The 144,179-nt window shown below is 47.5% G+C and overlaps 11 pseudogenes; 1 reads left to right on the top strand and 10 right to left on the bottom strand.

Moving 5' to 3' along the window:
* Positions 1 to 45,320: 45,320 nt before the first annotated feature.
* LOC129627533 (uncharacterized) lies at positions 45,321 to 45,440 on the bottom strand (annotated as a pseudogene).
* Positions 45,441 to 48,703: 3,263 nt separating this feature from the next.
* Positions 48,704 to 48,823, bottom strand: LOC129627532 (uncharacterized; annotated as a pseudogene).
* Positions 48,824 to 52,085: 3,262 nt separating this feature from the next.
* LOC129627531 (uncharacterized) lies at positions 52,086 to 52,205 on the bottom strand (annotated as a pseudogene).
* A 3,262-nt stretch (positions 52,206 to 55,467) lies between these two features.
* On the bottom strand, positions 55,468 to 55,587 carry LOC129627529 (uncharacterized; annotated as a pseudogene).
* Positions 55,588 to 58,849: 3,262 nt separating this feature from the next.
* LOC129627528 (uncharacterized) lies at positions 58,850 to 58,969 on the bottom strand (annotated as a pseudogene).
* A 3,262-nt stretch (positions 58,970 to 62,231) lies between these two features.
* On the bottom strand, positions 62,232 to 62,351 carry LOC129627527 (uncharacterized; annotated as a pseudogene).
* Positions 62,352 to 65,613: 3,262 nt separating this feature from the next.
* LOC129627526 (uncharacterized) lies at positions 65,614 to 65,733 on the bottom strand (annotated as a pseudogene).
* Positions 65,734 to 68,995: 3,262 nt separating this feature from the next.
* LOC129627525 (uncharacterized) lies at positions 68,996 to 69,115 on the bottom strand (annotated as a pseudogene).
* Positions 69,116 to 72,379: 3,264 nt separating this feature from the next.
* Positions 72,380 to 72,499, bottom strand: LOC129627524 (uncharacterized; annotated as a pseudogene).
* A 3,262-nt stretch (positions 72,500 to 75,761) lies between these two features.
* LOC129627523 (uncharacterized) lies at positions 75,762 to 75,881 on the bottom strand (annotated as a pseudogene).
* Positions 75,882 to 91,490: 15,609 nt separating this feature from the next.
* Positions 91,491 to 91,609, top strand: LOC129627431 (uncharacterized; annotated as a pseudogene).
* Positions 91,610 to 144,179: the final 52,570 nt, after the last annotated feature.

Here is a 144,179-nt window from a genome sequence, read left to right as displayed (position 1 = left end):
ATGGGGAAGACTGAAGGCAGGAGGAGAAGGGGACAACAGAGGGTGAGCTGGTTGGATGGCATCACCGACTTGATGGACATGAGCTTGAGCAAGCTCCAGGAGTTGGTGATGGACAGGGAAGCCTGGCGTGCTGCAGTCCATGGGGTTGCAACGGGTCAGACGTGGAGCGACTGAACTGACTGACAGGGACAGTGGCAAGAGCTGGTTCAAGAATCAGACCATTGAGTCAAAAATGAAAACCACACATTGGTTTCAGCAGCTCTGTGGGTGCCTAAGGCTAGAAGAAAATGTTCAAGCGCTCAGAGGAAAAAGGGTGTGGCTTTTAACGGCACAACAACACTGAGAGCTGACTTTCCAAGAATAAGGAAGTTAGAAGATAATGGACTGGCATCTGTAAAATGCTGAAAAACAAATAACCACCGACCTGGAATTCTATTTCCAACAAAAACTCTCTTCGAAAGTGAAAGCAAAATAGAGACTTTTAGGGCAAATGGAAATGAGACAACTCATCACCCACACACAGGAACTAAAAAAAAAATATTCAGGCAGTGCTTTGGGAAAAAGAAAAGTAGTCTCTGACGGAAATATAAAAAACAAGTAAAGACCAACAATGAGGTAACTGTGAGGGTAAATACTAACTCTACAAAACAATGATGTTAACGCCAAAAATATATCTAACAGTTTAAAGTGTGACAGTGACAAGGAGGAAACAGTCGTGTCAGGGAGGCAGTAAGAGTACTAAGCTAGACTTGAATGTAAAACACATGCTGTGTCTGCGAATGTGCACCCAACAACCTGGCAGAGGAGCACAGAACTAGAGAAACACTTCATACTTCTAACAGAAGGCAAGAGCAAAGAACACACACTAGGTGGGACAAACAGAAAACACGCAGCAACATGGTGTCTACACACTGAAATATCAACATTATAAACAGAGCCAATACTCAAACTGATTCCAGTGAAAACTATACACTATTCAGAGGTATGTGTTAAGATGGAAGGTCTTTTAGACAGGTGAAAGTAAAAGATACCCAGGTTAACACGGACAGAACACTGACGTGGCAATATCACTGTCAAATAGTGTCTAAAGAAAGAAGCATTACTAGCAATAAAAAAGAACATCTCATACTGATACAAGTTCAGTCTAGCAAGAAGATGAGGATTCTAAACTTGAATGTACCTAATAACATAACCTCAAAATATCAATACATAAAAACTGACAGAAATAGAAAAGGAGAAACAGCCGAGTTCATAATCCCAGTGAGAGACGTTAAAGACACATCTCTCGTGGAACTGGGCCCCCTGGTATGTAGTCACCTGCAGCCATGAAGTACCTGAAATGCGGCTGGCTCTACAATGAGATGCGCTGCAAGCCTGAAACACACACTGGATTTTAAAGACTCAGCCATTAAAAAGAATACATTTGAATCAGTTCTAATGAGGTGGATGAAACTGGAGCCTATTATACAGAGTGAAGTAAGCCAGAAAGAAAAACACCAATACAGTATACTAATGCATATATATGGAATTTAGAAAGATGGTAACAATAACCCTGTGTACGAGACAGCAAAAGAGACACTGATGTATAGAACAGTCTTAAGGACTCTGTGAGAGAGGGAGAGGGTGGGAAGATTTGGGAGAATGGCATTGAAACATGTAAAATATCACATATGAAACGAGTTGCCAGTCCAGGTTCGATGCACGATACTGGATGCTTGGGGCTGGGGCACTGGGACGACCCAGAGGGATGGAATGGGGAGGGAGGAGGGAGGAGGGTTCAGGATGGGGAACACATGTATACCTGTGGCGGATTCATTTTGATATTTGGCAAAACTAATACAATTATGTAAAGTTTAAAAATTAAAAAAAAATTAAAAAAAAAAAAGACTTAGCATGAAAAAAAGAACGTGAACTATTTCATTAGGTTTTATCATGTTGATTACACACTGAAATGATAATATTTGGGGTGTGTTAAAATAAAATATATTACAGGTAATTTCACCTACTTTTGCTTTTATTCAAGGTGGCTACTGGAATCTGAATTACATGAGTGACAAACCTGATGTAACTGATACACACGGAACACTGCATTCCCACTGATACATATTATTTTCAAGAGCCCAATGAACATAAAACAAAAAGAACATGTATTGGGCTATTAGGAAAGCTCGAATTATTTCAAAAGACTGAAGTAATGCAGAGTATACTTAGGGACTGCAATGGGCTGACAGTTTATGGGCCCTCAAACTTCACCCCGCACGTGGTGATGATCCTAGGAGGCAGGCACTCTGGGAGGGGTCAGGCCAGGAAGGAATGGGCTCCCGTGCTGCGAGGACAGGGAGAAGCAGCAGGCAGTCTAGGAACCAGGAAACATGACTCACCAGACGTGGCACCTGCTGATGATCTTGGGACTCCCCAGCCTCCAGGACTACAAGAAACAACTTTCTGTTGTTTATCAGCTAGTCTACGGGATTTACAACAGTAGCCCAAAAAGACGAAGACAGGGCTCTTTGATGGTGAAGGACAGGGAAGCCTGGCGTGCTGCAGTTCATGGGTCACAAAGAGTCGGACACGACTTAACGAATGACCACCACCACCACCACCACCGGTTGATCTGAGTTAAGACTAAAACGGAACTCATGGCTTAGGCTATTTAGTCTGTTTCACACAGGCCAAAATGACTCGTATATTTTAAAGTATTTATCCAAAAGTGCCCCTTGATAGCATTTTACAGCCTGTACATAAGAGGATGAATACTTTTAAAATACATTTAATAGTCTATACTTCTAAAATATAATATTTCAAAATATTTTCCTATAAGAGACTTTGAATATTTTTTCAGTAACTCTCCCTCTTTCCCTCTATTACAGGCACTGAACAATTTCGAGGAAAAATCAGTTTGGTGCTAGGAAGTCACAGGCAGGATACTTCCCAACTTTAAAGATTAGTAGCAGAAAAAAAAAAGATTAGTAGTATATACTATCTATTTATAGAGAATTACTTGCTGTCATTAATGTTGCAAGAGCAAAACATACCCATTTCCTTATGGTCCTTTCATAAACAATGCTCCTCTAGTTTGTCTTTTAAACACATAAACAGTGTTTCTCTAGTTCTGTGCTCCTCTGTCAGGTCCTTCTGTTATTGTCTGGTGAAGGGGAAACACTGTTATCAGAAAATGAAACTAAAATTATGAGTTAGATATGATGTTATTGTTCTATTTTTGTATGTTTCTGAATCAAGATTAGATAAACAACAGATGGGCTGCCTTCTGTGGCTGAAAATAGAAATAATGGGTTGTTTGTTTTCTACACAAATAATTTTTTTTTTTAATTCTACAAATGGCTCTAAGGTGAACTGACAGTCTTGGCTAAGCTGCTTCTATTACGGTAACACATTTCTATTATTGAAACACAGGTTCTAGTATCAAAATTCCTTGGGACATAGATAATTGGATTAGATGGATGAAAGAGAAAAAAATGAAGGGGGAAACTTTAGGAAAGGAAACATGTTCTTTTGAAAATCAAAGTTTAAAAGACAAAATGATGATTCTAATACAGAATATAAGAACAATTCTTTTTTAAACCTCAGGAATTATGTACTTGCCACAACAGAATAATGAAATTTTTCTTTGTGTATGGCATTCAAGTAAGAGGCTTAACTTGATTTTCTCATTTAATCTTCACAGCCACCTATGAGGTAGATATTACTGTATTTAACATACTATTCCCTATATTTACATGAGGAAACTGAGACTCAAAGTGTTACAGATGGGACTGTAAACCCCATGTTTTTAATGAATATGTTACATGTGAATGGCTTTCTAGAAATATCAACAAACTTTGAAATGTGTAACTCTTTCATGAAATGCTTTGAGCCTCTTAGAAGCCCCTAAATAAATAGGAAGATGTGGGAAAACAGAAATGAATATTCTCTGTAAAAACAAAAAAGAATGCCTTAAGAGACATATAAAATACAAAATAATTATGTGTAATAATAAAATGATAAAGACAGGGGTCAGAGGAACACTAATGGAGGAGTGATCATAGTTATTATTTGTATTGGAATACTGTAAGTCAAGAGTACATATCATAATTTCTGGGGTAAGCAATAAAAGAATGCACAACTAACTAGGTAATCAGAGAGAGAAATACAATAATACAAAAGAAGTCAAGACAGGAGAGAGAAAAAGAAAAACAGTTTGGAAAAACTGAAATCGAAGAATAAGATGGCAGATATTAACCCAAGTACATCACCAATCGCATTATATATAAATGAACTATCGACGACATAAGAGAGTAAGATTGCTGGACTAGGTACAAAAAAAAATTTGCTGATAGGAATGTAAAATGAGGCAACCACTATGGAGAACAGTCTGGTGACTATTCAAGCAGTTAAACATAAAACTGCCACATGATCCAGAATTCCACTCCTAGGAATATACCCTAAATAATTTTAAATCATGTCTAAGCAAAAATAATCCTGCTTATTTAACTTCTATGCAGAGTACATCATGTGAAATGCCAGACTGGACAAAACACAAGCCGGAATCAAGATTGCTGGGAGAAATATCAATAACCTCAGACGTGCAGATGACACGACCCTTATGGCAGAAAGCAAAGCAGGACCGAAGAGCCTCTGGATGAAAAGTGAAAGAGGAGAGTGAAAAAGTTGGCTTACAACTCAACATTCAGAAAACTAAGATCACCGCATCCAGTCCCACCACTTCATGGCAAATAGACAGGAAAACAATGGAAACAGTGACAGACTATTTTGGGGGCCTCCAAAATCACTGCAGATGCTGACTGCAACCATGATATTAAAAGACACTTGCTCCTTGGAAGAAAAGTTATGATCATCTTAGACGGCTTATTAAAAAGCAGAGACATTACTTACCAACAAAGGTCCGTCTCATCAAAGCTGTAGTTTTTCCAGTAGTCATGTATGGATGTGAGAATTGAACTATAAAGAAAGCTGAGTGCCAAAGAATTGAGGCTTTTGAACTGTGGTGTTGAAGAAGACTCTGGAGAGTCCCTTGAACAGCAAGGAGATCAAACCACTCTATCATAAAGGAAATCAGTCCTGAATATTCACTGGAAGGACTGATGCTGAAGCTGAAACTCCAATACTGTGGCCACCTGATGGGAAGAACTGACTCACTGGGAAAGACCTTGATGCTGGGAAAGAATGAAGACGGGAGGAGAAGGGGACGCCAGAGGATGAGATGGTTGGATGGCATCACCGACTAAATGGACAGAAGTTTCAGCAAGCTCTGGCAGTTGGTGATGGACAGGGAGGCCTGGCATGCTACAGTCCATGGGGTCGCAGAGAGTTGGACACGGCTGAGCGACTGACCTGAACTGAAGCAAAAATGTGCATATGACTGTTCATAACAGAGCAGTGTTATTCATAATAACCATAAAGAGCAAAATAAAGCAAAAGCAAGCAAAGGAAAGGAAATAATAAAGAAGAGAACTCAATGACACTGAAATCAGAAAATCAATTTTTTTAAAAAATCACACAACCCCAGAGCGGGTTCTTTGAAAACTTTAGTACAATTGATAAGGTTCTAGTACAAATCATTTAAAACGACAGAGAAACACAACTTAACCAATATCAAGAATGAAAAAGAGGGTATCACTAGAGACTGTACCGACATTAAAAATATAATAAGGAAGGACTTCCCTAGTGGCCCTGTGGTTAAGAATCTGCCTGCCAATGCAGGGGACATGGGTTCGATCCCTGGTCCAGGAAATTCCCTCATGCTTCAGAGTGACATGCCCATGTGCCACAACTACTGAAGCCCACACACTCTGCAGCCCAGGCTCTGCAACAAGAGAAGCCACCACAATGAAAAGCCTAAAACCAAGAGTAGCCCCCACACTCTGCAACTAGGGAAAGACTGCACGCAGCAATGGAAACCCAGCACAACCAAAACTAACTTTCACTTTCCAATAAAAATGTTAAAAATACCTAAGTACTATTACAAACAACTCTATGCATATAAACCAGACAATTTAGATGAAGTAGACCAATTCCTCAGAAGTCAGACTGCCCAAACTCACCCAAGATGAAACTGATAATATGAACAGTCCTGTAACTATTCAACAAATTGAATTTGTAGTTTAAAATCTCCTGAACAAAGATGTTCAGGCCCGATGCTTTCATTGGTAAAATCTAACAATTTTAAAGGAATACCAATTCTACACAATCTCTTCCAGAAAACAGCAGAGAACTAATCCGAACAAATTCTATGAAGTCCAGATTACTTAATATTCAGTTCAGTTTAGTTGCTCAGTCGTGTCCAACTCTTTGAGACCCCGTGGATTGCAGCAAGCCAGGTATCCCTGTCCATCAGCAACTCCCAGAGTTTACTCAAACTCATGTCCATTGAGTTGCTGATGCCATCCAACCGTCTCATCCTCTGTGGTCCCCATCTCCTCCTGCCCCCCAATCCCTCCCAGCCTCAGAGTCTTTTCCAATGAGTCAACTCTTCGCATGAGGTGGCCAAAGTATTGGAGTTACAGCTTTAGCATCATTCCTTCCAAAGAACACCCAGGACTGATCTCCTTTAGAATGGACTGGTTGCATCTCCTTGCAGTCCAAGGGACTCTCAAGAGTCTTCTCCAACAGCACAGTTCAAAAGCATCAATTCTTTGGCGCTCCAAAAATCAAGACACTGTGGTATTGGTGGTGAAAGAGGCACAAAGATCAACAAGACAGAATAGAGAACCCAAATATAAATCTATACAAGGACAGATAACTGATTTCTGAGGAAGAAGCAAAAGCAGTTCAATGGTGGAAGGATAGATAGCCTTTCCAACAAATGGTGCTTAAGCTAGTGGATATTCACAGGCAAAAAAACGAAACTCACTTGATACAAATCAACTCAAAATTGATCATAGATTTAAATGTGAGACATAAAGCTATAAAACTTCAGAGAATTTGCAGACCCACTGAAGAATTCTTAGAAACGACACCAAAAATGCAGTCCCTAAAAGGAAAAACACTTGGTAAACTGGACAGTGTTAAAATTTAAGACTTCTAGTCTCCTAGACTTTCTTAAAAGGCTGAAAAAGCAAGCTATAGACTAGAATAAACTATTTATAAACTGTATTTCCAACAAAGGATTTGTATCTAGAATCTATAAAGAACTCTCAAAGCTCAAAAGTAAAAAGCAATTCAACTGAAAGTGAACAATAGACATGAACAGACATTTTATCAAAGAAGATACATGAATGGCACATGAAGATGTTCAATACTATTAGTCGTAAGGGAAATGCAAATTGAAATCATGTAAGGTATCAATCACATCATCTGAGAAAAGCTGAATAAAACATAGTGAAAATACCAAACGGCGGTAAGAATGCTGAGAACATATGTCTCTCGTACACTGCTGGTAGAATGTAAAATGGTAGAACTTCTATGGAAAATAGCTGAGTAGTTTCTTAAAAATTCAAATACATGCTTATCCTGCAACCCAGCAATCACACTCCTGGGCATTTATTTACATGAAAGGAAAATTTATGTTTGCACAGAAACCTGTACATGAATGTTCAGAGCAGCTTTATTTGCAATAGCAAAAAGCTGGAAACAACTCAGTATCCTTCAGTGGATGATTAAACAAACTGCAAAACATCTCTGTAACGGAATACTACTCAGCAATTAAAAACAGTCACTACTGGTACATGAAGCAACTTGGATGGGTCTCAAGGTATTATGCTAAACGAAAAAAGTCAATCTCAAAAGATTATACACTGTATGAATCTATTTATACAACATTCTTGACAAAATTAGAGGGACAGAGAACAAATTAGTGGTTGCCTGGGAACAGGAAAGAGTGGTAGGGAGAAAGGAAGCACAAGAAAGATGTGGTGATAAAAACAGTTCTGTATCGTTTTGGTGTTTTGTTTTCTTTTTGCCACGCTGGGCGTCTTGTGGGATCTCAGTTCCCCAACCAGGGATCTGAACTCGTGCCCCCTGCAGTGGAAGCACAGAATCCTAACCACTGGACTGCCAGGGAACTTCCACAGTATCTTAACCAAAGTGATGGCTACATGAACTTATACATGTGATACAAATGCAAAGACAATAAAAATACATGGACATGTGCATATACAGACACAAAAATGAGTACATGTAAAAACGGGTGAAATATGATAAAGGGCTAAAGCGTATACCTATGATAACTTTCCTTTTTTTTTTTTTTTTTTTAAGATCACCTGTGCCTTTAAAACTTTTTATTTATTTATTTGGCTGTGCTGGGTCTTCACTGCTGACTGCAGGCTTTCTCTAGCTGCAGTGAGTGGGGGCTACTCTCTAGTTGCGGTGTGCGGGCTTCTCATCGCAGCGGCTTCTCTTGTGGCAGAACACAGACTCTAGGGAATAGAGGCTTCAGTAGTTATGGTACCTGGGCTTAGGTGTCCCGAAGCATGTGGGATCTTCCTGGATCAGGGATCAAACTGGTGCCCCCAGTATCAAACTGGCAGGAGGATTCTTAACCACTTGACCACTAGGGAAGTCCAAGGTCCCAGTTTTGATACTAATGGCTACATAAGAGAGCAAGACACAGTTCCCCAGCCCCCCGCCCCCAGTGAAACTAGCTACAGTATATAGAATTTCTACCCGCCTTTCATTTCCTGAGCTGCTGCTGTTGCTAAGTTGCTTCAGTCGTGTCCGACCCTGTGCGACCCCCATAGATGGCAGCTCACCAGACTCCCCTGTCCCTGGGATTCTCCAGGCAAGAACACTGGAGTGGGTTGCCATTTCCTTCTCCAATGCATGAAAGTGAAAAGTGAAAGTGAAGTCGCTCAGTCGTGTCTGACTCTTAGCCAGCCCATGGCCTGCAGCCTACCAGGCTCCTCCATCCATGGGATTTTCCAGGCAAGAGTACTGGAGTGGGTTGCCATTGCCTTCTCCCTGTGAGTCTATAACTATTTTAAAGTTTAGGGAGTCCCTGGTGGTCCAGTGGTTAAGAATCCACCTTGTAATGCAAGGGACACCAGTTCAATCCCTGGTCTGGGAAGATCCCACATGCCACAGGGCAACTGAGCCAGTGGGCCACAACTAGTGAGCCCGAGCTCTGGAGCCTGCAAGTTGCAACTATTAAGCCCACGCTCCATGACTACTGAAGCCATGGCACTTTCGAGCCTGTGCCCTGGAACAAGAGCAGCCCCTGCAACGGAGAAGCTCTTAAACCACAACTAGAGAAAGACTGTGCACAGCAACAAAGACCCAGTGCCACAAAAAAAAAAAAAAAAAAAAAAAAAAAATCAAAGCTTAAAAATGCATTATATTCACATGCTGATGTATGTATAGACTTCACACATACAAGCATATGTATGCCCTAAGTAAGTCTCAAACTTGCTTAGTCCTCAACTACACAATACCAACTATTCTGATATTGATATGTTACCATGTTAGTAAAACCTGCATTTGTGAGCCCCATCATGAATTATAAAACTGACTTGAATCACCATTTTGTGCTGTTTGCACTGAGTATAAGGCTTTAAGTGTACGCTTCTGTCACTCACTAGCTGTAAGTCTCTTGTGCTGTGGCTCAGCTAGCATTGATGGACACTCACTACAGGCTGGGCAGCGCTGTAAGTGCTTCACACACCTAACTTAATCTTCTCAACAATCCCATAAGGCAGGTACTATCATTAGTCATACCATTTGAAAATAAATGTGAAGAAAAGAAGACACAGAAAGCTAAGTAGCTTGCCGAAGATCACATAGCTACAAAGACAGTCCCAAGAGTTAAACCTTGGCATTCTTGTCCAGAGCCCTTGAGCTTATTAACCAGTTTGTTCTCTGTAACCTCTCTAAATTTCAGCTTTTCCTCTATAAAATGGTGTTAATATATATAGAAGTATTAAGGAGATCAAACCAGTCCAGTCAATCCTAAAGGGAATCAACCCTGAATATTCACTGCAAGGACTGATGCTGAAGCTCCAATACTTTGGCCACCTGATGTGAAGAGCCGACTCACTAGAAAAGACCCTGATGCTGGGAAAGACTGAGGGCAGGAGGAGAAGGAGATGACAGAGGATGAGATGACTGGATGGCATCACAGACTCAATGGAGATGAGTTTGAGCCAATTCCGGGAGATGGTGAAGGACAGGGAAGCCTGGCATGCTGCAGTCCATGGGGTTGCAAAGAGTCGGACACAACTTAGCGACCAAACAACAACAACATATACAAAGAAGAATATATAAAATAGGATACAGCTCCTAGTAAATGACAGCTTAAAAACAGATTAGGAACGAGTTACAAATTAATAAAGCTGCAGAAGGCCTATTTGATGGGCACCAGGAACCCTGCTCAATTCCCTGTGCTCAACTACCGAGTGAAAAAGTCAATTGTCAACTGGAATGGTGTTTTTAAAAAGCAAAATAAAACATGCATTAAAATCTAAATCACAATTCTGGGTGAAAGACACCAGACATAAAAAAGTAGATGCTATATGTACATTCATATAAAACTCTAGAAAATGAACACACTCATCCACAGTGACAGAAAGCAGATCAGTGGTTGCTTCCTCGGGGAGTCAACTCAGAGGGGTGGACTACAACGGGCACAGGGAAGCTTTTGCAGCGTAGTAGTGTTAGTTGCCTGGAGAATCCCAGGGACGGGGAAGCCTGGTGGGCTGCCGCCCATGGGGTCGCAGAGTCGGACATGACTGAAGCGACCTAGCAGCAGCAGTGTTAGTCGCTCAGTTGTGTTGGACTCTGTGTGACCCCACGGACTGTGGCCCACCAGGCTCCTCTGTCCGTGGGATTCTCCACGCAACAATACTGGAGTGGATTGCCATTCCCTTCTCCAGAGGATCTTCCCAATCCAGGAATCGAACCTGGGTCTCCTGCATTGCAGGCAGATTCTTTAGTGTCTGAGCCACAGGGAAGATCCCTAGGAAGCTTTCGAGGTGATGGAAATGTATGATATCTTGATAGTGATGATGGTGTCACAGATACATACTTCTGTCAAAACTCAAGCTGAACGCTGTTCAATGGGTACAGTTAACTGTATACAAATCATACCTCAACAGAATTATGTCAAAACAAAAAACATTAATATTTTTCAAATAAGCAAACTGCCCTGATTATAACTCTTAACAAATTTTAACTTCATCAAAGTAAAAATTAAATGTTAGCCAGCATACTGCCAAGTTGAGAATATATATAAGGAACACAGACTATCAAAGCTCTATAAAGGAGGAAAAAAGAATCTTCAGCTGATAAAGTTTTTAGAAGAGTCTTACTGAGTACTCCCCTAAGCAGCAGCACTTTTCTTCACTAAATTGAGACCAGGGTATATGAAGTTTACAAACTGAAAAATAACTTTCTAATATTAAATTTCTGGTTTCTTCAACAAAGGTGCAAGACAGGGAACCTTCTATTTTTTGTTCAAGTTCAAATCAACCAAGCCTTTGTGCTCCTATTCTCTTTCTTCTTTGAAATTTCCATTCCAAGCTTAGCAAGGAGTGTGAAAGGGGAACAGAGTCAAAGGCCAAAATTTGACTCGTGAGATTCAGAATTCCAATCTCTGTCACTCTACAAAGGGTCTGAGAACCACAGAAACTGTATCCTACTGGGTTTGGGAATATTATGACTAAATTTACTAAATGCGAAACCAAATGTGGAATGGCCTTGAAAATTCAAAAATGGTATTCATTCTATTTTAGATCCAAATTAGAGTAAGAAATTATTTTAAACAATTTTTTAGAATAATTTTAAGTGACGTAAAATAAGACCTTTGAAAACGTTTTTGTAAGAAAAAAATTCTAAAGAGATGAGGTCTAAAACTTTAAGAATTACTTTATATAGACTATATAAAAAATTCTACGTTTGTAAAATACCTCTAGTCCCATAGATTTGCTTTTCTTTTACAAATGTATTTTGTTAATGTCTTATGACAGCATATTAAATACTTTCCAATATTAGTTCAGTGACCTAGTTTGCAGAAACATGACTTTATCACAGGAGTATATTTATCTTAAGTCAAAGGGGAGCTCCTGCAGCAGCCCATAAAATCTGACTTTGCTTCAGGAAGTACTTTTAACATTTCAAGTATCATGAATGGTTGTGAATTATAGTCTGACTCAAAAGATAAAACTTTACAAACCAAATTCATCACAATTAATACTTTAAAATAAGCATTTTAAGGCATTCTTTTAAAGTGATCTAAAATGCAAGATAATCAATTAAAATTTTAAAAGCTTATTTCTTCTTAAAGTCAGAAATCACTAAATGCAATTAATTCTCCACTACTTGTGTATTTTCCACACTTTTCGATTTAGAAGTTTCCTAATTCCTGGCTGGTTTCCCTATCACACAATAGGCTCTTCAATCCATTTCACCAGGCTGTTGTTTGCTTAGGGAAAACCACCGTAATAATACTAACCCAAATAGAAGATAATAAGTCAGTCTGCTGGGTCATGCACGTATCCTAAAAATATAAGCCATGAGCTTAAAGAATAAATACAATCAAACAAATTTCATTTCCTCAAATGCCTATCCACAAAATGTTAATCATGGGTACAAAGGGGTATTAAATTACAGTATCCTCTTAAAAACAAAACAACAGAAAACTCTGTCTTTCAAGGTCAAGTCAAACATCATCTGCAACTGATCCTTTCCACACATGATCCTTTTCTCTTTGAATCCTCGCAGCACTATATGCCTATTTATGGCATTTACCAAGTTCTTCCTTAAGTTTCAGTCATTCAGATAAAAACATATTTAATAAAAGTTACTAAGTCTTAGACACTGCAACTGGGAGCTAGACAAAAAAGGACAGCTGGGATTTTTAAAAATAAAGTTTCTGTACTAATTTTACTATTTTAAAAATACAATGTGTTTCTTACAAAAAAACCAGAAAACACAAACAGTAAATGAAAACCACAGAAAACACAATAAACTGTGCTAATGCAAGAACAATCACTGTTGGTCTTGACAAAAATCTTTCCAGATCACTTACACTACATGAACATGAATACACTTCTTTTCTTCAACAAAAACAGGATGATACCATATATAGTATTTTATGATCTCTTCCTATTTATTTCCTATTAATTAATGTATCAGATTTGGCTTCCATGGTGGCTCAGTAGTAAAGAATCCACCTGCCAAGCAGGAGACTCTGGTTCAATCCCTGGGTCACAGAGAGTCCCTGGAGGAGGAAATGGCAAAGCCACTCCCGTGTTCTTGCCTGGGAAATCCCACTGACAGAGAAGCCTGGAGGGATCCATCAAGTATAACCATTAGAATTTGACAGGCAAAGATGGAGATGAGATGATTATTTAGGCAGAAAGAGAATGAGAGGTCTAGAGATAACAAAGCAGGTTTGTTTTAGTCCTTTACTTTACTATACTACTTACAAGTGTAAACACATACTGTCGAAAGCTTCAAGTCACTTTGACCTCTCCCCGCTCCAAAAAAAAAAAGGGGGGGCCCAAGTAAAACACTGGTGTTCACAGAAAAGTGGTATCTCTGGTACTCCTGTCAGGGCTACCATTACTAACCCCAACAAACCCACAGCTACTTACAATTCCAGGAGATCATGTGCTTGGGTACAGCTCTACAACCTCTACACAACTACCACCACCTCTTCTGGAATTCACAGTTTATGAAGTTCATTAACTCACTCAAACATTTACTTAGCAGTTACCTATGACTGGTTCCAAATACGAAAAGGAGTATGTCAAGGCTGTATATTGTCACCCTGTTTAGTTAACTTATATGCAGAGTACATCATGAGAAACACTGGACTGGAAACACAAGCTGGAATCAAGATTGCCGGGAGAAATATCAATAACCTCAGATATGCAGATGACACCACCCTTATGGCAGAAAGTGAAGAGGAACTCAAAAGCCTCTTGATGAGAGTGAAAGAGGAGAGTGAAAAAGTTGGCTTAAAGCTCAACATTCAGAAAACGAAGGTCATGGCATCCGGTCCCAACACTTCATGGGAAATAGATGGGGAAACAGTGTCAGACTTCATTTTTCTGGGCTCCAAAATCACTGCAGATGATGACTGCAGCCATGAAATTAAAAGACACTTACTCCTTGGAAGGAAAGTTATGACCAACCTAGATAGCATATTCAAAAGCAAAGACATTACTTTACCAACAAAGGTTCATCCAGTCAAGGCTATGGTTTTTCCTGTGGTCATGTATGGATGTGAGAGTCGGACTGCGAAGAAAGCTGAGCGCTGAAGAATTGATGCTTTTGAACTGTGGTGTTGGAGAAGATTCTTCAGAGTCCCTTGGACTACAAGGAGATCCAACCAGTCCATTCTAAAGGAGATCAGCCCTGGGATTTCATTTTTTTTTTTTTTTTTTTTTAAGCACAGGAAGAGTTTTTTTTTTTTTAATTCCAAAAATCATTTACTTTGTTGCAAGTATAGGAGTCAATGCACATTTTGCCATTTAAGAGGAAAGAATGTGTGGATATCTGAGGGAACATATTTGTGGCTTGTTTCCATGATAGTTCAGAGCTCCCTATCCTGCCTGCCTAAAAGAGATCAGCCCTGAGATTTCTTTGGAAGGAATGATGCTAAAGCTGAAACTCCAGTACTTTGGCCACCTCATGCGAAGAGTTGACTCATTGGAAAAGACTCTGATGCTGGGAGGGATTGGGGCAGGAGGAGAAGGGGATGACAGAGGATGAGATGGCTGGATGGCATCACTGATTCGATGGACATGAGTCTGAGTGAACTCCGGGAGTTGGTGATGGACAGGGAGGCCTGGTGTGCTGCGATTCATGGGGTCGCAAAAAGTCGCACACGACTGAGCGACTGATCTGATCTGATCTGATCTGATTGATGTGTTAGGTACTATGTTACCTGCTGGCCCTACAAAGATGAATAAGGACCTCAATAGCAAGTTCTGCTTTCAAAAGCAAATGTCCTGCAGTAGGACCTGAACTAAAAAATGAGGACGAGTTCGTACCCAATACAATGGCTATTATTCCAAAACAAAAACCCAGAAAATAACTAGTGTTGGTGAGGATACAGAGATACTGGAACCCTTGTGCATCGCTAGCAAAAATGTAGAATGGAGCAGCTGCTATACAAAACAGTTCGGAGGGTCCTCACAAAATTAAACAGAATTATCATGCTATCCTAAAATTTCACTTCTGAGAATAACCAAAAAAAATTTAAAGCAATGTCTGGAACAAATATTTATACATCTGTGTTCACAGCAGCTATATTCGTAATAGCCAAAAAGTGGAAGGAACTCAAGTGTCTGATGCATGAATGATTAAACTAAACGTTGGGCATAAATATGCAATGAAATATTATTCAGTCTTAAAAAGGAAGGAAATTCTGACACTTGTTACGACGTGCATGAATCTTGAGGACACTGGACAAAGTGAAATAAGCCAATCACAAAAGGACAAATATTTTATGATTTCACTTAGATGAGGTACTGGAGTAGTCAAATTCAGAGAGAAAGAAAAAAAGTAGAATGGTGGTTGCCAAAGGTTGAGGGGAGGGGAGAACAGGGAATTAGTGTTTAATAGGTACAGTGTTTCAGTTTCAGAAGCTGAAAAAGTAAAGGATAGTGGTAATGACATACCAAGGTGACTGTACTTAATGCCACTGAACTGCACACTTAAAGATGACTGGAATGGGGGAATTCCTTGGTGGTTTCACGGTTAGGACTCTGAACTTTCACTGCCGGGGACTGGGTTGAATCCCTGGCTGAGGAATTAAGATCCTACAAACTGTATGGCATGCCAAAAAACAAACAAGAAAAGATTCAAATGGTAAATTTTATGTTATATATATTTTGTGTACATGCATGCTAAGTCACTTCAGTCATGTCCAACTCTTTGCAACACTATGGATTGTGGCCTGTCACACTCCACTGTCCATTGGATTCTCCAGGCAAGAATACTGGATTGGGAAGCCATGCCCTCCCTCGAGGGGATCTCCCCGACCCTAGGCTCGAACCCACATCTCCTGCATTGGCAGGCAGTTGCTTTACCACTAGTGCAACATGTATATTTTGCCACAATTAAAAAAAAATTCTGAGGAATATTATCTATAAGTGCTACTATGAAATAGCCAGGATATATTGTTAAGTAAAAAAAAAACAAGGTAGAGAAAACAAACAGTATGACACTATACCAAAAGAGCGTGGAAGAATATATAGCTATACACAGATATTATATAGACATTTTCTACAATTACTATAACTTTTAATGGAAGGATAAACAAAAAGCTTTAAAAAAAACCAACTACCCCCAAGGGAAGGAAAGAATAAGGTTAGGATTCAGCTGGTAAAGAATCCAGCTGCAGACTCGGGTTCAATTCCTGGGTCGGGAAGATCCCTTGGAGAAAGGATAGGCTATCCACTCCAGTATTCATGGCCTTCCCTGGTGGCTCAGATGGTAAATAATTTGCCTGAAATTCGGGAGACCTGAGTTCAATCCCTGGGTTGGGAAGATCCCCTGAAGGAGGGCATGACTACCCACTCCAGTATTCTTGCCTGCAGAATCCCCACGGACACAGGAGCCTAACAGGCTCCAGTCCAGTGGGTCTCAAAGAGTCAGACACAAATGAGTGACTAGGCACAAACACAGTCCAGAAACTAGACTCCTCTCAATGTACCTTGTCATAGATCTCAAGTTTTTAAACATGATTATAAAATAAATTTAAACAAAAAAAATTTTTAAGTCGTTCCTCAAAATCAAAATGAAAAACAAACCTACACTGTATATTGAGTTAAACCAAACAGAGGAGTGCTTAACTCTGAAACACAGCAATCTGACTGCACATCCTTGGTGAAATGCATCCTAAGGACATAAGAAATACAAAGAAACCTTACAGTGCTTTCAGTAATGATACTGATATTATGCTGAAATTAGGTCATGTCTGTATATCATAAGGTTTCGGTATGAGAAGAAACAAAAATTCTAAAATTTTAAATAAAAACTCTCCAATAATATTTCATTACAAGTTATCAGTATAAACTCATGCTGAACTTTCTTTTTTTAAAAAAGTATTTCCTAGCTCCATCTTTGAAGAGACCTATAAATTCCTAACCTAGGATCAATAAGCATAGCACCCAGAGAGCAGTCTGTAAACGTCCGTGACAATTCCTTCCAACTCAAAGGAACCAGCGCTCACAAAAGAAACTGATAATTCAAGTTCTGAGGCAGAATTTTACGAAATGAGGTTGGATCATACCAGAAAGCAAGGAAGCAATCAGAAACCACTAGGGTAGTATCAAAAACACTTAGGAGCTATCTTGAAGAGGTGCTCACTGCCAAAAGCAGAACAGACTGAGCCACAACAAAATAATAACGGCAATGGACTGAAACCCATAAAATATGATAAAAATCCATGACTTCATAATGATACTTGAAAGGAGAATGATGATATTTGAAAGGAGAAAGATCTCATTAGTCACTTTTGAAAGATTCTTATGAATCAATTTATTATCCTAAAAACTAACAAAGGAGAACAGCTGCATATTTACTGTCTTTTTTTATATAAACTGAACACAAGAGTAACTCAACAGTCCAATAATCAAAATGAGGAAGTTTCTGTTTATAAAGTATTCTAGCTGAGAAACGAAGAATGACAGAGTATCACCATTTTACAAACCCCTAATAAAATTCTAGACCTAGGGAAAGATCGACGGCTGCTAAAATTATACAGAGTAACAAGCAGCTATTACAGGGCCTTGGAACTATTCTTTCAAAACAAAAACAGACAGAGGAACATGGTCAAAAGCATCACAGGGATGCAAACAGCAAAATGAAGTCTGAGACAATCTGCAGGGCAAGTGTGTTACGAGAAAAAAGGAAGATGGGAAACGGAAGGAGAAACTATAAATTAAGAGGCATATCAGTTCAGTTCAGTAGCTCAGTCATGTCCAACTCTTCGTGATCCCATGCACCGCAGCACGCCAGGCCTCGCTGCCCATCACCAACTCCCAGAGTCTACCCAAATCCATGTCGATCGAGTCAATGATGTCATCCAACCATCTCATCCTTTGCCGTCCCCTTCTCCTCCTGCCCTCAATCTGTCCCAGCACCAGGGTCTTTTCCAATGAGTCAGCTCTTCGCATCAGGTGGCCAAAGTATTGGAGTTTCAACTTCGACATCAGTCCGTCCAATCAACACCTAGGACTGATCTCCGTTAGAATGGACTGGTTGCATCTCCTTGCAGTCCAAGCGACTCTCAAGAGTCTTCTCCAACACCACAGTTCAAAAGCATCAATTCTTCAGCACTCAGCTTTCTTTATAGGCCAACTCTCACATCTATACATGACCACTGGAAAAACCATAGCCTTCACTAGATGGACCTTTGTTAGCAAAGTAATGTCTCTGCTTTTTAATATGCTGTCTAGGTTGGTCATAACTTTCCTTCCAAGGAGTAAGCATCTTTTAATTTCATGGCAGCAATCACTATCTGTAGTGATTCTGGAGCCCCCAAAAATAAAGTCAGCCACTGTTTCCACTCTGTCCCCATCTCTCTGCCATGAAGTGATGGGACCGGATGCCATGATCTTCGTTTTCTACATGTTGACCTTTAAGCCAACTTTTGCACTCTCCTCTTTCACGTTCATCAAGAGGCTCTTTAATTCTTCTTCACGTTCTGCCATAAGGGTGGTGTCATCTGCATATCTGAGGTTATTGATATTTCTCCCGGCAATCTTGATTGCAGCTTGTGCTTCTTCCAGCCCAGCGTTTCTCATGATGTACTCTGCATAGAAGTTAAATAAGCAGGGTAACAATATACAGCCTTGACATACTCCTTTTCCTATTTGGAACCAGTCTGTTGTTCCATGTCTAGTTCTTCCTGACCTGCATACAGGTTTCTCAAGCGGCAGGTGAGGTGGTCTGGTATTCCCATCCCTTTCAGAATTTTCCACAGTTTATTGTGATCCACACAGCCAAAGGCTTTAGCATAGTCAATAAAGCAGAAATAGATGTTTTTCTGGAACTGTCTTGCATTTTCCATGATCCAGCGGATGTTGGCCATTTGATCTCTGGTTCTTCTGCCTTGTCTAAAACCAGCTTGAACATCTGGAAGTTCTCTTTCCACGTATTGCTGAAGCCTGGCTTGGAGAATTTTAAGCATTACTTAATTGCCAACATCCGCTGGATCATGGAAAAAGCAAGACAGTTCCAGAAAAACATCTATTTCTGCTTTATTGACGATGCCAACGCCTTTGACTGTGTCGACCACAATAAACTGTGGAAAATTCTCAAAGAGATGGGAATACCAGACCACCTGACCTGCCTCTTGAGAAATCTGTATGCAGGTCAGGAAGCAACAGTTAGAACTGGACATGGAACAACAGACTGGTTCCAAATAGGAAAAGGAGTACGTCAAGGCTGTATATTGTCACCCTGCTTATTTAACTTCTATGCAGAGTACATCATGAGAATCGTTGGGCTGGAAGAAGTACAAGCTGCAATCAAGATTGCCGGGAGAAATAGCAATAACCTCAGATATGCAGATGACACCACCCTTATGGCAGAAAAGTGAAGAAGAACTAAAAAGCCTCTTGATGAAAGTAAAAGAGGAGAGTGAAAAAGTTGGCTTAAAGCTCAACATTCGGAAAACGAAGATCATGGCATCCGGTCCCATCACTTCATGGCAGAGAGATGGGGACATGGTGGAAACAGTGTCAGACTTTATTTTTCTGGGCTCCAAAATCACTGCAGATGGTGACTGCAGCCATGAAATTAAAAAACGCTTACTCCGTGGAAGGAAAGTTATGACTAACCTAGATAGCATATTCAAAAGCAGAAATATTACTTTGCCAACAAAGGTCCGTCTATTCAAGGTCATGGTTTTCCCAGTGGTCATGTATGGATGTGAGAGTTGGACTGTGAAGAAAGCTGAGCGCTGAAGAATTGAAGCTTTTGAACTGTGGTGTTGGAGAAGACTCTTGAGAGTCCCTTGGACTGCAAGGAGATGCACCCAGCCCATCCTAAAGGAGATCAGTCCCGGGTGTTCAATGGAGGGACTGATGCTGAAGCTGAAACTCCAATATTTTGGCCACCTCATGCGAAGAGTTGACTCATTGGAAAAGACTCTGATGCTGGGAGGGATTGGGGGCTGGAGGGGAAGGGGACGACAGAGGATGAGATGGCTGGATGGCATCACCGACTCGATGAACATGAGTTTGAGTGAACTCTGGGAGTTGGTGATGGACAGAGAGGCCTGGCGTGCTGCGATTCATGGGGTTGCAGAGTCGGATGCGACTGAGTGACTGAACTGAACTGAACTGAACTGGAGTGTGAGATGAGTGCAATTGTGCGGTAGTTTGAGCATTCTTTGCCTTTGTCTTTCTTTGGGATTGGAATGAAAACTGACCTTTTCTGGTCCTGTGGCCACTGCTGAGAGTTCCATATTTGCTGGCATATCGAGTGCTGCACTTTCACAGCGTCAACTTTTAGGATTTGAAATAGCTCAACTGGAATTCCATCACCTCCACTAGCTTTGTTCGTAGTGATGCTTCCGAAGGCCCACTTGACTTGACATTCCAGGATGCCTGGCTCTAGGTGAGTGATCACACCATCGTGATTACCTGGGTCGTGAAGATCTTTTTTGGACAGTTCTGTGTATTCTTGCCACCTCTTAGTATCCTCTGCTTCTGTTAGGTCCCTACTATTTCTGTCCTTTATTGAGCCCATCTTTGCATGAAATGTTCCCTTGGTATCTCTAATTTTCTTGAAGAGATCGCTCGTCTTTCCCATTCTATTGTTTTCCTCTATCTCTTTGCACTGATCGCTGAGGAAGGCTTTCTGATCTCTCTTTGCTATTGTTTGGAACTCTGCATTCAAATGAGGATATCTGTCCTTTACTCCTTTGCTTTTCCTTCCCATCTTTTCACAGCTATTTGTAAGGCCTCCTCAGACAGCCATTTTGCTTTTTTGCATTTCTTTTTCTTGGGGATGGTCTTGATTCCTGTCTCCTGTACAACGTCAATTGTACGTTGGAGACAACTGTACTGTACCGTGTACTTGGCAATTGAGACAGTTCAAAATGGTGTGCCAAACTCAGGAATGAGCAATCTTGTTTCTATCAAAAGCCACAATACTCGGGGAAAAGACAGACATCAAGTTAAGAACTTCAGAAAAATTTAATGTGTGTGTTTGTGTATAAATGCACGTTTTGTAAAGAGAAATAAACATACTAACATACTAACAAGGATCTTTTCTCCAATTTAATAAATGGACATTTACCCCATTTATTTGAACATGTTCCAATTTCAATCGAAGTACTGAGGAGGAATTCTCTATACCCAATGAAAGAACACCCAACTTGTTGATTGTGAACAATAATAAGCAAATTTGAAATAACCCAAATTCTGCAATTTCTCTCCTGGCATCCTTAGCTCAATACCATGTATTATTTCATTCGAAGCACTCATTTTGATTTCACCAAACATCAGTACAGGAATGAACCCAAGGCAGGCTTGAAGCCTGGGTCTGCTGAAAGATGCTTTACCTAGGAAATGTCTTTCGACTCATCCAGTCCCACAAAGAACACTCAAGAATGTGCTGGGGTTACCTGCTCCAATTATTTGCTCCCACTAAAAGCTGGCAAGCTGATCCAAAGTTCCTGGATCAGAGACAGGACGGTGTCATCAGCAGACAAGTCCTTGTAAGGACCTAAGAATCCTTACTTCTATTTGCAAGTGTGCTGTGTTGATTGCTGAATTTCCATATCCTTTGCTATTACAGAAACTTTACACTCTCAGACTGTCAGGAGACTCTGTCAGTGGCATCACTGGCCTGATATGACAACCAAGCCAACTATCCCCGACATCACTTCATATCACCAGAGCTTTCTCTTACACATCTAGGTGCTCTCCCTAGAATGAGTGAAATTCAAAAAGATGCAGTCTCACTGCCAGCAAAATGTCTAGCCTATATGGGCATGTTTGAAGAGAGGACAGAGACAGCTCACCATGCCACCACCATTATGAAAGCCCCAGGAGCCCACAATGAGAGATGCAAATTCATATGAAACAAATACATCGTCTTTCTAGTACTTTCTCTCTAGGGTCACTTAGAAATGAAATCTGGAATAGAATGAACACTTCTGGACCATCTATTCTGCATCATGCATTGTGCTAGCTGCTTAAATCTCTCACTTAATCCTAATAGCCATTCAAAGTATTTTTGTTATTAGTGCCTTTTCACAAATGATTTTCACAAAGATGTTGAAGTGAAGTGAAGTGACTCAGTCGTGTCTGACTCTTTGCGACCCCATGGACTGTAGCCTACCAGGCTCCTCCGTCCATGGGCTTTTCCAGGCAAGAGGACTGGAGTGGGTTTCCTTCTCCAGATCACAGAGATGTTAGGTGACTTAATTTCAAAGCCAGAGGGATGGTATGGGGAGGGAGGAGGGTTCAGGATGGGGAACACATGTATACCTGTGGCGGATTCATTTTGATATTTGGCAAAACTAATACAATTATGTACAGTTTAAAAATAAAATAAAATTTAAAAAAAAAAAATAAACTAAAAAAAAAAGTTCAAAGTCTGAAAGCTACTACGTGAAAGAGGCAAAAGTTAAACCCAAATCAGTATATAAATCTTTATGACTTCTTTCTTACAACTCTATTTGCTTTCCAAAGGGATTATACTGACTTAAAATGATACCAGAACCAAAGATAGTCCTCCTGCATTTTTTTGGTGAGAGAACTGGGTAGTTTTAACACCCAACAGGGACTACCATGCAAGGAACCAAATTCCTATATTAAACCAATACCCACAGTCTATACCAAATCTCTCCTTACCAGTTAGACTGTGTGTAGTCAGTGGAAGAGCAGAAATATTTTATTCAACCTCTACAATATTTTCAAGTATTTGGACTATACAAGTTGCCCTCTATGTTTCAAAATCTATCAATAATCATCTTTCTACAAAATTTCCCAGATTTATGCTAGTTTACTTGGAAGTATTAAATCTTTGAATTTTACAATAAAATGAAGATTCCAAAACAAGTAGTATTCGATTTGCTGAAAGCACTGTAACAAAGGATTAAAGACTAAAATTAAGACAACAACAACAACAACTTTAAATTCTAGGTACTATGTAGCTACATTAATATTAGAATATGAGAAAACGGTAAAAGCTATCACTTTCACAGAACTTACTCCAAAAGTACTGTGCCAAATACTTTATAAATGCTTCATTTTGTATAAACGTTTCATTTTGTAGCTTCCAAAGTGTTAACTCTATTTTACAAGCAAAGTGACAATGGTAAGAAAGCCCAAGTAACTTGACCAAAGTAATACAGATAGAAAGTGGTAGCTGCTGCTGCAGTTTATACACTTCCAAAGCTTTTACCTCTTGTCGTCACAGTTTACTGCCCCCTAATTCCTATCTGGTAAACATACGTTTGTCCACAATTCTAAAACCACTGTTGAAACACATACAAAATTATTTAAACCTATTATTAACTGTATCCACTAATTTGTCATAGCTTCTAAAGTAAGATAATTAAAAAGTGCCTAAAGATGGTAACAACAACCCTGTATGCGAGACAGCAAAAGAGACACAGATGTATAGAACAGTTTTTTGGACTCTGTGGGAGAGGGAGGCGGGGATGATTTGGGAAAATGGCATGAAAACATGCATAATATCATATAAGAAACGAATCGCCAGTCCGGGTTCGATGCGGGATACAGGAAGCTTGGGGCTGGTGCACTGGGATGACCCAGAGGGATGGTATGGGAAGGCAGGTGGGAGGGGGCTTCAGGATGGGGAACACGTGTATACCCGTGATGGATGCATGTTGATGTATGGCAAAACCAATACAATATTGTAAAGTAACAAAAAATAATAATAATAAAAATAAATAAATAAATAAAAGTGCCTAAAGAATTATCATTAGAAAAATTCAAGTAAGGCAACCGATTTTCAGGACGTATTGAGAGGTCAACAACAGATAATTCACACAACAAAACCTCTATCACTGCTTGGGAGTTACTGTTCTTAAATTGATGTAAAGATAGTAAGACCAGGATACCATCTTAAGTATTTAAGACAATGTAAATACTGTAAACCCACCAGCCTAAAGGCTGAACCAAAGCACCCATTGTCAAAATCATGTTACCTTCAATATTTACTAAGTGAATTATGAATAGTATTATTATAGTCTGCTCCTTAAAGTCTTATTATCAAATAACAGAAAAGATGTAACCATAACTTGGACAATTTAAACTTCTGAAAAGCTATTACTTCCCCAGTTCCAATGTTTCAAAGTTCTTCATAAAAGAATAATATCTGAAAACTAAGATAAGTAACATCCCCCAAACATGAAATCTTCAATCTATCAGAGTCTGAGCGTAAATACATAACTTTTTAATGTACAAGATGCAGTTAAAAATAACATGTTAGTTGTTCCTGTTGTTTATCAAACACATTCATTAGACTGATTAAAAGGGCAATACAAGAATAATTTTCTACAATATGCCAAATAATAGATGAAGTCTTACCTCCATTGCTGAAACTACCATCTGTTGGTCATAGTGATTCAGAAGATTGGGCATGAAGGCAGTGTTATAAGGCAAATCCTGGCACACCCTCAAGGTAATAGGCTCAAAGAAAATAAACTGTGCCTACCTGTATGGCCCACAAACATAGTCAAGGGCCACAGTTAAAAGATGATCCAACTCATAGCCACGCTTTCTCGATTGAATGGGATTCGGATGATCAGGCCTACTCAAGATGTATTTTAGATCTTTGTACACCTACAGGTCTCAGCTTGAAAGTACTTCTTCTATCTTACTGTTAAGTTCTTCAAACAGAATTACTCTGCACCGTCAGAGGTTTGTTAGCTTGGTCTCACAAAAGGCATTTGGTTTTGGTTTCACAATATGGGAAAATGACATCATCTTGCCTCTTCTTTTCATTTTCTTACATCGGGTACCATGTGGCCAACGTGTCAAGTTGATCAACCACATTCCCAAACAACAGATTCCATCTTAGGAGAAGAGCTATTTCTTCCTTTGACTGAAATATCTGAAAAATAATTGAAAAAAAAATGGGTGAAATTAGCAATTTCCTCTTAAAATATTACAAGCTTGATATTAAAACTTTGATTAGCTCAGTAAAGTTGCGGGATACAAAATCACTATACAAAAATCAGTTGCGTTTCTACACACTAACAATCAGCTACTAGAAAGAGAAATTTTAAAATACTGCCTTTGGGACTTTCTGGTGGTCCAGTGATTAAAACTGCACACATCCACTGATGAGCTCCAGTGCACTCCCTGGTGGAGAACTAAAATTCCAAGCGCCAGGCCTGTGGCTAACAACAACAACAACGATCACAAACTTTGACTGCCTTACAGATAAAATACATGGATATTTCAGAAAAGATACGACAGTTTCTCTACCTTCTCATTCTTGCTATAGATATACAAGAGAATCCATAAACAGCATTTAAAGGAAAGCACTATTTCCTCCCTCAGTTGTTTATATAACATATAGTTTAATTTCCCATCTACAGTGGTAGTTTTTCATTTGTCACAAGACATAATTGATCCATTTTGAAAACCTTGCATGCTGCTGTCCTAAATTTTATTTAAATATCTGCCACACTTAATAACAAGTTATTTAAATGTTATTATATACATTTTAATCATTACATGATTCAGCAGATGGTATCTGTGAAAGGTGTAAACTCTAAAGATATGGATTGAAGCCTCTTTCCAACTATGTGAATCACTTAACTTCTCTGAGCTCAGAATTTTCCTTTCTAAAAACTGCACCTCCCTGTCAAAGATGTATGAGTGAATTTTAAAATAATGCCCTCTATAAAAGGTAAAGCAACATCAAACTTTAGGTAGTTTTATTACTGAATGACAGCAGATACAAAGACTTACTTCTATCAACCAATACTGAACTGGCAAACAGAAGATTCTAAAAGTAGCATCAGGACATTTTCCCAACAATGCTTCATCCTTTTAGATAGTACAAAAATTCAGTACATAGATGGAGAAAACGTTTGACCAACAAATGCTTCATTATACACAGTCAGGCTGCAGAGAAGAGTCAACTCTAGAAAGTTACAGCATGGAATAGGAATGATTTCCAGTTAAGAGTTTCTACCAAGTTTCAGAGTTGGATTTGACACTGCCTTTCCTGGGGGCTTCCCTGGTGGCTCAGACAGTAAAGAATCCACCTGCAATGCTAGAGACATGGGTTCGATCCCTGGGTTGGGAAGATTCCCTGGAGGAGGAAATGGCAACCCACTCCAGTATTCTTGCCTGGAGAATGCCATGGACAGAGGAGCCTGGCAGGCTACAGTCCGTGGGGTCGCGGAGAGTTGGATGCAACTTTCACATTCACTTTTTTTCTAGGGACAAAAATATGCATCTCTTTTGGGGCTGGAAGGGTAAGTAGAGTGGAAGGCAGGATTGGTAGGAAAAAAGCATATTCTAAAACTATCATACTTCCATTTGGTTTTGTAATGATGTTAAGTCTGCTTTTACTTTATTTTTGCTTCACAGATGTCAAATATTTCTGTTTGAAGTACACAACCTCAGCTGGGAAAACATGAGAAAGTCAGGTTCAGAAATTCTCAGAGACCCAGGTTAACAGGACAACTCAAATAGATATTAGGGCCTGTGACAGAGAACTTGAACCATCTTGGCTAAAGCAGAGAAAGAAACTGTCCTTTGCGCACTACCAATGACAGGGACCTCTGCCTCCCAGGCTTTCATTACTGGGCAGAAAAAACTATTTGGAGAAAGAAAAGCCATGGCTGAATCTTGCCAATTTCTCCCCCAAGCATATGGTCTTGAGTAGAAGAAGAGAAAACTAAAGTCTACAACCTTAGGAATTAGAGACACCGAAGTCACAAGCAACCTCTGCCCCAAACGTTTCATCTCTCTAATACGGAAATCTCTAAATCAGAAATATTTGTTAAAGCTTCTTGGCCTGCCATTTTCTTTCCTCCTTCAAGCTGGGCCCAGAAATGTGATGTCTGGCTATGGAAAAGAGATATTAAACACAGTCATGTATATTTAAGCTTAATTATCATGCAGCACGGTACCAATTATGCATATCATTACATGTGTCAAATAAGCCCTGAAAGCTTTATTTGGCTACAGTATCAAACATCCATAGAAGTTCCATTTTTGTAGTTTGCTCCTTATGCAGCATGTTCATCTGCTTGCAACTTAAAAAAAATTAAAGGGGACATTACTCCCTACTGAATGTGTGTATAACAATGAGAATTTCAAATTTTTCATTTAGACTATTATTCAAGCTGTATGGGTTCTAAATTTACGGTTCAAAGAAGATGACCACACAAAACTTGAGGCAGAAACAAGGTAATGTTGAGTTTTTTAAACTAGATGAGAAACCCCCTTATACTTCTGTCTACTCTATTTTACTTGTTTTTCCCTCAGTTATTCCTTTTGCCTCATTTACAAACAATGCTTCTCACAGACTTACAAAAGTGCTTTCCTTTATGCACTTTAACATTCAAATTTCCATATATCCAAACATTTTTGTAAAATTATTGTTAGCCTGGGATAGGATAAAACCTTAATACATTAAGACTGTAGTTTACGATTATTAAGATAAATAAGAAAAAACAGTAGAATGCCATGAGACAAGAAGAAAAACAGGAACAGTAAAAATATTAAGGAATTCATATTTCTTCCAAATTAGAGGTTCCCTCATTTTAATGTGCAGTAGATTCATAGCAACCCCACGGGTCTAAGAAATCCAAACCTCTGGAAAATGAATGATATACATGCATTCTAATGATTATCTCTGTACTGTTACAAGTGATCTATAAGTTATATTTTGAGAAATGCTATCCTAAAATAGAATAACTTAAAACAGTACAGGATATTTGCACATAATTATGTGCTTAGCAAAAGTAATATATAAAATGAATTTTTTTAAAGCAGATAAAGAATACTACCTTAATAGAAAAATCGAAAAAGGACATAAATTTACAAATGGCCAACAAACATATGAAAAGATACTCAACTTTACTAATAAAAACATACAAACATGATATTTAACATTTTTGCCAATCAGATGAGCAAAGTAAGAATAACAGAACACAGTATAGGAGAGGGTGCAGAAAAAGGAATATATTCAACATTCCAACACATGGAAGTACTTTTTTTTTTTTTTTTGGCTGTCCCACACGGCTTGCAGAATCTTAGTTCCCCAAACAAGGACTGAACCCGGGCTAGAGTAGTGGAGTGTCTAACCACTAGACCGCCAGGAAATTCTCCATTTTCAAATACTACTGGAGGAAAAGCAAAGTAGTTGGTATTTCAAAAAAATAGCTATGGACATCAAAAGCCCTTAAAATGTATATAATTTGATTCAGCAGACCCATTCTACAATTTATGCTAAGAAAGTAAACACAAGTACACATGATGTATAACTGAAATGTTAGTACAAAAACCCAGAGACAATCTGAAAGTCTGCCAATATGGAATTGGTTAAACTAAGGTACAACCAACCCATAACACACTCACTAAAAATGATGAGCAGGATCTGTATATACTGACTTCAAACGACAGTAACACTACAAAAACTGAAAAATAAAATTTTAAATGGTTTACAAAACAGCATATAGTCTCCCACTTCTGTCAAAAATATACATACACGGGACAGAATAAAACTACCTGAACTGTTTAAAAATACAATATTATAGGGACTTCCCTGGCAATCCAGTGATTAGGACTCCACACTTCTACGTCAGGGAGCTCGAAGTTCATCACTGGTCAGGGAATTAAGGTCCCACAAGCTGCACAGCGTGGTCAAAAAACAAAAACAAAACAAAAAAGTAGTAAAGTATTATAAATGCTGCAATGTTATTTTAAAGTCTGTCGCATGTTATTTATGTATGGGAACATTAAGTGCTAAATCTATGAATGTGTGCTGACAATACTACTACTTGAATCAATGATTTACTGGCTGTTGATTAAATAACAAGCCAAGGGACACAAAAATACCCTCCTACAGGTAGCAAGAAAAGCGCCTTCTCAAGAGGGTCTTAGAAGCCCGGGCAGAAAAGTGAATTCAGAGGGCCTCTGTGCTCCAAAGAAATAGCCTGATAGAGAGAGAAAAAGAAAGACATGGGGATCAGAGCTCTGATGGAGCAAAGGTGTTTTAATTAACATGGTGTGGGCATATAGACTGTCTTACAAGGTAGTTTTTCTCAGCAAAGATAAAGATTAAAATTCCAGACTTACAAAACATAGGTGATCCATATTAAAGAGAGAGAGAGTTGTAAACAATCACTTTTACCGTATGGTTCACAAGAAGGAAGAGGGTACTTACCTCCGTATAGAAAATCTAGTGAAGGAAATGCCTGGATTTCTCAGCCCCCGGGAGACACTTGAGTCTTTAGGAATTAGTAAGGAACAGAGAATTTCTGACAGATCCAAAACAGCACACAGGAAGCCTCCTGTTAAATGCTTCCTGAAAACTAATTACCTTATTTTCCTGACATTTCAAAGCATTTGGGGGGAGGGGGGTAGAGGAGGAACCTCTTATTTCACTAAATAAAAGGCAACACTGTAAGAAGAACTGCATCTTAATTATCTTTTATTTTCAGCGACATCCTTGCAAGCCTGCCCACTTAAACTTTTACATCACTTTCCTATCTTATTACCTCTATGTTGTGGTTTGGTACTTCAGACAAACACTTTTTTTTCCCCTTCTTCTTATGGAGTAAAAAGATGGTATTGATTTGCTTAAAAGTACCGATGAGGGGGAAAAAAAGGATGGAGGGAAATCATTATCTTGAGGAGTAAATGGTTCTTAATAACAGAACTACGGATTTATCCATCCCTTTGACTGTTAGCATGCCACTAAAGGCTAAAAGAAGGCTCAAGAGGGAGGTTAACATCCCCCTCGTCAAGTGTTTGTTTCCTTGCTCCTGCGGTATTGACTTTGCCAAGTAACCCAATTCCCGTACATAAACGTTACAGGTCTCTCCAAACTACTTCTATAAAATAAGATATTGTTTGACCAATCTTATCGAGCAGTCATTTATTTCTATAGCTGCTGGTCTGCTCTGCTGCTCTGTCTGCCTACATTCAGAAGGGAACAAAAATTCAAAATTTCATTTATTCTGGGCCCAGAACCAGACCTTTTGTCCTTCCTAGATATTTTGCAACTTCGAGTTGACTCCTCTGCCTAAATTAGTGGCATATGCTTTTGTTCTTTTAAGAAAGAAAGAAAGAAAAAACCACCCCTTATTCTCTTATTGAGGAAGGCAACTAATTCTGAAAAAGGCCTCTAGGAAGATGTTAAAATGTCTTGAAATGTTTAACAGAACCTTATTTCAGAGGCTATCGATGAACCTCCCCGAGGTACCCCAGGGCAAACACATGGAGCGTCCAAGGGGGCAGAGGGGAAAGCCTCGAGGAGGAATATGCAGACTTTGCAAAACTGATGGGAGGGAGGAGAGGGGACAACTTTCAGGACTAGAAACAGGAAGCAGTCCAGATGCTGCGATGCCGCCCGCACCCCCGCACCCAGCCCTCCGTGCATCGTCCCCCCGGCAAGCAGCTGCGTGCTCCACCCACAGCCCCCAGTGGCCCGGGAGCGCCACACGCCCCTGTGGCGCCGACCGAGCCCCAGGGCTGGGCCGAGGGCGGCGTGCAGGGAGCGCGGGCCACACTCGAACCGGTTGCTCGGCGCAGATTCGGGACCGAGAGGGTTAATCCAGTCCGCGCGCACAGCCCGCCCAGCGCCAAACTCGGGCTCCCCCGCCGGCCCGCCACCCACCCCGAGAAAGCCCGGAGACACCCCTCCACAGCACAGCGCCCAAGGCTTTTGTTTTGTCGGAGACGAGAATAACGATCCTTGAGGAGGAGGTGCCACAGCTGCTCGTGGCTCTTCGGCACAGGCTTAGACCGAGGAGCGGGCAGCCGCCGCGGCACCTCCTCAGTCCCCACTCCCAAGTCCTTTTCCCGCTGAGCAGGACAGGAAGTGGCCTGCACGACCCGGGGCTCACCTCACACATCGGGGCCGGGCTCCCGGGGGGCTGCGGCGCCGGCCGGGGGCAGCCGCAGGTCCCTCAGGTAAACAGAGCCAGCGAGGACCACCAGCGTGCGCCTCCAAGCGACCGAGAGCTTTCGCGATGGCCGCGGCACATGCGCACGCACGTACGGCGCAGGCGCGCTGCGCACGCTCGGCCGAGCGCTCCTAGTTTGAGCCCGGCTTCTGGATACCCGTCTGCAGGTTTCGTTGCTCTTGACCTCGCGCCGAGGCTGATGCCCGGCCCTGTCCTGCTCCGGCGGAGTCGTTCCGCGCTCTGGAAGCTTTTCTTAAATGCCCTCAGTCCCCTTTGCAAAGCTCTCCCTCCCTTCCCTGCTGAGACAGTGCAGCGACTCGCATCACTCAAGCCTGGAACGCTATTATTAAGAGACCACCAAAACCTGTTTGAGAACCAGCGTGCCCCCTGGGAACCCGGGGATTGGAATTGATTAAGAGGCGGGTGCTGAGAGTGGTACTGGGTGCAGATAGAGGTAGTCAGCTTTCATATTGCAGAGCTCCAGGCTGAAGCAGCAGAGCAGATACCCTCTTTACCAACACCCACTTTAGTGAGCAGGTGGGGCTTGAGGTTATTGGTGACATGCCCCATCTTCTGTTCTTTGAGAAATGTTTCTTCTCTCTTTTTCTTCGTAAGTGATTTTATTTTTTTCTACCTAAGCTATTTCAGAACTTAAAGATTCCTTAGAAATCATCTAAACCTAACCTCTCATTATTCAGACGTGGAAAAGAATGGTCCAGAAAGGTTAAAAAGACTTAGCCAAAGCCAGGCAGCGTTTTAAGGGCTGAGTCTGGATTCACTCATTCCAAGCCAAAGCTGTTACCTTGGCCTCTATCATTTTACCTACCTTCCTTTCTCTTCCTTTCCCTCCCTTTTCAACCTAGACTTCACAGGCATCATTTTGTTCTATGGTAGCACACAGGACTTAAAGAAATACTTTGATCTTGTAGCATAGTATGACTGTACTTAAGGTTCTTCAACTGTACACTTGGTTAAAATGGTGTATTTTAGTATGATCTTCTGTCTGAATCTTTGCCACCCCATGTTAGGAGACTGACCAAAAACAGCTATATAATCTGTGGTTTGTCCAAACCCTTGGGACACATCTCTGTGGCCTCTTTAATTATAGGCAACTATTTTATACAAAGAAAAGTGGAAGTGTTAGTCCCTCAGTCGTGTCCGACTCTTTGTGAGTGATCCAATGGACTGTAGCCCACCAGGTTCCTCTGTCCATGGACTTCTCCAGGCAAGAATACTGAAGTGGGTTGCCATTCCCTTCTCCAGGGGATCTTCCCGACCCAGGGATGGAACCCAGGTCTCCTGCATTGCAGCCAGATTCTTTACTGTTTGAGCCACCAGTGAAACAATCTGTTTTGAAGATGCTCCCTAAATGACAATAAATACTGAGCTTAGACAGTCATAAATATCGTTTAATGTCAGAAGATGAGCTATGCGAATTGCACCATAAAGGGGATCTGAAATGACATTTTCAATTTCGTTAATAAATACTAATGCAGTAATACTTTCTAAAAAAAAAATAACATTGATCCATAGGCTGATTCTTATCAAGTCATTGTGTCTTGTGGAGCCAACACTGCCTCTACTGAAGGTGAGTGAAGCAGCTAAGAGCATTTATGAAAAGCAGTATAGACCTGCTTCGGGTACTTCTAGATCCCTTGTACCTTCAGATCCTCTAGAGATGTGCTGCTCTCGCATTTTTATGCAATTTACACATGGTCTTGTGAAAACTGTCAGGCATAGAACATATCTTGGCTCCTAGTGGGAGGTGGGAATGATGTAGAAATTATCGTTGAATGTATCAACATGATCACATCTCAGAAATAGACCACTGAGTGAAAGAAGCGAACTACAAAGTATGTAAATTATGATAGCTCTTTAAAACAGTCACACTGTTTACAAGGCCAAACATGTATATATAATAAGCAAAAAAAGTGGACAAGTAGGCAGCACACTAAATTTTATGACAGTGGATGCTTCTAGGCAGGCAGGGTGGGAAATGAGATCTGGGCAGCATGTAAAACAGGCTTCAACTCTTAATCACACACATGAAGCAAAATGTTAACATTTTAAAAAAATCTCTGCAGGGAGAAAAGGGTGTTTCTTAGGCAAGTCTGTAAACTTTTCTTTATGGTTGAAATGTTTCCTTTAAAAATAATGTTGAGGGGCTTCCCTGGTGGTCCAGTAACTAAGATTCCACCCTCCCAATGCAGAGGACCTAGGTTTAATCCCTGGTCTGGGAACTAGTGAAAGACAGGGAAGCCTGGAGTGCTGCAGTTGATGGGGTTTCAGAGTCACACACGACTTAGCGACTGAAGAACAACTGGGAACTAGATTCCACAAACTGCAACTAAAGATCCAAGATCTTGTGTGCTGCAACTAAGATCCAGTGCAGCCAAATAAATATTTTTAAAAGGAATTAAAAAAAAATTAAATGAAAGTAATGTTAAATTTTCAAGGACATTGAGCCAATGTGCTCACCGTGAACACAATGTGAATGGTGGTGTTCACTGGGGGATCAGCAGTCACACTGATGAAGGGCTGAACAAGGAGAGGTCCAGAGGATGCTAGTTGAGAGGATCAATGAAAGGGACCTTATTTTCAGGGATAAAAATATTCAGATCTAACAGGGATAAAGTGTCGGGCTCTCTTTAATCCCATCTTTCTTTCATTCAATGTTATAACCACCAATAGAAAGTCTTTAGGGCTTCCCTGGTCGCTCAGGAACTTCACCGAGACCCAACACTCTCCCAGGGAGTTGTTAAAACTGGTCTCTTTCTGGATGAACCCATTTTGAAACCATCCATGTTAACCGGTAATACATGGTAATTCAGTATTGCATCTACTTACCTCCCCCAGGCCTCCACCCCTGCAAAAGTCTTTGTTTATTCATTTTACGTACAACCTGATCATAAAACATACAACCATACTTAAAACCACTGGGATGGAATTCAGACACCATAAGTTTCAGTTTGGCCACTTACTGAGCCTTTGTCAACTCTAAAGAAAGCAGCAACCTCTATGAGCTTTACTTTTCATTTTCATTTTAAACGGGAGATATACGAATGCTGCCTATTTCAAAACAATGAAACAATATAAACATAGGGTTTACATTTATTTACCTTGGAAGAGAGTACATTTTTATGTATTTTAGAGAACGTGAGATAATGAGAAAAGTCTTCTTTTTTGAATTTGGTTAGCTGCTGCCCATAAGAACTGTTTTACACTAACCAGATGTCCCTTCTGAAATGTTGTTTTTCTCCAGCATTAGTTTATAGTTCTATACCAGTAGTTATTTCTACATTGTACTTTCAAATCCTCCTCATTAGATTTCTTTTTTTTTATTCTTGCATTCTCACTCTGCCTCTCATTACATGGTAGATGCTTCATAAATTTCATTAATGAAATTAGACCAGATTGAAAAATTCCCCAAATTTGGAGTTATCCTTATTCAGGCATGCCATCTGCTGGTTCCCTGGTGTATCTGTTAGTCGGCCTGAATTCCTTAATCCAATCAAGTACAATTCATGTGGAAGCATTGCTGAGTTTGTGTGTTGGGCAATTTTCCCACGTTCTTTCACTTCCTGTGTGCAGGTGCTATTCTTTCATTGAACCTCTCCAGAATTGTTTTTCCTGCAACCTTCTTTTACCTGTTGGCCACTCTAAAAACCCGGAGAAACGGAGTTTACGTTTCAGAACCCCGGTGTGACCAGAACGATATAACTGGGCATGCTCAGTAGGTTGGCCTGATTTGGAACATACTTACAGCTTGAAAGGGGGCATTTAATGCTGTTTGTTTCAGGATTGGCTGCATATTCGTCCTGGCACTCTATTGAGAGATGGCAGCCTTTCCCACCCTCTGGGCCCTCCCACTTTTCCATTTTGTCCCCGTGCCCAAATTTGGAGCCAGCCCTCCAGGATCTCCCAGCCAATCAAGAGACCACACATTGTTGCCTAAGAGACCCCGGATGCCAGCGAAAAGATTTATAGGTAGTGATTGGCCTACTGGAAGGGGTGGGGGCTAGACGGAGTCACAGAAACAGGAGCTATGGCAACACCAGCGCTAGAGGCTTGAGGAGAAAGACTTGAAGAGAAAGCCTTAAAGAGGTGAGAGCAGTGATCGCTGCATGAAAAAGATGGAGACTCTTTTGAGAGCTCTTCTCTCAGGTCCTCCTGGGCTTCTCACGAGGCTTGGCAGTGACCCCGGGAATTACATTTTGCTGTGTATTAGCAGTTAAATGACCAGGTGCATCGTATATATGAAATTAACAACCAACAAATAATTACTTCTGTGCTTATCAAAGCACTAGGTCTTTGCATTGTCTTATAGTTTCTCTTTGTTTCCACCTAGTTGAATATAAGATGAATTCATATTTAAATCTAGATCAGATCAGATCAGATCAGTCGCTCAGTCGTGTGCGACTCTTTGCGACCCCATGAATCGCAGCACGCCAGGCCTCCCTGTCCATCACCAACTCCCGGAGTTCACTGAGACTCACGTCCATCGAGTCAGTGATGCCATCCAGCCATCTCATCCTCTGTCGTCCCCTTCTCCTCTTGCCCCCAATCCCTCCCAGCATCCGAGTCTTTTCCAATGAGTCAACTCTTCGCATGAGGTGGCCAAAGTACTGGAGTTTCAACTTGAGCATCATTCCTTCCAAAGAAATCCCAGGGCTGATCTCCTTCAGAATGGACTGGTTGGATCTCCTTGCAGTCCAAGGGACTCTCAAGAGTCTTCTCCAACACCACAGTTCAAAAGCATCCATTCTTCGGTGCTCAGCCTTCTTCACAGTCCAACTCTCACATCCGTACCCTATTTCCTGATCATTTCCTGGCAATCTCTATTTCCTTCTCTGATGATACTGCAGCGTACAATGGGTGAGCTGTGTGTTAGTGGAGAAACTCAACCGTGTTCTGCTCTGTAAACGCCAAATAAAAACCCGATTATCCTGAGTCTAACCCCAATGTTCGGTTCCTAATGTTGAGTTGTATCTTCTTTGCCACTAGCTTTAATCCTTAAACCACCTCACCTCCACTATTGTGTTCATTCATTCCGCTGATTGAGACAAGGTTTTATTGAGCACCTACTGTGTACTACTGAGTTTAGGATTCAGGTGAGCACATTCAGAAAACCACATTAGCAGAGAAGCACCAGTTTTGTACCACATTCTCTGATCTGAAGTTCAGTGTGTCTGTACAGATAGTGCATGAAGGGAGAGGAAGGAGGATGAACCAAAAAGGTAAATTCATGGTGCACCTAGATCAGCATGCTAAGGATTCTGTAGCCATTACTGAGTCTCTGAAGGTTTTTGAGCTGACAAATGACAAACAGACCTTTAAAAAAAATACTTTCCTGAATAGAGTAGTGGTTAGCCAAAGTTGGGGAGGAGGGAAGCGTGGAGATATTGATCAAAGGGTACAAACCTTCAGTTATAAAAGGAATAAGTTCTAGAGACCTTATGTACAGCATGGTGACTATGTGGTGATGGTGGTGGTAGTTTAGTCGCTAAGTTGTGTCCCACTCTTGCCACCCCATGGACTGTAGCCCACCAGGTTCCTCTGTCCATGGGATTCTCCAGGCAAGAACACTGGAGTGGGTTGCCATTAACTTCTTCAGGGGATCTTCCTGCCCAGGGATCATGGTGACTATAGTTAATAATAATATATTATATACTTGAAATTTACTAGAAGAGTAGATCTCAAGGGTAATCACACACACAGAAGCACACACATGCACACACACGCACACATGCACACACACACAGTAACTATGGGAGGTGATGGATATGTTACATAGTTTGATTGTGGTAAGCATCCCACAATGTGTACATATACTAAAACATCACCTTAAATATATACATTTTTTTTGTTAAAAAAACCCTCTTGTAGTAGACTGTAATCTCCATTACAGGCAAGACTTGTCTTTATACCTGTAATACAGACCTAAGAAGTCTTTAGTGAAGTTGTGCAATGGTGACAGTGTGAAGAATGGCTTTGAAGATGGGATTGGAGGTGTGTTACCACTGGAACTTGACCAGAGGACCTAGCCTTGCCTTTAAGCATGACACTAGAAGCACACACTGGGGGTAAGGGCCAGAAGCCCTTTTTCTTCCCCTTCATCCAAAGAAAAATTAAAGGGGAACATGCAAGGACAGCCATTAAGGGGGAAAGAGGTCATGAAAAAACAACAGCCAGGTTTGTATGTAGAAGGAGGGAAGGCAACTTGCTTTGTCTTGTAATTTTTTGGTATGTTGTATGAAAGAGTCTGAGTGGTCTATACTGTGAACCAGTGTGGACATGCAGATATGCACACTGCCCATCTTCTAGAGTGGACAGAGGAAAAAAACTGTAAAAGGATAATGACAAAAACCAGGGCAGGATACCTCCATATGCCTGCTTCAGGAAGACTATTACCAAGAGGGCTCTTTTGCTCAGCCAGGCCCATCTCCTGAAAACCAAACTTTACTCAAATTGACTTGAAAAAAAAAAAGCCTAATTCAAATGATTTCTAGCTCTGAAGAACCAGGAAGGAAAAAAAAAAACAAAACAAAACAAAAAGAAACAGCAAAACCTTAGGGAGGACCTGGAAAAACTACTTTGTCTTAATCAGAAATCGTGCTTAGAATCAGTCAGATTGTTTTCTACTCAAACTGGGAAAAGAGAGTTTCTGAGCTTACAACAGACGGTTTTAACCTGGTATAAGCAAAATGTAATGTTAATATGCGGAGAAGGCAATGGCACCCCACTCCAGTACTTTGCCTGGAAAATCCCATGGATGGAGGAGCTTGGTAGGCTTCAGTCCATGGGGTCACTAAGAGTCGGACACGACTGAGTGACTTCCCTTTCACTTTTCACTTTCATGCATTGGAGAAGGAAATGGCAGCCCACTCCAGTGTTCTTGCCTGGAGAATCCCAGGGACGGGGGAGCCTGGTGGCTGCCGTCTGTAGGATCACACAGAGTTGGACACGACTGAAGTGACTTAGCAGCAGCAGCAGCAATGTTAATATGAATTTTTCTAGGGAGAAAATTCATAGTTTTCATCATATCCTCAAAGAGTTTTATAGGCCTGAAAAAAATAAAATAAAAGATGGAAAACAATTGGTTTAAGGAATTCCCTGGCAGTCCAGAGGTTAGGACTCTGTATGTTCATTGCTGAGGACCAGGGTCAATCCCTGGTTGGGGACTAAGATTTTGCAAGCCGAGTGGCTTAGCCTAAACAGATAAATAAAAATTGTTGTGTACACACAACTTCAATCAATTTAAATAGAAGAAACATCAACCATGAATAAATAGCAATAAAAAAGGAAATATGTGATTTTTAACTGAGCAGATCTAGACTCAGTGACCATGCTTTATATATTTGCCTGCTCATGTGTATTTTTATAGCAGCCAATTAATAATACTGTAATGAAATCATTTCTTACATCTTTGCAACTTAGCTGTTAGGAGCTAAGAATGTGAGGGCTCATCTGAACCTCCTTTATTTCCCCTTATTCCAGTGGAGTGGTATCAGCAGGCAACTGCAGGAAGACATTATCTATGGTTTAAAACCCTGAGGCTTTCTCTTCAGCTCTAATTTAAACCTGAGAGGGAATATTACATGTCAAGTGAGAGTCACAAAATTTCAGATCTAGCATTTGGGGGAATCCTCTGTAAGTCCAAAACTAACGGTTAATTAAAAAAAAATTGTTTTTATTTATTTGGCTGTTCCAGGTCTTAGTTGTGGCATGTGGATCAAAATATTGTCCGGGTGAATTCCCTGGTGGTCCAGGGGACCTGGGTTCTATCCCTGGTCAGGGAACTACATCCCACATGCCCTAACAAAGACCTGGCTCAGCCAGATAAATAAATAAAAAGAAATCTTTTTTTAAATTGTCTTATATTTGTTGCTATACTTTTTGGAGCCCTGGGTCAGGCAGGCAAATCCTGTGCAGGCTCCAACTCAGCACCACTGCTTTGGATCTGAAACATACCTTCAGAGAGGAAGAAGGCACAAACAAACAGAAACACTGAAGCTATATACTGAAAAATGCCATCCATCTGCTTTAAATATTTTTTACCTTAAAATATTTTGTTGTGCCCCCTTCAAGGACAGGCTTTGAAGAACTCTGGAAATAACAGGAAGTTCTAAGAAAGTCTGTGGTGATGCTATTTTTTTTTTTAAACTTTTTATTTTGTGTTGGAGTATAACCAATTAACAGTGTTGTGGTAGTTTCACATGAACAAAGAAGGGTCTCACCCATACATATACATGTATCCATTCTCCCCCAGCCAGGCTGCCATTGAGCACAGTTCCTTGTGCTATATCATGGGTCCCTGTTGGTTATCCATTTTAAGTATAGCAGTGTGTACCTGCCCAAGTCAATCCTAAAGGAGATCAGTTCTGAGTATTCATTGGAAGGACTGATGCTGAAGCTGAAGCTCCAATTCTTTGGCCCCTTGATGCGAAGAGCCCACGCATTAGAAAAGACCCTGATGCTGGGAAAGATTGAAGGCAGGAGGAGAAGGGGATGCCAGAGGACGAGATGGTTGGATGGCATAACTGACTCAATGGACATGAGTTTGAGTAACCTCCGGGAGATGGGAAAGGACAGGGAAGCCTGGCATGCTGCAGTCCATGGAGTTAGTCGGACATGACTGAGGGACTACTTGCAAAAAGTTTCAAAGCTAGTAAGTTTTAGAGCCAGGATCCAAACTGTGTAATGTAAAAAGTTTTGGTTGCAAACAACAGCAATAGATTCTAGCTAATGTGTGTGTGCTGTGTGCTTAGTCGCTCAGTTGTTTCCAACTCTTTGTCGCCCGCCAGGCTCCTCCGTCCATGGGGATTCTCCAGCCGAGAATGCTGGAGTGGGTTGCCATGCCCTCCTCCAAGGACTCTTCCCAACCCAGGGATCGAATTCAGGTCTCCCGCACTGCAGGCAGATTCCTTACCATCTGAGCCACCAGGGATGCCCCTACAAGAAGGGTCTTCTAGCTAATGTAGGTGAAATTTATTGAAGGCTATCAGGTGGCCCACAAAATGGATAAGAAAGGACATGCATGCATGCTAAGTTGCTTCAGTCGTGTCTGATTCTTTGTGACCCTGTGGCCCATAGCCCACCAGGGTCCTCTGCCCCAGGGATTCTCCAGGCAAGAATACTGGAGTGGGCTGCCATGGCCTCCTCCAGGGGATCTTCCTGGCCCAGGGATCAAACCTGCATCTCTTCTGTCTCCAGAATTGGCAGGCAGATTCTTTACCACTAGCACCACCAAGGAAGCCCCTCCAAGAAGAGTCTAAGAACAGCTTAACAGTCTACGCAGAGCATCTATGGTACTTTGAATGATCACCTTGGCTGTAAAGCAAGGATAAGCCAGCATCAGTTACCTGGCCTAGCTTAGTCTTATGACTGGGCAAGGGGAGGCCACCTCGATTAACCAACCCAGCAGACCCTAAACACTGAGGGAAAAGTAATCCCTCGTGGAAATTAGAGTGCTTTAATCCAATGAAGACATACATAGGGACTTCCCTGGCTGTCCAATGGTTAGAATTGGATCATAAAGAAGGTTGAGCGTTGAAGAATCGATGCCTTTTAATTGTGGTACTGGAGAAGACCTTTGAGACTCCCTTGGACAGCAAGGAGATCAAATGAGTCCATCCTAAAGGAAATCAACCCTGAATATTCATTGGGAGGACTGATGCTGCAGCTGAAGCTCCAGAACTTTGGCCACCTGATGCAAAGAGCCGACTCCTTGGAAAAGACCCCGATGCTGGCAAAGATTGAAGGCAGGAGGAGAAGGGAGGCAAAAGAGGATGAGATGGTTGGATGGCATCACGAACTCAATGGACATGAGTCTGAGCAAACTTGGAGATAGTGAAGGACAGGGAAGCCTGGTGTACTTCAGTCCATGGAGTTGCAAAGAGCTGGGCGCAACTTAGCGACTGAACAACAGCAGTCATGGTTAAGACTCAACATTTCCAATACAAGGGATGTGAGTTCATCTCCGGTGGGAGAACTGAGATCCCACATGCCGTGAGGCCACAAAAATGAAGGCAGACATATACAGTACTGGGTGTACTGTATATTTTCCCCAGTGTATTTTTCTCAATAAACCCAAATCTGCCCATATATAAATTCTTGGCCTTGTCCATTGTACTATTCTACTTCTTAAACATGGTAGCAAGCTAGAGCCCTTGTTAGCTAGATGTCAGAAAGTTAACAGAGGAAGAAGGAGGTCACAAGGGACAAAATGGAGTAGATCAGATTGCACAGTGATTTTATAAATACTTCTTTCTGACCAATATGGTGTGTTCTTAGCTAAGAGTGATTCTGATTTTTCCCGCTTGGTCCAATGAAAATCAAACAGAGTTAAACAGACCTGGGTCTGATTCTCTGTTTCACCACCTACTGTCTGTATAACTCTGGGCAAAGCAAAGTGAGCCTCATTTTCTTCATCTGTAAAATAAGCTAAAACCCACCACCTTACCATATTGTTATGGGTTTAACTGAACAAACCTGTTAAGTGCCTGACATATAAAATACTCCCAGTAAATGTCACTCTCCCGCTAGTCCCTGTCCCAGTGTACTGAAAAAGATTATATGGTATTAGTATTTTTAGTATTCTGAAGATTGTATGATTCATTTCTTCTGAAGACATAGTTTTTCTTACAGAAGAATATTCAGTTATTTCATGATGGCATTTCCACCTCCAAAAAACACAAATGGTCCCAAAATGCAGACAAAGATGAGTACCTGGACACCCCTAAACCATCAGCTTTTGAATGACCGGGTGAGTAATAAGAACTATTGTATTAGTTGAAATCATACTTTGAAGGGAAAAAAAGCATTAAAATTTTGGTAATCAAAACATGAACAGGAATTGCTTAGGATTGTATAGTGGATAAAAAAAAAAAAAAGAAAGAAACCAAAAAACAAAATGAAGGATTTCTTCAAAAATTTTAATTGAAAAAAACTGAAATACATTTAGAACAAAAATAAAGAAAACTTTAATTGAGCCCCAGTTACCTGGCCAGAGTTGGCAAGAGATACAAAGTTCCTGCTTAGAAAGAAAGATCTTAGGGACTTCCCTGGTGGTCCAGTGGCTAAGACTCTTTGCTCCCAGGGCTGGGGCCCAGGTTCTATCACTGGCCAGGAAATTCAATCCCACATACTGCAACTAAAGACCTTGTGTGCTGCAACTAAGACCCAGCACAGCCAAATAAATTAATAAACATTTTTTAAAGATTTAGGAGATGAGAAGGAAGAGTGTCTACCAGCTCCCCTTCACCTCCATATCCAACTGGTTTTCAGGTTCTGTGAGTCTTCCTCCGAGGTCTCTTCATCCAGACCCCTTTTCTCCTTTGACTTGTGCACATCCAGCTCCACGTTCTCAGTTCACACACTCACCCCCCTTTGCCTGGCACATTGCAGTAACCCCTCAGCTGGTTTCACTGTCTCTAATCCATCCTCTATTCTGGTCCCAGAATGATCTTTCTAAAGTACCAAACTAATCCTATGAAGCAAGAGATAACAGACTGTTCCAAAGAATAAATTCCACCCTACCCACCATGCATAGCACTGAGGACCCCTTCATGTGTGTTAGTCACCGAGTCATGTCCGACTCTTGGAGACCCCATGGACTATAGCTGGCCAGGCTCCTCTGTCTGTGGGATTCTCCAGGCAAGAATACTGGAGTAGGTTGCCATGACCTCCTCCAAGGGATCTTCATGACCCATGGATCGAACCCAGTGTCCTTTATATCACCTGCATTAGCAAGTGAGTTTTCTTTTTTTAATTTATTTGGTTGCAATTTTGTTGAAGCATGTGAACCCTTAGTTGAAGCATGTGGGATCTAGTTCCCTGACCAGAAATCAAACCCAGGCCCCCTGCATTGGGAGCATGGAGTCTTAGCCCCTGGACCACCAGGGAAGTCCCAGCAGGTGAGTTCTTTAACACTGGCTCCACCTGGGAAGCCTGAAAAGCTTTTGTCAAATTTTATGAGAATTTCTAGGGAATTCCCTGGTGGCCCAGTGGCTCAGTCTGTGTTCCCAATGCAGGGGGCTGGGTTCCATCTGCGTTCAGGAAACTAGATCCCACATGCCGCAAGAGTTTGCATGCTGCAGCTAAAGAACCCACATGGCACAACTAAGACCCAGTGCAGTCAAATAAATAAAAATGTTTAAAAATTTCATGATTATTTCTAGATGAGCAATGATAAGAGAAATAACAATTTCTATTAGAAATGATATTTATTTTGTTGTTCAGAACTCCCATTTTATCACCGTCCCCCGCCATTTTTAGTTTGGTTTAGTTAGGTTCTAGTTTGGAGTAAAGCTATTTTCAAAAATCTTAGCCTGCCATATGTAAAATAGATAGGCAATGGGAATTTGCTGCATGGCTCAGGAAACTCACACAGGGGCACTGTATCAACCTAGAGGGGTGGGGTGGGGAGAGAGAGGGGCTGCCAAGTCACTTCAGTCGTGTCCGACTCTGTGCGACCCCATAGACGGCAGCCCAACAGGCTCCCCGGTCCCTGGGATTCTCCAGGCAAGAACACTGGAGTGGGTTGCCATTTCCTTCTCCAATGCATGAAAGTGAAAAGTGAAAGTGAAGTCGCTCAGTCGTGATCGACTCTTCGCGACCCCATGGACTGCAGCCTACCAGGCTCCTCCGTCCATGGGATTCTCCAGGCAAGAGTACTGGAGTGGGGTGCCATCGCCTTCTCCAAGAGAGAGGGGAGGGAGGTTCCAAAGGGAGGGGATATATGCATACCTATGGCTGATTCATGTTGAGGTTTGATAGAAAACAACAAAATTCTGTCAAGCAAAATCCTTCAATAAAAAAATAATTAAAATTAAAAAACTGTCAAATCACTATGTTGTACACCTGAAACTAACATTATATTGTATGTCAATTATAATTCAATAAAAATTAAATATAATACAAATTTAAAAACTCTTGGACCGTGTATATACCCATATGTATGTGAATGAATGTATCAGTACTTAGACACACACATGGAATTTGCATATGTATACAGCAAACTGATAATAGTGAGTGCACAAGTGCTCAGTCTTGTCTGACTCTTTGCAACTCCACAGACTGTAGGCCTCCAGGCTCCTCTGTCCGTGGAATTTTCCAGGCAAGAATATTGAGTGGGTCGCCATGCCCTCCTCCAGGGAATCTTCCCATCCCAGGGATTAAACCCACGTCTCTTTATGTCTCCTGCATCAGCAGGTGGGATCTTTACCGGTTGAGCCACCAGAGAAGCCCAACTATCAATAGTGGTTTCCCCTAAAAAGTTGGACAACATGGAAGAGTGGGAGGGAAGTCTGTTGGAAGAGAGAGTTTTTGTTTTTTTTTTTACCCTATACACTGCAATATTTAACCATTTAAAAAACAAATATAAGTAAAAGCGAGCAAAGAACAGTAATGATGAGAATTAAAAAACAATGGTTCCAGATCAGCTATACTAAATAATCTCCAGGGAAAAGACATCCGAGAAGAACGTGAGGAGCAAGCATGAAGGGAATTGGTCGTATTTTCAATATGGTGGGAAAATACAAGAGCCGTTGGAGCAGGATGGTGACAGAATTGCATCTGCATTTCCAAACGGTCATCTTGCTCCACATCACTAATGATTGGAGAGACTCAACTCCAAACGCCAAGGAGGGACCACTTCGCCTGAGTCCGATTGGGCCTCATTGCAATGTCTGTCCATAGCAGATGCTGGAGAAGCTGTGGAGCAAAGGGAACTCTCCTCCACGCTGAGTAGGAATGGGAGTTGGTACAGCCGGGATGGAAAAGAGTATGGAGGTTCGCGAAGGAACTAAACGTAGAAGTAGCCTATGGTTCAGCAGTCCCACTCCCAGGCATAGATCCACCCACAGTACAAGCCAACAAGCTAGATGCCCCGTTTGGGCACATCGATCTGTGCGCGAGCTCGCATGCGCATGCGCGATCGCCTGCGAGGCTGGGGGTGGGGCGGGGGCTGGGGCTCTGGCTGGAGTCGGTGCAAGCCCCGGGATTGCCTGAGGCAAGCCAAAGGAGCCCCAGAGGGAGACGGGACGGCCGGTCGTCTGGTTTCCTGAAAGCCGAATGCGAATGCGGAGGGGCTCGCGGGCCGCGGGGAGGCAACCCAGGTCTGCAGCGGGAGTCGGGGCCCCGGCCACCCACTCCCTCCCCCCGCCCCGGGAGGGGCTGGGGCTGCGGGGGTGGCGGGGGGGGCGAGGGGGGTGTGGGTCCAAGAATTGGGACGCGGGGCGGGGGCTAAAGGACCTCTTCTGGTAGGCATAAAAGCCTCCAGCACCCGGAATTCCCAGGTGGTCTCCCATCCAAGATACTAAACAGGCCCGACCCTGCTTAGCTTCCGAGATCAGACGAGATCGGGCGCCTTCAGGCCGATAGGGCCGGAGACGGACGCGGCCGCCGCGGGGCGCCCTAAGAGCCTTGCGCTTCGCCTCCCTTTCGCTCTGACCTGCAGGTCGGGCCAACGGGCCGCCCCTCTCCTCGGGGGGCCGTGCTGTACTTGAGCCGCACGACCCGCGACCGCACTCCAGCCTGCTGACGCCGGCCCGGCCCCCGAACACCGCCAACACCAGACCAGCAACCGCCTGGCCGGGCCCGGGGGCCCGATGGGCTTCCAGGACCCCCCAGTGACCGGGAGGGCGTGCGTGCGTGCGCGCGGGGCCTGGGGGGTGGGCTGAGGGGTGCGGAGGTCTCGGCGCCCTCCCACCCCCGGCCACTCCAGACCCGGCCGCGCTGGCTGAGCGGGGCCTCCCACCCCCCCCCATCCCGTTCGCTGTCCAGGGCCGCGCGACCCCGGAGGTGTCGGTCTTCGGGGCCCGCCGCCTCCCGATCCCCGCGGCCCGGGGGCCTCTGAACCTCCTGCGGGCCTAGGCGCAGCGAATCTTGAGCGCCCAACTTGCCCGGCACCTGCCCGCTGCCCAAACCCACCGGGAGCCACGGAGGCGCGGTCGACCGGAGCGCCTCAGCCCCGCCCCTTTGCCCTACCGAGGCGCCCCCCTTGTCCCCACGCCGCCCGCCAAGCACCCGACCTTCCTGAGAGAGCAGACGAACCACAGGCAGGCACACAGACAGACAGACAGACAGACACACACACACACACACACACACACACACGAGTGTGGTCTTTGGAAATACTTCTGTTCGTAGTTGCTGGGTTGAGCCCAACTCTTATAGGACCCATGGAGTGCGGCCCATCAGGCTCCTCTGTCCGTGGCATTTCCCAGGCGAGAATACTGGAGTGGGTTGCCATTACCTTCTCCAGGGGATCTTCCCGACCCAGGGATCAAACCCGAGTCTCCTGCGGGCGGATGCCTTGCCATCTGAACCAGCACATTGCGAATTCCCTAGGCAAAATACAAAGAAAAGAGCTCGTGTGCTACTAAGTGGAAAGATGATTGAAGAAACAGAAGGTGTCCTTTGTTGGTATCTTGGAATCTTTCTTTAGTTTTCGTTGATTTTTACTCTTAAGGCTACTTGAACAAGGCAAGAGAGAAACCCCAGAACTGAAAAGCAATTGACTTTTTTGAAAGAAACCTGTGCAGGTTAAGCACTCTTCGTTTTTGAGAGATGGTGAAATGCAAAATCTTGATTCAACACATATGACTTTGGTGAACTTTATTTCAAATCTCCTTGATGAACCCCTAAGGCGTCCAGGAAGAAAGGAGTAGAGCGGGAGACAAAAAGAGCAACCTTTCCCCTTGGCGCCATCCCAACCAGCTGCTTAGTTCCTTCATCTCATGGACTACCATCTGGGCTTATCTGGTTTGTCTGATTCTTGTTTCGGGGCCCGTTTCTAGTCACAAGGCTGTCAACAGTGGGGGGTGGGGTGGGGGGTGGGGGAAGCCCTTCTTTCCATTCCACATGAGACCCAGTGGACAATCCAGGCTCTGGCCACTGCATAGAGCGTGCAGCAACAATATCAACGGTGATGCTGGTTAACAACGCATATTCCTGGAATCCACTCCGTTGGCTACTGAGTGTGTGCGGTGGTGGTCTGGAACCTATACCTGGAAGCTTTCTTGATGATTGCAAATGACACCAAAGTCCGAGGACGATGGAAGATCTTCACGTTTCTGCAAGAGCCACACACCTCCAGAAGGAACCGCAAGACTTGCCTGACATGGTCAAGGTCTAAGTATTGGACTACACGTCGGAAGGTCTCCACCTTTGCTATGGAAGTCAAACGATCTTTCTTGGAAATGAAAATGGATCACACTGAACGTTCACATTCTTCTAGAGCATTTGAAAAGCCCTAAACTGTAGAAATCTGCTGTACGAGTTCCTTGAAAGCAAGAACCCATACTGATGGATATGTCTTAATGCCTTAGATTGTGCCTTGAATATAGCGTACACATGAACCCAGGAAAGGAAAGAATGGAATCGCCAAATATACAAAGAGATCAAAAGTGCCGAGCCAAGTGACACCTTGAGGCTTCCAAGAACTTTTCTGTCTTTCACACACTAAGTAAATCCTGAGCACCTACGATGAGCTGGGAGGCATGTAATAAGTTTCTGGAACTAGAAGGCGGAGAGAAGCAGACACAGAGTTCCTGCTTTCACTGAGACGAATCTAATGATACATCACAGGCAGATCCTTGGAGAACTTGTCGAGGGGCCTCTACCCTCACCAAAACCTGGGTGTCAGGGAAGGCTTTTCAGAGTAACCATTGCGTTGAGGTCCATAGGTGGAACCTACGTAAACCAGGGTTGAGATGCAGGAAGAATTTCAGGCAGGGAAAACAGCATCCTGGAAGTCTACGTGACCAGGGAAACTTAGGACGTTCAAGAAATGAAAATGCCCTATGGGATGGAAGCCAAAGAGTGCAGAGGGCATTCCAGGGAAAAGACATCCGAGAAGAACGTGAGGAGCAGGCATGAAGGGAACTGGTCGTATCTTCAATATGATGGGAAAATACAAGAGCCGTTGGAGCAGGATGGTGACAGAATTGCATCTGCATTTGCAAACGGTCATCTTGCTCCACATCACTAATGATTGGAGAGACTCAACTCCAAACGCCAAGGAGGGACCACTTCGCCCGAGTCCGATTGGGCCTCATTGCGCTGTCTGTCCTTAGCAGATGCTGGAGAAGCTGTGGAGCAAAGGGAACTCTCCTCCACGCTGAGTAGGAATGGGAGTTGGTACAGCCGGGATGGAAAAGAGTATGGAGGTTCGCGAAGGAACTAAACGTAGAAGTAGCCTATGGTTCAGCAGTCCCACTCCCAGGCATAGATCCACCCCCAGTACAAGCCAACAAGCCAGATGCCCCGTTTGGGCACATCGATCTGTGCGCGCGCTCGCATGCGCATGCGCGATCGCCTGCGAGGCTGGGGGTGGGGCGGGGGCTGGGCCTCTGGCTGGAGTCGGTGCAAGCCCCGGGATTGCCTGAGGCAAGCCAAAGGAGCCCCAGAGGGAGACGGGACGGCCGGTCGTCTGGTTTCCTGAAAGCCGAATGCGAATGCGGAGGGGCTCGCGGGCCGCGGGGAGGCAACCCAGGTCTGCAGCGGGAGTCGGGGCCCCGGCCACCCACTCACTCCCCCCGCCCCGGGAGGGGCTGGGGCTGCGGGGGTGGCGGGGGGGGGGGCGAGGGGGGTGTGGGTCCAAGAATTGGGACGCGGGGCGGGGGCTAAAGGACCTCTTCTGGTAGGCATAAAAGCCTCCAGCACCCGGAATTCCCAGGTGGTCTCCCATCCAAGATACTAAACAGGCCCGACCCTGCTTAGCTTCCGAGATCAGACGAGATCGGGCGCCTTCAGGCCGATAGGGCCGGAGACGGACGCGGCCGCCGCGGGGCGCCCTAAGAGCCTTGCGCTTCGCCTCCCTTTCGCTCTGACCTGCAGGTCGGGCCAACGGGCCGCCCCTCTCCTCGGGGGGCCGTGCTGTACTTGAGCCGCACGACCCGCGACCGCACTCCAGCCTGCTGACGCCGGCCCGGCCCCCGAACACCGCCAACACCAGACCAGCAACCGCCTGGCCGGGCCCGGGGGCCCGATGGGCTTCCAGGACCCCCCAGTGACCGGGAGGGCGTGCGTGCGTGCGCGCGGGGCCTGGGGGGTGGGCTGAGGGGTGCGGAGGTCTCGGCGCCCTCCCACCCCCGGCCACTCCAGACCCGGCCGCGCTGGCTGAGCGGGGCCTCCCACCCCCCCCCATCCCGTTCGCTGTCCAGGGCCGCGCGACCCCGGAGGTGTCGGTCTTCGGGGCCCGCCGCCTCCCGATCCCCGCGGCCCGGGGGCCTCTGAACCTCCTGCGGGCCTAGGCGCAGCGAATCTTGAGCGCCCAACTTGCCCGGCACCTGCCCGCTGCCCAAACCCACCGGGAGCCACGGAGGCGCGGTCGACCGGAGCGCCTCAGCCCCGCCCCTTTGCCCTACCGAGGCGCCCCCCTTGTCCCCACGCCGCCCGCCAAGCACCCGACCTTCCTGAGAGAGCAGACGAACCACAGGCAGGCACACAGACAGACAGACAGACAGACACACACACACACACACACACACACACACGAGTGTGGTCTTTGGAAATACTTCTGTTCGTAGTTGCTGGGTTGAGCCCAACTCTTATAGGACCCATGGAGTGCGGCCCATCAGGCTCCTCTGTCCGTGGCATTTCCCAGGCGAGAATACTGGAGTGGGTTGCCATTACCTTCTCCAGGGGATCTTCCCGACCCAGGGATCAAACCCGAGTCTCCTGCGGGCGGATGCCTTGCCATCTGAACCAGCACATTGCGAATTCCCTAGGCAAAATACAAAGAAAAGAGCTCGTGTGCTACTAAGTGGAAAGATGATTGAAGAAACAGAAGGTGTCCTTTGTTGGTATCTTGGAATCTTTCTTTAGTTTTCGTTGATTTTTACTCTTAAGGCTACTTGAACAAGGCAAGAGAGAAACCCCAGAACTGAAAAGCAATTGACTTTTTTGAAAGAAACCTGTGCAGGTTAAGCACTCTTCGTTTTTGAGAGATGGTGAAATGCAAAATCTTGATTCAACACATATGACTTTGGTGAACTTTATTTCAAATCTCCTTGATGAACCCCTAAGGCGTCCAGGAAGAAAGGAGTAGAGCGGGAGACAAAAAGAGCAACCTTTCCCCTTGGCGCCATCCCAACCAGCTGCTTAGTTCCTTCATCTCATGGACTACCATCTGGGCTTATCTGGTTTGTCTGATTCTTGTTTCGGGGCCCGTTTCTAGTCACAAGGCTGTCAACAGTGGGGGGTGGGGTGGGGGGTGGGGGAAGCCCTTCTTTCCATTCCACATGAGACCCAGTGGACAATCCAGGCTCTGGCCACTGCATAGAGCGTGCAGCAACAATATCAACGGTGATGCTGGTTAACAACGCATATTCCTGGAATCCACTCCGTTGGCTACTGAGTGTGTGCGGTGGTGGTCTGGAACCTATACCTGGAAGCTTTCTTGATGATTGCAAATGACACCAAAGTCCGAGGACGATGGAAGATCTTCACGTTTCTGCAAGAGCCACACACCTCCAGAAGGAACCGCAAGACTTGCCTGACATGGTCAAGGTCTAAGTATTGGACTACACGTCGGAAGGTCTCCACCTTTGCTATGGAAGTCAAACGATCTTTCTTGGAAATGAAAATGGATCACACTGAACGTTCACATTCTTCTAGAGCATTTGAAAAGCCCTAAACTGTAGAAATCTGCTGTACGAGTTCCTTGAAAGCAAGAACCCATACTGATGGATATGTCTTAATGCCTTAGATTGTGCCTTGAATATAGCGTACACATGAACCCAGGAAAGGAAAGAATGGAATCGCCAAATATACAAAGAGATCAAAAGTGCCGAGCCAAGTGACACCTTGAGGCTTCCAAGAACTTTTCTGTCTTTCACACACTAAGTAAATCCTGAGCACCTACGATGAGCTGGGAGGCATGTAATAAGTTTCTGGAACTAGAAGGCGGAGAGAAGCAGACACAGAGTTCCTGCTTTCACTGAGACGAATCTAATGATACATCACAGGCAGATCCTTGGAGAACTTGTCGAGGGGCCTCTACCCTCACCAAAACCTGGGTGTCAGGGAAGGCTTTTCAGAGTAACCATTGCGTTGAGGTCCATAGGTGGAACCTACGTAAACCAGGGTTGAGATGCAGGAAGAATTTCAGGCAGGGAAAACAGCATCCTGGAAGTCTACGTGACCAGGGAAACTTAGGACGTTCAAGAAATGAAAATGCCCTATGGGATGGAAGCCAAAGAGTGCAGAGGGCATTCCAGGGAAAAGACATCCGAGAAGAACGTGAGGAGCAGGCATGAAGGGAACTGGTCGTATCTTCAATATGATGGGAAAATACAAGAGCCGTTGGAGCAGGATGGTGACAGAATTGCATCTGCATTTGCAAACGGTCATCTTGCTCCACATCACTAATGATTGGAGAGACTCAACTCCAAACGCCAAGGAGGGACCACTTCGCCCGAGTCCGATTGGGCCTCATTGCGCTGTCTGTCCTTAGCAGATGCTGGAGAAGCTGTGGAGCAAAGGGAACTCTCCTCCACGCTGAGTAGGAATGGGAGTTGGTACAGCCGGGATGGAAAAGAGTATGGAGGTTCGCGAAGGAACTAAACGTAGAAGTAGCCTATGGTTCAGCAGTCCCACTCCCAGGCATAGATCCACCCCCAGTACAAGCCAACAAGCCAGATGCCCCGTTTGGGCACATCGATCTGTGCGCGCGCTCGCATGCGCATGCGCGATCGCCTGCGAGGCTGGGGGTGGGGCGGGGGCTGGGCCTCTGGCTGGAGTCGGTGCAAGCCCCGGGATTGCCTGAGGCAAGCCAAAGGAGCCCCAGAGGGAGACGGGACGGCCGGTCGTCTGGTTTCCTGAAAGCCGAATGCGAATGCGGAGGGGCTCGCGGGCCGCGGGGAGGCAACCCAGGTCTGCAGCGGGAGTCGGGGCCCCGGCCACCCACTCACTCCCCCCGCCCCGGGAGGGGCTGGGGCTGCGGGGGTGGCGGGGGGGGGGCGAGGGGGGTGTGGGTCCAAGAATTGGGACGCGGGGCGGGGGCTAAAGGACCTCTTCTGGTAGGCATAAAAGCCTCCAGCACCCGGAATTCCCAGGTGGTCTCCCATCCAAGATACTAAACAGGCCCGACCCTGCTTAGCTTCCGAGATCAGACGAGATCGGGCGCCTTCAGGCCGATAGGGCCGGAGACGGACGCGGCCGCCGCGGGGCGCCCTAAGAGCCTTGCGCTTCGCCTCCCTTTCGCTCTGACCTGCAGGTCGGGCCAACGGGCCGCCCCTCTCCTCGGGGGGCCGTGCTGTACTTGAGCCGCACGACCCGCGACCGCACTCCAGCCTGCTGACGCCGGCCCGGCCCCCGAACACCGCCAACACCAGACCAGCAACCGCCTGGCCGGGCCCGGGGGCCCGATGGGCTTCCAGGACCCCCCAGTGACCGGGAGGGCGTGCGTGCGTGCGCGCGGGGCCTGGGGGGTGGGCTGAGGGGTGCGGAGGTCTCGGCGCCCTCCCACCCCCGGCCACTCCAGACCCGGCCGCGCTGGCTGAGCGGGGCCTCCCACCCCCCCCCATCCCGTTCGCTGTCCAGGGCCGCGCGACCCCGGAGGTGTCGGTCTTCGGGGCCCGCCGCCTCCCGATCCCCGCGGCCCGGGGGCCTCTGAACCTCCTGCGGGCCTAGGCGCAGCGAATCTTGAGCGCCCAACTTGCCCGGCACCTGCCCGCTGCCCAAACCCACCGGGAGCCACGGAGGCGCGGTCGACCGGAGCGCCTCAGCCCCGCCCCTTTGCCCTACCGAGGCGCCCCCCTTGTCCCCACGCCGCCCGCCAAGCACCCGACCTTCCTGAGAGAGCAGACGAACCACAGGCAGGCACACAGACAGACAGACAGACAGACACACACACACACACACACACACACACACGAGTGTGGTCTTTGGAAATACTTCTGTTCGTAGTTGCTGGGTTGAGCCCAACTCTTATAGGACCCATGGAGTGCGGCCCATCAGGCTCCTCTGTCCGTGGCATTTCCCAGGCGAGAATACTGGAGTGGGTTGCCATTACCTTCTCCAGGGGATCTTCCCGACCCAGGGATCAAACCCGAGTCTCCTGCGGGCGGATGCCTTGCCATCTGAACCAGCACATTGCGAATTCCCTAGGCAAAATACAAAGAAAAGAGCTCGTGTGCTACTAAGTGGAAAGATGATTGAAGAAACAGAAGGTGTCCTTTGTTGGTATCTTGGAATCTTTCTTTAGTTTTCGTTGATTTTTACTCTTAAGGCTACTTGAACAAGGCAAGAGAGAAACCCCAGAACTGAAAAGCAATTGACTTTTTTGAAAGAAACCTGTGCAGGTTAAGCACTCTTCGTTTTTGAGAGATGGTGAAATGCAAAATCTTGATTCAACACATATGACTTTGGTGAACTTTATTTCAAATCTCCTTGATGAACCCCTAAGGCGTCCAGGAAGAAAGGAGTAGAGCGGGAGACAAAAAGAGCAACCTTTCCCCTTGGCGCCATCCCAACCAGCTGCTTAGTTCCTTCATCTCATGGACTACCATCTGGGCTTATCTGGTTTGTCTGATTCTTGTTTCGGGGCCCGTTTCTAGTCACAAGGCTGTCAACAGTGGGGGGTGGGGTGGGGGGTGGGGGAAGCCCTTCTTTCCATTCCACATGAGACCCAGTGGACAATCCAGGCTCTGGCCACTGCATAGAGCGTGCAGCAACAATATCAACGGTGATGCTGGTTAACAACGCATATTCCTGGAATCCACTCCGTTGGCTACTGAGTGTGTGCGGTGGTGGTCTGGAACCTATACCTGGAAGCTTTCTTGATGATTGCAAATGACACCAAAGTCCGAGGACGATGGAAGATCTTCACGTTTCTGCAAGAGCCACACACCTCCAGAAGGAACCGCAAGACTTGCCTGACATGGTCAAGGTCTAAGTATTGGACTACACGTCGGAAGGTCTCCACCTTTGCTATGGAAGTCAAACGATCTTTCTTGGAAATGAAAATGGATCACACTGAACGTTCACATTCTTCTAGAGCATTTGAAAAGCCCTAAACTGTAGAAATCTGCTGTACGAGTTCCTTGAAAGCAAGAACCCATACTGATGGATATGTCTTAATGCCTTAGATTGTGCCTTGAATATAGCGTACACATGAACCCAGGAAAGGAAAGAATGGAATCGCCAAATATACAAAGAGATCAAAAGTGCCGAGCCAAGTGACACCTTGAGGCTTCCAAGAACTTTTCTGTCTTTCACACACTAAGTAAATCCTGAGCACCTACGATGAGCTGGGAGGCATGTAATAAGTTTCTGGAACTAGAAGGCGGAGAGAAGCAGACACAGAGTTCCTGCTTTCACTGAGACGAATCTAATGATACATCACAGGCAGATCCTTGGAGAACTTGTCGAGGGGCCTCTACCCTCACCAAAACCTGGGTGTCAGGGAAGGCTTTTCAGAGTAACCATTGCGTTGAGGTCCATAGGTGGAACCTACGTAAACCAGGGTTGAGATGCAGGAAGAATTTCAGGCAGGGAAAACAGCATCCTGGAAGTCTACGTGACCAGGGAAACTTAGGACGTTCAAGAAATGAAAATGCCCTATGGGATGGAAGCCAAAGAGTGCAGAGGGCATTCCAGGGAAAAGACATCCGAGAAGAACGTGAGGAGCAGGCATGAAGGGAACTGGTCGTATCTTCAATATGATGGGAAAATACAAGAGCCGTTGGAGCAGGATGGTGACAGAATTGCATCTGCATTTGCAAACGGTCATCTTGCTCCACATCACTAATGATTGGAGAGACTCAACTCCAAACGCCAAGGAGGGACCACTTCGCCCGAGTCCGATTGGGCCTCATTGCGCTGTCTGTCCTTAGCAGATGCTGGAGAAGCTGTGGAGCAAAGGGAACTCTCCTCCACGCTGAGTAGGAATGGGAGTTGGTACAGCCGGGATGGAAAAGAGTATGGAGGTTCGCGAAGGAACTAAACGTAGAAGTAGCCTATGGTTCAGCAGTCCCACTCCCAGGCATAGATCCACCCCCAGTACAAGCCAACAAGCCAGATGCCCCGTTTGGGCACATCGATCTGTGCGCGCGCTCGCATGCGCATGCGCGATCGCCTGCGAGGCTGGGGGTGGGGCGGGGGCTGGGCCTCTGGCTGGAGTCGGTGCAAGCCCCGGGATTGCCTGAGGCAAGCCAAAGGAGCCCCAGAGGGAGACGGGACGGCCGGTCGTCTGGTTTCCTGAAAGCCGAATGCGAATGCGGAGGGGCTCGCGGGCCGCGGGGAGGCAACCCAGGTCTGCAGCGGGAGTCGGGGCCCCGGCCACCCACTCACTCCCCCCGCCCCGGGAGGGGCTGGGGCTGCGGGGGTGGCGGGGGGGGGGCGAGGGGGGTGTGGGTCCAAGAATTGGGACGCGGGGCGGGGGCTAAAGGACCTCTTCTGGTAGGCATAAAAGCCTCCAGCACCCGGAATTCCCAGGTGGTCTCCCATCCAAGATACTAAACAGGCCCGACCCTGCTTAGCTTCCGAGATCAGACGAGATCGGGCGCCTTCAGGCCGATAGGGCCGGAGACGGACGCGGCCGCCGCGGGGCGCCCTAAGAGCCTTGCGCTTCGCCTCCCTTTCGCTCTGACCTGCAGGTCGGGCCAACGGGCCGCCCCTCTCCTCGGGGGGCCGTGCTGTACTTGAGCCGCACGACCCGCGACCGCACTCCAGCCTGCTGACGCCGGCCCGGCCCCCGAACACCGCCAACACCAGACCAGCAACCGCCTGGCCGGGCCCGGGGGCCCGATGGGCTTCCAGGACCCCCCAGTGACCGGGAGGGCGTGCGTGCGTGCGCGCGGGGCCTGGGGGGTGGGCTGAGGGGTGCGGAGGTCTCGGCGCCCTCCCACCCCCGGCCACTCCAGACCCGGCCGCGCTGGCTGAGCGGGGCCTCCCACCCCCCCCCATCCCGTTCGCTGTCCAGGGCCGCGCGACCCCGGAGGTGTCGGTCTTCGGGGCCCGCCGCCTCCCGATCCCCGCGGCCCGGGGGCCTCTGAACCTCCTGCGGGCCTAGGCGCAGCGAATCTTGAGCGCCCAACTTGCCCGGCACCTGCCCGCTGCCCAAACCCACCGGGAGCCACGGAGGCGCGGTCGACCGGAGCGCCTCAGCCCCGCCCCTTTGCCCTACCGAGGCGCCCCCCTTGTCCCCACGCCGCCCGCCAAGCACCCGACCTTCCTGAGAGAGCAGACGAACCACAGGCAGGCACACAGACAGACAGACAGACAGACACACACACACACACACACACACACACACGAGTGTGGTCTTTGGAAATACTTCTGTTCGTAGTTGCTGGGTTGAGCCCAACTCTTATAGGACCCATGGAGTGCGGCCCATCAGGCTCCTCTGTCCGTGGCATTTCCCAGGCGAGAATACTGGAGTGGGTTGCCATTACCTTCTCCAGGGGATCTTCCCGACCCAGGGATCAAACCCGAGTCTCCTGCGGGCGGATGCCTTGCCATCTGAACCAGCACATTGCGAATTCCCTAGGCAAAATACAAAGAAAAGAGCTCGTGTGCTACTAAGTGGAAAGATGATTGAAGAAACAGAAGGTGTCCTTTGTTGGTATCTTGGAATCTTTCTTTAGTTTTCGTTGATTTTTACTCTTAAGGCTACTTGAACAAGGCAAGAGAGAAACCCCAGAACTGAAAAGCAATTGACTTTTTTGAAAGAAACCTGTGCAGGTTAAGCACTCTTCGTTTTTGAGAGATGGTGAAATGCAAAATCTTGATTCAACACATATGACTTTGGTGAACTTTATTTCAAATCTCCTTGATGAACCCCTAAGGCGTCCAGGAAGAAAGGAGTAGAGCGGGAGACAAAAAGAGCAACCTTTCCCCTTGGCGCCATCCCAACCAGCTGCTTAGTTCCTTCATCTCATGGACTACCATCTGGGCTTATCTGGTTTGTCTGATTCTTGTTTCGGGGCCCGTTTCTAGTCACAAGGCTGTCAACAGTGGGGGGTGGGGTGGGGGGTGGGGGAAGCCCTTCTTTCCATTCCACATGAGACCCAGTGGACAATCCAGGCTCTGGCCACTGCATAGAGCGTGCAGCAACAATATCAACGGTGATGCTGGTTAACAACGCATATTCCTGGAATCCACTCCGTTGGCTACTGAGTGTGTGCGGTGGTGGTCTGGAACCTATACCTGGAAGCTTTCTTGATGATTGCAAATGACACCAAAGTCCGAGGACGATGGAAGATCTTCACGTTTCTGCAAGAGCCACACACCTCCAGAAGGAACCGCAAGACTTGCCTGACATGGTCAAGGTCTAAGTATTGGACTACACGTCGGAAGGTCTCCACCTTTGCTATGGAAGTCAAACGATCTTTCTTGGAAATGAAAATGGATCACACTGAACGTTCACATTCTTCTAGAGCATTTGAAAAGCCCTAAACTGTAGAAATCTGCTGTACGAGTTCCTTGAAAGCAAGAACCCATACTGATGGATATGTCTTAATGCCTTAGATTGTGCCTTGAATATAGCGTACACATGAACCCAGGAAAGGAAAGAATGGAATCGCCAAATATACAAAGAGATCAAAAGTGCCGAGCCAAGTGACACCTTGAGGCTTCCAAGAACTTTTCTGTCTTTCACACACTAAGTAAATCCTGAGCACCTACGATGAGCTGGGAGGCATGTAATAAGTTTCTGGAACTAGAAGGCGGAGAGAAGCAGACACAGAGTTCCTGCTTTCACTGAGACGAATCTAATGATACATCACAGGCAGATCCTTGGAGAACTTGTCGAGGGGCCTCTACCCTCACCAAAACCTGGGTGTCAGGGAAGGCTTTTCAGAGTAACCATTGCGTTGAGGTCCATAGGTGGAACCTACGTAAACCAGGGTTGAGATGCAGGAAGAATTTCAGGCAGGGAAAACAGCATCCTGGAAGTCTACGTGACCAGGGAAACTTAGGACGTTCAAGAAATGAAAATGCCCTATGGGATGGAAGCCAAAGAGTGCAGAGGGCATTCCAGGGAAAAGACATCCGAGAAGAACGTGAGGAGCAGGCATGAAGGGAACTGGTCGTATCTTCAATATGATGGGAAAATACAAGAGCCGTTGGAGCAGGATGGTGACAGAATTGCATCTGCATTTGCAAACGGTCATCTTGCTCCACATCACTAATGATTGGAGAGACTCAACTCCAAACGCCAAGGAGGGACCACTTCGCCCGAGTCCGATTGGGCCTCATTGCGCTGTCTGTCCTTAGCAGATGCTGGAGAAGCTGTGGAGCAAAGGGAACTCTCCTCCACGCTGAGTAGGAATGGGAGTTGGTACAGCCGGGATGGAAAAGAGTATGGAGGTTCGCGAAGGAACTAAACGTAGAAGTAGCCTATGGTTCAGCAGTCCCACTCCCAGGCATAGATCCACCCCCAGTACAAGCCAACAAGCCAGATGCCCCGTTTGGGCACATCGATCTGTGCGCGCGCTCGCATGCGCATGCGCGATCGCCTGCGAGGCTGGGGGTGGGGCGGGGGCTGGGCCTCTGGCTGGAGTCGGTGCAAGCCCCGGGATTGCCTGAGGCAAGCCAAAGGAGCCCCAGAGGGAGACGGGACGGCCGGTCGTCTGGTTTCCTGAAAGCCGAATGCGAATGCGGAGGGGCTCGCGGGCCGCGGGGAGGCAACCCAGGTCTGCAGCGGGAGTCGGGGCCCCGGCCACCCACTCACTCCCCCCGCCCCGGGAGGGGCTGGGGCTGCGGGGGTGGCGGGGGGGGGGCGAGGGGGGTGTGGGTCCAAGAATTGGGACGCGGGGCGGGGGCTAAAGGACCTCTTCTGGTAGGCATAAAAGCCTCCAGCACCCGGAATTCCCAGGTGGTCTCCCATCCAAGATACTAAACAGGCCCGACCCTGCTTAGCTTCCGAGATCAGACGAGATCGGGCGCCTTCAGGCCGATAGGGCCGGAGACGGACGCGGCCGCCGCGGGGCGCCCTAAGAGCCTTGCGCTTCGCCTCCCTTTCGCTCTGACCTGCAGGTCGGGCCAACGGGCCGCCCCTCTCCTCGGGGGGCCGTGCTGTACTTGAGCCGCACGACCCGCGACCGCACTCCAGCCTGCTGACGCCGGCCCGGCCCCCGAACACCGCCAACACCAGACCAGCAACCGCCTGGCCGGGCCCGGGGGCCCGATGGGCTTCCAGGACCCCCCAGTGACCGGGAGGGCGTGCGTGCGTGCGCGCGGGGCCTGGGGGGTGGGCTGAGGGGTGCGGAGGTCTCGGCGCCCTCCCACCCCCGGCCACTCCAGACCCGGCCGCGCTGGCTGAGCGGGGCCTCCCACCCCCCCCCATCCCGTTCGCTGTCCAGGGCCGCGCGACCCCGGAGGTGTCGGTCTTCGGGGCCCGCCGCCTCCCGATCCCCGCGGCCCGGGGGCCTCTGAACCTCCTGCGGGCCTAGGCGCAGCGAATCTTGAGCGCCCAACTTGCCCGGCACCTGCCCGCTGCCCAAACCCACCGGGAGCCACGGAGGCGCGGTCGACCGGAGCGCCTCAGCCCCGCCCCTTTGCCCTACCGAGGCGCCCCCCTTGTCCCCACGCCGCCCGCCAAGCACCCGACCTTCCTGAGAGAGCAGACGAACCACAGGCAGGCACACAGACAGACAGACAGACAGACACACACACACACACACACACACACACACGAGTGTGGTCTTTGGAAATACTTCTGTTCGTAGTTGCTGGGTTGAGCCCAACTCTTATAGGACCCATGGAGTGCGGCCCATCAGGCTCCTCTGTCCGTGGCATTTCCCAGGCGAGAATACTGGAGTGGGTTGCCATTACCTTCTCCAGGGGATCTTCCCGACCCAGGGATCAAACCCGAGTCTCCTGCGGGCGGATGCCTTGCCATCTGAACCAGCACATTGCGAATTCCCTAGGCAAAATACAAAGAAAAGAGCTCGTGTGCTACTAAGTGGAAAGATGATTGAAGAAACAGAAGGTGTCCTTTGTTGGTATCTTGGAATCTTTCTTTAGTTTTCGTTGATTTTTACTCTTAAGGCTACTTGAACAAGGCAAGAGAGAAACCCCAGAACTGAAAAGCAATTGACTTTTTTGAAAGAAACCTGTGCAGGTTAAGCACTCTTCGTTTTTGAGAGATGGTGAAATGCAAAATCTTGATTCAACACATATGACTTTGGTGAACTTTATTTCAAATCTCCTTGATGAACCCCTAAGGCGTCCAGGAAGAAAGGAGTAGAGCGGGAGACAAAAAGAGCAACCTTTCCCCTTGGCGCCATCCCAACCAGCTGCTTAGTTCCTTCATCTCATGGACTACCATCTGGGCTTATCTGGTTTGTCTGATTCTTGTTTCGGGGCCCGTTTCTAGTCACAAGGCTGTCAACAGTGGGGGGTGGGGTGGGGGGTGGGGGAAGCCCTTCTTTCCATTCCACATGAGACCCAGTGGACAATCCAGGCTCTGGCCACTGCATAGAGCGTGCAGCAACAATATCAACGGTGATGCTGGTTAACAACGCATATTCCTGGAATCCACTCCGTTGGCTACTGAGTGTGTGCGGTGGTGGTCTGGAACCTATACCTGGAAGCTTTCTTGATGATTGCAAATGACACCAAAGTCCGAGGACGATGGAAGATCTTCACGTTTCTGCAAGAGCCACACACCTCCAGAAGGAACCGCAAGACTTGCCTGACATGGTCAAGGTCTAAGTATTGGACTACACGTCGGAAGGTCTCCACCTTTGCTATGGAAGTCAAACGATCTTTCTTGGAAATGAAAATGGATCACACTGAACGTTCACATTCTTCTAGAGCATTTGAAAAGCCCTAAACTGTAGAAATCTGCTGTACGAGTTCCTTGAAAGCAAGAACCCATACTGATGGATATGTCTTAATGCCTTAGATTGTGCCTTGAATATAGCGTACACATGAACCCAGGAAAGGAAAGAATGGAATCGCCAAATATACAAAGAGATCAAAAGTGCCGAGCCAAGTGACACCTTGAGGCTTCCAAGAACTTTTCTGTCTTTCACACACTAAGTAAATCCTGAGCACCTACGATGAGCTGGGAGGCATGTAATAAGTTTCTGGAACTAGAAGGCGGAGAGAAGCAGACACAGAGTTCCTGCTTTCACTGAGACGAATCTAATGATACATCACAGGCAGATCCTTGGAGAACTTGTCGAGGGGCCTCTACCCTCACCAAAACCTGGGTGTCAGGGAAGGCTTTTCAGAGTAACCATTGCGTTGAGGTCCATAGGTGGAACCTACGTAAACCAGGGTTGAGATGCAGGAAGAATTTCAGGCAGGGAAAACAGCATCCTGGAAGTCTACGTGACCAGGGAAACTTAGGACGTTCAAGAAATGAAAATGCCCTATGGGATGGAAGCCAAAGAGTGCAGAGGGCATTCCAGGGAAAAGACATCCGAGAAGAACGTGAGGAGCAGGCATGAAGGGAACTGGTCGTATCTTCAATATGATGGGAAAATACAAGAGCCGTTGGAGCAGGATGGTGACAGAATTGCATCTGCATTTGCAAACGGTCATCTTGCTCCACATCACTAATGATTGGAGAGACTCAACTCCAAACGCCAAGGAGGGACCACTTCGCCCGAGTCCGATTGGGCCTCATTGCGCTGTCTGTCCTTAGCAGATGCTGGAGAAGCTGTGGAGCAAAGGGAACTCTCCTCCACGCTGAGTAGGAATGGGAGTTGGTACAGCCGGGATGGAAAAGAGTATGGAGGTTCGCGAAGGAACTAAACGTAGAAGTAGCCTATGGTTCAGCAGTCCCACTCCCAGGCATAGATCCACCCCCAGTACAAGCCAACAAGCCAGATGCCCCGTTTGGGCACATCGATCTGTGCGCGCGCTCGCATGCGCATGCGCGATCGCCTGCGAGGCTGGGGGTGGGGCGGGGGCTGGGCCTCTGGCTGGAGTCGGTGCAAGCCCCGGGATTGCCTGAGGCAAGCCAAAGGAGCCCCAGAGGGAGACGGGACGGCCGGTCGTCTGGTTTCCTGAAAGCCGAATGCGAATGCGGAGGGGCTCGCGGGCCGCGGGGAGGCAACCCAGGTCTGCAGCGGGAGTCGGGGCCCCGGCCACCCACTCACTCCCCCCGCCCCGGGAGGGGCTGGGGCTGCGGGGGTGGCGGGGGGGGGGCGAGGGGGGTGTGGGTCCAAGAATTGGGACGCGGGGCGGGGGCTAAAGGACCTCTTCTGGTAGGCATAAAAGCCTCCAGCACCCGGAATTCCCAGGTGGTCTCCCATCCAAGATACTAAACAGGCCCGACCCTGCTTAGCTTCCGAGATCAGACGAGATCGGGCGCCTTCAGGCCGATAGGGCCGGAGACGGACGCGGCCGCCGCGGGGCGCCCTAAGAGCCTTGCGCTTCGCCTCCCTTTCGCTCTGACCTGCAGGTCGGGCCAACGGGCCGCCCCTCTCCTCGGGGGGCCGTGCTGTACTTGAGCCGCACGACCCGCGACCGCACTCCAGCCTGCTGACGCCGGCCCGGCCCCCGAACACCGCCAACACCAGACCAGCAACCGCCTGGCCGGGCCCGGGGGCCCGATGGGCTTCCAGGACCCCCCAGTGACCGGGAGGGCGTGCGTGCGTGCGCGCGGGGCCTGGGGGGTGGGCTGAGGGGTGCGGAGGTCTCGGCGCCCTCCCACCCCCGGCCACTCCAGACCCGGCCGCGCTGGCTGAGCGGGGCCTCCCACCCCCCCCCATCCCGTTCGCTGTCCAGGGCCGCGCGACCCCGGAGGTGTCGGTCTTCGGGGCCCGCCGCCTCCCGATCCCCGCGGCCCGGGGGCCTCTGAACCTCCTGCGGGCCTAGGCGCAGCGAATCTTGAGCGCCCAACTTGCCCGGCACCTGCCCGCTGCCCAAACCCACCGGGAGCCACGGAGGCGCGGTCGACCGGAGCGCCTCAGCCCCGCCCCTTTGCCCTACCGAGGCGCCCCCCTTGTCCCCACGCCGCCCGCCAAGCACCCGACCTTCCTGAGAGAGCAGACGAACCACAGGCAGGCACACAGACAGACAGACAGACAGACACACACACACACACACACACACACACACGAGTGTGGTCTTTGGAAATACTTCTGTTCGTAGTTGCTGGGTTGAGCCCAACTCTTATAGGACCCATGGAGTGCGGCCCATCAGGCTCCTCTGTCCGTGGCATTTCCCAGGCGAGAATACTGGAGTGGGTTGCCATTACCTTCTCCAGGGGATCTTCCCGACCCAGGGATCAAACCCGAGTCTCCTGCGGGCGGATGCCTTGCCATCTGAACCAGCACATTGCGAATTCCCTAGGCAAAATACAAAGAAAAGAGCTCGTGTGCTACTAAGTGGAAAGATGATTGAAGAAACAGAAGGTGTCCTTTGTTGGTATCTTGGAATCTTTCTTTAGTTTTCGTTGATTTTTACTCTTAAGGCTACTTGAACAAGGCAAGAGAGAAACCCCAGAACTGAAAAGCAATTGACTTTTTTGAAAGAAACCTGTGCAGGTTAAGCACTCTTCGTTTTTGAGAGATGGTGAAATGCAAAATCTTGATTCAACACATATGACTTTGGTGAACTTTATTTCAAATCTCCTTGATGAACCCCTAAGGCGTCCAGGAAGAAAGGAGTAGAGCGGGAGACAAAAAGAGCAACCTTTCCCCTTGGCGCCATCCCAACCAGCTGCTTAGTTCCTTCATCTCATGGACTACCATCTGGGCTTATCTGGTTTGTCTGATTCTTGTTTCGGGGCCCGTTTCTAGTCACAAGGCTGTCAACAGTGGGGGGTGGGGTGGGGGGTGGGGGAAGCCCTTCTTTCCATTCCACATGAGACCCAGTGGACAATCCAGGCTCTGGCCACTGCATAGAGCGTGCAGCAACAATATCAACGGTGATGCTGGTTAACAACGCATATTCCTGGAATCCACTCCGTTGGCTACTGAGTGTGTGCGGTGGTGGTCTGGAACCTATACCTGGAAGCTTTCTTGATGATTGCAAATGACACCAAAGTCCGAGGACGATGGAAGATCTTCACGTTTCTGCAAGAGCCACACACCTCCAGAAGGAACCGCAAGACTTGCCTGACATGGTCAAGGTCTAAGTATTGGACTACACGTCGGAAGGTCTCCACCTTTGCTATGGAAGTCAAACGATCTTTCTTGGAAATGAAAATGGATCACACTGAACGTTCACATTCTTCTAGAGCATTTGAAAAGCCCTAAACTGTAGAAATCTGCTGTACGAGTTCCTTGAAAGCAAGAACCCATACTGATGGATATGTCTTAATGCCTTAGATTGTGCCTTGAATATAGCGTACACATGAACCCAGGAAAGGAAAGAATGGAATCGCCAAATATACAAAGAGATCAAAAGTGCCGAGCCAAGTGACACCTTGAGGCTTCCAAGAACTTTTCTGTCTTTCACACACTAAGTAAATCCTGAGCACCTACGATGAGCTGGGAGGCATGTAATAAGTTTCTGGAACTAGAAGGCGGAGAGAAGCAGACACAGAGTTCCTGCTTTCACTGAGACGAATCTAATGATACATCACAGGCAGATCCTTGGAGAACTTGTCGAGGGGCCTCTACCCTCACCAAAACCTGGGTGTCAGGGAAGGCTTTTCAGAGTAACCATTGCGTTGAGGTCCATAGGTGGAACCTACGTAAACCAGGGTTGAGATGCAGGAAGAATTTCAGGCAGGGAAAACAGCATCCTGGAAGTCTACGTGACCAGGGAAACTTAGGACGTTCAAGAAATGAAAATGCCCTATGGGATGGAAGCCAAAGAGTGCAGAGGGCATTCCAGGGAAAAGACATCCGAGAAGAACGTGAGGAGCAGGCATGAAGGGAACTGGTCGTATCTTCAATATGATGGGAAAATACAAGAGCCGTTGGAGCAGGATGGTGACAGAATTGCATCTGCATTTGCAAACGGTCATCTTGCTCCACATCACTAATGATTGGAGAGACTCAACTCCAAACGCCAAGGAGGGACCACTTCGCCCGAGTCCGATTGGGCCTCATTGCGCTGTCTGTCCTTAGCAGATGCTGGAGAAGCTGTGGAGCAAAGGGAACTCTCCTCCACGCTGAGTAGGAATGGGAGTTGGTACAGCCGGGATGGAAAAGAGTATGGAGGTTCGCGAAGGAACTAAACGTAGAAGTAGCCTATGGTTCAGCAGTCCCACTCCCAGGCATAGATCCACCCCCAGTACAAGCCAACAAGCCAGATGCCCCGTTTGGGCACATCGATCTGTGCGCGCGCTCGCATGCGCATGCGCGATCGCCTGCGAGGCTGGGGGTGGGGCGGGGGCTGGGCCTCTGGCTGGAGTCGGTGCAAGCCCCGGGATTGCCTGAGGCAAGCCAAAGGAGCCCCAGAGGGAGACGGGACGGCCGGTCGTCTGGTTTCCTGAAAGCCGAATGCGAATGCGGAGGGGCTCGCGGGCCGCGGGGAGGCAACCCAGGTCTGCAGCGGGAGTCGGGGCCCCGGCCACCCACTCACTCCCCCCGCCCCGGGAGGGGCTGGGGCTGCGGGGGTGGCGGGGGGGGGGCGAGGGGGGTGTGGGTCCAAGAATTGGGACGCGGGGCGGGGGCTAAAGGACCTCTTCTGGTAGGCATAAAAGCCTCCAGCACCCGGAATTCCCAGGTGGTCTCCCATCCAAGATACTAAACAGGCCCGACCCTGCTTAGCTTCCGAGATCAGACGAGATCGGGCGCCTTCAGGCCGATAGGGCCGGAGACGGACGCGGCCGCCGCGGGGCGCCCTAAGAGCCTTGCGCTTCGCCTCCCTTTCGCTCTGACCTGCAGGTCGGGCCAACGGGCCGCCCCTCTCCTCGGGGGGCCGTGCTGTACTTGAGCCGCACGACCCGCGACCGCACTCCAGCCTGCTGACGCCGGCCCGGCCCCCGAACACCGCCAACACCAGACCAGCAACCGCCTGGCCGGGCCCGGGGGCCCGATGGGCTTCCAGGACCCCCCAGTGACCGGGAGGGCGTGCGTGCGTGCGCGCGGGGCCTGGGGGGTGGGCTGAGGGGTGCGGAGGTCTCGGCGCCCTCCCACCCCCGGCCACTCCAGACCCGGCCGCGCTGGCTGAGCGGGGCCTCCCACCCCCCCCCATCCCGTTCGCTGTCCAGGGCCGCGCGACCCCGGAGGTGTCGGTCTTCGGGGCCCGCCGCCTCCCGATCCCCGCGGCCCGGGGGCCTCTGAACCTCCTGCGGGCCTAGGCGCAGCGAATCTTGAGCGCCCAACTTGCCCGGCACCTGCCCGCTGCCCAAACCCACCGGGAGCCACGGAGGCGCGGTCGACCGGAGCGCCTCAGCCCCGCCCCTTTGCCCTACCGAGGCGCCCCCCTTGTCCCCACGCCGCCCGCCAAGCACCCGACCTTCCTGAGAGAGCAGACGAACCACAGGCAGGCACACAGACAGACAGACAGACAGACACACACACACACACACACACACACACACGAGTGTGGTCTTTGGAAATACTTCTGTTCGTAGTTGCTGGGTTGAGCCCAACTCTTATAGGACCCATGGAGTGCGGCCCATCAGGCTCCTCTGTCCGTGGCATTTCCCAGGCGAGAATACTGGAGTGGGTTGCCATTACCTTCTCCAGGGGATCTTCCCGACCCAGGGATCAAACCCGAGTCTCCTGCGGGCGGATGCCTTGCCATCTGAACCAGCACATTGCGAATTCCCTAGGCAAAATACAAAGAAAAGAGCTCGTGTGCTACTAAGTGGAAAGATGATTGAAGAAACAGAAGGTGTCCTTTGTTGGTATCTTGGAATCTTTCTTTAGTTTTCGTTGATTTTTACTCTTAAGGCTACTTGAACAAGGCAAGAGAGAAACCCCAGAACTGAAAAGCAATTGACTTTTTTGAAAGAAACCTGTGCAGGTTAAGCACTCTTCGTTTTTGAGAGATGGTGAAATGCAAAATCTTGATTCAACACATATGACTTTGGTGAACTTTATTTCAAATCTCCTTGATGAACCCCTAAGGCGTCCAGGAAGAAAGGAGTAGAGCGGGAGACAAAAAGAGCAACCTTTCCCCTTGGCGCCATCCCAACCAGCTGCTTAGTTCCTTCATCTCATGGACTACCATCTGGGCTTATCTGGTTTGTCTGATTCTTGTTTCGGGGCCCGTTTCTAGTCACAAGGCTGTCAACAGTGGGGGGTGGGGTGGGGGGTGGGGGAAGCCCTTCTTTCCATTCCACATGAGACCCAGTGGACAATCCAGGCTCTGGCCACTGCATAGAGCGTGCAGCAACAATATCAACGGTGATGCTGGTTAACAACGCATATTCCTGGAATCCACTCCGTTGGCTACTGAGTGTGTGCGGTGGTGGTCTGGAACCTATACCTGGAAGCTTTCTTGATGATTGCAAATGACACCAAAGTCCGAGGACGATGGAAGATCTTCACGTTTCTGCAAGAGCCACACACCTCCAGAAGGAACCGCAAGACTTGCCTGACATGGTCAAGGTCTAAGTATTGGACTACACGTCGGAAGGTCTCCACCTTTGCTATGGAAGTCAAACGATCTTTCTTGGAAATGAAAATGGATCACACTGAACGTTCACATTCTTCTAGAGCATTTGAAAAGCCCTAAACTGTAGAAATCTGCTGTACGAGTTCCTTGAAAGCAAGAACCCATACTGATGGATATGTCTTAATGCCTTAGATTGTGCCTTGAATATAGCGTACACATGAACCCAGGAAAGGAAAGAATGGAATCGCCAAATATACAAAGAGATCAAAAGTGCCGAGCCAAGTGACACCTTGAGGCTTCCAAGAACTTTTCTGTCTTTCACACACTAAGTAAATCCTGAGCACCTACGATGAGCTGGGAGGCATGTAATAAGTTTCTGGAACTAGAAGGCGGAGAGAAGCAGACACAGAGTTCCTGCTTTCACTGAGACGAATCTAATGATACATCACAGGCAGATCCTTGGAGAACTTGTCGAGGGGCCTCTACCCTCACCAAAACCTGGGTGTCAGGGAAGGCTTTTCAGAGTAACCATTGCGTTGAGGTCCATAGGTGGAACCTACGTAAACCAGGGTTGAGATGCAGGAAGAATTTCAGGCAGGGAAAACAGCATCCTGGAAGTCTACGTGACCAGGGAAACTTAGGACGTTCAAGAAATGAAAATGCCCTATGGGATGGAAGCCAAAGAGTGCAGAGGGCATTCCAGGGAAAAGACATCCGAGAAGAACGTGAGGAGCAGGCATGAAGGGAACTGGTCGTATCTTCAATATGATGGGAAAATACAAGAGCCGTTGGAGCAGGATGGTGACAGAATTGCATCTGCATTTGCAAACGGTCATCTTGCTCCACATCACTAATGATTGGAGAGACTCAACTCCAAACGCCAAGGAGGGACCACTTCGCCCGAGTCCGATTGGGCCTCATTGCGCTGTCTGTCCTTAGCAGATGCTGGAGAAGCTGTGGAGCAAAGGGAACTCTCCTCCACGCTGAGTAGGAATGGGAGTTGGTACAGCCGGGATGGAAAAGAGTATGGAGGTTCGCGAAGGAACTAAACGTAGAAGTAGCCTATGGTTCAGCAGTCCCACTCCCAGGCATAGATCCACCCCCAGTACAAGCCAACAAGCCAGATGCCCCGTTTGGGCACATCGATCTGTGCGCGCGCTCGCATGCGCATGCGCGATCGCCTGCGAGGCTGGGGGTGGGGCGGGGGCTGGGCCTCTGGCTGGAGTCGGTGCAAGCCCCGGGATTGCCTGAGGCAAGCCAAAGGAGCCCCAGAGGGAGACGGGACGGCCGGTCGTCTGGTTTCCTGAAAGCCGAATGCGAATGCGGAGGGGCTCGCGGGCCGCGGGGAGGCAACCCAGGTCTGCAGCGGGAGTCGGGGCCCCGGCCACCCACTCACTCCCCCCGCCCCGGGAGGGGCTGGGGCTGCGGGGGTGGCGGGGGGGGGGCGAGGGGGGTGTGGGTCCAAGAATTGGGACGCGGGGCGGGGGCTAAAGGACCTCTTCTGGTAGGCATAAAAGCCTCCAGCACCCGGAATTCCCAGGTGGTCTCCCATCCAAGATACTAAACAGGCCCGACCCTGCTTAGCTTCCGAGATCAGACGAGATCGGGCGCCTTCAGGCCGATAGGGCCGGAGACGGACGCGGCCGCCGCGGGGCGCCCTAAGAGCCTTGCGCTTCGCCTCCCTTTCGCTCTGACCTGCAGGTCGGGCCAACGGGCCGCCCCTCTCCTCGGGGGGCCGTGCTGTACTTGAGCCGCACGACCCGCGACCGCACTCCAGCCTGCTGACGCCGGCCCGGCCCCCGAACACCGCCAACACCAGACCAGCAACCGCCTGGCCGGGCCCGGGGGCCCGATGGGCTTCCAGGACCCCCCAGTGACCGGGAGGGCGTGCGTGCGTGCGCGCGGGGCCTGGGGGGTGGGCTGAGGGGTGCGGAGGTCTCGGCGCCCTCCCACCCCCGGCCACTCCAGACCCGGCCGCGCTGGCTGAGCGGGGCCTCCCACCCCCCCCCATCCCGTTCGCTGTCCAGGGCCGCGCGACCCCGGAGGTGTCGGTCTTCGGGGCCCGCCGCCTCCCGATCCCCGCGGCCCGGGGGCCTCTGAACCTCCTGCGGGCCTAGGCGCAGCGAATCTTGAGCGCCCAACTTGCCCGGCACCTGCCCGCTGCCCAAACCCACCGGGAGCCACGGAGGCGCGGTCGACCGGAGCGCCTCAGCCCCGCCCCTTTGCCCTACCGAGGCGCCCCCCTTGTCCCCACGCCGCCCGCCAAGCACCCGACCTTCCTGAGAGAGCAGACGAACCACAGGCAGGCACACAGACAGACAGACAGACAGACACACACACACACACACACACACACACACACGAGTGTGGTCTTTGGAAATACTTCTGTTCGTAGTTGCTGGGTTGAGCCCAACTCTTATAGGACCCATGGAGTGCGGCCCATCAGGCTCCTCTGTCCGTGGCATTTCCCAGGCGAGAATACTGGAGTGGGTTGCCATTACCTTCTCCAGGGGATCTTCCCGACCCAGGGATCAAACCCGAGTCTCCTGCGGGCGGATGCCTTGCCATCTGAACCAGCACATTGCGAATTCCCTAGGCAAAATACAAAGAAAAGAGCTCGTGTGCTACTAAGTGGAAAGATGATTGAAGAAACAGAAGGTGTCCTTTGTTGGTATCTTGGAATCTTTCTTTAGTTTTCGTTGATTTTTACTCTTAAGGCTACTTGAACAAGGCAAGAGAGAAACCCCAGAACTGAAAAGCAATTGACTTTTTTGAAAGAAACCTGTGCAGGTTAAGCACTCTTCGTTTTTGAGAGATGGTGAAATGCAAAATCTTGATTCAACACATATGACTTTGGTGAACTTTATTTCAAATCTCCTTGATGAACCCCTAAGGCGTCCAGGAAGAAAGGAGTAGAGCGGGAGACAAAAAGAGCAACCTTTCCCCTTGGCGCCATCCCAACCAGCTGCTTAGTTCCTTCATCTCATGGACTACCATCTGGGCTTATCTGGTTTGTCTGATTCTTGTTTCGGGGCCCGTTTCTAGTCACAAGGCTGTCAACAGTGGGGGGTGGGGTGGGGGGTGGGGGAAGCCCTTCTTTCCATTCCACATGAGACCCAGTGGACAATCCAGGCTCTGGCCACTGCATAGAGCGTGCAGCAACAATATCAACGGTGATGCTGGTTAACAACGCATATTCCTGGAATCCACTCCGTTGGCTACTGAGTGTGTGCGGTGGTGGTCTGGAACCTATACCTGGAAGCTTTCTTGATGATTGCAAATGACACCAAAGTCCGAGGACGATGGAAGATCTTCACGTTTCTGCAAGAGCCACACACCTCCAGAAGGAACCGCAAGACTTGCCTGACATGGTCAAGGTCTAAGTATTGGACTACACGTCGGAAGGTCTCCACCTTTGCTATGGAAGTCAAACGATCTTTCTTGGAAATGAAAATGGATCACACTGAACGTTCACATTCTTCTAGAGCATTTGAAAAGCCCTAAACTGTAGAAATCTGCTGTACGAGTTCCTTGAAAGCAAGAACCCATACTGATGGATATGTCTTAATGCCTTAGATTGTGCCTTGAATATAGCGTACACATGAACCCAGGAAAGGAAAGAATGGAATCGCCAAATATACAAAGAGATCAAAAGTGCCGAGCCAAGTGACACCTTGAGGCTTCCAAGAACTTTTCTGTCTTTCACACACTAAGTAAATCCTGAGCACCTACGATGAGCTGGGAGGCATGTAATAAGTTTCTGGAACTAGAAGGCGGAGAGAAGCAGACACAGAGTTCCTGCTTTCACTGAGACGAATCTAATGATACATCACAGGCAGATCCTTGGAGAACTTGTCGAGGGGCCTCTACCCTCACCAAAACCTGGGTGTCAGGGAAGGCTTTTCAGAGTAACCATTGCGTTGAGGTCCATAGGTGGAACCTACGTAAACCAGGGTTGAGATGCAGGAAGAATTTCAGGCAGGGAAAACAGCATCCTGGAAGTCTACGTGACCAGGGAAACTTAGGACGTTCAAGAAATGAAAATGCCCTATGGGATGGAAGCCAAAGAGTGCAGAGGGCATTCCAGGGAAAAGACATCCGAGAAGAACGTGAGGAGCAGGCATGAAGGGAACTGGTCGTATCTTCAATATGATGGGAAAATACAAGAGCCGTTGGAGCAGGATGGTGACAGAATTGCATCTGCATTTGCAAACGGTCATCTTGCTCCACATCACTAATGATTGGAGAGACTCAACTCCAAACGCCAAGGAGGGACCACTTCGCCCGAGTCCGATTGGGCCTCATTGCGCTGTCTGTCCTTAGCAGATGCTGGAGAAGCTGTGGAGCAAAGGGAACTCTCCTCCACGCTGAGTAGGAATGGGAGTTGGTACAGCCGGGATGGAAAAGAGTATGGAGGTTCGCGAAGGAACTAAACGTAGAAGTAGCCTATGGTTCAGCAGTCCCACTCCCAGGCATAGATCCACCCCCAGTACAAGCCAACAAGCCAGATGCCCCGTTTGGGCACATCGATCTGTGCGCGCGCTCGCATGCGCATGCGCGATCGCCTGCGAGGCTGGGGGTGGGGCGGGGGCTGGGCCTCTGGCTGGAGTCGGTGCAAGCCCCGGGATTGCCTGAGGCAAGCCAAAGGAGCCCCAGAGGGAGACGGGACGGCCGGTCGTCTGGTTTCCTGAAAGCCGAATGCGAATGCGGAGGGGCTCGCGGGCCGCGGGGAGGCAACCCAGGTCTGCAGCGGGAGTCGGGGCCCCGGCCACCCACTCACTCCCCCCGCCCCGGGAGGGGCTGGGGCTGCGGGGGTGGCGGGGGGGGGGCGAGGGGGGTGTGGGTCCAAGAATTGGGACGCGGGGCGGGGGCTAAAGGACCTCTTCTGGTAGGCATAAAAGCCTCCAGCACCCGGAATTCCCAGGTGGTCTCCCATCCAAGATACTAAACAGGCCCGACCCTGCTTAGCTTCCGAGATCAGACGAGATCGGGCGCCTTCAGGCCGATAGGGCCGGAGACGGACGCGGCCGCCGCGGGGCGCCCTAAGAGCCTTGCGCTTCGCCTCCCTTTCGCTCTGACCTGCAGGTCGGGCCAACGGGCCGCCCCTCTCCTCGGGGGGCCGTGCTGTACTTGAGCCGCACGACCCGCGACCGCACTCCAGCCTGCTGACGCCGGCCCGGCCCCCGAACACCGCCAACACCAGACCAGCAACCGCCTGGCCGGGCCCGGGGGCCCGATGGGCTTCCAGGACCCCCCAGTGACCGGGAGGGCGTGCGTGCGTGCGCGCGGGGCCTGGGGGGTGGGCTGAGGGGTGCGGAGGTCTCGGCGCCCTCCCACCCCCGGCCACTCCAGACCCGGCCGCGCTGGCTGAGCGGGGCCTCCCACCCCCCCCCATCCCGTTCGCTGTCCAGGGCCGCGCGACCCCGGAGGTGTCGGTCTTCGGGGCCCGCCGCCTCCCGATCCCCGCGGCCCGGGGGCCTCTGAACCTCCTGCGGGCCTAGGCGCAGCGAATCTTGAGCGCCCAACTTGCCCGGCACCTGCCCGCTGCCCAAACCCACCGGGAGCCACGGAGGCGCGGTCGACCGGAGCGCCTCAGCCCCGCCCCTTTGCCCTACCGAGGCGCCCCCCTTGTCCCCACGCCGCCCGCCAAGCACCCGACCTTCCTGAGAGAGCAGACGAACCACAGGCAGGCACACAGACAGACAGACAGACAGACACACACACACACACACACACACACACACGAGTGTGGTCTTTGGAAATACTTCTGTTCGTAGTTGCTGGGTTGAGCCCAACTCTTATAGGACCCATGGAGTGCGGCCCATCAGGCTCCTCTGTCCGTGGCATTTCCCAGGCGAGAATACTGGAGTGGGTTGCCATTACCTTCTCCAGGGGATCTTCCCGACCCAGGGATCAAACCCGAGTCTCCTGCGGGCGGATGCCTTGCCATCTGAACCAGCACATTGCGAATTCCCTAGGCAAAATACAAAGAAAAGAGCTCGTGTGCTACTAAGTGGAAAGATGATTGAAGAAACAGAAGGTGTCCTTTGTTGGTATCTTGGAATCTTTCTTTAGTTTTCGTTGATTTTTACTCTTAAGGCTACTTGAACAAGGCAAGAGAGAAACCCCAGAACTGAAAAGCAATTGACTTTTTTGAAAGAAACCTGTGCAGGTTAAGCACTCTTCGTTTTTGAGAGATGGTGAAATGCAAAATCTTGATTCAACACATATGACTTTGGTGAACTTTATTTCAAATCTCCTTGATGAACCCCTAAGGCGTCCAGGAAGAAAGGAGTAGAGCGGGAGACAAAAAGAGCAACCTTTCCCCTTGGCGCCATCCCAACCAGCTGCTTAGTTCCTTCATCTCATGGACTACCATCTGGGCTTATCTGGTTTGTCTGATTCTTGTTTCGGGGCCCGTTTCTAGTCACAAGGCTGTCAACAGTGGGGGGTGGGGTGGGGGGTGGGGGAAGCCCTTCTTTCCATTCCACATGAGACCCAGTGGACAATCCAGGCTCTGGCCACTGCATAGAGCGTGCAGCAACAATATCAACGGTGATGCTGGTTAACAACGCATATTCCTGGAATCCACTCCGTTGGCTACTGAGTGTGTGCGGTGGTGGTCTGGAACCTATACCTGGAAGCTTTCTTGATGATTGCAAATGACACCAAAGTCCGAGGACGATGGAAGATCTTCACGTTTCTGCAAGAGCCACACACCTCCAGAAGGAACCGCAAGACTTGCCTGACATGGTCAAGGTCTAAGTATTGGACTACACGTCGGAAGGTCTCCACCTTTGCTATGGAAGTCAAACGATCTTTCTTGGAAATGAAAATGGATCACACTGAACGTTCACATTCTTCTAGAGCATTTGAAAAGCCCTAAACTGTAGAAATCTGCTGTACGAGTTCCTTGAAAGCAAGAACCCATACTGATGGATATGTCTTAATGCCTTAGATTGTGCCTTGAATATAGCGTACACATGAACCCAGGAAAGGAAAGAATGGAATCGCCAAATATACAAAGAGATCAAAAGTGCCGAGCCAAGTGACACCTTGAGGCTTCCAAGAACTTTTCTGTCTTTCACACACTAAGTAAATCCTGAGCACCTACGATGAGCTGGGAGGCATGTAATAAGTTTCTGGAACTAGAAGGCGGAGAGAAGCAGACACAGAGTTCCTGCTTTCACTGAGACGAATCTAATGATACATCACAGGCAGATCCTTGGAGAACTTGTCGAGGGGCCTCTACCCTCACCAAAACCTGGGTGTCAGGGAAGGCTTTTCAGAGTAACCATTGCGTTGAGGTCCATAGGTGGAACCTACGTAAACCAGGGTTGAGATGCAGGAAGAATTTCAGGCAGGGAAAACAGCATCCTGGAAGTCTACGTGACCAGGGAAACTTAGGACGTTCAAGAAATGAAAATGCCCTATGGGATGGAAGCCAAAGAGTGCAGAGGGCATTCCAGGGAAAAGACATCCGAGAAGAACGTGAGGAGCAGGCATGAAGGGAACTGGTCGTATCTTCAATATGATGGGAAAATACAAGAGCCGTTGGAGCAGGATGGTGACAGAATTGCATCTGCATTTGCAAACGGTCATCTTGCTCCACATCACTAATGATTGGAGAGACTCAACTCCAAACGCCAAGGAGGGACCACTTCGCCCGAGTCCGATTGGGCCTCATTGCGCTGTCTGTCCTTAGCAGATGCTGGAGAAGCTGTGGAGCAAAGGGAACTCTCCTCCACGCTGAGTAGGAATGGGAGTTGGTACAGCCGGGATGGAAAAGAGTATGGAGGTTCGCGAAGGAACTAAACGTAGAAGTAGCCTACGGTTCAGCAGTCCCACTCCCAGGCATAGATCCACCCCCAGTACAAGCCAACAAGCCAGATGCCCCGTTTGGGCACATCGATCTGTGCGCGCGCTCGCATGCGCATGCGCGATCGCCTGCGAGGCTGGGGGTGGGGCGGGGGCTGGGCCTCTGGCTGGAGTCGGTGCAAGCCCCGGGATTGCCTGAGGCAAGCCAAAGGAGCCCCAGAGGGAGACGGGACGGCCGGTCGTCTGGTTTCCTGAAAGCCGAATGCGAATGCGGAGGGGCTCGCGGGCCGCGGGGAGGCAACCCAGGTCTGCAGCGGGAGTCGGGGCCCCGGCCACCCACTCACTCCCCCCGCCCCGGGAGGGGCTGGGGCTGCGGGGGTGGCGGGGGGGGGGCGAGGGGGGTGTGGGTCCAAGAATTGGGACGCGGGGCGGGGGCTAAAGGACCTCTTCTGGTAGGCATAAAAGCCTCCAGCACCCGGAATTCCCAGGTGGTCTCCCATCCAAGATACTAAACAGGCCCGACCCTGCTTAGCTTCCGAGATCAGACGAGATCGGGCGCCTTCAGGCCGATAGGGCCGGAGACGGACGCGGCCGCCGCGGGGCGCCCTAAGAGCCTTGCGCTTCGCCTCCCTTTCGCTCTGACCTGCAGGTCGGGCCAACGGGCCGCCCCTCTCCTCGGGGGGCCGTGCTGTACTTGAGCCGCACGACCCGCGACCGCACTCCAGCCTGCTGACGCCGGCCCGGCCCCCGAACACCGCCAACACCAGACCAGCAACCGCCTGGCCGGGCCCGGGGGCCCGATGGGCTTCCAGGACCCCCCAGTGACCGGGAGGGCGTGCGTGCGTGCGTGCGCGCGGGGCCTGGTGGGGTGGGCTGAGGGGTGCGGAGGTCTCTGCGCCCTCCCACCCCCGGCCACTCCAGACCCGGCCGCGCTGGCTGAGCGGGGCCTCCCCCCCCCCATCCCGTTCGCTGTCCAGGGCCGCGCGACCCCGGAGGTGTCGGTCTTCGGGGCCCGCCGCCTCCCGACCCCCGCGGCCCGGGGGCCTCTGAACCTCCTGCGGGCCTAGGCGCAGCGAATCTTGAGCTCCCAACTTGCCCGGCACCTGCCCGCTGCCCAAACCCACCGGGAGCCACGGAGGCGCGGTCGACCGGAGCGCCTCAGCCCCGCCCCTTTGCCCTACCGAGGCCCCCCGCCCCCCTTGTCCCCACGCCGCCCGCCAAGCACCCGACCTTCCTGAGAGAGCAGACGAACCACAGGCAGGCACACAGACAGACACACAGACTCGCACGCACCCACGCCATGGGAGACAGCTGGCCTGCGCGAGCTCCTCAGCCAGAGCCATAGCACCTGGGAGAGGCCGGGGCCAGACCAAAGGCCCGGTGGACGGCTGTCGGGAGAGACAGAGGCAGAAATCCATGAAGCTTCCGAGACAGACTCCAAGACGGCGAGAGGGAGATACAGACACACACACACACACACACACACACACACACACACACACACACACTTGAGTGTGGTCTTTGGAAATACTTCTGTTCGTAGTTGCTGGGTTGAGCCCAACTTTTATAGGCCCCATGGAGTGCGGCCCATCAGGCTCCTCTGTCCGTGGCATTTCCCAGGCGAGAATACTGGAGTGGGTTGCCATTTCCTTCTCCAGGGGATCTTCCCGACCCAGGGATCAAACCCGAGTCTCCTGCGGGCGGATGCCTTGCCATCTGAACCAGCACATTGCGAATTCCCTAGGCAAAGCAAAATACAAAGAAAAGAGCTCGTGTGCTACTAAGTGGAAAGATGATTGAAGAAACAGAAGGTGTCCTTTGTTGGTATCTTGGAATCTTTCTTTAGTTTTCGTTGATTTTTACTCTTAAGGCTACTTGAACAAGGCAAGAGAGAAACCCCAGAATTGAAAAGCAATTGGCTTTTTTGAAAGAAACCTGTGCAGGTTAAGCACTCTTCGTTTTTGAGAGATGGTGAAATGCAAAATCTTGATTCAACACATATGACTTTGGTGAACTTTATTTCAAATCTCCACGATGAACCCCTAAGGCGTCCAGGAAGAAAGGAGTAGAGCGGGAGACAAAAAGAGCAACCTTTCCCCCTGGCGCCATCCCAACCAGCTGCTTAGTTCCTTCATCTCATGAACTACCATCTGGGCTTATCTGGTTTGTCTGATTCTTGTTTCGGGGCCCGTTTCTAGTCACAAGGCTGTCAAGAGTGGGGTGGATGTTTGGGAGGGGGAGGAAGCCCTTCTTTCCATTCCACGTGAGGCCCAGTGGACAATCCAGGCCCTGGCTACTGCATTGAGTGTGCAGCAGCAATATCAACGGTGATGCTGGTTAACAACGCATATTCCTGGAATCCACTCCTTTGGCCACTGACTGTGTGTGGTGGTGGTCTGGAACCTATATCTGGAAGCTTTCTTGATGATTGCAAATGACACCAAAGTCCGAGGACGATGGAAGATCTTCACGTTTCTGCAAGAGCCACACTCCTCCAGAAGGAACCACAAGACTTGCTTGAAATGGTCAAGGTATAAGTATTGGACTAAACGTTGGAAGGTCTCCACCTTTGCTATGGAAATCAAAATATCTTTCTTTGAAGTGAAAATGGATCATACTCAACGTTCACGTTCTTGTAGAGCTTTTGAGAAGCCCTAAATTGTAGAAATCTGCTGTACGAGTTCCTTGAAAGCAAGAACCTATATTTATGGATATGTCTTAGTGCCTTAGATTGTGCCTTGATTATAGTGTACACATCAACCCAGGAAATAAAGAATTGAATCGCCAAATATACAAAGAGATCAAAAGTGCCGAGCCAAGTGACACCTTGAGGCTTCCAAGAACTTTTCTGTCTTTCACACACTAAGTAAATCCTGAGCACCTACGATGAGCTGGGAGGCATGTAATAAGTTTCTGGAACTAGAAGGCGGAGAGAAGCAGACACAGAGTTCCTGCTTTCACTGAGACGAATCTAATGATACATCACAGGCAGATCCTTGGAGAACTTGTCGAGGGGCCTCTACCCTCACCAAAACCTGGGTGTCAGGGAAGGCTTTTCAGAGTATCCATTGCGTTGAGGTCCATAGGTGGAACCTACGTAAACCAGGGTTGAGATGCAGGAAGAATTTCAGGCAGGGAAAACAGCATCCTGGAAGTCTAGGTGACCAGGGAAACTTAGGACGTTCAAGAAATGAAAATGCCCTATGGGATGGAAGCCAAAGAGTGCAGAGGGCATTCCAGGGAAAAGACATCAGAGACTAACGTGGGGAACAAGCATGAAGGGATGTGATCATATATTCAATATGATGGGAAAATACAAGAGCAGTTGGGGCAGGGAGATGATAGAATTTCTCTGCATTTCCTAAATGTCGTCTTGCTCCATAACACTAATGTTTGGAGCGACTCAACTCCAAGTTACAAGGAGGGACCACTTCCACGAGTTCGAATAGTCCTCATTGCAAAGTCTGTCAATATCGAATGCTAGAGAAGATGTGGACCAAAGGGAACTCCACTCCACAAGCAGATTGTGTGGGTGAATTCTCTAAGAAATTAAGGGAAAGAGTGCTACATCTTGTTTATTGTATTGTGTTTAGGGGGAACTATTTTGGAATTAGAGGAGCCCATTCCTCAGTGTATGATTTCCAAACTAGACAAGTATAATTACAGTCTGATAAGATGTAACTCAAATAACTTCTGAATGTTAATTGATTTTGAAAGAGGAAATAATCTTGCAAGAGAAATATAGACAAACAGGAAAAGCATAGTTGTCAATATATTAACCTAGAGATGCTACAAATATTGTTTAAGAAATATGAAAGTTTCATGGAGTATTTCTCATGAAGGAATTATTTCCTCTTAAAAGTCAAAAGGGCTTCCCTGGTGGCTCAGAGGTTAAAGCATCTGCCTGCAATGCAGAAGACCTGGGTTTGATCCCTGAGTCAGAAAGATCCCCTGGAGAAGGAAATGGCAACCCACTCCAGTATTCTTGCCTGGAGAATCCCATGGATGGAGGAGCCTGGTGGGCTACAGTCCACTGGGTCGCGAAGAGTCAGATACTACTGAGCAACTTAACTAACTTAAAAGTCAAAAAGGATCATGAGTCCACTCATAAAAATGATTTGTTCTTCAGTTTTATCATGAATTACCTGACTAAAGGATGATTATGTATTGTATTATTCCTTCAAAATTATAGCACATTGTTCACTTTCCAGATTTTTTTTAATTGATATTTATTTAACATTGACTCTGTGCCAGCACTGCAAAGCCCACCCACACACCCTACACCAATTTTGTGACTTCATTAGAAACCACTTAATCAAGCAAATTCTATAGTTGCCTCTATTTTACATCCTAAATCGGCACATTATATGTCGCCCTACTTAACACTATTAAGATTATCTCTTTTTTAAAAATTCTTGATAAATATAATTCCTGGCTTCCTCACAAAATAATTTAAATTATATAAAAACTGGAACTTTGTCTAATTTATCACTGTATTCTTAGCTCTTCGAGGAATATTAGTACTAGATATTCAAAAGACTCGTATTAAATGAAAATGATTTCAGTGGGTCTCAAAAGAACTTGTCTTTAAAAGGCATTGGTGTGGGGAGCTGCCCATCAGAACGGGGTCCTTTGTCCGAAGGACACAGCTCTGGGAGCTGCCTCAGTCCTTGAGGGTTTGCTTGCAAACATAGCTCTCTGTCCCGCCACCCCAGAGATTAGGCGCTTATTTACTGCAGGCACCTGGAGTTCTGTGCAAACTTCTCACGCACAGAGAAATATTATCTGGTGTAAGAAATAATAACAGGGTGCCATTCCCATGCTCTCAAGATTTCTTGTGACTGTTTGTAAGATGTGTAGGTCAAACAAAGAAAATGTTAACTGTCTTGTCTTTCTCACGCTCTTCTGTATAAATGTGAGATGCTGAATAAAGTTGGTGTCAGACTGCGTCCCTTCGTGGAGACGTGTCTGAACCTCTCGACCCCATCTTTGTTGGAGATTTCTCTTGCTTTCGTTTCTTTTCTCAGCCCCGCCGTGCACGTTCTCGGGACCTGATCGACTTTGCCGTCTAGCACCGGCACATTGGTGCCATTTAAAGTAGATATTAGGTTTCCATTTTCTCATCAATGATTCGTTTCATTGGTTTTGTCATTTCAGATAACTTTCTTGAACATCAGATCATGGAAGATAGAAATAATGTTACTGAATTTATCCTCTTAGAACTTTCTATGGACAAGAAAGTCCAGATCCTCTGCTTTTTATTTTTCTTATTCTGTTACCTGGCTATTTGGTTGGGGAATTTGATCATTGTGATTTCTATTACATGCAGTCAGCTAATCACCCAGCCCATGTACTTCTTCCTTAACTGCCTTGCACTCTCAGATCTCTTCTACACCTCCACTGTGACACCCAAACTCATGACTGACTTACTGATGGAAAAAAGGCCATTTCCTATAAAAACTGCATGACACAGCTTTTCACCACCTACTTCTTTGGGGAGGGGGGAATGAGGTCTTCACCCTCACAGGGATGGCCTGTGACTGCTATGTGGTCATCAGCAAACCTCTCCACGACGCCATCACCATGAACAGGCAAAAACGTCACTCAATTCTCATAGCGTCGTGTGCAGGGGGACTTCTTCATTCTCTTGGTCTCTTTCTTCTTGCGATTGTTTTACCTTTCTGTGGCCCCAGTGAAATAGACCACTATTTCTGTGATGCATATCTTTTGTTGAAACTAGCCTGCACTGATACACACAAAATTGGCTTTTTTGTCATTGCCAATTCTGGCTTGATGGGACTGGTGCTCTTTGTGGTTTTGATGGCCTCCTACATTTTGATTCTGTATAATGTGTGCACATATTCTGCAGAAAGCCACCATAAAGCACTTTCCACCTGTAGTTCCCACATCACAGTCCGTGATCCTCTTTTTCACACCTGTCATCTTTGTTTACATTAGACCTGCCACAACATTACCAGAGGATAAAGTGTTTACGCTCTTCTACACAATTATTGTCCCCATGCTCAACCCGCTTATCTACACACTTAGAAACATGGGGATGAAAAATTCCATAAGAAGAGTTTGGTGCAATAAAAGGTTCTGGGAAAGGAGCTTAATGATCTGAAGGTCATTCATCTCTGACGCCAGTGACTGTCTTCTCATCACTCCCTCTGTTGCTGAGTCTCTCCTGCTAATGGGAACATCAGGCAGAATGTGTAAAAGCCAAGCCTCCAACAACAGCTTGCCTTCAGTGGTTCCTTCTTTATTTTCCTCTCAATGCGTTTTCCTTGATTTCACTTTTCACTAATAATCCCCTTTGTTTAAAAAAAAAGAAAAGGAAACTTTTTACAGAGTAAAAACACACTGAAAAATCTGGAGGGAGAGTGATCCTGCCTGTATTGAAGGCTAAACCTGGGGGAGACTTCGCTCTCAAAATACTTGGCCTCAAGGTATAAAAGGTAATAATATGTTACAAGGTAAAAGACAGTTAAAGAATCCACCTGCTAATGCAGGAGACACATGTTCAATCCTTGGGCCAGGAAGATCCTCTGGAGAAGGAAATGGCTACCCACTCCAGTGTTTTTGCCTGGGAAATCCCATGGAGAGAGGAATCTGGTGGGCTACAGCCCATGGGGATGCAAAACAGCTGGACATGATTCAGCGACTAAACAAAAACAAAAAGGCAGTTATAGGAAAATAAGAACAATCACATACTGCAAACTCCTTTCAGAACTATATACCTAGCCTCGTATCCTACAACTCTAGATTGCTTTTAATCAAGTACCTAGAGATTTTTTTGTGTGTATTTGTGAACTGCTATTATTTTACTTAAGTGAAAAGAATATATAGATCTAAATACAACATAGTGTAAAGTCCAGCCTTATAGTCGACATGGCAAGTCTTACAGTCTGAAAAGCAAGTCACTGTGTGATCTGTTTGTGAAGTAACATTGTAAGTATTGGGGGAAATATATGTGTATATATATATATATATATATATATATATATATATATACAAACTCATGCTATTTGAACTGGGTTTGATATTAAGTATACATGATCAAGGAATAAATAAACTACAACTGACTTTGCTACAAAAAAGAAGAAAATATAAATCCTTTAGTTCCTCAAAACAGATGATTTATCTCAAAGTAAAAGACTTTCACTTACTATCTAAATTCAAGTGTAGAATAATCCTAAAATAATATTTGACAAAATATAGATCAGACTCAGTGATGGGAATATATATATATATATATATATATATATATATATATATATATTCTGCTGCTGTGCTTAGGTGTTTCTGACTCTGTGGCCACATGGACTGTAGCCCACCAGGCTTCTCTGTCCATGGGGATTCTCCAGGCACAAATATCGGAGTGGGTTGCCATGTTCTCCTCCAGGGGATCTTCCCAAGCCAGGGACTGAACCCAGGTCTCCCACATTGCAGGCAGACTCGTTACCAACTGAGCCATCAGGGAAGCCCAAGTATACTGGAGTGGGTAGCCTATCTCTTCCCCAGGGGATTTTCCCGACCCAGGAATCAACCAGGGGTCTCCTGCATTGCAGGTGGATTCTTTACCAGTTGAGCTACCAGGGAAGTCTAATGTGTATACATCCATACCTATAGGATTTTCATGATTTTCTAGGGCAAAGTATACATTTTGTTTGAAATACATTTTTAAGATTGCTGCATTTTCTTATGAAAATGTGCATAGTTTTGGATATAAAATGTAACTATTAATAGTATAGATTTGTATTCTATATAATGAGTTAAACTATATTTAATACTATAGATTTATTTTAGGTAATAGGATATTTTCTAATGTTTCTCTCTCAAAAAATGTAATATTTTTTAGAATTAATAGGACAGATGATGGATTTTAAAGAATCATATTATTACTATGTCATAAAAATGTTGTTAACTGTTCTCCACACAAAGATAGGCCATATTAATATTTGGCTATATTATGTGTGTGTCTCCTTCAGAATTTTCCACAGTTTATTGTGACCCACACAGTCAAAGGCTATGGCATAGTCAATAAAGCAGAAATAGACGTTTTTCTGGAACTCTCTTGCTTTTTCGATGATCCAGCAGGTGTTGGCAATTTGATCTCTGGTTCCTCTGCCTTTTCTAAAACCAGCTTGAACATCTGGAAGTTCATGGTGCACGTATTGCTGAAGCCTGGCTTGGAGAATTTTGAGCATTACTTTACGAGCAACAAAGATCTGTCTAGTCAAAGCTATAGTTTTTCCAGCAGTCATGTATGGATGTGAGAGTTGGACTATAAAGAAAGCTGAGGGCCGAAGGATTGATGCTTTTGAACTGTGGTGTTGGAGAAGACTCTTGAGAGTCCCTTGGACTGCAAGGAGATCCAACCAGTCCATCCTAAAGGAGATCAGTCCTGGGTGTTCATTGGAAGGACTGATGTTGAAGCTAAAACTCCAACACTTTGGCCACCTGATGAGAAGAGCTGACGCATTTGAAAAGACCCTGATGCTTGGAAAGGTTGAGGGGAGGAGGAGAAGGGGACAACAGAGGATGAGATGGCTGGATGGCATCACGGACTCAATGGACATGGGTTTGGGTGGACTCCGGGAGTTGGTGACGGGACGGGGAGGCCTGGTGTGCTGCAGTACATGGGGTCTCAAAGAGTCAGACACGACTGAGGGCCTGAACTGAACTGAATATGTATGTGTCTTATGTTTGTACTTGCAAGATACTTTGCAAATATTATTTTGCATATTTTGCTGAATATTTAAATGTCAAAAAAGAATGGTGTTTCAGAATTGTAAATAATAATCTTAAGGAGGCAGAAGTTATCAAAGTAACTGAATGAATATGTTGTAAATAATGTAAATCAACCAAATCTTACTTAATTTCCCAATTGAATTATCTCCTCAAGTGGATCAGTTGTTTGGAGTTACATTTTCATAAAGATCATCCATTCGTCTTCCCAGATAGTTGCGAATATCTGGTAATAACTGATATTTTTCAATATCCCCATCTCTGTGTTTGCTTATAGTGTTTAACAGCCTTCCATAGAGACCTCAGCTCTGCCTTCATGTGTAAATTAAGCAGAAACCATAATCCATGACCTTCAGCCATGAACTACAGAGTTTAATACCAGATATTTTGGGTGAGGAATTTTTAAAAAAGATGCTTACAATATATGCCATTCTTATCTCTCCTGTTAATAAATACAAGTACCAGGAAATAAAGAGGCCGGAATATATTGCTTCATTTCACAGAGACATCATTCATACAAATCTCTCTCTCTCGGAATGAGGCTTAAAATAAGACATTATTCTGCCTGCCTCATTCAGTCTGGATTCATGAGCAGTTCAGGTTGTGGGGTGGTGGTTGCTTTTCGCTACTAAATCACACTGTATGAGAAAACTCATATATTGAGTTTAATTCCTATTATGTGGGGATTTCTTATGTTATGTCAGTTCAGTTCAGTTCAGTCGCTCAGTCGTGTCCGACTCTTCGTGACCCCATGAATCGCAGCACGCCAGGCCTCCCTCTCCATCACCAACTCCTGGACTTCACTCAGACTCACGTCCATCGAGTCAGTGATGCCATCCAGCCATCTCATCCTCTGTCGTCCCCTTCTCCTCTTGCCCCCAATCCCTCCCAGCATCAGGGTCTTTTCCAAAGAGTCAACTCTTTGCATGAGGTGGCCAAAGTACTGGAGTTTCAGCTTCAGCATCATTCCTTCCAAAGAAATCCCAGGGCTGATCTCCTTCAGAATGGACTGGTTGCATCTCCTTGCAGTCCAAGGGACTCTCAGGAGTCTTCTCCAACACCACAGTTCAAAAGCATCAGTTCTTCGGTGCTCAGCCTTCTTCATGGTCCAACTCTCACATCCATACATGACTACAGGAAAAACCATAGCCTTGACTAGACGGACCTTTGTTGGCAAAGTAATGTCTCTGCTTTTGAATATGCTATCTAGGTTGTTCATAACTTTTCTTCCAAGGAGTAAGCGTCTTTTAATTTCATGGCCGCAGTCACCATCTGCAGTGATTTTGGAGCCCCCCAAAATAAAGTCTGATACTGTTTCCACTATTTCCCCATCTAGTTCCCATGAAGCGATGGGACCAGATGCCGTGATCTTCGTTTTCTGCGTGTCGAGCTTTAAGCCAAGTTTTTCACTCTCCACTTTCACTTTCATCAAGAGGCTTTTGAGTTCCTCTTCACTTTCTGCCATAAGGGTGGTGTCATCTGCATATCTGAGGTTATTGATATTATCCCGGCAATCTTGATTCCAGCTTGTGTTTCTTCCAGTCCAGCGTTTCTCATGATGTATTCTGCATAGAAATTAAATAAGCAGGGTGACAATATACAGCCTTGACGAACTCCTTTTCCTATTTGGACCCAGTCTGTTTTCCCATGTCCAGTTCTAACTGTTGCTTCCTGACCGGCATACAGATTTCTCAAGAGACAGGTCAGGTGTTCTGGTATTCCCATCTCTTTCAGAATTTTATACAGTTTATTGTGATCCATGCAGTCAAAGGCTTTGGCATCGTCAATAAAGCAGAAATAGATGTTTTTCTGGAACTCTCTTGCTTTTTCCATGATCCAGCAGATGTTGGCAATTTGATCTCTGGTTCCTCTGCCTTTTCTAAAACCAGCTTGAACATCTGGAAGTTCACGGTTCGTGTATCGCTGAAGCCTGGCTTGGAGAATTTTGAGCATTACTTTACTAGCATGTGAGATGAGTGCAATTGTGCGGTAGTCTGAGCATTCTTTGGCATTGCTTTCTTTGGGATTGGAATGAAAACTGACCTTTTCCAGTCCTGTGGCCACTGCTGCGTTTTCCAAATTTGCTGGCATATTGAGTGCAGCACTTTCACAGCATCATCTTTCAGGATTTGAAACAGCTCCTCTGGAATTCCATCACCTCCACTAGCTTTGTTCGTAGTGATGCTTTCTAAGGCCCACTTGACTTCACATTCCAGCATGTCTGGCTCTAGGTCAGTGATCACACCGTCGTGATTATCTGGGTCGTGAAGATCTTTTCTGCACAGTTCTTCTGTGTATTCTTGCCCCCTCTTCTTAATATCTGCTGCTTCTGTTAGGTCCATACCATTTCTGTCCTTTATCGAGCCCATCTTTGCATGAAATGTCCCCTTGGTATCTCTAATTTTCTTCAAGAGATCTCTAGTCTTTCCCATTCTGTTGTTTTCCTCTATTTCTTTGCATTGATCGCTGAGGAAGGCTTGCTTATCTCTCCTTGCTGTTCTTTGGAACTCTGCATTCAGAGGCTTATATCTTTCCTTATCTCCTTTGCTTTTCACTTCTCTTCTTTTTCCAGCTAAGTCATACAGTGACTCACTTAGTGGCTCAGTCACACACTTGATAATGTAAGGAACAACACTTCTTGAAACAGGCAATATAGAAAACGATAGCAGTAATAGTAGAATCATAAGTAAGAAGTTAGGTCAAGAACTTCTAGTAGGTGTAGCCCAGTGACATCTCCATGTCATCTGACTTAGTTTGCTAAATGACTATAGCTTGCTGTTGATATCCTGGTTGTAGATCCTGAGCATCTGATCTTGATTCAAAGACTGGTTATTGAGATAAGCTTTAGAAACAAACTCAGAATGTCCTTTTTAACAACTTAATTAAACCTCTTAGCAATGTAACATAACCACAAGGAACTATCTCAGGAGTGCGTCTTAGTAAATACAGACCTTAACTTAAAAAACTGGAACTTAATATTCAGTGAAACGTAATAGATGCCATAGGCCTGACATCAGTTAGGTGGATTTTTCTTTTAGAGCTCCCCAGTATACGTTGAGATTTCTGTATATGTCGGGAGACAGTCTTTTTATTTACCTGAGAAGGCTGTTCAGAACCCAAGTGTCTCCAGCTTCTGGAGGGATGAGGCAGAGAGAAAAAAGGTATAATTTTACCCGTAGGAGTAAATCACTAGATTGTTTTAAATGACCAGTAACTCGAGGAGAAGTGCTTCTTTATATCTGAAAACACAGAGTAAAAATCAACAATATGTCAGACAAAAAGTCGTGAAAATTGCGGTCATATTTAGCAGTCTACTCCATCCCATGCAATTGATCCCTTTGTTCTGCTGTCCTTGCCCAATGGCCAAGGACATCAGTGAAAGCAGTAGTCGCGAAGAAACTCATGAAGCTTTTGTGAATGTCTGTATGACCTGTCCAGCAAAGTGGGTGCCCTGATCACTGGAGATTGTGGAAAGCACCTTTTAACCATTTTTTTCTATTCTGAGATATTAATTCTGAAGCCAGGAAAGGCATTATCAAATAAAAATGAGGTTTGTCAGGGAGCCAGGAAAAGCCAAGTGGCCACGTTGGACCTCTCATAGCCCCAACTCTTTGGTTTATGGCCATTTTTAATCCATTTTAAATTCCCTGAAGAGGCGTTAACTTTTGTAGAAGCAGAATGAGCTTTGTTCATATGTGCTGTAGTCTGTTATCAAAAGCCACATTCCAAGAAAACTTTGTTCTTTTAATCAGTGAGAGAAAACCAAATTCCAGTTTGGTAACAGCTTATATTCACTGTGAAACAATAGTTATTCACTTAGTCATAGTCACAATAAGACTTCAAAGGCAGTTTAATGTCTTAACAAACTTGTAGCATGCACAAAACTCTTCTTTCACTTGCAACACACCTTTTTGCACTTTCTGTATTCGTCACTTCATTTGTCCACTTAGAGGACAGCCACCTGTACGTTTAGACTTACTTTGCTTTTCCTTAATAGAATGTAATTCCATTCCTTATTACTTTTTATTAAAAACACACATCTTACTTTTCTTCAGAAACCATGACTTGTACTTTACATCATCATTCTGTCGATTGGTAAGGATAAATCACCCAAAGTTATATCATTTATAAAAGTATCTGCACAATGTCTCTGTTAATTAGATCAATAAACAAACATCAGTATCATGTATCAATACAATAATGATTATTTCCCAGTTCACACAAGCCTCGAATTCATTTACTTTAATTTCCTTGAATTTAGAATTGTTTGATTTGTAAGCACTTACTTCTCTTTAGGCCAATTAATTAGAGCTCATTGAACCACTTAGCCTTTAGCAATTTTTTCCAAGGATGGAGACATACACCGAGACACACACAAATCTGGACAGACAGAAACCTCACAGTTTTCCACCTGAAATTTAAATTGTCTCTTTGTCCCTTTTATTTTCTTGGCTTGAGTTCCAGCTCATGGCTGGAGTCCCGGATCGAGTGGGCTGTGTATCTCAAGGACATGATAAGAGTTAACTCAGGTTTTTCCCCAGGCATGTTTCTGTTTCTCAGGCAGGATCAGAGCTCCCCAAAAGAGTATTTTCACAAGTCAAACTTTTAGTAATTACATGTGCAAAAGGAACCAGTTTTGCAATTTCAAAAAGATTCCATTTTACCTAGTTTTCTCCGGAGTCTAAAGAATACACATGGCCATTCAGGGTTCAAAATGTCATTTCTCCTTCATGTAGTCATAGCTTCATAGCTAAAATTTAAACCAGAGAGTGCTCAAATTGGCTCTGATGACAGGGGTAGACTGATCGAGAAGATGTCCCAGCAGGGATTATCTCTCTGGGCAGGTGAGGTCGTCTCTTAAAGCAAAGAAACCCCATATATAAGGGATTTTTAGGCCTTGAGGATCAAAATTATCCCAGTTTTTCAAGATATTATTCAAGGGGGGGTGGTGGTTCTGGACTGTTAGGCCCCATCTGTAAGAGAGAAAAAAGCAGTGCCCAGTGCCATGGCTTTTTTCTACCAGAGGTGTCTGCCCCTGCTCTAGACGGGGTTGGAGACTGATTTTCCACCTAAGCTTCCTTCCCTGGCCAGAGCTAACCTGTCTCTTACAGGTGAAGGTGTCCTACTCCCACCCCCCCTCATTCTACCACCCAGGCATGGTGGAGATGCACCAGGGTTAGACCTGATGGCATCCCAGATTGATGTCCAGGTCCTCACCATTAAAACCTTGGTTTGATTTCCCTTTTATTCCGGCACCACCTGGGGTGGAACAGAGTAGTTTTCCGGATGCTCGCCGAGCCAAGACCACTAGGGGAAGCACCCAACTTCTGTGTACCTGCGCACATTCCTCATAACAGTATAAGTGGCAAGTCATAAAGGGATGAACAGAAAACCCAAGACATCCTCCTGAGAGTGGCCACACGAGTCTATTTAATAACAAAGGAGGCGATGGAGGGCCCGCCTGCGAGGAAAAACTAATCCTTCATATGCATGGAGTGCCAACATCATCCTTTTGATTCCTGTCCCTCAGACTGTACAAAAAGAATACCTAAGGAGTTGAGACAAGAGCCACTGGAGGGCTTCGTCTGCTCTGCTAAGAGCTAGCGCTACTAAGGGAAGAAGCCCAATGCGCTTTCAATCTGCCCAAATCTGGGGTGTCCCAATCTGTGTCCTCAGGAATCTCATGCTCACCAGCAATGCCTCAATCCATATAGTCCAGAGGCATAGCCACGACAAGAACTTGCCTGTGTGTCTGTGGGGTCAGGATGGTGATTTCCAGTCTGAGAGATGTCCCTGGAGCTAGAGCTCCAGCTCGCTCCCTAAAGTGCTCCTGTCTGCAGTGTCCTGTAAAACTTGGAATGGGGGCCTTGCTAGAAAAGCACAATAACAGCATGGATTGCAAGTCCCTTGAAAGTCTACAATCCGGCACACGAGGTTAATAACTTTAATTCCCCAAGCAGATATGAAATGGTCAGAGGGACCAGGAAAAGCTGACTGGGGAAAAGAAGTTCAGTCCACATGCTTCTGATTTAGTAAAGTAGCTGCTGCTGCTGCTGCTGCTGCTAAGTTGCTTCAGTCGTGTCCGACTCTGTGAGACCCCAGAGTTGGCAGCCCACCAGGCTCCCCCGCCCCTGGGATTCTCCAGGCAAGAGTACTGTAGTGGATTGCCCTTTCCTTCTCCAATGCAGGAAAGTGAAAAGGGAAAGTGAAGTCACTCAGTCGTGTCCAACTCTTAGCGACCCCATGGACTGCAGCCTACCAGGCTCCTCCGCCCATGGGATTTTCCAGGCAAGAGTACTGGAGTGGGGTGCCATTGCCTTCTCCATAGTAAAGTAGAGACCACAGTAAACGAGCAAAAGAATGTCAACTCCGAGTGTTCTTACCTTGTCTTGAAGATCTTGGACAAGCCCCCAAGATGATAACCTAGCAGTCAACGGTGACCGATGCCACTGGATTCATGGTGTCTGAAGAAGAAGATATTACTCTGGGGCCAAAGACAGTCTCAGTCATTCAGAGCTTTGTGTATATTTTATTTAAAGTGAAGGTGACAGAAAAAGCTTCTGACACAGACATCAGAAGGGGCTCACTAATTTAAGTGGGGCCATATATACGTCTCAACTAGCCTCTGAGAATAGACAAAAAACATCTCAAGGATGTGAGCGTTTTGCCCAGACCCTTTCCTATAGCATACATCCAAAGCTCAAAAAGAGGAATGTCCTTGAACCTGAGATACTGCTCCCTACAATGCCTACTTGTCTTAGGCCAAAGAATGTGAAAAAGCAAGCAAGCTTGCCTCCTCCTTAAAGGGGCTTTAGGCTTGGACTCTTTATCAACCTGCTGGGACAGGTAAGTATACAGTTAAAATCAGAAAACTCTAATGTGGTAATGGTGGTGAGTAAAGCATTTGTATAACATACCACTGATAACTCATATAAGTATATCACTTATAAATTCAGTATGAAGGTCAAAAGATAAAATATCAAAATAATGATAACTACAAAATGAAATAATGGAACCATGTTTGAAGAATTAGATGACAGTATGATACTAAGTCAACAAACAGAGAGACCCAATGAAGAGCTACAAATTATTTTTTTTAAAGGAAACTAACATAAATTCTGGATTTGAAAACGAAAATAATTGAAATGAAAAATTGATAGGTTCAATAGCACATATGAGATGCTGGCAGAAATAATCCATAAACTTGAAGATGAATTCATAGAAATCAATGTAAAAATAAAGAGAAAAAAATGTTGAGGGAAAATGATCTAAGGCATCCATTCATTACACCATCGAGTATGGAAGGAGAGAGACTCTCAGAAAGCAGGGAGAGAAAGGGGAAGGAGTAAAATTACTTGTAGTCGGAATGGCTGACCGGCAGGTCAGAGCGAAAGGGAGGCGCAGCGCAGGGCTCTTAGGGCGCCGGGCGGCAGCGGCCTCCGTCTAAGGCCATAGCACCCTGAACGCGCCCTGTCTCGTCTGATCTCGGAAGCTAAGTAGGGTCGGGCCTGGTTCTTACTTGGATGGGAGACCGCCTGGGAATACCGGGTGCTGTAGGCTCTTTGCCTTCCCTCTCCTTTAGCCCCCGCCCCCACGTCCCAACTCTTGGGCTCCCGGACCCCAACCCCTCCTGGGGGTGGGTGGCCAGGGCACCGACTCCCGCTGCAGACCTGGGGTGCCTCCGCGCGGCCCGCGAGCCCCTCTGCATTTGGCTTCCAGGAAACCAGAGGACCGTCCCGCGGGTCTCCGTCTGGGGCTCCCTTGGCGTGCCTCAGGCAATCCCCGGGGGGCTGCACCAGCTCCAGCCCCAGCCCCAGCCCCAGCCCCAGCCCTACCCCCAGCCCCAGCCCCACCCCCACCCCCCCATCCTTGCAGGCGAACGCCCGAGCTCGCGCGCATCTGCGTGCACACACAGATATATGTGCACAGATGGTGCATGTATCTTGTTCAGTTATACTTTTGGTGGATATGTGCCTGGGAGTGGGACTGCTGAATCATATGGTACTTTTAGGTTTAGATCCTTCAGGAACCTCCATACTCTTTTCCATAGTGGCTCTACCAACTCACATTCCTACTAACGGTGGAGGCGAGTTCCCTTTTCTCCACATCCTCTCCAGCATTTGTTATCTACAGACTTTTCCATGAGGACCATTCTGACTAATGTGACGTGGTACCTCGTTGTAGTTTGGAGTTGAGTCTGTCCAATCATGAGTGATGTGAAGCAAGATGACCTTTTTAAAATGCAGATGCAATTCTATCACCTCCCTGCTCCAACTGCTCTTGTATTTTCCCATCATAGTGAAGATATGACCAAATCCCTTCATTGCTTGGTCCCCACTTTCTTCTCTGATTTCTTTTCACTGGAATGCCTTCTGCACTCTTTTGGTTCCATCCCATAGGGCATTTTTTCATTTCTTTTCCTTGTCACGTAGCCTTCCAAGATGCTATTTTACCTGCCTGAAATTCTTCCTGCATCTCAACCCTGGTTTACGTTGGTTCAACCTATGGATCTCAACTCAATTATTAGTCTGAAAAGCCTTCTCTGACACCCAGTTTTTGGTGAGGGAAGAGGCCCCTATAGAAGTTCTCAAAGGATCTGCCTGTTATTTATCATTAGATTAGTCTCAGGGAAAGAAGGAACTTTGTGTCTTCTCTCAGGATTCTATTTCCAGAAACATATTACATGCCTACTAGCTCATAGTAGGTGCTCAATATTTATTCAGTGTGTGAAAGACAGAAAAGTTCTGTGAAGCCTCAACTTTTCACTTGGCTCAGCACTTTTGATCTCTTTGTATCTTTGTCCATCCAGTTCTTTTCTTTCTTCTGTTGATGTGCACACTATATTCAAGGCATGATCTAAGGCATGAAGACATATCAATAAATATAGGTTCTTGCTTTCCAGGAACTCGTACATCAGATTTCTATAATTCAGGGTTTTTTTCTTTAATGCTCTAGAACAATGTGAACTTTTAGTATTATCCATTTTCATTTCAAAGAAAGATCATTTTACTTACATAGCAAAGGTGGAGACCTTCCAACTTTCAGTCCAATACTTATACCTTTACCATTTCAGGCAAGTCTTGTGGTTCCTTCTGGAGGTGTGCGGCTCTTCCAGAAATGTGAAGATCTTCCATAGTCCTCAGACTTTGGTGTGATTTGAAATCATCAAGAAAGTTTCCAGGTATAGGTTCCAGACCACCACCTCAAAGAGTCAGTAGCGAATGGAGTGGATTCCAGGAACATGCATTGTTAACCAGCATCACTGGTGATTCTGTTGCTACAGACTCAATGCAGTGGGCAGGGCCTGGACTGCCCACTGGGTCTGATGTGGAATGGAAAGAAGGGCTTCCCCCCTCCACTGTTTCTAGCCTTGTGACTAGAAACGGTCCCCAAACAAAAATCAGACAAACAAGATAATCCCAGATGGTAGTCCATGAGATGAAGGAACTAAGCAGCTGGTTGAGATGGAGCCAAGGGGAAAGGTTGCTCTTTTTTTCTCCACCTCTACTCCTTTCTTCCTTGATGCCTTAGTGATTCATCGTGGAGATTTGAAATAAAGTTCACAAGAGTCATATTTGTCGAATAAAGATTTTGCATTGAACCAACTCTAAAAAATGAAGAAAGTTTCACCTGCCACATGTTTCTTTTAAAAAGTCAATTGCTTTTCAACTCTGGGGTTTCTCCATTGCCTTGTTCAAGTAGCCTTAATCGGAAAAATAAAATATAACTAAATAAAGATTTAAATATACCAACAAAGGAAAGCTTCCGTTTCTTAAATCATCTTTCCACTTAGTAGAACACTAGCTCTTTTCTTTGTGTTTTGACTAGGCAATTAGTTGTATCGTGGCTCAGATGGGAAGGCATCCGCCTGCAGGAGACTCAGGTTTGATCCCTGGGTCGGGAAGATCCCCTGGAGAAAGAAATGGCAACCCACTCCAGTATTCTTGACTGGGAAATGCCACGGACAGAGGAGCCTGACGGGCCACAGTCCATGGGTAGCATAAAAGTTGGGCACAACTGAGCAACTAAGAGCAGAAGTATTTCCAAGGGCCACATTCAAGAGATTTGGAACTCTTGCTTGACTCCCTCATGTTGACCATGTTGACTAGGCAGCAGATAGCAGCTGATTCATCTGTACAATTAAAAAAGAATGTGTCATTCTGTTCTATACTTTTCTGTACTGTAGGCAGAGACTGTACAGAGCAGATGTCTGGACTTGTACAGGACTTTCGGTCCTTTAGAGGATTACAGTGGCACCATCAATGCTTGCCAGAGGTGGCAGGAAGGCGGCCCTGGAAGTTTGAGTCCAGACATGTCCAGTGTTTTAGACTCATATATCAGATGAGTCAGAGTGCATTTACCCTTCACTATGTCTCCATAGAAAGTTGCTTTGGGTTTGGAGGTACACACACACACACACACACACCCTGCCGCCGAGACAGGTCAAGAGCTAGAAACCACAGGTAAGGGAGACGGAGAAAGAGGGAGAGAGAGACAGCAAGAGGACACGCAAGCTTCCCAACCCCCGGCCTCCACACCCTCCCCCTCCACTCTGGGTATCCACCCGGCCCCAAGTCGACCCGACCCCACTCTCACCCACCGACACACTCACACACACTCTCACACACTCACCCTCTGGCCTGGGGGTGGGGGCTGGGTCTCGCCTTAGGTAGCCAGGCCGAAGGGGACCTTTGAGACCTCGGCTTCGAGGAAGTCTTGGGGTCCCCACGGGTGACCGCCAGCCCCAGGGCACCGCGTCCAGCCGGGGCCCGGCCCAAGGCTGACGCCCCCTCCCTTGGGGAAGCTGCTTCTTCCGTGTGGCCTTCCTCTGAGGTGCGTCACGGGCTGTGCCAGTGTGTCTGTCTCAGATCTGATGCCATCCTCTCTCCCCTGTCTGTCTCCTGTTTGCTGTCTCTCTGTCACTCGCTCTGTGTCTCCATCTGTCTCTGCTTCCCTGTGTGTGTGTGTGTGTGTGTGTGTGTGTGTGTGCATGCGCGCACATGCGTCTGTCTGTCTGTCTGTATCTCCCTCTCGCAGTCTTGGAGTCTGTCTCTGAACTTTCATCTCTTTCTGCCTCTGTCTCTCCTGACACCCGGCGGCCCGTCCGTTCCTCTGGCCCCAGCCTCTCACAGGTGCTATGGCTCTGGCTGACGAGCTTGCGACGGCGGGCTGTCGACTGTCTGTGTGTCTGTCCGTGTGACTGCCTGTCGCTCGTTTGCTCTCTCAGGAAGGTTGTGTGCTTGTCCTGAGGCGTGGGGGAAAGTGGGGGGGGGGACCTCGGTAGGGCGAAGGGGCGGGACTGAGGCGCTCGGGAGGACTGCGCCTCCGTGGCTCCCGGTGGGTTTGGGCACCGGGCAGGTGTCCGGCAGGATGGGCGCTCAGGGCCCTGGCTGGGCTGCGCCTAGGCCCACAGGAGGCTCAGAGGCCCGCGGGCCGCGGGGGAGCGGGTGGCGGCGGGTCCGAAAGCCAGACACCTCTGGGCCGCACGGCCCTGAGCAGCGAACGGGATCCGGGGAGGCCCGGTTCGCCGAGCGCAGCCGGGCCTGGAGAGGCCCGGGGTGGGAGGGCACCGAGACCTCCGCGCCCCTCAGCCCACCCCCCAGGCCCCGCACGCACGCACGCACGCACGCACGCCCGGCATGCCGCTGGGGGTCCTGGAAGCCCTCCGGGCTGCCGAACCTGGCCAGGCGTTTGCTGGCCACGGGGCGGCGGTGTTCGGGGGCGTGGCGGCATTGGCCGGCCGGAGTCTGGTCGCGGGTCCTTCGGCTCAAGTACAGCGCGCGCCCCCGGGGAGAGGTGCGGCCGGCTGGCCCGACCGGCAGGTCAGAGCGAAAGGGAGGCGCAGCGCAGGGCTCTTAGGGCGCCCGGCGGCAGCCGCCTCCGTCTACGGCCATACCACCCTGAACGCGCCTGATCTCGTCTGATCTCGAGGGCTCACATTTGATGGTGGGCTTGTCATCTCGTACCTCTTTCTCGTAAAGCTGGCAGCTGAGGGAATGAGGGAAGTGTAAAATTGAATAACAATAGACTATGTGGAATCTGTGAATCTGGACCTCTGTGAATCCCTAGGTCTAAGGAGAGACTGGCAGCTGCCGATGTGGAGTATCTGTCCCCATGACCACGTTTACGTTATCAAATGTGCCATTGACCGCCCTCCCCCCACCCCGAGGGGCAGGGACCCCCACGTGGCAGCCTCCAGGCTCGCTCTCTCCAGCTCATCCACCCTCTAGAAGTTTCCCCAGACCCTCAGTAGGAGTGGGCACTGCTGCGGGTGTGCGTTGTGTGTCCTCGTGCCCCATGTGACGTTGCACGACTAACCGCACTCTGTGTTTGCACCCTTCCTCCCGCGCTCATGGGACCAGGCAGCGTGGCGGGAACGCAGGGGCTGGATTCTGCTCCAGTCAGGACTTGCTCCTGATGTGCTTCGGGGTGAGTACAGGCCGGCCTGGTCCTGCGGGGGCACGGAGCCCACGCCCCAGGGAGTGGAGGGTCAGCGGGTCTCCGGAGGTTAGCCTGGGAGAACCCTCACAGCAGAGAACGTGACCTTGGTGCCCCACTGCCGCCGGAGTGGTCAGAGCATGGCCAAGGCCCCTCGCATAGGGACGCGTGGGTATCCCTCCCACAGTGGCAGTGCTGCCGGCCACGCCCTGCGTGCACGTTCTCGGAGGGAACAGGGCCCAGACCGTCAGGGTTCACGAGGCTGCCCTGCCCTGGACCTCTCCGTGCAGAGGCCAGCATTTCACACGGAGGTGCACCGGCATCTGGGGCTCGGCGGCCACTAAGGGGCCACCCTCCCTTGCAGGTGCTGCTCTGGGTGGTCCTCTGGTGGGTCCGGCCCTGGGGCCCAGCCCTGCTCGAGCAACTCTGAGGGCAGGAGGCTGTCTGCTCTGTCCTGTTCACATCTCAGCTAGAAAGCTGGATTGGGCTTTTGAGGGTTTTTTTTTACCAGCAGCTTTTAGCTGTATGTCAGAATCAAGTCAGCCACAGAGTTCTCTCCTTGATCTGCTTGGTCCTCCATGTTTCTCTGAATTCTCAAAGCAGCTGAAGCCCCAAATGGGGTAGGGGGTGGGGGTGTCAGGAGGGGCAGGGGCTGGGGGCACCAGCTGCCAACCCAGGACTGACTTTTCTGTGTGTTTGTTTCCAGTTTACCTGCACGAATTCTCCAGATGTTTATACAGCATCCAGTATACAGCAAAGACTACATTTTGAACTCGATGTCATCTTTACTCTGTTAATACTTGTTACATGGATCCGAAGATATTACAGGGTTTTTAATTAGTGAAAAATTCATGAAGACCATAGAGAAAAAATATTTTAGAATTTAATGTTTCTGATATTTATGTAAACTTATGACTTCATTTATAGAATTACTTCCTTTTTCTTGTATATTCAGGCTATGAATATCCTTTCAGATCCATTCATGTTCTGATACCTGGTTTCAGTCTTTCAAATGAATGTACTGTAGTGCTTGTCTGTATAAATCCTATGAACAAACACAGGGCTTTTGTAAATGATGCATTTATTGTCATTATTCTTGTTTTTCAATGTTAAACCATGAGAGAAGGGGTTTTCCTGAGATTGTAAAATCATCATGACACGGTGTGCATTATTATCCTTCCAGAATGTAACCAAGCTCTCCAACAATCACTCTGAAATAAGCAAACTTAATTTCAACCAATTGTTGGTGGATGTTAACGACTGGCCTAAACTGTACTTTTTCTAGCAAGAAATGGTTTTTGTCCACAGCGTGAAGTGATTTAAAGGTACTGGGTGTTAAATGTGAGCTTCTAATGAAATTTGGGCTGAAAGGATGCCTAGAAGACGACTATGAAGATCTCTCCTGTAACCTAGTCTCTGTGGACCCGGATCCCTCCTCTCCCGTGAGACTCTTTGGGGACCAATCGCGATGCCCTGCACCTGCTGCAGAGCCATCGAGCTGGACAGTGAAGGTGCCACTTCCCAGACAGACAGGGTAGTGCAGCTCTGACAAAGGCCTTATTTTTATGTAAATCATCTTTTTACATGTTTGTAAACATGTGTAAAGAATGGACCTAGGCGTACATTTTTAGATTGTGATGACATAGCCATTCTGGATTGTATAAATAGCAAATGTAATCTTTACTTTTTCAGCAGCACATTAAAAAAGCCAGCAAGAGATGCGTTCAGGTCACAGTGTGATATTTATTATGCAGCTGGTATCTTGGTAGACAGAGACAGCATGTCTCTTTACATGTGGGTTCCGCCTTTAATTTACTTGTACAATTCATTGTTATCATTCTATTTTCCTATTAATCTTTTGTGAACTTCCCGAATATGTGACAAAGTACGTACAGTCTACTTTTGAACTATTTTTATCACAGTATTATTTATTGCTTTCTTTCAATCAGGTACTGAAGCAAAATTTCCCAGGGCCAATAAAGAGTGCCGAGGGTAAGCTGTACTCTCACTGAGAACAGACCAGAGCTGGTAATGGGAGCCCGTGTCATCCCACGGACATTCTCTTAAGAGAAACGGACGGATGCAATGGAAAGGCCAGAAGGCGGAAGCATAGGTGTCCCTAGAGGGCGCCCGACGGTGTGTTCATTCCCTTGGCTCCGGAGACAAGAGGCTCCATCACTTCAGCATCTGCGGGGACAGGGCCCCTCTGCTGCTGAGGCGTGGGCAGCGGGCCGAGGGTGGGAACAAAGTGCAGGTGTCGAGGCTCGCCATCGGTCACAGGGCGGGGTGTCCGAGGGCAACCTTGACGGGGACCCGAATGATGCACCCTAGTCCAGCATCAGGTCCTCCCTCAGCATCAGACCCTAGGTCCAGCATCAGACCCCAGTCCAGCATCAGATCCCAGTCCAGCGTCACGGCCCTAGTCCAGCATCAGGCCCTCCCCCACCCTCAGACCCTCCCCCCACCTCCGACCCTTCCCCAGTATCAGGCCCCCCACCTCCAGTATGAGGTGTGGCAGCCCTAACTTGTCTGGTACTCCTGAGCACACTCAGGCAGCCCCAGAGCAGCAGGACAATAGCTCTGGCAGGAGGTGCATCTTTAGGAATCACCTGCGGAGCAGCAGCAGCTGGCGTTTGTTTCAGGTCAAGGAGAGACAAAGAAAAGGCACTTGTGCAGGAGGCAGTGGAGGTTGTGTGCACGTTCCCCAGCTCTGCTTCCTCCCCGTAGGGGCTTTGCTCTCCTGCTCTCTCACAGGCCCCAGGGTGGTGTCCTTCCAGATTCACGGTCTCCTTGATATCTCAAGCCCAAGTCCTGAGTTGCGTCCCAGTCCGGTGTGGCAGAGGGCTGGGAACACCCAAGCTCAAGGGCTGAAAGGATCCCAGGGGGACAGCCGGGCCCCAGCAAGTAGCAGGGCAGGGCATGAGGGTGGCCGCCCACAGAGGGCCCCAGAGCAGCACTGGAAGGAGAGCGGTGATGCCTGAGCTCACTCGGGGACGCTGCCCGGCCTGGCACTCAGAGAGGTTACTGCCAGCAGCTCTGGGGATGCAGGAAGCCCGGTGAGTGACACCACGCCACCCAGGCCGTGTGGTGGGCACTGCTGACCATGGCCTCGGTTTTCATTCCGGTTCCAGCTGTCCCTCCAAGGGCTGACGGGCTCCTCTTCCGAATGGCACAGATATTTCCTCTATGTGGGTGAACGCATCCCTTGTTTCTGTTGGCGCTGTTGTCGCTCATCGTGTGTTTTCCTCTTTACAACCTGTGCTTGCTGCTCTTCCAGTTTAACTTAGGAGCGGCCCTTATGTTCTGCGTTTCTAGTTGTCAGCATTCACTGGGGCTTTCCAGGTGGCGCTAGGGGTAAAGATCCTGCCTGCCAATGCAATAGATAACGAGAGATGTGGGTTCGATCCCTGGGTTGAGAAGATGCCCTGGAAGAGAGCATGGCAACCCACTCCAGTCTTCTTGCCTGGAGAATCCCATGGACAGAGGAGCTAGCGGGCTACAGTCCCTGGGGTCGCAGAGTCAGACACGACTGAAGCAGGTTAGCACACACTCAGGTTTTAGTTCAGTCGCTCAGTTGTGTCCGACTCTTGCCACTCCTTGGATTGCAGCACTCCAGGCTTTCCTGTCCTTCACTATCTCCTGGAGTTTGCTCCAACTCATGTCCATTGAACCATCATGCCATAGAGCCATCTCATTCCTGTTTCATCCACGAGAGAGGTGGCTGGGGCTCGGCAAAGTGCCTGGTCCCACTGGGTGGGTGTGAACCTGCCCTCACCGCTCCCTAACCACGTGACTGTCACTGTGTCCTCCTCTGTGAATCGGGAGGGGGCAGCACCTGCTTGCTAAGGCGCACACAGCATCTGGTACATAATCAATGCACCATCCATCTCAGCATTGTATTTACTAATAATAGGGATAGCATTTAATAATCTGCTCCTTTTTCTCTCTTGTCACTTAGCTGTGCTCCAGACCACATCTGCTTTACTTACCCCTGTACATCCCACACCCAGCACAAACAAGACTCAACAAATTTGTGGCTGAAGAGGCAGGAACATATGCTGTCTGTCCTCAAGGAGAGGAAGCTGAGTGATATGGGGGCCTGATGATAACCCTGTGTGATGAGGGGACCCCAGGAGGACCTGTGTGGCTGTGGGGTGGGGTGGGGGCATGGGCAGAACCCCTGATGAGCTCCTGGGGATGGGGAAGGTGGCAGGAAGGAGGGCAGGCTGTTCCTTGTGGGGTGTCCACAGATTGTACCTCACCCCTCACTGAGGACCACTTAGGCCGTTTCCAAACACATGTCACTGTTAGGATGAAACAATCATTGCCCAGCTCCTACTCAATCAATTGCGTAGAATATGTTTCTAGCACTGGAGTACAATCATCTGCTTTATTCATTCCATGCTCCATTCATCCACCCATCCAGCCAGCCATCTGTTCATCCATCCACCACTCACTAATCCATCCATCCATCCACCCAACCATCCACTCATTAACTCAGCCGATCATCTCAGACCCATTGAGAAGACAGACGCCTCCTCCACTCCTGCTCCCAGGAGGACCCCCAGCGTGATTGACAGGAGCCTCGTGGGGACGACGGGGGAGACACAGAAGGGAGATGCCTGCAGGCCCTCCTCCCTCTGAACGGTGAAGCACCCACCTGGTCCTAACGCCTCCTTGCTGGGGTGTTCAGGCCGGCCCTTTTCCTTCTTGCGAAACAAGCGGCTGATGGAGGACTTGATGCCCTTCTTCTCTGGGGCTTTGTGCAGCGAGCCCTGGCTGCTGGTGCTGCTGCTGGGGTTGTTCCCGGGGCTGTCCTGAGAGCCTGTGGAGCTTCGGGGAGAGAAAACGACCTTTAACTGGCACCCTTGTGCAAACACACACCCCTCCACAAGAGCTACTGATAGAAACGGGCACCCAGCAACACCTGCGCCTCAACCTCGCAGCTGACAGTTGGAGTCTCCTTCACCAACCACACTCCACACAAGCAATGCAGGCTCCCGGCGTCAGACAACCGCACTGGGAAGCTGAGATTCTCTGCCTCGAGCTCTCCCGCGAGGAGGGCTTGACTCCAGGCCAGCTGGTGCAGAGGGCGCTCTGACCCTCCCTTAGGGTCGCTGCTCGGCAGGTGACGACGCTCCAGGAGAAGACGAGCTCCCCTGCTCTGGGTAGATCCCCCCGCCTCCCACAGGGTAACCATCCCCGGCCGTGGCAGGAGAGCGACGGTCACCGTGCAGGGCCGCTGGTCAGGTGACCACATGTGCCCTCCATCGAGTGCTGCCTGGCTCAGGACGGGAGCTCAGCAAGTGGTGGTCTGAATGAGGACAGTGTCAGTCACAGGAGGGGACAGGGTCTCCTGAGAGGAGACCCCTGCAGGAAAGGGAGGGACCCTCAAGAGCGAACCCGAGAGGCACGGGGCCGTCACCGTCAGGAACGTGCCCCAGGCCGGGCAGACCTCTACCAAGAGCGGGAAAAAAGCTCCCACAGGAGTCAATCTGTAGAGATGGACGTTTTCTAAAATCACTGAGGTCACTGAGCTCTTCTTCCCCAGCACCTGAAGTTCACCACTAAACACAGGCACCGAACTCAGTGGTATTCCTTTAAAATCATCCTTGCAACTCTTTCAAGACAAGAGGCGCAGGGCTCCTGAAACTGACGACGCACACACAGGCCGCTTACTTGTGGGCGTCCCTGAGGTCCTCGTGGGTGGCTGTGCGCAGCGCCCCCGTGTGCAGGCGGCCCAGCCGAAGGGACCGCGGCCAGGCGAGGGTCGAGGGTTCACATCTGATGGCGGTCTTGTCATCTTCTACCTCTTCCCGTAAAGCTGGCAGCTGAGGGAGTGAGCTAAGTGTCAAATTGGCTAACAATAGACTGTTCTGAAAAAGGCAATCACACAGGCTTTACATTATAACCAGAAACTTATTTGAAAATCTATTAGCTATGCTTTCCCCCAAGTACAAAAAAACCCTTGTTATAGCTTAATGCCATCTTAAAGGACTGTCTTGTTCAAAAAAAGTGGGGCTATGGGGCAGCGAGAGCATCTGACTGAGTGCAGAGACCCCGGACGGGAGCCTCCCTGCAGTCGGCCTCGGCCCTCCCTGGAATCCAGCGACCAGATGGCCCTGTAGGGCAGGACAGCAGAGCGATGCTGGCACCGTGGATCCTGCACGGCATGAACTGCCCTGATGACAGGACTGTGCTCATCGCCAGATGCTGCTCAGAAGCACCACAGCTAGAGTACAAAACCTCTCAGCAAAGCCGTCCAGACCTTTCTGTTTGAAGGAGAAAAAGACACAGCTTGTGCCACCATCCAAGATCATTTGTAGTGATGATGCAGGTTACTGGAACCCATGACAACAAGGGAAACACAGAAAAGGTACCTAACCCCTCCACGCGAACACCATGTGCCTGGATCGTATTTCTCGGTAACATACAGACTGGGGACTACCCACTGAAGTACTTACACGCTGTTCGAGTGTCATTTGCTCACAGTGGTTTCCATAAGGCACCCCCAGGTCTTCACTAACAGATGATCTTGTATCACCCTAGAGCGGTGGGAGGTTCAAAAGGGAGGAGATATATGGATACCTATGGCTGATTCATGTTGAGGTTTGACAGAAAAGAAAATTCTGTAAAGCAATTATCTTTGAATTAAAAAATAAACTAATTAAAAAAAAAAAAAAGAAGAAGATGATCTCTCTTGGACTCCCAGCGTTTCCGCTGGTCCTGGGTGTGAGGAAAGGAAGACAGTGTGGGAACAGATTAACCCTGCAGGGTCCAAACAGGTCTCACTGATACATTTTGGTGTGTGGCTAAACCTGGGGAGGTTTTAGGAAACATGCATGGCATGTATTGTTATAAACAATGAGTGCGTTGTGTTAACCAACTAACCTGTGCCTTTTTGGTGGGATTCTGTAAAGAATACTGATCCCGTGCAGCCCCAGAGGAGCTTGGTGACAACAAAGTAACTTAGTGCAAAATACAGCTGAACTCATTTAACAGCAGCTGGATAAACTGGGCTCCCTCCCCTGAGCTCTAACAAGAACCCTCAGACAACAGAAGGCTACAAAGGCTAGAAATTTTCCACATGGAACTGAACAGGGATCAATCTCAAATTCAAGTTAAAATAAGCATTTATAAAAATCAGAAAACAACAACCAACAGAGCAGGGAAGTGACACACCTGGGTTGACTATGGACTCAGTGGAGACAAACACCTGCCTCGGAGTCAGGGCCCAGGCCAGCCCCTTCCCCCGGGCCTCCTCCTGAGGAAGGCCTCTGGGTCTGCAGCCTGGCTGCCCTCCCCCAGGATGGGAGCTGCCCCACTGGTGCCACATGTGGCTAGGAAGGGCAGTGCCGTGTCCTCGCTGAACAGGAGGGCAAAGCAGGCCACAGAGCGGGCGAGCGGCACGCCCAGGTCACCAACCCCAGGGGGACGGCGCTGCTCTGCTGTGCCCAGCAAAAGGGCTCCCGGGCACTGAGCCGCCTGAACTGGAGCACGGCCACCCCAGTCCTGCGGGAAGGCCCAGGAGTGCTCGGCCAGCGGGCTGGGAGCAAGAGAGGGACAAGGAAGGCCAGCCCTTGGGGCACTGGACTCCAACAACAGGGGCTCATCCAAGTGACCCGAGGGGAGAGGCAGAGAGCTCCCTCCTGATGCTCCCTCCATCAGGGATGCCGTGATGGACACGAGAGCCTCTGGAGGAAAGCGGGCTGGACAGCACCACGGTTAAGTGTCCAGGCTCTGATCAGACCAGTCTGCACACGCTGCTGGGTGTGAGAGCCTGGGCAGGGTGCCCGGCCTCGCTAAGCCTCAGTGTCTATGTCTGCTGAACGGGGATAGCAGTAGACTGGACCTCACCTGGGGATGAGATGACAGACTCGGAAAGCACGTGCCCGGCACACAGAGTCTCCTGCACACTGCTACCCACCATCATTAAATTGGCTTCCCGCAAATCTAACATCTATGGCTCTGATTCAGTCATTTCTTATATGAAAACACTAAGCGGAAATTCCATGATGGTCCAAAGGTTAAGACTTGGCACTTTCACTGCCGGGACACTGGTCTGATCCCTGGTTGGGGAACTAAGATCCCATAAGCTGTGCAGCACGGCCAAAAACATAAGTACAGAAATTTTTAAAAATAATAAATAATACTATGTCTATTATAAACAAGCATGAGATGACCAGAAGGCCAACAAGTGGGAGAAAGGCACACTGTTACAATTGTCCCAACGAATGACCAATTTCCAACAGAACCATCAGCACATTTTAAGTGGTGGGTGAGTTTCATCACTTCCATTAAACCGTCAATTATTCACCAGGACATAACCACACAGTGTTCATTCACGTTAAACGATAAGGACTCTTCAATACTTCACAGAGAAACAAAGGCCTGCTAAATTACTCAATAGTTTACCTTTCGACGCTGCTTCCTTAAATCACTAGGCTGATAGGTGCATGCAAAGAAATGAAGAGAAACCAGATTTATTGCGACTTGGAAGCTAAAATTTCAAGAATCCCTAGAGGCAAATACAGTAAAGCAAAAATGATGGCAAACATGTAAGTGACATGAAGATTTAGAGAAATGTGACTGGAAACAGAACATTTTTTTGACCACAGAAGTTAAATAAGCTATTCGAGATTTACTAGAGAAACACTAAAAATTATTACTCAGGAAGATACCATTCTATTACAACATCATGATTTATTAAAGCACAGCATTCTGTACAACAAAGGGCCTTAACAGGTGTCTATTCTCAGCCAAATCTCTCTATAAGTTAGCTTCTCTTAATCAAAAACATGTTACACTTTAAATTAGTAATTTAACTGATGAGGAAGTTACCATAATACCTAGTTTAACATTGAACAAATCTAACCACCTCTTGGACATTCATGTAAAATCCTGACATAGAATTTGATTTAAAACTTCTCAAAATAAATTCATTAAAGCAAGTTCCCTGTGAAAATATGTAAGAATGAAAGCTAGTACAATAGCAGGTGCAGTCTTTACATTTTATTAACCATAGAAGATACTTTTTTAACGAGTCTAATAGAGACATTAACTGTGCAAAAGCTGATGAGATTTACAGTCTTAAATACAAGCACCAACACAGAAAGGATATTGTGTCAGTTCAGTTCAGTTCAGTCGCTCAGTCGTGTCCGACTCTTTGTGACCCCATGAATCGCAGCATGCCAGGACCCCCTGTCCATCACCAACTCTTGGCGTTCACCCAAACTCATGTCCATTGAGTTGGTGATGCCATCCAGCCATCTCATCCTCTGTCGTCCCCTTCTCCTCCTGCCCCCAATTCCTCCCAGCATCAGAGTCTTTTCCAATAAGTCAACTCTTCACTTGAGGTGGCCAAAGTGCTGGAGTTTCAGCTTTAGCATCGGTCCTTCCAATCAACACCCAGGACTGATCTCCTTTAGAATGGACTGGTTGCATCTCCTTGCGGTCCAAGGGACTCACTCTCAAGAGTCTTCTCCAACACCACAGCTCAAAAGCATCAATCCTTTGATGCTCAGCTTTCTTCACAGTCCAACTTTCATATCCATACATGACAACTGGAAGAACCATAGCCTTGACTAGATGGACCTTTGTTGGCAAAGTAATGTCTCTGCTTTTGAATACGCTATCTACGTTGGTCATAACTTTGCTTCCAAGGAGTAAGCGCCTTTTAAGTTCATGGCTGCAGTCACCATCTGCAGTGATTTTGGAGCCCCCCAAAATAAAGTCTGACACTGTTTCCCCATCTATTTCCTATGAAGTGATGGGACCAGATACCATGATCTTAGTTTTCTGAATGGTGAGCTTTCAGCCAACTTTTTCACTCTCCTCTTTCACTTTCATCAAGAGGCTTTCTAGTTCCTCTCCCTTTCTGCCTTAAGGGTGATGTTATCTGCATATCTAAAACTCTACTAATTCTACGCTTAAGAGGATCATTTCTTTATGTAAGCACAATCTCATTTATGAATTATACATGATATGTAGTTTAGGATCCATCTACATACATTATGCTTATAACTGCGTGCTGCTGCTGCTAAGTCGCTTCAGTCGTGTCCGACTCTGTGCGACCCCATGGACTGCAGCCTACCAGGTTCCTCCGTCCATGGGATTTTCCAGGCAAGAGTACTGGAGTGGGTTGCCATTGCCTTCTCCTGTAACTGCATAGTGATACACCAATTCAACTTACTGCTATGGGGGAAAAACACCATTTAATGAGACATGAAGACAAAGCACAAACCTGACTAAGGGGACACACGCTGTGGACCACAGCACGGCTATGACCAGAGCAAGTGAGGGGACGGGGGAGGGGAGATGGATGGGTAAACTACAGCCTCGGGGGCTGGGGGGGGGGGATCTGGATTCATGACGACTAAGCAGACAACAGGATGAGAGAGGGAATCAAAACCAATGATGAAAGCAGACACACTGTCAGAGAACTCCAACAGCAAGGAAAACATGCAGAACTGTTCTTTTCCAAATATTCGGAAAGAAATCAAGCATGAAACCACAGAGAAATCATCAAAGAATTTTAAATATCAACTAATTAGCCAATGATGCAAATTATAAAAACAGTGTGTCAAAAGACCACAAAATGGACTAGTTACCACTTCACAGGCCGCTAAAATGATTCACGGTTAATTTAATTATAAGCTGACTAACAATGCAGCTAACATGCAATGGGTGGTAACAGAAAAAAGAGACAATACAAGTCCAGTTACAAAGCAGAATGTTGTACACGTGATTTCATGGGGTGAACAGCAATGCACTCACAACACCTAAGCTAAACACGCAAGAAAGCTGGAACATGTGCTTTAGAGCCACACACTCTGTCACCAAAAGCCCTAGGTCGTCATCCCAGTTTTAGACTCGGAAAAGTGAGGCAGCCCGACGTCTTCCCTGGGGCCCTGGGCCCTGGGCTTTTAACCTGGTTTCACACGCAGAGCTGGCCTGAGCGCGTGGCCAGGTCCATCAGTAAGCAGACCAATGTAGATTCTTGGTTTTGTTCCCACCGCATGCCCTGCACCCTGTAGCCAGGCATCCCCAGTGGAAAATCTGCTGCACGGCTTTCCCATGCCATGAGAGCTGCCTATGGTTACTTTCACGAAGCTGTCTGCTCCCTGAGAACAGAAACTTCCCTGCAGCTGCTGTGCCCTGCACAAGGCCAGGCCCAACGTTACAGAGGCAGGCTCTGGCTGAGTTCATGATGACGTGCTAAGTGGTGGTCCAAATATCAAGACTAATTTGTCGCTGTGCCATTGTGGAATGATTAAAGACGAGGCAGTTTAAAAACTTTTAGACCTCTGAGCGTAGCAAATGTACCTGATTTTCTTCTGGGTATAAAGAGAAAAAACAAAAAACAAACAAAAAACAGCATGCTGGGGGAGGGGTGCGGCAGGGAGGAGGCAGTCACATACCAGAGTCATGATGCCCAGCTGGTCTCCCTCCTGCGCCAGGCTCTGCTGCCTCCTTCTGGGCTTGGGCAGGGGCGGGCAGGAGCCAGCATGCGAGGAGGTGGGAAGCAGGTTGAGGGAGCTCACTGATTTAAAACGACGGAGGCTGCCTAAGCTCCCCCTGCCCTCCCTGCTCTCAGTCTCCTCGGCCCGCTGCTCCGTGTTCTCCTCTTCTTCGATCAACCTAAAATAGAATAAAAGGCGTCACCTGCCTCTGTCAGCAGAGGAACCTGTCTGGACAATAAATTTGTGTCATGATTAGCAAATTCCAGAAACAGTTGCTCAATTAACATCTCAGCCAAAAGGTTCTACCTTTCCTCTTTTGAATATTCTCAAACTTAGAATAACTTAGCCTTGAGTCTTACAAACTGGCCCTGACCATCCACGCTTGATTTCACTTATTTACTCTAACATTCTGAAGGGGCCCCGGTGCCAACTCTCTTTCCTGTGAAGAGATACCTCAAGTTGACAACCCTTGCCTCCCCTGCTCTCAGGGCAGAGATGCACGTCAAGTGCCTCAAGTCTTTTCCGCTGGGAATCAGGAACTCTGTATAATCAAAACAGCAATTCACAAACAAGCTGCAGTTTCTAAACACAAGTCTCCAGACCAGATGAAGTGCTGAGTTGATCATTTTTTTTTTTTTTTAAGGTTGTATACATACAAACGCATCACTTGATGAAGTTCTCCACCAGCTTTGTGTGAGTTTCTGGATTCATGTCAATGTGCTGCATTAACCTAGAATTCACAGTTTCTGCTCTTCTCCCCTAATGTGTGGTGGATGTTTTTATATAGCAGTTTAAATATACGATTATGCAAATACAATGATTTTCAAATTAAAATACAAGATTCTTACAGGAAGTAAACTCCAGCTGCACTTCAACTCATACATCTGCAAAGTTTTTCACTGTTGATAACAAGTTGATGGACAGAATTGACCGTTTACATCAAGTCAACTTGTCACATAAGGAAAAATGACTTTTACCTGAAAACTTGCTGTAAAAATAAAAATATTAATCTATAACCGTTCCATATTTCCTGCAGGGACGCAGAAAGACCATCTTTCTGAGCTCGTCTGTGCTCAAACACGGCCCACAAAGCTGTCTGTCTTGGCGTGAAATGGGCAGGTGACACCACCTGCGTTTGCTGGTTGTCCCGTTCACCCCGTCTCTCCCCCGGAGCCCCGCGCTCGGCCGACAGGAACGGGCACCTCGGCCTGGGCTGACGTGATGAGACCAGTCTGAGCAGCAGCTCTGCCTGGTCCTGTGCAGGGTCACCGGCCTGCGGCCACTCTGAACGTGGACTTGGGACACGGGCATAGCGGGGCAGGTGTGGCACCAGGCAGGCCTCGGGGCCCCCAGCCACCTGGCTGCACCCAGACCCAAGGCCCCCTGCTCACCACGAGGCAGGCCTTTGGATTCTATCCTGTTTTGAAAATTGTTATACCTGCCAAGATGGTGTCTAAAGAAAACATCTTAAATATACTGAGGAGATGAGAAAAACTCAAACACATGTCCTTGGACCACTGTCTTACAACAAGCCAATCTTCATACTACATTAAGTTAAAAAGGAAAAGGCAGATCTGAGTGGGAATTTGCCAACCCCAAAACCCCAGCTTTCACCAGGTGGCTTTTCACCAGAACGTGGGGGGCTCTGAGGGACACAGGAGGGTCCACGGGCCGCAGGGGACACCGCCTCGGCACCTCACCCACTTTGGGGCTCAGAGCTGAGGGGGGACACCCCACAACGCCGCCCCCCCCGCCCCCACAGAGCGCTGACACCACACCGTGGACAGAACGCCCCGGCTGCCCGAGCTCTGTAATCAAGGGCCATCTCAAAACTGAAAATTCTTGAAGCAGACCTGAGGTCAGGTTTCTTACTATGGAACACTCAGACGTCCCTAGGAGAAGACAGCTCCTCAGAGAAACCGAGTTTCTGGGGAGCTGAGTTCAGGATCACCCACCGGATCTCTTCATTGATGGCGTCCAGCTGCTCCTGCATCATCACGGTCAGAGTCTTGGCATTGGCCTGCCTGCTGGGCGACAGCTGAGTGGCCGAGCTGAAGAGGGTGACCCTGTCGCCCTCGTCGTCAGACACGCCCTCGTCACTCTCAAACGCCTGGGCCACATCGGCCAGCATGCTGGCTTGCTGCGTGCGCTCCCAGTCCTGCTCCTTCAGGGTCTGCACCTGGGCACGAGAGGACCACGTCTCGTCAGCGACATTCAGGGCAGCTCAAGTCTATCAGGAACTGAACCCAATTTTACATGGAAGCCCTGACTGTGGATAAATGGGCCATGCTCATGAGACACTGCCATCTCTTAAGCGAACAGGACTCAAGAAACAGGCAGGGGGAGAATCCAGTTCCTAGATGGCCTGGTGACACCCAGGTCTCAGCGTGGACGGCAGGCAATCCTATGAGGTTATTCACAGGGTGGGCTGATGGAGTCAGAGACAGAAACCGAAAATTACAAAAATACATCCATGCCTCCATCAGCCAGGCTGGAAGAAAATAAGAAAAAAGAACCCTTCAGCTCGGCAGCCGCTGGGTCCCTATCAGCGGTCATCACTGGTACCAGTTCACCAGAGTGTGCCGTCCTCGCAGGCTCCCAGTCCTCCGTTTCCCAGGCTGGTCTGAACACCCACAGAGAGGCGCAAGCAGGGGCAGCCAGGAGACGGGAGGGCCAGCCCCTCCGCGGCTCTCCTCTCGGGACACAGGCCCTTGGGCTGTTCTGGGGGATGGCTCCTCGCACCGCAAGGCTGGCTCTGTCATCAGAGACACATCGGATTGTGCCTGCGGTGCCCCGTGCCACCCTCCCGCTCTCACACCTCACACCCTTGTCTCTGCAAACGTCCCCCCTGCCACACTGTCACCCAGGTCCTGCCTTCTTTCCCAGACATGACCTCAAAGGAACTGAGGGGCAGCCTCGAGGTGCTGGCTTGCTGGCTCCCTGTCCCCTGTGGCCAGTGCCCTCGCCTCCTGTCTTCGTCACGACCCCGCCCCAGGGCTGGGCTACCCCATTCGCTGGCTCCAGGACCACCTGCCATCATTCCTGCTCTGCTCCAGCGAACCAGCTGCCTATGGGTTCACCCCCATCAGCCCGGTCGGCATGTCCTCTCCCTTCTCTCGCCTTCCAATCGCACAAGGGGAACCAGCAGATTCCTCCTCCAGGGCTCCCTGCAGCGCCCACTGCGGGTCTCTGAAAGCTCCTTGGGAGTGGCCTCTACGGTCCCCCTCCCCGCCCGGTCTCCACTTCTCTGCCAGCAGGCGGTGAGCCCTGCCCTGCAGGGCAACTCCCCGGGGGCTCGAGGAACCCATGTTACCAAGCCCCCTCCCTTCCTTGCCCTCCCCCACGACACCCACCCCCCCCCCCCCCAGCATGTCTCTCCCTGGGCTCCAGGCCCTGCCCTCCCTGTGGTTATTCCTCAGTCCCTTGCGCCCCTTCTCAACCTTGGAATGCAGGATGCCCCACAGCTCTACCCTTGCACCCCATCTCTCTCCACCGGCACCTGCCTGGTGACTTTACCATGCTCGTGCCTTTAAATGCCATCTGTATGCCCATGACCCCAAGTCCACCCTGAGCTGAATGAGTCCTCTCCCGGATGCAGGCCGGAACACTCAGCTGTTCTCCTGACACGTCCCCGGGACACCCCATGGGCTCGTCCACCTCAACAGGGCTGAGGCCCGGCTCTTAGCTCCCCGCCCCGGCAGCCCTCCTCACCTCAGGAAACAGGCTCTGGCCTCGAGCTGCTCAGGCCTGAGCCCAGGCTCCTCCCTGATGCGGCCCACTCTCTCCCTTGTCCCCGCTGGTTGACATGACCCTTTTTCTATCTCCGAGTGGCTACTTCTCTTCCTGCCTCCGGGTCTCTGGTTCAAGGTCACCCTCCTGGTGTCACCTCACTGGCCACCCTGTTTACACATGATCGTCCCCTCCTCCTTGGACAACTCAGGCACTCTGGTCTCCTTTCCCTGCTCATTACTGTTCAACAGGCTGCGCGGGTTTAAAAAGGGGTCCACAAATTCTTCCATCCTCCTCCCTTCAAGAGGCAGAAGGGGCAACTCCTGCTCAGCCCCTGAGCGAGGCAGGACTTAGCAGCTCACTCTCGCAAACATAAGTGAAGGTGTGCGGCCTCCAGACCAGGGCGTGAAGGGCCCCGGGCTAAACCCCGCACTCTCGCTCTCAGAGGGTGTTCCGAGGAAAGCCAGGCCATGGGAAAGCCAGACGGCAGGGACCTCGGCCTGTCCCCAGCAGCCAGGTGAGTCTGAAAGCCTGCCATCCAGCCCTGGGGTGCCTTCCCGCGTCTGTGCCCTCAGGAGGCCCTGAACCAGGCCCGCTTGCTACAATGCACAGGCACTGAGGACTGTGAGCTGCTCCCTGGGAAGTCACTAAGCTCTGCAATGATTCGTTACGTAGCAGTGGATCAAGAACACACACGGTTTTTAATTCACTGCTGGAGTCCTACTTCTGACCATGTCTGGCCCAAACTAACTGCTCACTGAATGTGGAAGCTCAAAACACAGACATGTATGAACAAATACATGGCATGAATGAGGTGAAAACATAAAGGCACTTAAACTTCCAATGAGAATTCCTCTCACTATAAGCTGATGGATATGTGTATCCATTTACTCGTAGGACGATTTCAAAACTGTGCTAATTAGTACCATGCTGGGCCTCACAATAGGCCACAAATTATTAAAATTGGTTAAGGAAAAAAAGCATGCCTTAAAAGTAAACTCTTAGCCAGAAAAAGGAAAATGGGAAGACGTAAAGCGACCTATCAGCGCTTTGTTCCAAACCCACCTCAGGACCACAGTGTGAGGGGGCAGGTGCCTCACAAGGTGCCCACCAGGGATGGGAAGGGGGCGGCGGGGTCCTTGCCTCGGATGGCTCATCGTGCAACGCTGCCAGCCGGCCTTTCTGGGGGCACCACAGCACCGCCCCGTTGCCCAAGGAGTCTGCCGGCCGGTCCGCCACAGGGAACCTGAGGTCCGGGGCGCTGCCCAAGTGGGGTCGGCTGAAACACACGGCAAAGAGCAGCACTGTTAGAAGAAAAGAGAGCTCACTCTGTCAGACGGGCCAAAGCCTGTCCATTTGGAAGATCGGCAATTTCACAGCAAAAGGGCCCCCGGGAGGGCACTGCCCTCCTGGCTCCAATAGCAACAGGCCGCCCGCTGCTCCGCAGACACTCAGGGCTCATCCCCAGCAGCTGGAAAACTCCTGTATGTGGGGAAGGCAGTGCTGACGCGAGGGTGTGGAGCTGACTAGGACAGGATCGGCTGTCTGGGGTTGGGGCGTCCAGGGTCCCCCTGGAGCCCGCTCTCAGGTCCCAGGGCAGGGCCTGCACCTGCTCTGCTTTCCCCTTGGCACCCCACCTCCCCTTCGGCCCACGCCTGCTCTGACCTCCCTCTCCCACGGGAAGTCCGTGGATCACAATCACCGGTCTGCCTGGAACACTGTCTGCACAGCTCTCAGTGTTTTTAAAGGCGCCTCAGACAACCCACAGCAGAAAAGCCTCAGACCCACAGCTCGGAGCTGAGCACCATTGGTGTCTCCCATTAAAGCAGAGGTGAGCGTGTCACCGGACTCTGGGCTGAACAAGGCCCAGCACAGATGCTCAGGCCCTGAGCACTAAGGCCTGGGCCTGCAGGTGCCAGGAGCTCACTCAGCAGGGGCCTGCTGGGAGGCAGGGCGGCCCCGCCTTGACTGTGAGCCGCCTGCACTGCAGGACCGCCCGGGCTCTGCTCAGTCTTCTCTCTGGGAAGAGGGGGGTGCCTTCACGTGCAGGAGTCCCTAAACCCAGGAGACAGGGCCTTCCTCTGAGGACAGGACACCCCATACGCTGCAGAGTGGCCAGGGCCGACCACCAGCTCAGCCTGCTCGGGGTCACACGCTGCTCTGCTCGACGGTTTTGCAAGGAACACTGTGCTGCACAGGAGATGGAAGTCTGGAATCTCCCGGAGCCACACCTGTCTTCCCTCCCGTCTCCCCTCCCTCCTGACAGAACTGTTCCCTTCTCTGCTCCACTTCCACCCAAGGGCCTGGGGCTAGAGCACACTTGGGAACTGGGTGGGGGGTACGACACAGTCCCGCTGTGGACTGCGGGCCCTCGAGGATCCTCTGAGGGCCACAGAGGCCTCCGGGTTGGGTCGCCCCCCGACCATCACCTCCCAGTCCCCTCGCGGGGTGCAGCCTTCATCTCTCTCCCCCTCCTCACCCGAAGCTCTTTCCTCCGGGAGAAGGTCTCAGAGACAAGGTGACCAATTCCTCTGGGAGGTCCCACCAAATACGCCGTGCCTGCCCTGCCTGGGAGCCAGTTTTCAGTCCCCACTCCCTCCCTCCTGAGGCAGCACAGAGCCCCCCACCCAGCCCACACTGCCCACAAGCCCCACTCCGAGGCCCCACCTGTGCTGCTTGCTAAGTCACTGCTGTGACCCCTCCAGAGCTGCCTCCTGGAGACACCCCTCCCTCGCACCAGCCGCTGTGGCCCACTGTCTTCAGAGCACAGTGGCTCCTCCTGCCCCGCGGCTGCTTCCTCTTCTCGTCTCTCACTCTCACTGACACACACGGGACTGGTGACCAGGACCCAGGCTTCTCCATCTGAAGCCCCCAATTGTGTCAGGCCTCGGGTCCTGGCACCAGGTCCCTCCTCGTTACCCAAAAACCCCCAAGAGGAGGAGGCCGTGTCCACCTCCTCTTCCTCCACTGTCTACGCAGTCCTCCTCACACTCACCTCGTCCACCCCGGGAGCAGGGGTTCCCCACCTCTGACAGCCCCAGCCCCTCACCCTGGAGGAGCTCTGCCACCAAGTCCGGCCACGTCCCCTCCTGTTCTACAGGGCACGTGCTCTCCTTGAACTCCACCCGCCGTGGTTTCAGACACAGGACCAGTTTCTGGCTCTGCCTTTGTCTCAAATGACATCTCCTTTTCTCTAGAAGAAGGCTGGGTGGGGGCTCTGGACTGCGAGGATCCCCTAAGCACACAAACACAGAAATATGCGTATGGGCTCCAAACTGTCTCCTAAGTCAGGCTGCAAGCAGTAGTCGATTTCCTACAGATGAATGAATGTCACCAGTAAGCACTTAATCACCTTTGCTAGAGTTTCTCTCTCACTTGTGACCGTTTTCCGTGAAGAAGCCAAAGAAACATTTAAATACTCAATAAGAATTACCGCCCCTCTAACAACGAGGAAGAAAAAAGCAGGATGCTCAGTAATCTGCTCTCCTCATTCACAAGCCAGGTGATTCCTCCCACCGCAGTCAAAAGACTACAGGTCATTAACCTTCTGCGACTCTTCAGAAACATCGGTGTCACAGTCTGTCAGGCCCCTCAAATGAATACGCCCAAATATCAACTGGTCGGCCCCCTACTTCCAAACCTCTGCCTGTGGTTTTGAGTGTTGTCAATCCTGTGACTACCACTCCGTGGTACCAAGTTTGACCCTAAGGAACGATGCTTGTCTCTTCCCTCTCGCTGGCCACGAAGCTACAGGCTCCTTGAGGTGCGACCATGAGCAACACCCAGTCATACTGTCCACACACCAGACAGGCCCTTGTCACACTCGACAGCGCTGAGGGGAGCTGCCCGGGGGAGCAGCCTACCTGTGGTGGAAGGGAGCCCCTCGCAGTCTCGTCTGGTCCACTTCGGCTCTCAGGGGTTCCAGGTTTAGAATCAGCTGGTCCTACGAAACAGCAAATGACACAGCCTGCACCGCTTGCTTTCTGGATGTCAAGTGACTTGCACCAAAATGTGCAGAACAGGTTACGTGAGTAGGTATCAACTCCCAACATTTTAATTCTGAGAAAATGTTCTCTAAGAGTCCCTAGCAAATGGAAACACTCAGAACAATATTAACCCTTATAAACCATAATGAGGAGGAAGTTCCATCTCAGGTGTAGAAAAGGTTTCTCTGGAGGAAACATGGCAAGCCATTAACAACGATGAAGTCTGTAGAGAGAAGCTGGACTTCAGGCGGGGGGTTCGGGTCAGGGGGACACGACTCACTCTATTGCCCTCCCTCCTCTCACTGCTTTCAATTGTCTCCATGGAGCTCACCTGCATCCCTCACATTCATTCCTCTACAGCCCACTTCACTTGCTCATGGGGTAAAACAAGTCAAACGGGCCAAGTCTGTGAGTCACTCAACTCAACCTGGAAGCTCTGTGCTGTCGGCCATGGCAGTCACTCGCCTCGTGCAGCCCCTGAGCACGTGAGACAGGCTGCTGCAAAGCCCGATGTGGAAATCACACAGAGGATTTCAAGACTCGTGGTGAAAGAAGGACGTCGAGTAGCCCGTTGGTTTTTAGGAAATTTTAGATTGTGTAGGTGGCTCGTATTATCTTTCTGACGCACAGCACAGCCCACGTGAATGGCTCACGCTTTGTCTCAGCTCTTGGGTGAATCCAGAAAGGACTACTCAGAATTCTGAACCACACACAACAGCCACACACTCTAAATCCATCTATAATGCAAACACATTCAGTGTTCAAAACCAGAAGTGCTATACGTGTTACAACAGTGGATTAGCCATAAGGAGAACGTAACTCGACTTCTGCTAAGCATCTGCTCAAACTCATGTCCATTGAGTTGGTGATGCCGTCCAACCGTCTCATCCTCTGTCATCCACTCTCTTCCTGACTTCAATCTTTCCCAGCATCAGGGTCTTTTCCAATATGAAAATTCATATTAAAAAACTGGAAATAATTACCTCAAACAATTTTTAAATGCAATAACAAAGTTGCCAAGTCTGTGTTTTATAAAATGAGCATCAATTTCAAGGTTTATAAAGCTGTTTCAGAACCTACTGTATTAAAAAAAAATGGAGAGAAGACAAAAGAATGATCATTTGAGATTGGCTCTGTATGAGAAATTGCTGAGATGAACTGACGGGATGGGTCATGGGTATTTATTATACTACTCCATCCACTTTTGTGCATGTTTGCAATTTTCCATCGTAATACATTTTAAAAGTTTATTTTCTGTTAAAGCAGAGTCTTCTCCAACAACACAATTCGAAAGCATCAATTCTTCAGTGCTCAGCCTTCTTTATGGTCCAACTCTCACACCCATACGTTACTACCGGAAAAACCATAGTTTTGAGTATATGGTTTGAGTATATGGTTTGTCGGCAAAGTGATGTCCCTACTTTTCAATATGCTGTCTATGTTTGTCATAGCTTTCCAAGGAGCAAGCATTTTTTAATCTCATGGCTGCAGTCACCGTCTGCAGTGATTTTTGAGCCCAAGGAAACAAAACCTGTCACAGCTTCCACAATAAGGCATCGGCCTTCAAAGATTTTTAAAGCAAAACAAAAGTTTACTTTGAATTGGCTTAGTCTAGTCATAAACAGCATCCCGATCTCAACAGCCTCTGAGCAGCAGTTATGAAAGTAAGAAGTGCACCCCTGATTGGGAGATATTGAGCTCTCCGCCTAAGCAGGGAGGGCGCCTCACCGCGGGTCGCATGATGGGAGTCAGAACCACTGCCCCCTGGAAGCCCGCCTGTGAGGCTCTGCAGTCCAAGTCCAAGAACACAGGTATGGTGGGGACAGTACTGACACGTGAGGCTGGACCCGGGATCCCCACTCCATTTCCTGGATGGTCTGTATTGCCGTGTGGCCAACCTTTCCGGGAAACCTCTCTCAGGACTCGGTGACGCGAGCCTCCACCATCACCCTTTCCTGTCGTGATGCGCCTTCTGTCGCAGCACAACTGCGCTTCTCCTGTCTAGAGGCAGCCATCCTACACACACACCGTGTCTGGACCAGCGGTTTGGCATGTGGGACTCCAGCGCCACGTCCGAGGCAAGCAGGCTCCACACCTGGGCGCCATGCCTTCAGTTTCATGGGCCCCGGGCTGGCACCCCAGGTTTGTCTGAGGGGCAGTCGTGAGGTCCACCTGTATCCCAAGCAGCTCCCCGGACTGGCTGGTCAGAGCAACAAGCAGCCTCTTTGAATGTGGGGAGGCCCTGGCTCCTGCCCACTGCCTATGGGCGACCACCTCTGGCCCTGCTCCCGAGGAGGTGGGTGCCCGGATCAGCAGATGGGGCCACACAGGCACACACTCGATGCCAGAGACGGGAGTGGTGGAGAAAGGCAGTGCTGGCCCCCGCCCAAGCCACGTCTCCTGCCCAGACGCCGCCTCCCCGTCAGCACAGGCACCCGCTGCAGCTCCTTGTTCTTTTCCTCCAGTTGGGCCTCCATCTGGCGCAGCCTATCCTCCATGCTGCTGTGTCTCTCTCTCCTGCCTGTCGGCCAAGAACAGCGTCAGCTCCGCTCACAACAACCCTGTCCTGACGGCACGCGGGCTGTGATCGCAGGGGCGGCAAGCGGGCCATGCTCTGTGCGAACCACGGGCCCTGGGTTCGCGGGGGGCACGCCCACATGCCTGCTCACACAGCCTGCGCGGCTTCGTGTGTGACACATGGCTCACGGAGGGGGCTGGTGACCAGCTTGTGAGAGGACACGTGCTCCCCGTGCCCCGGGCCCCACACCCACGGCCGCTGCGCTCCCTCCTCGGACTGCCTGTGGCGAGCCCGCGCGGGCAGCAGACAGCGGCAAACGCGAGGCACACGTTCTACCTTCCTAAGCCGGGAAGGAAGTTCCAACCGTTTAGCCTCCTGAATGGTAGAGCTTCCGGAAGACAAAAGGTCGGACTACAAGGCCGACTGGGGATGGACAGCAGAGATGCCAGGGGAGAGGAGAAACCAAGCCTGGAGAGGAAGATCACAGCAGAAGGGTGCCCCCTGGCGGCTGTTAGTGACCCTGCTCTGGGAGGGTCGGCGAGCACGGGACACCGGCAGCCTCCCGCGACGTGATGGCCCCTCGGGCGCTCACTGAGCTCCTGGCAAGGCTTCCGACAGCCGCGTCAGCACAGACCCGGCCCGACTCTCTATGTTCAGCCAGTGCCCACCGGCAGCGCAGGGCAACACCTTTCCCGCCACAAGGACAGGGTGGCTGGCTGGCTGCCAATGGGGTCGATGCCCCCAGCAGCGCCACATCCCACGGACATGGCCTCTCACCCGCGGGCTCCTGGGGACGGCGAGTGGGGAGTGGGGCCTCGGGTCTGCACGTGCCCTGCTGGGACTTCTTTAACAAGTGTATGGATAATGACTTAAAACTGTGTTCATTACAGAGCTATTTTGGCCATCTCTTAAACGAGAATGGGATTTTTCTAGGTCTCTATCCTGCTAGGCTTTGAGTGGCTGACTGAACTCTGAGCAGCAGTGACTCGGAGCTGAAGCGTCCTAGGGACACACACAACTCGGGACAAAACTGGAGGGAAATTAACGTAGGGATGACGCAGAAGTGGGGCCTGCCTGACACTCAGGGAGCGCTCCCATCTCAGACGGGCAGCACGACCCCCGCGTCTGCGCTCCTGTGTGGACTGAGCAGCACGGGCAGGGGCGCGGTGGGAGAGCAGGGGAACAGGCCCTCCCTGCGCCCGCCCCCCAGGGACCCAGAGCAGCACCTTGGAGAGCGAGGCCACCCTCTGCGCCTGCTCCGCCTCCACCTCGGGCAGCGTCTCTGCCCTCCGCAGTCTCGGCTGCAGCTTCTCTACCAGCTCCAGGCGCTCCTGCAACTGGCGGTTCTTATCCTCTGTCTACAAAGGGAGAGCACAGGATCAAAACAGGCCGAGAGGTGTAGCCACTGTCGCTTTAAGCAAGCTGAGACAAAACCTAAATGCACGTGTCTAGTGGATTCATTCTGTTTCGGAAGCTCCGTCAGGGTAAATTTTCTCTCAGTGTTCCTGGGCTTGGGCTCAGTGAGCAGAACACCTCCTGCCAGAGTATTTGCTTTTCCTAAACGTTCCCCAAGGACGTCTTAAAAAAAAACAAAAACAAATTCTTATATATTAAAGAAGATCTGTAGAAGCTTATTCATTCTTATTGACAAGTTAAGGGAAGAAGAGTTCACTACGGACCCTTCTTAAAACATCACCAGAATCATCACTTAGAGGGAACCCTACCGACCGCAGATGGCTACGGGCGTGTAAGCCAAAATATGGCTTTCATCTCCTCTGAAATACAGACCTGATAAGAGCGTGCCTGGTGAAATGCCAGTCAACTAGTATTTGTAAATGCACGATTATTCTTTTAACAGATCTTCTTACTCTGAAAAACTTTCAATGTAGAACAGACAGATTCTTTTTTAAAAAAGAAAAAAATTAAAGTATCTATAAGCTCAGGTTCCTGAGAGGTTAGCATTTGTTTCTAAGCAGCTTTCTTACTTTTTCTGTGTGCGTATTCCTCTATGTACGTACACAAACAATATGCTGTGCTTTAAAACCCTCAGAAAACAATAGCATATGGTACATAGTATTTTCTGATCTGCCTTTTACAGCCATTATTTTGTATATCGTAATGCTTTTAGTTAGCATTCCCCATCATACATTTCAATGGCTTTCTAGTATTTAATTTTTGTGGTGGGGACAATGATACACTTTGGCACACACCAGACTGACTCACTTTGTTTTGGAGAAGCCAGATTTGGTTTTCCTGGTTAAATCCTGATTATCTGAGACCACTCGGGAACAGGAGCGAGTAAGGCTCACCAAACCACAGGAAGTAGAATCCCTAATCAGACCGGAGCTCTAACCCTGCCTTTTGTCACAGTGACCCCAGTTCCCAACAGGCAGCCAGCTGCCGTGAAGTTCCCTGCTGCTCTCTACTCTTTCGGTAAAAACTCTAACAAGCCAACAGATTCACGTTCAAGTAAAACAAAAGAGTCAGGAATGGAATTCCACAAAATGGTTAAATCAAGTCCCAAATAATGCAAACCTGTAAGTTGCAGTCACCTGCAATTTTTTAAAAATGTATTTCCTTCCAGTACAGCTGATTTACCATGATGTACATCCACACTTTTGAACACAGTATTTTAGGGTCATAAGAACTTTACACTGGGACTTGATTTCCAATGTGGGAGTCACATGAAAAGATCTTTATCTTCCTTCCTCAGGAATTCACTACTATATAAGTCAGACACAGTTCAGAAAGGCCATTACCTGTCGATGCCTAGAATCCTTATTTGCAATTTCATTTTCAAGTTTATCATTGATGTCGTCCTAAGTTTCAAATCAAACATAAAGTTAACGTCCTCAAAATAAAAGTCCTAGACACGGCAGTTTTCTCGGACGTGAGCAAAAATGCGCCTATCCCAAAGGTCACATTTGCCACGATTGGCACCCATCTGTCTTAACGTTCTGTCCAGCCACTTGGTTGACCAAGCTTCTTTTCTACATAACAAACCCAAACAGCAAACGAAAAGTATACTAAACTACCCTGTTATTGCAACAATTCCAGGAGGGAAGGTATCTGGCCTGAAGTCAGGACCTCTGTCTGCTACACCATACAGGCGGGCTTGACCCAGAACAGGGAGGGACCTTCAACAGATCCAACGGGGAGCTCTGAGGCTCATTTCCTCGAGTAAAAGTTGGAAAAGTCTCATGCAATTTCCTCAGAATTAAAGTAGCATATTAACGAGTGGAAACAGAAGTCAAATTGTACACAACTGGGAGCAGCCTTCTCAAGCCTAGTTCTTCAAAAGCAGACTTACACCACATGGATGAAACGCTCAAACCAGGACCAGAACTTGCTGCTGGTGCAACTCCTGTCCGCCACCTCAAAATCCACTTCAGGTCCCTCCCTGGTCACTAAGTAACCAATGTGGGCAAAGTCCTAACTTTAAAAGTGTAAGGTCTTGAAAACGCTTTTTCTAGAGATCTATACGTATTAAACTCTGACACCTAATCTCCTGTTGTCAAAGAGTAGTGTGAATAGCTTATACAAACCTGTGCAAATATTTCTGTTTTGAGTTCTCACACAGAATTACTCACACCAAGCTACTGAACAAGTACACCTGCTGTACCACATGTTGGAGGGGTTCTCTCTGAGATGGTCTCACGGGGGAGGGGTGGGCAGGGTGGGTGCTGTCTGTCTGTGCACAGAGGAGAGGCGAGGCTCACAGGAAGAGGCCTGAGTCCCCAGCACTCTTCTGTTTTCACAGTGACCGCTAGGGAGTTTCTCATAAATCATGACACCCGCAGACACGACCGCCAGAGACATCACGATTCCACATGGTTACACAGCTCGGGCCTGAGGATCTGAGCGTGAGCAAACACCACTCGACTTGTCTGACCGCCGCTATCACTGTCACACATCCCTTCAAGGAGCGGAACCTCAGAAAACTCGAGAAGATGGCCAGGCAAGCTGCCTCAGCAGAGCCCACACAGCATGCTCCCATCTCTCCGAGAGAACAGGCTCCACAGGTGTCACCAGACTCGCCTGAGTGAATCAGAAGCAAATTTCAGCATCATCAGGAACACATTGGACAGGCAGTTGCGGGGGGGCGGGGATGAACCGGGAGACTCGGGTTGACATATATACAGCACTGATACTACACATAAAGTCAACGAGTGAGGACCTAGTGTACAGCACAGGGAAGTCTACTCAGTGCTCTGTGGTGAAGTAAACGGGCAGGAAATCTAAAAGAGAGACAGATACATAAATAGATAGATAGATAGATGACTGATTCACTTTGCTGTACAGCAGAAATTGACACAGCAGTGTAAAGCAACTATACGCCAATAAATGAATGAATGGATGAATGAATTTTTAGAAAAGGAACACAGTGGGCCCCCTAGAACTTGTGGAAAAGGAGGAGTCCACACCCAGGGTGCAGCACAGCGTCAGGGCTGCCCTCGTGTTGCTCCACTGCCAACGGACTGCCTGGACCAGGCCTCTTCTCCTCCAGAGACCTCGACGCAGAGGCAGGGAGGCAGCCAGTTGCGGTCTCTCCAGCGCTCTGCTCTTACTCACGCAGCCATCCCAAGGCTGAGATCCCCGGGAGAACAAGAAACCCACATTCCACCTCAGGACAACAGACACAGCTGCAGTCACTCACTTCGCAGACGTCCCGCTCAAGTTTTCTGTTCCTGTCCTTGGACTGGAGGAGGTCCTTCCTGGCCGTGTCCAGGTCCTCCTCCAGATGTTTCACGTGGGCAGAGAGGGCTGCCAGGCGCTCCTCCATCTGCCTCTGCTCCCGCAACTGCCTCTGTATGATTTCCTGGAGCTCTGTCTCCTTCGCCAAGCCGTCCGAGGGTCTCTAAGGGGGAAAGGAAGCCTTACACAGCCTGGTTTTGGGAGGGAGGGAACACAGTACTTCCGGGCAATCTGTGAGGTCAAAACTGCCTTCTGCGCTCTGGGAGCTCACAGGACCCTCACGGCCACTCAGACCTACATGGTGCATCGGTGAGAGGTCCCAACAGCCCCGCACAGACTGGATGGTAAGACGAGAACCAGACAGAGAGCGAGACCAAGGACTTGCCTTTCCATTGGCGCTTGGCATGTTTTCTTGCTCATGATGTACATCAAGCACCCTGTCCGTTAGTATCTTTTCCTGGTTATTCTCCTCTGAAAGAATCATCTGCTAAAACCAAAACATTGAATCAGAGTAAAGAAATTAAGTAAAGACAGCAAAACTCCACCTGGAAAACTCAACTCTAAACTGAAAACACAACATAAAAAGAAAATACATGGTGATGCTATCCATCCCGAATACCACCAGGTGATTCGAGTCAGAATTTGTCTTCTACTGGACAAAGGGGTACTTAAGAGATCCTGCAACTCTGAGCCACAAATCTAGTTTACTAGTCATTAAAGTAACCCTGGTGGGCGGGTCCTCAATCAGAAAGATAAATAACATCTGATGCCCACCACTACAGCCTTCATTCTTTTTTAAAATGAAAGGATTCAAATGACAAACCCTTCACGGAAATTACACAAAGACTGATCAAACTTACCTCTTTATGTGTGGCACCTAATTCTTCTTCGAACAAACTACAGCTTTCGAGTGCTACTCGTAATCACACTCTCAACTCAAATAAAAGGGGCCGAGTCACTGTGTGTTGATGTGTGTATATATGTTAGTATACTTCTTAGTGTATACTCACCCTAATACATGGGTACTGTCACAGAATACCTTTAATGTCTCTCATTGATCTTAACGTCAAGAGAATCTGCTTGTTAACAGCTTTAAATTCTAAGTTTGAGAGAACAAAATGTTATCCTAAATTAATTATTACCCAGTTTTTAACTGCAAGTTGATATACAGAATATAATAAATCTTGAGACATTCATGCCAACGAATACTTTTTAACTGGGGGCTTCCCAGGTGGCTCAGTGGTAAAGAATCCGCCTGCCAATGCAAGAGGGCAGGTTCGATCCCTGGGTCAGGAAGATTCCCTGGAGTAGAAGATGGCCACCCACTCCAGTATTCATGACTGGGAAGCCCCATGAAGAGAGGAGCGTGGTGGGCTACAGCCCACAGGGTTGCAAAGATTCGGACATGACTGAGCATGTACGCAGGCAACGCTTTTTAACCATGACTCTGACTTCTTACAGAAAAAAAATGTATATACAAGAATTCAAGACGCTCAAAACTCAACTAGTTACATAAATATGTGCACCATCCACCTAACAAGGCAGCAAGTGTACAAATCCAGGACGGCCGGATGGCTGGTACCTTCTCGTCCAGGGCCTTGTGGTGTTCAAAGAGCAATTTCAGCGCCCTGAGCACCTCCACCTCACTCGTCATGCCGGCTGGGGACTGCGCCTGCCGCTTGCGCGCTGTCATCCCGACGGGTGGCCTACATCGGGAAACCAGGCGCTCCAGGAGCTCCAGCAGCAGCTGCAGGGCAGGGCCAAAGGAACACCTTCAACCTCATGCTCGAATTCCGGGCCGATAACTCCTCTCAGCCTCACGCTATACCCGGAAACATGCTAAGGCACGTCGGAATCCCGCCAGTGCAGTCGAAAGTTAGAGTGGACTTCCCCAGGGGTCCAGTAGTTAAGACTCCACACTTCTTCAAGGATCATGGGTTTTAACCCCTGGTCGGGGAACTAAGATCCCACACAAAGTGTAGCGTGGACAAAAATGTAAGTTAAGAGAACTCCCCCCTCATATGTACTAAAATTACATTAGCTCTCATCAGAAATTTGAAGCAAGGTTATGAGAACCCCGAACTGATCCACCCTGGTCTGCTCAGTGGGAAGATGTGAAAAATGACTTGAAAATCAGACAGAGTTTAAAGACAGCACACGGAGGCCAGCGGTGACCCCCACGGGGCAAATGTCAACACGTGAGAATCCCCCTACTGACCCTGGTGTTGTTTCTTTCAGCTTTTAGCTGAGCGATCTCCTCTTGTCTTTCACGCAGCTGCTGCCTCCATGTGTGTAGTTCTTCAGGAGCTGGAAACTCCTAGAAAACAGTTCAATGAGAAACTAAATGCAAACGTAAATTAAAAAGAGAGCGAGACTGTGAAGACTGACCCTGTCGAGTCTCTCCAGGCTCCACACAAAGGATCTCCATGCCCCTCCAGAGAAGAGGGGTCCACTGACCCCAAGACAACACAGGCCACCACAACTCAGACCGGCCTTCGGCCTCCACCTCGACCTGGCAGGCACGTGGCAGGAGAGAACCTGGAATCCAAGCCTGCCTTCTCAAGACCCAGGGACATTTGAGAAACTTTCCAAAACGTAAACCTAACAACAAAGTGGATAAAGAGATTCTTAAACGACACACAGACCAGTGACCTAGAGCCACTGGGGAGAGTGAAGAAAAAAAGGAAGGTCTACAAGGCCACGAGGCTTTGGAGTGTTCCTCTGGGAAAAAGGCGGATGGCACCTCAAAGCCATCTGTTAGCCTGACTCCACGGAAGCCACCCAGTCATTCACTCAACCGGTTAACATGTTAAATTTATGTTAGATGTACTTTACCACAATTTGCGTGCATGCGGGGCCATCCACGTGGTGAACTTGCTCAAACTGAACCACACGGAGTCTTTCATTCTTCTCTTTTTCTTTGCAGAAATTAAAAAATCCTGGGCTACTATCCCCTACTACATACTGAGTGTTCAGCACCCAGAACAGTGCCCAGCACTTGTAAGAGGCATGTAGTAGACATGTGTAGCTATGAGGGTGTATGTCATACACGTAAGCAGCAGGTACCTGTCATTAAAATACTGGACACACTGGTCTGTGCTTTGTAAGATGGGAGACATTAACGGGCTTAGCCTTTCTGCTTCATGGACTGACTCTCTAGCTCGATCCTCATGCCCCAGAGATTCCTCCAGCCCGTATATCCTTTCTTTGCAAGAAGGGAGACATTAAGGGGCTTAGCCTTTCTGCTTCAAGGACTGACTCTATAGCTCAGTCCACGTGCCCCAGTGACTTCTCCAGCCAGTGTTTCCCTTCTTGTGGGGCCCCCGCCCATCCTCCACACAGCAACTGCACAACCTCTTACAAGGTAAACCTGCTGGGGTCGATCCTGCCCACTAAGGCCAGAACGCCCTGGCCGGCAGGGCCCACAACCATGCTAACAAAATGAAACACAACCCCAATGCTTCGCCGGGTGAGGGCCAATCTGATGGGCCCAGCCCCTGGCTGCTCTCACCTCAGGCCGCTCTGCTTCCAGGACGTGGGCTGAGGCCAAGTCCTTCCTAGTCTTCGCCTTTGCCTTGGGGTTGCAGCGCTGGAATAATGCCCACAGGCGGGCCCTTCTGCGACCCATCCTCACGGATGGGGGAAGCCCCCCACTCGGGGGCAACCGCTGTTTCACAGTAGGATACCTCGGCTACCACCACCAATCTCACACTACAACCACCGCTCTCACACACACACTGCTCTCACACACCACTCTCACACACACCGTTCTCACACTATGACCACTGCTCTCACACTATGACCACCAAATGGCATGAAGGCTCTGCCTCCGGCACGTCTCCCAGGAGCCCAGAACTGGAACCCACTCAGTCACAAGGGGCTCCGTGGCAACAGGGGGGCTGGGCTCAGGCCCACTGTCAAGGGTGCAGAGAGGGGGGAGGGGCTGCCAAAAAGACAACACTTGAGCGTGGAGTGCAGGAGAAGGCAGGCTGTGCCCACGGCTCAGGCCCCCTGTCAAACATGACCCTGCAAGGTACTGGGTCACAGTCGAACCGACCAGTATATACTCCTTCAGAAACCACCACCCCTGGGAATGAGCATGTCTTCTAAGTGGGCTTCTGCCCCCCTTTAAGCCCCAAACAAGCCTCCAGTGGGGCTACTGAAAGGGCAGCCCTGAACTCAAGGGTGTCCCCAGAACCCACCCGGCTGAGGAGGACTCACCATGCTAGCTGCCCCTCACTCCCACCCTGAGCTCGGTCCTCCCTGACTGACTCCCTCACTCGAGCTCAGCAAGGGCTTGACCCACCTCGCTCCAGGCACTTAAAATGAACCCACAGTGGGTACAGGGGTTCATTCAACCTGCTGCGAACTTGCCCTCTTAACTTCGAACCTTGGCTGCCAGATGACTCTGCCCTGTGGGGGCTGCATAGTGGAGGTTCAGGGGTGTCCCTGCCTTGAGCGGCGACAGCCAGCGCCTCCCAGACCCCGCCTGAGTCTCCCACCCCTCTCCTGGCTCCACTCCCACCCTCGCGGCTCTCCACTCGCCAGGGCACAGGCCACTTGCTCCTGGCTCAGCCCGGACCTCTGCTGTCATTTGAGGACCTCGGTCCCCAGGGTGCTTGGGGTCCTACATCCACCCATCTCAGCAATTACACACTCTGGGAGAGACAGAGTACAGTTTGGGGTCCCGCCCGCAGTTCACCCTGAACACGTTCTCTTTTTTTTAGCTTTATCTACTGGAGTTCTCTGAGATGTGTTCTTAAAGCATCAACTGTTGCTTTCAAAAAGACTGTAAGGTCACTGTGCTCAACTTTATGAATAAAGTCTTCATTTTCCACCTTAAAGTGAAACTGGAGGGAAGACTAAAAGCAGTCATTTTTTCAAACTGAAAAAGAAAACCCACATGTGACCATGTCACAGAATACAGGTCACGTAATCCCTCCCTCCTCAGCCTTGGCCTCCACCACCAGCAGCCCGTCATCGCAAGGCCTGCCCTGGGCCGCCAGGGGCAAGGGCAGAGGGGAGACCGGCTCCTCTGTCTTCAGGCCGCGTGGGCCGCCTGCTCCACCTCCTTCCCAAGTTCACATGGCACTGAAACAGCCCGGGCAAGCTGGGGATTCTGACCAGAAACACAACCGTGGGTACCAAGCAAGGACCCCTGGTTCTTGTTTTCCCTGGTATCAAATAAACTTGATCAAGACAATTACTGTGGCTGTTACATGTGGCTTCAGATGACAGAAGACCCCCCAGGGTGTCTCCACTTCCAGTGACAGATGCAAGCATCTTGTAGGTCAGCCTACCAAGAGCAAGAAAAGCTTTAGCTTTTAGCTTTTAAGGTTTAAAAGAGGTCCTTAGGCAGCCACAATCCAAGATTTCAAACAAAAGCGAAGCCCAGTGAGGGAGCTGGAGACTGAGAGGGCCGCTCCTTCCCTCGGGGCATCTGAGCAAAGCCGACTCTGCGAAGAAAAGGAAGGGAAAAAGTCAAGCAGAGGGGGCTGGCTAACACAGCTCTGGAGGGTTCCTTGGGCTGTGGAGACAAAAAGTCGAGCGCAGGCCTGACGAGTCAGTCCGGATGTCAGAAAACGTACCCAACACTCTGCCCAAACCGGCTGAGGGCTGACTATCAGTCACCTCATGGTGCTCAGGAGAGACGGTGGGCTTCAGGACCTGCCGAGAAGGGGGGGCCCTGGGAGCCACCCCAGGCTTCCAGACACTGGAGACGCTGGAAAGCTCCTCCCTGGGGTCGGGGGAGGGGGGGGAGGTGGGTGAAGGCTGCTGAGACTGAGCTTACAAGGACCCCCAAGCCTCAAGTCCCTCAGGGCCTGAGTGAACAGACAGCTCTGTCCCCACTGGAGGTCTGCGTCAGAGGAAACTCTGGAGAAGGCAGCATCACTCAGAACCTCTAGGGTTTTCCAAACATAATGTCCAACATGCAACCAAAAAAGCAAAAGACGGTGTAACAACAAACAGGACCAAGAGGAAAAGAACTGAACCAGATCCAGAGGTATGAGATATGTATCAGCATATCAGAGGCATGCTAGAGGTATCAGATGCAAATGTCACCTGTTCAAAAATATACTTGACAAAAGGGGAAATTTCTGAGAATCAAAACCAATCTAGAACCTTACAATAACAGTGACTGAATTTAAGAACTCAGTCTCTGGGCTTAACATCAGATTGGACGTAGCTGAAGAGAGGATCAGTGAACTGAAGGATGGATTGGTTACAATATATATATATAAGAGGGAAAAAGGATAGAATGTATTGAAGGAGTCTGCTGTTAAACTATGTTGTTAAAAACTATAAATGGGGACCCTCATGGTGGAGAAAAGACAGAAAGGGGAATAAGACATGCCTCCAGGGGTTGAAACTAAAGAGCCTCTTAATGAAAGTGAAAGGCGAGAGTGAAAAAGCTGGCATAAAACTCAACATTCAAAAACTGAAGATCATAGCATCCGGCCCCATCACTTCATGGCAAATAAATGAGGAAACAGTGGAAACAGTGACACACACTTTATCTTCTTGGGCTCCGAAATTACTGCAGATGGTGAAATTAAAAGATGCTTGCTCCTCGGAAGGAAACCTATGACAAACCTAGACAGCATATTAAAAAGCAGAGACATTACTCTGCCAACAAAGGTTCATTTAGTCAAAGCTATGGTTTTTCCAGTAGTCATGTATGGATGTGAGAGTTGGCCCATGAAGAAGGCTGAACGCCAAAGAATCAATGCTTCTGAACTGGGGAGTTGGAGAAGACTCTTGAGAGCCCCACGGGCTACTAGGAGATCCAATCAGTCAGTCAATCCTAATGCAAATCAATCCTGAATATTCATTGGAAAGACTGATGCTGAAGCTCCAATACTTTGGCCACCTGATGCAAAGAACTGACTCATTGGAAAAGAACCTGATGATGGGGAAGACTGAAGGCAGGAGGAGAAGGGGACGACAGAGGGTGAGCTGGTTGGATGGCATCACCGACTCGATGGACATGAGCTTGAGCAAGCTCCAGGAGTTGGTGATGGACAGGGAAGCCTGGCGTGCTGCAGTCCGTGGGGTTGCAACGGGTCAGACGTGGAGCGACTGAACTGACTGACAGGGACAGTGGCAAGAGCTGGTTCAAGAATCAGACCATTGAGTCAAAAATGAAAACCACACATTGGTTTCAGCAGCTCTGCGGGTGCCTAAGGCAAGAAGAAAATGTTCAAGCGCTCAGAGGAAAAAGGGTGTGGCTTTTAACGGCACAACAACACTGAGAGCTGACTTTCCAAGAGCAAGGGAGTCAGAAGATAATGGACTGGCATCTGTAAAATGCTGAAAAACAAATAACCACCAACCTGGAATTCTATATCCAACAAAAACTCTCTTCGAAAGTGAAAGCAAAATAGAGACTTTTAGGGCAAATGGAAATGAGACAACTCATCACCCACACACAGGAACTAAAAAAAAATATTCAGGCAGTGCTTTGGGAAAAAGAAAAGTAGTCTCTGACGGAAATATAAAAAACAAGTAAAGACCAACAATGAGGTAACTGTGAGGGTAAATACTAACTCTACAAAACAATGATGTTAACGCCAAAAATATATCTAACAGTTTAAAGTGTGACAGTGACAAGGAGGAAACAGTCGTGTCAGGGAGGCAGTAAGAGTACTAAGTTAGACTTGAATGTAAAACACACGCTGTGTCTGCGAATGTACACCCAACAACCTGACAGAGGAGCACAGAACTACAGAAAACACTTCATACTTCTAAAAGAAGGCAAGAGCAAAGAACACAGACTAGGTGGGACAAACAGAAAACACACAGCAACATGGTGTCTACACACTGAATATCAACATTATAAACAGAGCCAATACTCAAACTGATTCCAGTGAAAACTATACACTATTCAGAGGTACATGTTAAGATGGAGGGTCTTTTAGACAGGTGAAAGTAAAAGATACCCAGGCTAACACGGATAGAAAACTGACGTGGCAATATCACTGTCAAATAGTGTCTAAAGAAAGAAGCATTACTAGCGATAAAAAAGAACATCTCATACTGATACAAGTTCAGTCTAGCAAGAAGATGAGGATTCTAAACTTGAATGTACCTAATAACATAACCTCAAAATATCAATACATAAAAACTGACAGAAATAGAAAAGGAGTAACAGTCGAGTTCATAATCCCAGTGGGAGATGTTAAAGACACATCTCTCGTGGAACTGGGCTCCCTGGTACGTAGTCACCTGCAGCCATGAAGTACCTGAAATGTGGCTGCTCTACAGTGAGATGCGCTGCAAGCCTGAAACACACACTGGATTTTAAAGACTTAGCATGAAAAAAAGAATGTGAAATATTTCATTAGGTTTTATCATGTTGATTACACACTGAAATGATAATATTTGGGGTGTGTTAAAATAAAATATATTACAGGTAATTTCACCTACTTCTGCTTTTATTCAAGGTGGCTACTGGAATCTGAATTACATGAGTGACAAACCTGATGTAACTGATACACACGGAACACTGCATTCCCACTGATACATATTATTTTCAAGAGCCCAACGAACATAAAACAAAAAGAACATGTATTGGGCTATTAGGAAAGCTCGAATTATTTCAAAAGACGGAAGTAATGCAGAGTATACTTAGGGACTGCAATGGGCTGACAGTTTATGGGCCCTCAAACTTCACCCCGCACGTGGTGATGATCCTAGGAGGCAGGCACTCTGGGAGGGGTCAGGCCAGGAAGGAATGGGCTCCCGTGCTGCGAGGACAGGGAGAAGCAGCAGGCATCTAGGAACCAGGAAACATGACTCACCAGACGTGGCACCTGCTGGTGATCTTGGGACTCCCCAGCCTCCAGGACTACAAGAAACAACTTTCTGTTGTTTATCAGCTAGTCTACGGGATTTACAACAGTAGCCCCAAAAGACGAAGACAGGGCTCTTTGATGGTGAAGGACAGGGAAGCCTGGCGTGCTGCAGTTCATGGGTCACAAAGAGTCGGACACGACTTAACGAATGACCACCACCACCACCACCACCACCACCGGTTGATCTGAATTAAGACTAAAACGGAACTCATGGCTTAGGCTATTTAGTCTGTTTCACACAGGCCAAAATGACTCGTATATTTTAAAGTATTTATCCAAAAGTGCCCCTTGATAGCATTTTACAGCCTGTACATAAGAGGATGAATACTTTTAAAATACATTTAATAGTCTATACTTCTAAAATATATTTCAAAATATTTTCCTATAAGAGACTTTGAATATTTTTTCAGTAACTCTCCCTCTTTCCCTCTATTACAGGCACTGAACAATTTTGAGGAAAAATCAGTTTGGTGCTAGGAAGTCACAGGCAGGATACTTCCCAACTTTAAAGATTAGTAGCAGGAAAAAAAAAGATTAGTAGTATATACTATCTATTTATAGAGAATTACTTGCTGTCATTAATGTTGCAAGAGCAAAACATACCCATTTCCTTATGGTCCTTTCATAAACAATGCTTCTCTAGTTTGTCTTTTAAACACATAAACAGTGTTTCTCTAGTTCTGTGCTCCTCTGTCAGGTCCTTCTGTTATTGTCTGGTGAAGGGGAAACACTGTTATCAGAAAATGAAACTAAAATTATGAGTTAGATATGATGTTATTGTTCTATTTTTGTATGTTTCTGAATCAAGATTAGATAAACAACAGATGGGCTGCCTTCTGTGGCTGAAAATAGAAATAATGGGTTGTTTGTTTTCTACACAAATAATTTTTTTTTTAATTCTACAAATGGCTCTAAGGTGAACTGACAGTCTTGGCTAAGCTGCTTCTATTACGGTAACACATTTCTATTATTGAAACACAGGTTCTAGTATCAAAATTCCTTGGGACATAGATAACTGGATTAGATGGATGAAAGAGAAAAAAATGAAGGGGGAAACTTTAGGAAAGGAAACATGTTCTTTTGAAAATCAATGTTTAAAAGACAAAATGATGATTCTAATACAGAATATAAGAACAATTCTTTTTTAAACCTCAGGAATTATGTACTTGCCACAACAGAATAATGAAATGTTTCTTTGTGTATGGCATTCAAGTAAGAGGCTTAACTTGATTTTCTCATTTAATCTTCACAGCCACCTATGAGGTAGATATTACTGTATTGAACATATTATTCCCTATATTTACATGAGGAAACTGAGACTCAAAGTGTTACAGATGGGACTGTAAACCCCATGTTTTTAATGAATATGTTACATGTGAATGGCTTTCTAGAAATATCAACAAACTTTGAAATGTGTAACTCTTTCATGAAATGCTTTGAGCCTCTTAGAAGCCCCTAAATAAATAGGAAGATGTGGGAAAACAGAAATGAATATTCTCTGTAAAAACAAAAAAGAATGCCTTAAGAGACATATAAAATACAAAATAATTACGTGTAATAATAAAATGATAAAGACAGGGGTCAGAGGAACACTAATGGGGGAGTGATCATAGTTATTATTTGTATTAGAATACTGTAAGTCAAGAGTACATATCATAATTTCTGGGGTAAGCAATAAAAGAATGCACAACTAACTAGGTAATCAGAGAGAGAAATACAATAATACAAAAGAAGTCAAGACAGGAGAGAGAAAAAGAAAAACAGTTTGGAAAAACTGAAATCGAAGAATAAGATGGCAGATATTAACCCAAATACATCACCAATCGCATTATATATAAATGAACTATCGACGACATAAGAGAGTAAGATTGCTGGACTAGGTACAAAAAAAAATTTGCTGATAGGAATGTAAAATGAGGCAACCACTATGGTGACTATTCAAGCAGTTAAACATAAAACTGCCACATGATCCAGAATTCCACTCCTAGGAATATACCCCAAATAATTTTAAATCATGTCTAAGCAAAAATAATCCTGCTTATTTAACTTCTATGCAGAGTACATCATGTGAAATGCCAGACTGGACAAAACACAAGCCGGAATCAAGATTGCTGGGAGAAATATCAATAACCTCAGACGTGCAGATGACACGACCCTTATGGCAGAAAGCAAAGCAGGACCGAAGAGCCTCTGGATGAAAAGTGAAAGAGGAGAGTGAAAAAGTTGGCTTACAACTCAACATTCAGAAAACTAAGATCACCGCATCCAGTCCCACCACTTCATGGCAAATAGACAGGAAAACAATGGAAACAGTGACAGACTATTTTGGGGGCCTCCAAAATCACTGCAGATGCTGACTGCAACCATGATATTAAAAGACACTTGCTCCTTGGAAGAAAAGTTATGATCATCTTAGACGGCTTATTAAAAAGCAGAGACATTACTTACCAACAAAGGTCCGTCTCATCAAAGCTGTAGTTTTTCCAGTAGTCATGTATGGATGTGAGAATTGAACTATAAAGAAAGCTGAGTGCCAAAGAATTGAGGCTTTTGAACTGTGGTGTTGAAGAAGACTCTGGAGAGTCCCTTGGACAGCAAGGAGATCAAACCACTCCATCATAAAGGAAATCAGTCCTGAATATTCATTGGAAGGACTGATGCTGAAGCTGAAACTCCAATACTGTGGCCACCTGATGGGAAGAACTGACTCACTGGGAAAGACCTTGATGCTGGGAAAGAATGAAGACGGGAGGAGAAGGGGACGCCAGAGGATGAGATGGTTGGATGGCATCACCGACTAAATGGACAGAAGTTTCAGCAAGCTCTGGCAGTTGGTGATGGACAGGGAGGCCTGGCATGCTACAGTCCATGGGGTCGCAGAGAGTCGGACACGGCTGAGCGACTGACCTGAACTGAAGCAAAAATGTGCATATGACTGTTCATAACAGAGCAGTGTTATTCATAATAACCATAAAGAGCAAAATAAAGCAAAAGCAAGCAAAGGAAAGGAAATAATAAAGAAGAGAACTCAATGACACTGAAATCAGAAAATCAATTTTTTTAAAAAATCACACAACCCCAGAGCGGGTTCTTTGAAAACTTTAGTACAATTGATAAGGTTCTAGTACAAATCATTTAAAATGACAGAGAAACACAACTTAACCAATATCAAGAATGAAAAAGAGGGTATCACTAGAGACTGTACCGACATTAAAAATATAATAAGGAAGGACTTCCCTAGTGGCCCTGTGGTTAAGAATCTGCCTGCCAATGCAGGGGACATGGGTTCGATCCCTGGTCCAGGAAATTCCCTCATGCTTCAGAGTGACATGCCCATGTGCCACAACTACTGAAGCCCACACACTCTGCAGCCCAGGCTCTGCAACAAGAGAAGCCACCACAACGAAAAGCCTAAAACCAAGAGTAGCCCCCACACTCTGCAACTAGGGAAAGACTGCACGCAGCAATGGAAACCCAGCACAACCAAAACTAACTTTCACTTTCCAATAAAAATGTTAAAATACCTAAGCACTATTACAAACAACTCTATGCATATAAACCAGACAATTTAGATGAAGTAGACCAATTCCTCAGAAGTCAGACTGCCCAAACTCACCCAAGATGAAACTGATAATATGAACAGTCCTGTAACTATTCAACAAATTGAATTTGTAGTTTAAAATCTCCTGAACAAAGATGTTCAGGCCCGATGCTTTCATTGGTAAAATCTAACAATTTTAAAGGAATACCAATTCTACACAATCTCTTCCAGAAAACAGCAGAGAACTAATCCGAACAAATTCTATGAAGTCCAGATTACTTAATATTCAGTTCAGTTTAGCTGCTCAGTCATGTCCAACTCTTTGAGACCCCGTGGACTGCAGCAAGCCAGGTATCCCTTCCATCAGCAACTCCCAGAGTTTACTCAAACTCATGTCCATTGAGTTGCTGATGCCATCCAACCGTCTCATCCTCTGTGGTCCCCATCTCCTCCTGCCCCCCAATCCCTCCCAGCCTCAGAGTCTTTTCCAATGAGTCAACTCTTCGCATGAGGTGGCCAAAGTATTGGAGTTACAGCTTTAGCATCATTCCTTCCAAAGAACACCCAGGACTGATCTCCTTTAGAATGGACTGGTTGCATCTCCTTGCAGTCCAAGGGACTCTCAAGAGTCTTCTCCAACAGCACAGTTCAAAAGCATCAATTCTTTGGCGCCCCAAAAATCAAGACACTGTGGTAGTGGTGGTGAAAGAGGCACAAAGATCAACAAGACAGAATAGAGAACCCAAATATAAATCTATACAAGGACAGATAACTGATTTCTGAGGAAGAAGCAAAAGCAGTTCAATGGTGGAAGGATAGATAGCCTTTCCAACAAATGGTGCTTAAGCTAGTGGATATTCACAGGCAAAAAAACGAAACTCACTTTTACAAATTAACTCAAAATTGATCATAGATTTAAATGTGAGACATAAAGCTATAAAACTTCAGAGAATTTGCAGACCCACTGAAGAATTCTTAGAAACGACACCAAAAATGCAGTCCCTAAAAGGAAAAACACTTGGTAAACTGGACAGTGTTAAAATTTAAGACTTCTAGTCTCCTAGACTTTCTTAAAAGGCTGAAAAAGCAAGCTATAGACTAGAATAAACTATTTACAAACTATATTTCCAACAAAGGATTTGTATCTAGAATCTATAAAGAACTCTCAAAGCTCAAAAGTAAAAAGCAATTCAACTGAAAGTGAACAATAGACATGAACAGACATTTTATCAAAGAAGATACATGAATGGCACATGAAGATGTTCAATACTATTAGTCGTAAGGGAAATGCAAATTGAAATCATGTAAGGTATCAATCACATCATCTGAGAAAAGCTGAATAAAACATAGTGAAAATACCAAACGGTGGTAAGAATGCTGAGAACATACGTCTCTCATACACTGCTGGTAGAATGTAAAATGGTAGAACTTCTATGGAAAATAGCTGAGTAGTTTCTTAAAAATTCAAATACATGCTTATCCTGCAACCCAGCAATCACACTCCTGGGCATTTATTTACATGAAAGGAAAATTTATGTCTGCACAGAAACCTGTACATGAATGTTCAGAGCAGCTTTATTTGCAATAGCAAAAAGCTGGAAACAACTCAGTATCCTTCAGTGGATGATTAAACAAACTGCAAAACATCTCTGTAACGGAATACTACTCAGCAATTAAAAACAGTCACTACTGGTACATGAAGCAACTTGGATGGGTCTCAAGGTATTATGCTAAACGAAAAAAGTCAATCTCAAAAGATTATACACTGTATGAATCTATTTATACAACATTCTTGACAAAATTAGAGGGACAGAGAACAAATTAGTGGTTGCCTGGGAACAGGAAAGAGTGGTAGGGAGAAAGGAAGCACAAGAAAGATGTGGTGATAAAAACAGTTCTGTATCGTTTTGGTGTTTTGTTTTCTTTTTGCCACGCTGGGCGTCTTGTGGGATCTCAGTTCCCCAACCAGGGATCTGAACTCGTGCCCCCTGCAGTGGAAGCACAGAATCCTAACCACTGGACTGCCAGGGAACTTCCACAGTATCTTAACCAAAGTGATGGCTACATGAACTTATACATGTGATACAAATGCAAAGACAATAAAAATACATGGACATGTGCATATACAGACACAAAAATGAGTACATGTAAAAACAGGTGAAATATGATAAAGGGCTAAAGCATATACCTATGATAACTTTCCTTTTTTTTTTTTTTTTTAAGATCACCTGTGCCTTTAAAACTTTTTATTTATTTATTTGGCTGTGCTGGGTCTTCACTGCTGAGTGCAGGCTTTCTCCAGCTGCAGTGAGTGGGGGCTACTCTCTAGTTGCGGTGTGCGGGCTTCTCATTGCAGCGGCTTCTCTTGTGGCAGAACACAGACTCTAGGGAATAGAGGCTTCAGTAGTTATGGTACCTGGGCTTAGCTGTCCCGAAGCATGTGGGATCTTCCTGGATCAGGGATCAAACTGGTGCCCCCAGGATCAAACTGGCAGGAGGATTCTTAACCACTTGACCACTAGGGAAGTCCAAGGTCCCAGTTTTGATACTAATGGCTACATAAGAGAGCAAGACACAGTTCCCCAGCCCCCCGCCCCCAGTGAAACTAGCTACAGTATATAGAATTTCTACCCGCCTTTCATTTCCTGAGCTGCTGCTGTTGCTAAGTTGCTTCAGTCGTGTCCGACCCTGTGCGACCCCCATAGATGGCAGCTCACCAGACTCCCCTGTCCCTGGGATTCTCCAGGCAAGAACACTGGAGTGGGTTGCCATTTCCTTCTCCAATGCATGAAAGTGAAAAGTGAAAGTGAAGTCGCTCAGTCGTGTCTGACTCTTAGCCAGCCCATGGCCTGCAGCCTACCAGGCTCCTCCATCCATGGGATTTTCCAGGCAAGAGTACTGGAGTGGGTTGCCATTGCCTTCTCCCTGTGAGTCTATAACTATTTTAAAGTTTAGGGAGTCCCTGGTGGTCCAGTGGTTAAGAATCCACCTTGTAATGCAAGAGACACCAGTTCAATCCCTGGTCTGGGAAGATCCCACATGCCACAGGGCAACTGAGCCAGTGGGCCACAACTAGTGAGCCTGAACTCTGGAGCCTGCAAGTTGCAACTATTAAGCCCACGCTCCATGACTACTGAAGCCTATGCACTTTCGAGCCTGTGCCCTGAAACAAGAGCAGCCCCTGCAACGGAGAAGCTCTTAAACCACAACTAGAGAAAGACTGTGCACAGCAACAAAGACCCAGTGCCACCAAAAAAAAAAAAAAAAATCAAAGCTTAAAAATGCATTATATTCACATGCTGATGTATGTATAGACATCACACATACAAGCATATGTATGCCCTAAGTAAGTCTCAAACTTGCTTAGTCCTCAACTACACAATACCAACTAATCTGATATTGATATGTTACCATGTTAGTAAAACCTGCATTTGTGAGCCCCATCATGAATTATAAAACTGACTTGAATCACCATTTTGTGCTGTTTGCACTGAGTATAAGGCTTTAAGTGTACGCTTCTGTCACTCACTAGCTGTAAGTCTCTTGTGCTGTGGCTCAGCTAGCATTGATGGACACTCACTACAGGCTGGGCAGCGCTGTAAGTGCTTCACACACCTAACTTAATCTTCTCAACAATCCCATAAGGCAGGTACTATCATTAGTCATACCACTTGAAAATAAATGTGAAGAAAAGAAGACACAGAAAGCTAAGTAGCTCGCCGAAGATCACATAGCTACAAAGACAGTCCCAAGAGTTAAACCTTGGCATTCTTGTCCAGAGCCCTTGAGCTTATTAACCAGTTTGTTCTCTGTAACCTCTCTAAATTTCAGCTTTTCCTCTATAAAATGGTGTTAATATATATAGAAGTATTAAGGAGATCAAACCAGTCCAGTCAATCCTAAAGGGAATCAACCCTGAATATTCACTGCAAGGACTGATGCTGAAGCTCCAATACTTTGGCCACCTGATGTGAAGAGCCGACTCACTAGAAAAGACCCTGATGCTGGGAAAGACTGAGGGCAGGAGGAGAAGGAGATGACAGAGGATGAGATGACTGGATGGCATCACAGACTCAATGGAGATGAGTTTGAGCAAATTCCGGGAGATGGTGAAGGACAGGGAAGCCTGGCATGCTGCAGTCCATGGGGTTGCAAAGAGTCGGACACAACTTAGCGACCGAACAACAACAACAACATATACAAAGAAGAATATATAAAATAGGATACAGCTCCTAGTAAACGACAGCTTAAAAACAGATTAGGAACGAGTTACAAATTAATAAAGCTGCAGAAGGCCTATTTGATGGGCACCAGGAACCCTGCTCAATTCCCTGTGCTCAACTACCAAGTGAAAAAGTCAATTGTCAACTGGAATGGTGTTTTTAAAAAGCAAAATAAAACATGCATTAAAATCGAAATCACAATTCTGGGTGAAAGAAACCAGACATAAAAAAGTAGATGCTATATGTACATTCATATAAAACTCTAGAAAATGAACACACTCATCCACAGTGACAGAAAGCAGATCAGTGGTTGCTTCCACAGGGAGTCAACTCAGAGGGGTGGACTACAACGGGCACAGGGAAGCTTTTGCAGCGTAGTAGTGTTAGTTGCCTGGAGAATCCCAGGGACGGGGAAGCCTGGTGGGCTGCCGCCCATGGGGTCGCACAGAGTCGGACATGACTGAAGCGACCTAGCAGCAGCAGCAGTGTTAGTCGCTCAGTTTGTGTTGGACTCTGTGTGACCCCACGGACTGTGGCCCACCAGGCTCCTCTGTCCGTGGGATTCTCCACGCAACAATACTGGAGTGGATTGCCATTCCCTTCTCCAGAGGATCTTCCCAATCCAGGAATCGAACCTGGGTCTCCTGCATTGCAGGCAGATTCTTTAGTGTCTGAGCCACAGGGAAGATCCCTAGGAAGCTTTCGAGGTGATGGAAATGTATGATATCTTGATAGTGATGATGGTGTCACAGATACATACTTCTGTCAAAACTCAAGCTGAACGCTGTTCAATGGGTACAGTTAACTGTATACAAATCATACCTCAACAGAATTATGTCAAAACAAAAAACATTAATATTTTTCAAATAAGCAAACTGCCCTGATTATAACTCTTAACAAATTTTAACTTCATCAAAGTAAAAATTAAATGTTAGCCAGCATACTGCCAAGTTGAGAATATATATAAGGAACACAGACTATCAAAGCTCTATAAAGGAGGAAAAAAGAATCTTCAGCTGATAAAGTTTTTAGAGGAGTCTTACTGAGTACTCCCCTAAGCAGCAGCACTTTTATTCACTAAATTAAGACCAGGGTATATGAAGTTTACAAACTGAAAAATAACTTTCTAATATTAAATTTCTGGTTTCTTCAACAAAGGTGCAAGACAGGGAACCTTCTATTTTTTGTTCAAGTTCAAATCAACCAAGCCTTTGTGCTCCTATTCTCTTTCTTTTTGAAATTTCCATTCCAAGCTTAGCAAGGAGTGTGAAAGGGGAACAGAGTCAAAGGCCAAAATTTGACTCGTGAGATTCAGAATTCCAATCTCTGTCACTCTACAAAGGGTCTGAGAACCACAGAAACTGTATCCTACTGGGTTTGGGAATATTATGACTAAATTTACTAAATGCGAAACCAAATGTGGAACGGCCTTGAAAATTCAAAAATGGTATTCATTCTATTTTAGATCCAAATTAGAGTAAGAAATTATTTTAAACAATTTTTTAGAATAATTTTAAGTGACGTAAAATAAGACCGTTGAAAACGTTTTTGTAAGAATAAAATTCTAAAGAGAAAAGGTCTAAAACTTTAAGAATTACTTTATATAGAATATATAAAAAATTCTACGTTTGTAAAATACCTCTAGTCCCATAGATTTGCTTTTTTTTACAAATTTATTTTGTTAATGTCTTATGACAGCATATTAAATACTTTCCAATATTAGTTCAGTGACCTAGTTTGCAGAAACATGACTTTATCACAGGAGTATATTTATCTTAAGTCAAAGGGGAGCTCCTGCAGCAGCCCATAAAATCTGACTTTGCTTCAGGAAGTACTTTTAACATTTCAAGTATCATGAATGGTTGTGAATTATAGTCTGACTCAAAAGATAAAACTTTACAAACCAAATTCATCACAATTAATACTTTAAAATAAGCATTTTAAGGCATTCTTTTAAAGTGATCTAAAATGCAAGATAATCAATTAAAATTTTAAAAGCTTATTTCTTCTTAAAGTCAGAAATCACTAAATGCAATTAATTCTCCACTACTTGTGTATTTTCCACACTTTTCGATTTAGAAGTTTCCTAATTCCTGGCTGGTTCCCCTATCACACAATAGGCTCTTCAATCCACTTCACCAGGCTGTTGTTTGCTTAGGGAAAACCATCGTAATAATACTAACCCAAATAGAAGATAATAAGTCAGTCTGCTGGGTCATGCACGTATCCTAAAAATATAAGCCATGAGCTTAAAGAATAAATACAATCAAACAAATTTCATTTCCTCAAATGCCTATCCACAAAATGTTAATCACGGGTACAAAGGGGTATTAAATTACAGTATCCTCTTAAAAACAAAACAACAGAAAACTCTGTCTTTCAAGGTCAATTCAAACATCATCTGCCACTGATCCTTTCCACACATGATCCTTTTCTCTTTGAATCCTCGCAGCACTATATGCCTATTTATGGCATTTACCAAGTTCTTCCTTAAGTTTCAGTCATTCAGATAAAAACATATTTAATAAAAGTTACTAAGTCTTAGACACTGCAACTGGGAGCTAGACAAAAAAGGACAGCTGGGATTTTTAAAAATAAAGTTTCTGTACTAATATTACTATTTTAAAAAGACAATGTGTTTCTTACAAAAAAACCAGAAAACACAAACAGTAAATGAAAACCACAGAAAACACAATAAACTGTGCTAATTCAAGAACAATCACTGTTGGTCTTGACAAAAATCTTTCCAGATCACTTACACTACATGAACATGAATACACTTCTTTTCTTCAACAAAAACAGGATGATACCATATATAGTATTTTATGATCGCTTCCTATTTATTTCCTATTAATTAATGTATCAGATTTGGCTTCCCTGGTGGCTCAGTAGTAAAGAATCCACCTGCCAAGCAGGAGACTCTGGTTCAATCCCTGGGTCACAGAGAGTCCCTGGAGGAGGAAATGGCAAAGCCACTCCCGTGTTCTTGCCTGGGAAATCCCACTGACAGAGAAGCCTGGAGGGATCCATCAAGTATAACCATTAGAATTTGACAGGCAAAGATGGAGATAAGATGATTATTTAGGCAGAAAGAGAATGAGAGGTCTAGAGATAACAAAGCGGGTATGTTTTAGTCCTTTACTTTACTATACTACTTACAAGTGTAAACACATACTGTCGAAAGCTTCAAGTCACTTTGACCTCTCCCCGCTCCAAAAAAAAAAAAAAAAAGGGGGGGGGGGTGCCCAAGTAAAACACTGGTGTTCACAGAAAAGTGGTATCTCTGGTACTCCTGTCAGGACTACCATTACTAACCCCAACAAACCCACAGCTACTTACAATTCCAGGAGATCATGTGCTTGGGTACAGCTCTACAACCTCTACACGACTACCACCACCTCTTCTGGAATTCACAGTTTATGAAGTTCATTAACTCACTCAAACATTTACTTAGCAGTTACCTATGACTGGTTTCAAATACGAAAAGGAGTACGTCAAGGCTGTATATTGTCACCCCGTTTAGTTAACTTATATGCAGAGTACATCATGAGAAACGCTGGACTGGAAACACAAGCTGGAATCAAGATTGCCGGGAGAAATATCAATAACCTCAGATATGCAGATGACACCACCCTTATGGCAGAAAGTGAAGAGGAACTCAAAAGCCTCTTGATGAGAGTGAAAGAGGAGAGTGAAAAAGTTGGCTTAAAGCTCAACATTCAGAAAACGAAGATCATGGCATCCGGTCCCAACACTTCATGGGAAATAGATGGGGAAACAGTGTCAGACTTTATTTTTCTGGGCTCCAAAATCACTGCAGATGATGACTGCAGCCATGAAATTAAAAGACACTTACTCCTTAGAAGGAAAGTTATGACCAACCTAGATAGCATATTCAAAAGCAGAGACATTACTTTACCAACAAAGGTTCATCCAGTCAAGGCTATGGTTTTTCCTGTGGTCATGTATGGATGTGAGAGCTGGACTGTGAAGAAAGCTGGGTGCTGAAGAATTGATGCTTTTGAACTGTGGTGTTGGAGAAGATTCTTCAGAGTCCCTTGGACTACAAGGAGATCCAACCAGTCCATTCTAAAGGAGATCAGCCCTGGGATTTCATTTTTTTTTTTTTTTTAGCACAGAAAGAGGTGTTTTTTTTTTTTAATTCCAAAAATCATTTACTTTGTTGCAAGTATAGGAGTCAATGCACATTTTGCCATTTAAGAGGAAAGAATGTGTGGATATCTGAGGGAACATATTTGTGGCTTGTTTCCAGGATAGTTCAGAGCTCCCTATCCTGCCTGCCTAAAAGAGATCAGCCCTGGGATTTCTTTGGAAGGAATGATGCTAAAGTTGAAACTCCAGTACTTTGGCCACCTCATGCGAAGAGCTGACTCATTGGAAAAGACTCGGATGCTGGGAGGGATTGGGGGCAGGAGGAGAAGGGGATGACAGAGGATGAGATGGCTGGATGGCATCACTGATTCGATGGACATGAGTCTGAGTGAACTCCGGGAGTTGGTGATGGACAGGGAGGCCTGGTGTGCTGCGATTCATGGGGTCGCAAAAAGTCACACACGACTGAGCGACTGATCTGATCTGATGTGTTAGGTACTATGTTACCTGCTGGCCCTACAAAGATGAATAAGGACCTCAATAGCAAGTTCTGCTTTCAAAAGCAAATGT

This window comes from Bubalus kerabau, chromosome 14 (assembly GCF_029407905.1).
Source record: "Bubalus kerabau isolate K-KA32 ecotype Philippines breed swamp buffalo chromosome 14, PCC_UOA_SB_1v2, whole genome shotgun sequence".
In the NCBI taxonomy this organism is placed as follows: Eukaryota; Metazoa; Chordata; class Mammalia; order Artiodactyla; family Bovidae; genus Bubalus; species Bubalus kerabau.
Note: the sequence above shows the minus strand (reverse complement) of the source record. Positions and strands in the feature narration are given on the sequence as shown.